The sequence below is a fragment of the Perca fluviatilis genome, chromosome 8 (assembly GCF_010015445.1).
Source record: "Perca fluviatilis chromosome 8, GENO_Pfluv_1.0, whole genome shotgun sequence".
Lineage (NCBI taxonomy): Eukaryota > Metazoa > Chordata > Actinopteri > Perciformes > Percidae > Perca > Perca fluviatilis.
In genome coordinates this window covers 7562370-7685044 of record NC_053119.1, presented here as the reverse complement: position 1 = coordinate 7685044, position 122675 = coordinate 7562370, and the positions used below count along the sequence as shown (strand labels likewise).

Genomic DNA, 122675 nt, shown 5'->3' with positions numbered 1-122675 from the left:
CCTCACAGCTGGCTCCCTAATATCTGACCCACCATGCCAGTGAGGGCTCTAGCCAAGTGAGTGGAAGGCCGAAGAATGCTGTGTAGGCACCCTGACTGTACAGAATGTCAAAGACACTCTGCTGGTTAAGTTCAGTGATGAGGTGAATCCAGGTAAAAGCCTGTTTAAATGTATTCCCCTCACCTAATCTAAAGCAGTCGTGAAGGATGAGAGCTAAATAAGGATAAGCTTGGAGACTTAGAAACTTATAAGGGTTTTTTTTTAAGCTTGGCCAAAGTTCAGATGTAGACTGTGCAAAAGGGGGCTGTAGCTAAGGAAGTGGAAGATTTCTTATGGTTGGTTCCATCAGCGTCATCTGAGTGTGTTGTGTTTTTTAGTAAATGGAAACTTAAAATTGAATGCCTTATGAAATAGACCAACTCCTTAACAATGGCCACAATGCAGTCAACAAGTGTTTATAAGCAGTAGATTTTTGTCTTAAAGCACCCATATTATGCTCATTTTCAGGTTCATACCTGTATTTTAAGGTTGTACCAGAATAGGTTTACATGGTTTCATTTTCAAAAAAACACCATATTTTTGTTGTACTGCACAGCTCTCTCTCACTGCTGCAGATCCTCTTTTCACCTGGTTTCTGTTTTAGCTACAGAGTGAGACCTCTTTTCTTCTTCTTCTTCTGTACTATCTTTGATTGCACTCGCACATGCGCAGTAGCTCAGATGTAGATCATGTCAGCTAGCTAACTCTAGAGACAGTAAAAGAGAGCCTGTCTCTCCAACTTTGGTCAGTTACAAGGCAGGATTAGCTGGGAGACTTCTAAATGAGGGCGCACATGTAAGTAGTTCTTTTGTAGATTATGGTGACCTTGTGTGTGTTGTAGCAGTGCTTTGCTATTGAGAACGAGGTAGCATGCTAGCGTTAGCATTAGCGTTAGCGTTAGCGTTAGCATTAGCGTTAGCATGCTAATGCTAGCATTAGCATGCACGCTACGAGCTAACGGTTGTGGTTAGCCAGCTCATTTCGGATTGTGACGTCACAGTCCGAGGCCGATTTTGAACAGCTCACCAGGAGACTGAAGGCAGGACACATTCAGAAACCGTATCTCACTCAGAACACCATGGATGGATTTTTTTCAAAGTTTGTATGCGTGTGGAAGCACCAAAGACCCAAAATAACACCCCAAAGGTCGGTGACTCGAGTCTGTTCCGTGCCGTCGTCAGTCAAAGGAGCCGCCGGCGTTCATTTGGGCCGATTTGACATGTTGAATCGGAAGGCGGGCAGTCGGATTCAATGGCCCATCTTATTGGTGGAGCGCTAACCAGGAAATGGCGAGCAGGATGACCTGACTAACGCCTCTCAAAATCTTGACGAAAATCTTTTAAACTGACCTTTGTCGATCTGAAATGGCCTATTTCTCGCTTAAAATGTTTTCAGAAACACGTTTCGGTGAACTATCTTCGTAAAATATGAGATCGTGTTCCGAACGAGCCGCCATTATCAAATCCGGGAGCAGCCAGACCCACGTGACGCGTTCGTCCAATCAGCCGCCGGTTAAAATTTTTTGGGCGACAATACAGATTAGCGGCGCCTGCTGTTATGGAGACGTATTACGTCTCGTGCATGCGCAGAACAGACGTTCAAGTCTGCGTCACTTCGGTGTGTTCCGAGGCACTTTTTTGACCAACTCGGGGAGGCAGTCAGTCAGACTGCCTTTTCTGCTGACGGTTGGCTGTCAGGTTGGTGTGTCAGAGTCTTTATAAGCAGTTCAAGAAACTATCCTGTCTGCAGGACATAGTTTTTTAGAACAGATGAGACTTCCAGATAAGAAGATACAGAAGATTATGACTTGCTACCAAACTGGCCAGCAGCGTACATCTTACACTTATCATTCACAGAAACATTTGCGGTTGTGGCAATGTCTTTCACAGTTTTTAAGTTACTATGGGACTTTTGGCAAAGAAGCCAGGGATCGGCTATTCTGTACCTGAAAATGGAATAATGAAAGCATAACCTTTTGCAGTCCCGCTACAGCAGAATACTGACTTCAGGTGATGGCCCTAGTAACCAATAGGAAAACCAACTCAGTGCAGCGGTTGGTTACATCATGCCAAATAGATTAATCAGACAAGGCAAACAGCCACAGCCAGGTGGTTGTTATTTTACCACCCTGTCTTCCTCATCCTGGTTTTCTACTTTGCATACAAAGACAGTTTGATAAATTACCTTTCCAGTGGCCTGCATTTGAATGCATGTACGAGTCTCCAGATTTGACTGCCTGCACCTATTTGAATCGATGCAAAAACTATGACAAAAATGAACCTGGCTAAAACCAGACACAGTCAGTCATCAGGCATGTTCTGTTACATTGATCACAATTAGGACCAATTCAGTTTTCTAATAGATTACATCTTTGACTTGATTTTCTGTGCTCTAGCTGGTGGTTTTACACTTTTTGTTTGCTGCTGGTACTGTGTCGATCCTCTTTCAAACTTAGTCTCGTAGTCCCAATACAGGACTTTGTAAAGGCCTTTTGGTGTATCTAATTTCATGTTTATCTGTACGGGAAATTCGACTACACTTGTAGTCCAGAATGGTTGGCATTCCCTCGGGCTCTATGCACTTTAACCTGAGCAATGCTGCAGTCCAATATACTGGTCCAGTACATCACGAGTCTTTTGGGTCAAAAGTGGCCTCTCTTCTGACTACAATATGTTGTTCATAGTAGAACCGAGGGAATATACAGAGGGAAAAGGGAAGGGTAGATTATACCGTTTAAAATAGCAAAATACAGCACAACAACATTAACTCAACAAGAACAAATCAATCAGTTTGTTTTTTACCCAAACTAAACACACAACTGTATGAAAAGAATTGCTATTGTTTTTAGATCGGTCAGGTAAATATGGTATCTGATAGCATCGCAACAGGCAGAGAAAAGTAGTTTTGACTTGAGAGTGTGAGCATCATCAAACCCTAGTTGTGCAAGTGGAACTGGTTAGTGGCAGCAGGGAAGCACTGGTTGTACTGGACACTCCCAGGTGTGAATGGGTGTAAGGAAATCAAATTTGGCATGTTGTCAGAGGCTGTTGACTAACAGTGCTTTGTGCAGGTGTCAGTATGTTCACTGCCACTGGAGGTCGGCCCTTCTATGCCAGAAGGTGGAGTCTGGGCATGTGGTGAAAGAACACAAACACAAGCTCTGGCTGTGCTGAACGTTACAGCTAATAAACCACGAGGAAGAGAATTTGTCTCTTTCCCGTGTGAGTCCGAAGCAGGACACTGCTGGAAAAAAACAGATTATGTGCTAGGGCAAATGTATCTACGGTAGAGATTTAAAAGAAATGAATCCATCCTTCCTGCATTATCCACCCCGACTGCTTAGCTTGCCTTGCCTGGACCTATTCAGATTAGTTCCATTCAAAGAAATTACTGAAGAAGAAGTGACAGCCCACTGCCCCTGTCTCTTAAGTTTTTTTTTTCTTTGTGCATTCACTTCAGTGGCTTTCTGTCTTTGGAGCCATTTATTGATGGTGAAGGAAATGTTTTGTCAGGCCCAATATACACTAATGCAATTCAATTGCTGTTAAAAAAAAAAGCACACAAAGCACATTCCTACAAAGGACATTGGTTTCAGTTGTAATAGTAAATTTGATCTAGTTTTTGTTTGTTGTTCTGGCATTCATATTAAAATGTCTCTGAATCAGACCAGTAGACTGTAATTAATTTGATTTCATCGGTTGTCCATGCATCAGTGGACTAGTTATGGCAGCTCTGGGTGGCTGGAGAAACCCAGTTCCCCATTTTGACCAGTTGGTGTCAGCAGTGGCAGTCCCAGCGTTCCTGACCCATTTAGCTGAATGATGCCGCTGCGTTTGAATTGTGACCCAGTGGAGGTAATCAAAGCCTCACCGACCTTCCTTTTGTGAGGCTGGTTCCTCTGAAAGGCAAGAGGGGGGACGGGGGGCGGGGGTGGGGGTGATGATGATTGTCTGGTTCTCAAAAAAACTGCCAATCCCTGCTGTTGTCTGCATGGAGGACATGGTGGGCACAGTTCATTTTTACTTTTTTTCTTCTTTTTTTTTTTTTTTACACCAGCTGGCTTTGAGTGCTGTAAATTGGTTCTCATCACATCAGGAAATGACCGCCATTTAAATGCTAAATCTGACCACCACCAGCAAATATGCTTCTGACTGGGCGGTTTGTCAACTCTTGACAGAAACGTTTTTCGGGGGGAACCAACCAGCCATGATTTTGAGATCCTGACCTTTTCCTAAAATGTATAAATGCTAAACAGGCTGGTGAATTTCAGGAGGTGCAAGACACAATGGCCTAAGGGCAAAATGGCAGGTTCTTCTTCCCTTATTCTTTCTTGGAATGCATTCACATTTGCGCCCACTTATTATCTTTTCTTTAAAATGTCTGTGATTGATGCTAAAGAGTGCTCCGTCTTTGTAGCAAAAGTAAAAGACGGGATGAGATGTAGGCTAGCTAATGACACACCGGCTAGACAGAAAACATGAACATGGAGCAGTCTTGGTTCTTTGTGATGTTCTGATAGTTTTTGTCTCTCACCTCCTTCTCATCTCATTAGAAACACACTTGTGCCAACATCCAATCTTGTTGATTATCTCAGCGTGGCCTTCTCTAAAAGACTGACCTTTTCCTATACCTCCTACCTCCTTTTATCCTTCTCCTCCTTTTTCCTCTTGCCAACGGATGGCCACACTCCTCTCACGCTTATTTTCAGTTGCCTAGCAACCAGGAGGAGATGCTTTTTTTTTTCTTTTCGGGGTGGTACTTAGGGATGGAAGCGGGGGCGGGGTGAGGAATAAATGTCTCATGATTGCAGTTCCACCGAAGAGAGGGGGTGAAGAGCACTGTTTTAAGTAAAGCATTCATTCAACGACTGCCTTGTTCCATTACTCAGTGTCTGACTCAGTTTGCACCCCCATTCACCTGGGCTTCAATGCTGTCATGGCGATGGGTTTGCATCCTAATTATCGGCGTGGCAGTGAGAGCAGGGCCCGGTGCGTGTGTGTAACTAACTGTAGGTCGTGTGTGACTCAGACACGCTTTGACTGAAGAGAAAGAGGCTGAAGTTGACAGTGAGGGGCTCTTCACTCGGTCTCTTCATTCTTTTTTTTTTTTTTTTTTGCAAAAATGCTTACTCTTCGTTCTGTAGCATTTCATTAAAGATCTCACAATTGTTTTATGCAACATATGCAATAAACCTACAAGGAATAGGCTATTGGGCTTACATTCGGTGTGTTCCGAGGCACTTTTTTGACCAACTCGGGGAGGCAGTCTGAACTGTCAAAATTGTGTGGTGTTGTCTCTGAATTGGAAGGCACACTGTGTACTGCCAGATGTCCGATTAGTTTATTCAGTTACTAAATTAACTTGGATCAGAAAAAGATTTCTATCAACATGTGCTGTTGGGGGGGGGCTTGTTCAGACTTTAAATTTCTGAATTAAATAAAGTAATTTGAACAGAGCTGAGCACATGTTGTTACTGCATGTGTTTTCCTCAGTGAAGCATGTGCTGTCATGGCCGAAGATGCATTGACAGTTACTGTAGCAGCAGTACAAACGTAGAGTAACACATTTTAGCGACTTGTTCGGTGGATCAGTAGCTGGATTTTGCAAACCGCTGGGTGCAGGGAATGTCCCGAGCCGGTCCTAAGGATTGCTTTCAGGGCCGATTCTGACATATCTCAATGGATCGTATCGGCTAAAACAAAGCGGCTCAAAATCTGATCCTTTCTTTACTGTACTCTACTGTGTTTTGTCCACCTCAGCATACTAGTGTTGCAGCACGCTTTCCTTAAAGGAACACGCCGACTTGTTGGGACTTTAGCTTAGGGCTGGGCAATATATTGATATTATATCGATATCGTGATATGAGACTAGATATCGTCTCAGATTTTGTTTGAAAAGTGTTGTCTTTTCCTGCTTTTAAAGGCTGCATTACAGTAAAGTGATGTCATTTTCTGAACTTACCAGACTGTTGGAACTGTTGTATTATTTGCCTTTACCCACTTAGTCATTATATCCACATTAATGATGATTATTTATCTAAAATCTCATTGTGTAAATATTTTGTGAAAGCACCAATAGTAAACAATACAATATCGTTGCGGTATCGATATCGAGGTATTTGTTCAAAAATATTGTGATTTTAGGCCCAGCCCTACTTTAGCTCAATCACCGTATCCCCCAGAGTTAGGTAAGTCCATACCCACCGCTAGCCTAGCTTAGCACAGATCCTGGAGGTAACCGGCTCCATCTAGCCTACTGCTCCCAATAAGTGACAGTGAGCAGAGTGATTTGCTCGCAGCACCTGAGAAGCCCTGTGGTGAGGAGCAGAGAGTTCGCCTGGAGTTCGCTCAGTTGCTGCGAGCAAATCACTCCGCCCAAGTAGCAGAAGTAGCAATGCTTCGCCTTCTGAGAATATAGTTCCCAGTTTATATACGGTTAGAAGATGACTGTGTCTCATGTGACCTTGTTATTTGTACACGCTGTGACCATACAAATATATATATATATATATATATATATATATATATATATATATATATATATATATATATATATATATATTTATTATTATTATTATTTTTTTTTATTTATTTATTTTATATATATTTTTTTTGGGCATTTCAGCCTTTAATGAAAAGGACAGGTAGATATGAAAGGGGAGAGAGAGGGGGAAGACATGCAGGAAATCGTCCGGGTCGGACTGGAACCCTGGACCTTCTGCGTCGAAGCATACACCTCTATATATGTGCGCCTGCTCTACCAACTGAGCTAACCCGGCCACATGTTGGTGTTATTTTGTCACTTATTGGGAGCAGTAGGCTAGATGGAGCCGGTTACCTTCAGGATCTGTGCTAAGCTAGGCTAGAGACAGAGTTAGGACACACACGGAGATGAGAAGGGTATGTATGGACTTATCTAACTCTGGGGGTTACGCTGAATAAGCTAAAGTCCCAATTAGTCGGCGTGTTCCTTTAATGACAGCCGGCTCTATAATGCGAGCATTTTGTTCCAGTGATGCGAGTAAATGTGAAAAATTAGCTTGCACCGTGACTGAAGCTCAGACCGTAGTGAATCTGTTATTTTTGCAGGGTTCAATATTAACTTTTTCATCCACCAGCCAAATGGCTAATGAATGTTCACATTTTACCGGCCACTCAATAGATTACCTTTTGTTTTCTTGGCTGGTGAGTGAAGCAAATCTACCAGCCCATTGCCAGCATTTGGCTGGTAGATGGTGCTAATTTTGAACCCTGCGTTTCCTCTCTTGTTTACACAAAAAAAAAAAACTTCAGCTAGGAGCTTCTTATTTTTAGCCTGTGGAGACTGTCCCATTCGCTGGTTAAAATAAACATTGCTGGCAGCAGATCAAATCAGTTGTCCCCTAAGTATAACGTTCATTCTGTGAGTAACTTGATGGCAGGCCAAAATAAAACGTCATTGTTGTTGGGTTTGTGTGCTCTCTGCAAGGCTGTGCTCTCTAATAAAGATTGTTTATTAGGGTAAAAGAAGTTTCACTCCTACCACCACACATGTCCCAACAGAGTGATGTGTCATTTAGGTAAATATAAGTACCAGATCACACTTGGTAACGGCAGATACCCAATATTAAATGATTAGATCGGGGTTGGGGCCAAAATAAACCTGATTGGGACTTTGGTGATTTGGAGAAATGACTCCTGCCTTGTAGGCCTGCACGGTTCGGGGAAAAATATGAATCACGATTTTTGATATTGTGATTCTCTGCCACGATTTTTTTCTCACAAAGTGTAATGTTTATTGCACACATTAATCATGACAAAACAAAACCAATTGGCAGTACCAAACATAGATTTCTTTTGGCATCTATAGCACATTGGGCATCACCACAAGCCTGTAAACATAGAGGCTTCAATGAATAAAGAAAATAAAGTACATACTGGCCATTTAAGTACAGTAGGCTACCAAAAAGAGTGACCTATAACACACTGAACTAAATATGGCCCTGATACAGGCTCTATCTGAACTCCTTGAACATGTCTTTACATCATTAAAACATGTCAATCAACATGCTACAGCTACAGCTTCAGTCTCAGAGTTTGTCAATTACCAATTTAAGTACAGAACCATTTCTTAGCACACTCTTTAACTGCTTGCCTTTCATGTCTTCAGCTGTCCTATCAAAATAAAGTCCCAAAATGGCTGGGTTTACGCACATTTTCAGCCCCGTTTTGTGCGTACGCCACGTTTATAAGTGAGACCCCTGACTTACTAGCTGATTTATTATTTGCCTTTTCCCACCTAATCATTGTATCCACATTGTTGGTGGTTATTTATCAAATCTCTCATGTTAATATTTTGTTAAAGCACCAATAGTCAACCCTACGGTGTCGCCGCAATATCGACATCGATGTATTTGGTCAAATATATCGTGATATTAGATTTTTTTTCTTTTCCCATATCGCCCATATTTTCTTTTTAGCGGTGTACAAAACATTGTGCCAGCAGCATCTCCCTTTTAGCCGTCACAGACCGTCACTCTCGCTGGTGAAAATGCCAAACGTTGCTGGCGGCAGATCCTATCAGCTGTCACTAATTAATGTCAATTCTGTGAGTAACTTGATGGCCAACCAAAATGAAACTAGTCTGTTTGGTTAAAGTTCTCTCTGCAAGCCGCTCCCTGTCCTCCCCGAAGACCATTTGTGAGGGAGGACCTCCAATCGCGGAGTGAACTGACTGTTTCTGTAGTCGTCGTCCCCCCCCCAACTTGCGGGTGATACGACTTCTCTCTATCTGGTCGCGTCACATCAATTTCAGGAGCCACATTCTCCCTGTTAATATTGCATTCATATCCTATCAATAATTCAATTTCATGAATTTAAGATTTTTGGCCCGGGACCTTTTCAATATTTGGATCAAGTAACTCATGGAGAATATGGTGTGTTAGATTAAGTAGGCCACAGCTTTTATTTCAATGTGTCAGAAACATAGTCAGGGTTTCGCCTAGGAAAAGTTGTTTAGCAAGGCAAGGGGCCTTTTTCTTTTTTTCCTTTTTTTTTTTTTTTCTTCAACGAGCGCCCGGCTTGGGCCAGTCACACACTGATGGCAGCATCAGTGTAGAGCCCGATAGTTTCTGTGATAACAAAATTATGGACGGAATCGCGAAATTGCGAATTAAAAAAAAGACTCTTAGGGCCATCGGTGAAAACACTAATATTTAAACATTTAAGTTATTATAAATATTGGCAGATAACCAATATTAAAGGACTCTCATCAGGGCCTAAAACACTTGATGGGGGACATCTATAATTTTTACATTTAGAAATATTCTGTCGGACGAACATTTTTTGCAGTGTAGCACGAGTAGAGAAGGGGTCTCTTGGTGGTGCTTGAAGGACAAAGACGTGGGGAGACGAGGAGGAGGAGGAGGAGGAGGGCTGCCGGGTATGAGACACAAAAGAACACGCTCCTCTATTCAGCAGCCGAGTAATCCACATGCTAGCTGGGTTCACCCCATTCTCAGCGGGGGGGTCACGAGGACGTCCGGCTGACCTCCCATCTATTAGGTTAGCAGGCTGTTGGAAAGACTCGCCACTGTACCCATTCATATGCTCAAAGCAGGCCACTGCTGCACAGTTACTGGGTTATGCGTGCACTGTACTACATTAAAAGGCTCCATACTCCAGTCTTCATCCAAGTTTTACAGTATGCATCAATAATGAGAGTTATCGCTCGCAGTGTGTTCACTACACGCACATCAGGGCGTCCATGCATCCTGAACGAGGCTGCAACAACTTTTAGTCATTTAGATTTAGAGCTCTGAAAAGGATTCAGATGTCTATAATGCGGCGGCCATGCTACATGCCATGATTTGTGTGCAGTAATAAAAAATTTATTTTCTGTGTATCGACTGATCCACACTAATAATCGAATAATCAGCTATTATTCGATTATTAGTGTGGATCAGTCGATACACAGAAAATAAATCCACTATTTTGATACGTTTTTAGTCTTTATTTATTTTTATTTTTTTAAGCAAAAATGCCAAACATTCTCTGGTTCCAGCTTCTCAAATGTAATGATTTGCTGTTTGTCTTCGTCATTATGTGACAATAAATTGAATATCTTGTGATTTTTAGACTGCTAGTCAGAAAAGAAACGAGCAAATTGAAGACCTTACGATGGCATTTGGGATATTGTGAATGCCATTGTTTTAACTATTATTTAACCTTTTTTATTTAACGATTAATCAAGAAAGTAATGAGAGAGAAAATAATGATTAATCGAGAGAAAAAAGCCCCACATACTAGTTTCATCAATATTAGGCTAGCACGTGCAGTGCTAGGATGAAATATTGCTGTGGATGTCCGTCCCTGGCCGCTATCTCCGCTGTCTATTTTGCTTCATCTGGGGCTTAGGGTGGTTGTGATTGGTTTAAAGAAATGCGAACAAACCTGAGCATTTCCCCCCCCATCCCAGAATAGACAAGCGGTGTCTCTCCACAGCGCTCCTGCACACTGCCTGCGTGGCGTGAGCGTGTCAGCTGCGTGGCGTGTCCGCTTTTATTTCGGCTTCCATGGTAACAGGTTAACGCTTGCACACTGCCTGCGTGACACGCACGTCTCGATCCGCGCCGAAAACACGTGCGTGCTAGAAATAGGACCGACGCATATTTTTCAGTGTGTTGGAAGCGCTTCCAGGCAAAATAGAATACGAAAACGTTTATGTCATTTTGACACAAATGCATATAATAAATTTGGATGTCTGAAAGTCTCGAAGGTTTTGACATAGATGCAGATATAAATGTAATTTAAAAAAACAAAATAAAAATAATTATTGATATTCAAATATTGCACCTGTCAATACAGAACGAAATGTTCTGTAGCCCATTTAGGCGTCAATACTGCCGACGTTGTCTTTGCTGTTATCAGATCAGTATATATTTATGTTTATGGGAAACATCCATGTGTACAGACGAGGCTAGCAGCAGCGCCGCGTCACACGTTTCTGGTGTGCAAAGACGTAGAAAACGCCACGTTCTCTTATCTAATAAATGCCTGTATTATTGTGTGTGTGTGTGTGTGTGTGTGTGTGTGTGTGTGTGTGTGTGTGTGTGTGTGTGTGTGTGTTTGTTGTTTTAACAGCAGGTAAAGGCACAGCAGTCTCCAGTGCTCTGCTTCATACTTCAATTTCAATTTGTCGAACTGACAGACTGCAGCCCCCTGCCCCCCTCGTTGCTCCTGTGTGTGTGTGTGTGTGTGTGTGTGTGTGTGTGTGTGTGTGTGTGTGTGTGTGTGTGTGTGTGTGTGTGTGTGTGTGTGTGTGTGTGTGTGTGTGTGTGTGTGTGTGTGTGTGTGTGTGTGTGTGTGTGTGTGTGTGTGTGTGTGTGTGTGTGTCTCTCTCACTGGGCATTTTTTTTTTTTTTGCTCCGAAGTAGACAAACCATTTTGATTGGCCTGCTTCCCACTCTTCTTCTCCAGTGTCCTTCAGCCCCAGCTGCCTACCTCCTTCTTTCTCTTTTTCATTCATTCCCTCTCTTTTACCACCTTTGTTTTCACCTCCTTGTTTCTTCCCTTACCATCCAAACCCCTTCCTCACATCTTTCCAGTTTTCTTGCCCTCCTTCCTGTATTCAGCTCTTTGCTGCGCCCTTCCATCCTCTCCTTCTCCTTTTCTATCTTCCTCTCCCTTTTTCTCCTGTTTCTCCTTGTTTCTTTCCCTGTCTCCCCTCTTGCCTCTCTCTCTCTCTCTCTCTCTCTCTCTCTCTCTCTCTCTCTCCATCTGGCAGCAGTAGTCAGTCTTTTTACAGCTCTCCCTCTCCCCCTCTCTTCTGACGTCACTCTGTTTGCATAGCTATTGTCATATATAGCGGAGCTGCAGCGGCAGTGGCAGAAGCTCTTCACCATATTTTTAGTTTTTCACCCCCTCTTCTCTCTCCCCTCTTCCCAGTAAAAGCCTCTCTCTCTCTCCCTCCCCCCTCTCTCTCTCTCTCTCCCTTCTCTCTCCGTCAGTAAATACTAATACTACAGTGGAATGAGAAGTGAGAGAGTGATGAGAGGAGAGGATGAGAAGGAGGATATAGACTGCAGAAATTGGAGAAATGCGATAGCTAGCCACAACCACCTCTCCGTGTCTGGATTTGACTACAGTTTGCCTTGGCTGTGAAGGATTTCTGCTTGATTTTATTTTTACATTCATCGATTCATTGTTTAAATTTTTCTACAAGTCCTCTTTGTTTTTTCGCGGCCGGACTAACCGAGCGTGTGGAGGAGGGCTTTTAAAGCCGCGGCGGATAGCGGCGTTGGGGCATCTGGCTGGTGCGTCGGGGCTGGTGTTGGCCTTTCATTGTGTTTATTGCCAGGCCTGCTCATCAACCTCCCCCTCCCCCCCCCTCTCGCTCTCTCTCTCTCACCCTCCCCTTTCTTTCTCCTCTCTTTCCTCCTTCACCTCCTCCTCCTCCTCCTCTCTCTCCATCACAGCTCCCGGCCCAGCCATGTTCGGCACAGAGTCCTCATGTAAGTACCACCAACAGCCTCCCGCCTCCTCTGTGTTTGTCCATGTTTATGTATCTTTTTATGTCTATGTGTGTTTCATCAGAGGGAAAGGAGGACAAGGAAATGGCTAGGTTTCTTCTATTCCTGCATCCCTCCTCCTCTCTTCTTCCTGTTTAGCCTCCATGGTTGCTGGTGGCAGGTTGCATGGGGAGAAATCTGGGACCTACCATTTTAGCACGGAGGGTCGGCACTACAAGCTAGCTGGTCACACTGAGCTTACCGCCTGTCTTGCATTCTCTCACTTTTAGCCGTGCTGTGTGTCGGCGGGTGTATATGCAATCTCCTGTCTGTATGTATTTCAGTCCTCTTGAGTGTAATGGCGTGCCGGTTGAATGCTGTTTGTTTAAGCGTGTCTTTGTGCATGTTTGCGCGTGTGTGTGTGAGTGAGCAAGCATGTCAGAAGATGGACGCTTTTGCCTGAGTTACATTGTTTCCAGAAGCATCAACCTCCCCTGTCTTCTTTCTCCAGCTCGGTCAGATTGCTGTAAGGTGTAAGCGTAGCATTTTCCATCCAAGGATGCTACCGAAGCTAACATAGCATACTGCTGTTGTGTATGTATGTGTGCACACATGTGGGTCTTTGGGCATTGTGCAGCTCCTAACCTCCCCCAGAAGGGTCGGTGTTGATCTGTAGGTGGGCCGACGTCTCCAGGCAAATCACTTTCTCCCCCTCTACCCCACCCTCCCAAGAAAAACCTTTAACTTTAATCAATGATGCCTCAGTCCTCCCGCTGCTCAATGCTTCAAGGAAGTCCAGGGTGATCTAATTGATTCTTTCATGGCTGCAGAGTCAGAGCCAAAAGTAACTTGTCTTTTGACGTCAGACCAGAGCTAGCATGCGTACCGGCTGCATCCCAGACTGTGGTGCGTTAGCATCCTGGCTGGTCCAGTGATGGAAAGCTGTCATGCGCCACTTCGCCTCTGGGCAGTAATCTTTGTTTATGAAATGTACAGCTAATTGGATGACACCGTGGAGTATTCATGTAAGGGCAGTCTGGTACAGATCACATCTTTCATTTCACCAAAACCTGGCTGAGGTTGTCTTGTCCTTGAGGTCTGAGGTTCTGAATTCTGGCCAAAATCTGAGGTCATTTGAGGGTCAAACATAATGCTTTCACTATGTCAGTTTGTCCTCAGGTTTTTTTTTAGCTTTCTTGGTCTGTTTGAAAGATTATCAAGTAGACATTATAATGCCAACTTTTGGAAAGATCCTTACTTTTGATATGAGGATTACGTTATGTTATAAGTTGTCTCTCTTTAGTAATCAAATAAATGATACCAAATTAGACGGGAAGTGTGTGGGCGAGCCATCCCAAATTTCTGTTAATGCTTAAATTTGCTTAGATGTTTAAAACATCTGTTTTAGCCACACTTGATATTAGATATAGAAGAAGACGGAATACCATAATAAAAGATAGGAATGATAATAAAGTAGCTTATTAATTCATGCAATTTTTCTCCTAAAGCATTCAAAAAGATCTAAAATACTTTACGTGGAAGAGTAGAGCCCATTCTCTTTATGTTTCACCTACGAGTTGTACAGTCATTTTCTACCTATGTGTTCATAAAGTATTTTTTTAAAAGGTGTGAAGTTTATAGACGTATAGTTGTTAATGGGCATATCAGCTGTAGCAATGTTGGCATAGGGCTGTAAGTTTCTTCATTTTGTCACGTTTGTAGTTTGATACAGGTATAAGTGCTGGGCGATATGAAATTTTTTTTTTATTTCGGTTTCACGATATATCTCGGTATTTTCTTTCTTTTGCTTGACTGTGTAGGTTTATAATGGCTTATTCTACTGTCAGGAGTACACAGCATTTAAAAACATTTCAATGTCATGTTTACTAAAAGCTTTGATTACTAAATGGTTTGCTTGGCTCCACAACATTATACAATAACGTTATATGAAGGTGAATAAACGAAACAGTTACAGAATCTAAACTATTTTTTATTGTGCAAAGTAGTAATATAAACTCAAAAATACACATACTGTACCTACCAACAACTTTAACATTGCTTTCTTTTCAAAACAAAATAGTTGTAACTTAAGATGGTTGTCTAAACACTACCTTGACCGCAGGTAACGTTATGTTGTTGTAGAAAGGTGAGCGATGTCCGTTACGTTAGGCTTTCTTTAAATTTTAAACTCCGGTGGATTTATGATTGCTATGGTTAACTGCTCCTCCGATCTCTGCAGGGTAAATCCAGACATCTCTGTCCAATCTGAGTTTTCTGTTGCACGACTAAAAAAAACTTCTGAACGTACACGTGTTCCACCAAAACTAGTTCCTTCCCGAGGCTATTTTGCAGCGGTACCGTGGCTCTGCCCGGGGCAAGATTTCTCTTGCAAAAGACACAGACTCGGGCACAAGCATAATGCCTGTTCAGCTGAGTAGGTTTAGGTTGTAATCTCACTGTCATTTGTTGAAACACTCAGAGGTAAGTGGAGCCCCTTTTTATAGACCATTTCATTGGAATTGCTTTGCTAGGAAACAGCTTGGGTCCCAGTTTATTTCCAAGAAGCACACACTGCATCAGCAAACACTGCAACAGGAAATGAACTTGGACACATTTAGGATTTTTGTTTAGTTTAACTTAGTTTTAGGTGAAATTGTCCCTTAAATTGGAACCCATCTTAAAGGTGATCCATTATAGCATTTTCAGGTTCATCCTTGTGTTTTGTGTTTGTATTAGCTTTATTGTTTTAAAAAAGCACTATTTTTCTCATGCTGCCCATGGCTGCTGCACCTGTATTCACACTCTGTGTGAGACGCTCTGTTGGAGCGCCTGTCTCTTTGAGCCCCCCTCCCGAAAAAGCCCAGTCTGCTCTGATTGGCCAGCGGTCCACATCTAGCTCCTGTTTTTGTTGTTGTTGTCGGTGTCCGGCTTCAACGGAGTATACAGCAGGATTTTGTACCGTGAAAAACACCAGTAAAGGTTAATAAATATGACGTTTCAGCAGCAGTGTGACCCGAAATTGGGGAGAAATTAACAACATTGGCAGCCAAGATTACAGATTTCCGTGGCGTTAGCACACATCTACTATATTTAGCAGTGGGCAGTAATAGAATATAGCAGCACTTTCTACCGCCAAAAATCACAGATAAAGGCTTCTGAACAAAATACTACCCAACCAGACAACTCAGTCCCTCCAGAAAAACGCGATTATGCGATCGCATAATTCAATGCATAATCAGCCAAAGTCCGCATATTTATGCGGGGGGCGCATTTATTTCAAATACACCACACTTTCCCCGCATAAATTGGGGGACAATTTTAAGGAGCTTAAAAAAACCCCCAAATCACTCCAGTCCTGCCTGGCTGGAGCAGATGACCAATCATAGAAGGCCGGCTCGGTGTTGCGTGACACCGAGCCGAGAGTAGAAAAACTGTTGAAACCAGAGCATCGAGAACAGTTTGAAATCAGAATGTTTAAGCTCATGGGGATTTCTCTGAAATACGTAAACTTCATTATTTGAAGCTCTGGCCACGTTGACCATAAAAATTAGACCTTAAAACATTATAGAAATGACAGAAAATACGGAAAACCATAATAGTTCACCTTTTAAAGATTATTCTTGAAATGTATAAAAAATTTTGTATGAGCTGCTTATCTCCTGCAATCTTCTGACTTACCTTATCTGTTTTGTTTTCGTAGTATAAAAAGCTTTTAGCTTTTTATGATGTGCTCTTCCCTTGCGATGGTCCAAGTCAAAGGTACTCTATTACTAAAGATGGAGCATTACACACTGCGCCAATGGTATGAAACGGTACACACTTCCTCTCTCCTAAATGGGCGTGGCCTCGTTTGAAAGTGTAGTGAATCTTGTGTGGATAGTTAAGTTATATTTGTGTAATTTATGAATATGTGCTTTTTCTAACGTTAGATATTCACACAGCTAAGAGTCATATTGAGCATTACGAACAATAGTTTTGTAAGGGTGTTCACGAACGTTAGCTGACGTTAGCTTCACTGTGTTGCCAGATCTCGCGAGAGTTTGTTCCTGAGACTGAAACAGGTCTCAAAAAAAGTTAATTTTCTCCTGATTTGTCCTTGTGAAAAATTTCATTTTAGTGTCAAAATGTTCACACCATATGTGGCTTGTCCAATATTTACTTTGGTGGTGACTTTGGGGCAAAAGAATCGCTCGTAGTCTGTGTTCACGTTTACTTCTCCCATTGGAATCAGTACACTTAGGACCTGCCGCTAGTCTCCCTAAGTGGCGTGGCCGTGGCGAAGCCCATGTGACGCGTACCTCAGGGGTGTCAGATTTGTGTATTTAATAAGCCAGCTCTGGTCTCAGGTATATCCAGATGGAGAGTAACAAAAACCTGGCAAGCGCTCCTGTCCTTGGTGGGAGTTCCCAACTACTGCTCAGCCTCACTCTAGCAGAGCTTTTGATAGCCTAATATAATCATCTAAACAGTTAAAATGTAAAAATCTTTATATTTTTGCTTGTGCCATCACTACATTATTTTTAGACATTAACGTAATTACTGTGAATGGTTGAGGAAATAATGGCTGCCTCTATCTACCTCTGCTGCGTTTGACATTGCGATTCAGTGTTCAGGTTTGGTGGGAAATGTGCCGAATTGCTTTCTGGCACCAAACAGCGAGGACTCTGTTCTCCCCTTTCTCGTTCTGGCAGATGGTGGAGGAAGCGAAAAGCCAGAAAAAATCACTTCCAACGTGTTTATCCACTTCAGTACGGCGGAAGATAAAACAAATGCAAATCCTATTTGTTTACTCTTGTTATATCAAGTTATAAAAATGTATTCTACAGTACACATATGACAGTTTAATCTACACTTCAGCTACAAATAGCCTTGTATATCTACTGATTATCCTCAATCAACCGACCCCTCCTTGTGTTGTTTTTTTAACGATTTTAACAGAATTGAACCTTACTTAAAAACAATAGGACAAATGTAAAGAAATACGTGGTACTTGCCAATTGATGTAGAAGTCCAAAAACGCACCATACTGACTCCAATGTGAGCAGAAACATCATCCACGGAACAAACTAGTGGCTAAATGCTATTACCTTGTCACACACACATTTCTAGACATTTGACCTCATCAGCTGTCCCCTCTCTGCCCCCATCTCTTATTTCAACAAACCAATCCAACACAGGTGTGGGTAAATGCATTCTATCGTATCGACTCTCCTTTGGTGTGTTAGAGCAGTGTTTCTCAAATGGGGGTACGTGTACCCCTAGGGGTACTTTGGAGGACTGCAGGGGGTACGTGAGATATTTAACAAAATGTTTAGTTACAAGGCTGTTGTCCAGAACATTGTTCCTCTTTATGTAGAATTTTTTTTTTTTCTACCAAAAATGTGACATTTGTGTCACCTTCTATGGACCTAATCTTGCCTACCTTCCTATACTGGCCTTCTACTTTTAACGTTTCTCACTTTTTTTTTCTTATGTCACTGTTTTTTAAGTTTTAATACTATTTTGACCTATTCTTGCCTTACTTCCTTCCTTCTTTCTACCATCTTTTTCCAAGTTTTTGTCTTTTTTTTTTATTTTATTTTTTACAGTTTTTGTCTCTTTTTCTCATTAGCATTTAAATGTTTTTTTCAGTTACAAGGCTGTTGTTTAGTAAATCTATCGCTGACAGCGCTGTACTGTTCCTGTTTGTATACACTTTTTTTTTTTTTCTACTGAAAATGATTAGCGCTGGTCAGGAGGTACTTGGCTTAAAGAAACAATTCAAAAGGGGTACATTATTGAAAAAAGTTTGAGAACCACTGTGTTAGAGCACATTTAGCTCGCAGTTAAGAGGATTTTCTTGTACACACATTGAAAACATGCATAAAACCATCAGCATGTTTTATGTTAGAGGATGTTATGAGGAAAGAATTCATGATTCAGTAGATGCACAATAAGTTTACACTTTACCAAAATGGAGATCAGTACTTGCAGTTTTCTGGGTGGTATGAGATTTTGATTCCTGCCTGAAGTGGTATTGATTTTTTCTTTTAAAGTAATTTCAACTTTATCATAAGTACACACTTCACAGTGACAGAAAGTGAGAGAGAGAGGAAGTGAAAACCTCAGGTTGGATTCAAACCAGTGACTTGTAGTTAAGTGAAATGTGCCTGAGCCCATTAGTTCTGCAGCCTTGGGGGCTATTGATTATCTGATGTCAAATAGTCTTAGAGGAACAGAGAACTTATTATCATTGACGGGAGCTGAAGGGGCCACCAGTGACCTACGGTACCATTCCTTGTTCGTATTACTATAAGTTTAATACGTTCTTAAATGCTTAGCTGGGCAGTGAGGGGGAGTGCGTTGGGGTTTGAGAACTATCCTATGCTGGCACGGTGCTGTTGAAACAAAAATATAGCTTGTAGTTTGTTCCTGTGTTGATTTTGTTACCACAGATTGTAGTATATGCACACTTTGGATATTTCTTTTGCAGGGAGCATGCATGGTAGCAGGGCTGAACAAATCCAAATATTCAGATCCAGCCCTATTTGTAAGCAGTACACGTCAGCAAGCACTACACATGAATGAATGAATGAATGAATGAATGAATGAAAGAAGACCTCCAGTGCATTTATTAAAGGTCCCATGACATGTTGCTCTTTGGATGCTTTTATATAGGCCTCAGTGGCCCCTTAATACTGTATCTGAAGTCTCTTTCCCGAAATTCAGCCTTGGTGTAGAATTCCAGCCACTAGAGCCAGTCCCACAATGAGCTTTCCTTAGGATGTGCCATTTCTGTGTCTGTAGCTATTGAGGAGCAGAGAGGGGGGCAAGGTGGAGGGTGGGGGTGTGGCCTTGACCAACTGCCACTTTGCTCGTTTGAAAGCCATGATGTCTCTCTCTCTCTCTCATGGGTGGGCCAAATTCTCTGGGAGGGCAAAGCAGAGAAAGGGGAGGTAACCTTGCTCCTTATGACCTCATAAGGAGAAGATTCCAGATCGGCCCATCTGAGCTTTCATTTTCTCAAAGACAGAGCAGGATACCCAGGGCTCGGTTTACACCTATCACCATTTCTAGTCACTGGGGGACCATAGGCAGCCTGGGGGAACTCATATTAATGTTAAAAAATCCTCAAAGTGAAATGGGACCTTTTAATGTAATAGTTTGTTGATCTTGAGAGTGCATTGTTTTTTATAAAGATTTTTTTTTTTGGGGGGCTTTTATTGCCTTTATTTGATAGGAGTGATTAAGACAGGAAAGTGGGAGGGAGAGGGGGATGACATGAAGCAAAGGGCCACGGGTCGGAATTGAACCCATGGTTGCTGTGGTAAGGACTGAGCCTTGGTACGTGGGGTGCACGCTCTACCAGGTGAGCTACCAGGGTGCCCCTGCGTGGCCAGTTTTAGAGTGTCAGTGTCTTTTGTAGCAGCAGTTCAGCATGGTGGATGCAAAGACAATGGTTTGAACCTTAGCCCTTTGATTTTCTCGGTCGCCTTCCTACACCCTCGCCTGTTTCAGACTGTCTAACTCCTTTCTCCTGGCTCTTGGGGAAATTGTGAGTGAGGTTTGAGAAAATATCAGTTAGTGTGATGAATTTATAGAATCAGCCTGAACCACATTCATTTACTCACATATTGTCTAATCCACTGCAAGTATTTATGGGCATTTTATACCTTTTTATTAGGGATCCAACCGTAGAAAGATTACAGGAAATTAAGGAGCAAAGACTATCAAAAGCCAGGGAAATACAAGTTTACAGTGAGGTGAGCTGACGTAGCTGTATTAAAGTTGAATATAATGCGGGGATAACAGATGGGGGTCCACAATAAATGTCAGCTTTTAGTTCTGGTTCACCTTAAGCTCTGCTTTAAAATCTACTGCAAAGCTCTGCTCTAGCCCTATTATATACAAATAATCAATCAGAACTGTATATTCTTTTTTTCATATTAATTCTATATTAATCCATAATCATTGACATGCACGTTATTAATGTTGATCTCTGCTGGTTTACATGACTTTCTGTATTCCTGACATCAGAAGGATTATATCAGTTACATCATTGTGAATGTGGAATCATCTGGTGTGAGCATATTCACAGTTTGGACCCTAAATAATCTGTTATAAGTTACCTGTGTGATGCAGTGGAATTTCAAACTCGATGAGGATTTTGAAAGTCTTCTTGGGTGTCCCTGTTCCCCCAGCCTAAAATATAGTGACGCTTGTCCACATACTCTGGTGGAACCCTAAACACTACACTAACCAGTTTCTGTTTAAGATTACTGATAGATTGTGGAAGGATGAGTGCAGGGAAATGCAATTGTCAAATGGAGGTATGTTTGATTGTGGGAGGTTTGCTGTAGGCCATACCTTATATCGCTCATATGTCTCCAACGTTGTACAATTGCTATTTCATCAGTGGCCATTATGTTGTTTTTTTAAGCTGGGGTATTGTTCTGCCTGTTGCCTAACAAGATCACATCTTTCAATGGAGGGATAAAGCACTAATGGGCTTTGAACTGTCTTGCTGAGTGTGTGTTGTGTTTGTTTGTTGCCCTGTCTGTGCCCATGAGCAGAATAAGGTGCTTACTGAAAACGGCCATTTGATGAAAGCCAAACAGCACTCTGATGGCAATCAGTTGTCTCTGTTACTATGGTAACCCCTGTAAGAACAGCAAAACGGCAGAGTGATCAGGTTTCTGTGGTAACTGCTGACTTTTGCTATTTTTGTCTCTTGAGCTCCTAGTGGCTGTAACTTGACCGAGCCAAAAAAGGAGGCTTATTTTAGATAAAATATTGTCAGTAAGGACTTTTATCTTATATCCCATGAAAGAGACACTAACGTATTCTCACGGATCATGATCTCTGGCCTTAAAACTCACCCAGCAGATGCACGATCTGGAAACATCAGTCACCACCACTGCTGGGATTAGTTTCATTCTGATTGATGGCACCCATACTAAAGACTTAAAGACTCTTGGTGCTAAATGGCATGTTATTGGAAAATTTCCGCCAACGTATTGTAGAGGTGTGGAAATTAATCAAATAATCGATGCATCGAATCATGGACGTGGGCAATGCTGCATCGATAATCGGCCGGGCCATAATCGATTATTTCTGTTTACAATTTAATGTAGGCCTAACGACATTTCTGTTTGCACGTTCTGTTATGTTTTGCACATTCAGGAAGCGCCCTGTGCTCAGTGCTGTAGTTTTATGTATCCATTTTATTTAGCATTCGAGCACTGCATAATGTTTTGTTTTTGAAGCTTGAAAAGCTATGAATTAAATATCCTACATGGCTTTAATAGAAACATTTATTTGATGCATCGAGATATCAAATCGAATTGAATCGCTGACATGATAGAATATGTCATAATGTGTGTTACATAGTGACCCACGTTTGTCTCTGAAGTAAAGGCTGGAAAGAGACAGACTTTCAAAAATCGTTAATAATATAGACAGCAGGAGCACTTAAACAGATAATATCAGATATTAAGATAGCTTTCTTATTGGATACGAACTTAAGAGACTCAAAGTATCAACCTCCAGCACCTGCTTTTCGATGATGTTCACGTCGCGTAATTACGTCACTTCATAACGATCCCATGGCAACAGGGGAAAATGGTTGCTCTTGTGTGAAGTAAACGCAAAATGTTTTCAACTTTCTGCTAAGATATATGTGACGTTTTTGCAACAAAAATGCGGGGATTATGAAATTATGCAAGCCCCGCATATTTTGCGCGGAAATCGGCAATTTATGCGGCGAAAGTGCGGCATATTTGAAAAAATGCGGCCCCCGCATGAATATGCGAACTTTGGCTGGTTATGCATTGAATTATGCGATCGCATAATCGCGTTTTTCTGGAGGGACTGTATAACTCGCGACGCAGTTAGGAAACCAGAACGAGCTAACTATTGATAACCTAAGCATTTTGGCTCGGTGGATGTCGATTTTAAAGTCATGTTGAAACTATTTCCCATCCTTCTTCCGATTTCCAGCTGCAGCCTGTCACTCACCCCTGTACTAACGTTACCCGGTACGTAATAGCTCACAGTGCCTTGTAGGGCTGTAGCGATACACTAATCTCACGATACGATACACGATATTCAGCTCACGATACGATATATATCACGATATTCAGCCAACGATACGATTCGATATAATTCGATACACTTACATCATTTTCTGAAAGATTTAAAGGGGACCGAGTGATTTTGGTGACATCGTGAGTGTTCCATTTACTTGGATTTAATTAATTGAACTGAAAACATCAATTACACAATATATGTCTCTGACTGGACAGAGAGTCTACAGCAGGGATCATCAACTACATTTTTTTCAGAATTTTTCTAAGCACTCTGGCGGCCGGAATTTCAAATAAAGAAAATAAAATGAATTTATACCTAATACGCCTATTCTTGTTCGAAATTTTCACTTTCTTACTGAATTAATTTTTTTTTTTTACATGTATTAATGTGAGCAAACTCCTAAAAAACATGGAAAGTCCATAATGATAACTGTCTCTTTAACTAGAAAAAGATCTCAGACTAGGAGGCAGTTCACTGAGGAGTGATGGTTAAAGTCTGTGATTATGGAAAATTATTGTAGTATGCAGCATCCTGATTGGTGGAAAATGCTTGCAGAAAGAAAGGCTGTTGTCAGGTAAACATGTCACTGTCAAAGAGGCTGAAGCGAAAAGTTGACGTGGAGAAGCCAAAAGCCCAGCTTTAATGATGAATGGACTGATAAGCAGGCTATGCATTTACAGAAAAGAGACTAGCGTGAGTTCATCTGCCCCAGCAGCTGTTGGTAACTCTGTATCGTTCCCAGTCAGGTGCTGCGTGTTTTAACCTTTAACGCACACACATCTCGGTTTAGCTGTGTGAGTGGAGCTCGGGCATCGCTGTACAGAATCCCGGCATGTGAATAGAGATGTAAATACAGGGGGCTGGGTTTTTGCTCTAAATGCTTGAAATGATAAATAACAGAACACATTTTTTTTCCTCTTTACATTTTGTGAATTCATGATTATTCTGCGGGCCAGACTAAAAGCTTTGGCGGCGGGCCAGTTGACGTTGGCTGCTCTACAGCGACCCTAGCGGCTGGCTCACCAAATCGCTCTTCCTGCGACGCGAACGGGGGTAAACACGGGGGATTTGAATGGGACTTATGTATCGATACTCGCGGCTTAAAAATCGATACTTTATTGGGGAAAAATATCGATATCGCAGAATCGATAAAATTGCTCAGCCTTAGTGCCTTGTGTTTCTCACTCCCGTCACTTATTGTTCATCAGACATGAGAAGAGGGAGATTAGCTGACGTTAGCCAACCTATTTATAAAAAAAAAATCACATTTGAATAGTAATTTCAGCATCCGAATAGTATTGATTTTTTTACTATTCAAATTACATTTGACTTTCGGAATTTGTTCCAACAGCCCAGTGCAGTAGGATTAAGTAAACCACATGGTGTTTAGACAAGATCTCAACTATTCAACAGAAAAGTCTGGAAACATTTTACATCATCTAAAGTCATTTTACTGGCATTCAAAATCTCCATATATGGATCTAAGGCTGGTTGTGAAACTATTCAGCAAACAGGACCAGCTCCCAGGCCATTTACCGCTGCCATCCATAACTTCAGCAGTCCACAGCCGGTGCCAACAGTAACAGAGCTCAGACGCTTGAGTTTTAATGATCAGAGGCTTGGCCAAAACCAGGGGAGGTGAGGTCATTCTGTTGCTCTTGAATTTAAGCTCTGCACGCTCACCCCACTTGCTATGTATATTGCTATATACAGTGCCTTGCGAAAGTATTCGGCCCCCTTGAACGTTTCGACCTTTTGCCACATTTCAGGCCTCAAACATAAAGATATAAAACTGTAATTTTTTGTGAAGAATCAACAACAAGTGGGTCCCAATTATGAAGTGGAACGAAATTCATTGGCTATTTCAAACTTTTTAACACAATAAAAAACTGAAAAAGTAGGCGCAAAATTATTCAGCCCCTTTACTTTCAGTGCAGCAAACTCTCTCCAGAAGTTCAGTGAGGATCTCTGAATGATCCAATGTTGACCTAAATGACTAATGATGATAAATAGAATCCAGCTGTGTGTAATCAAGTCTCCGTATAAATGCACCTGCTCTGTGATAGTCTCAGAGGTCCGTTTTAAAGCGCAGAGAGCATCATGAAGAACAAGGAACACACCAGGCAGGTCCGAGATACTGGTGTGGAGAAGTTTAAAGCCGGATTTGGATACAAAAGATTTCCCAAGCTTTAAACATCCCAAGGAGCACTGTGCAAGCGATAATATTGAAATGGAAGGAGTATCAGACCACTACAAATCTACGGAACCCGGCCGTCCCTCTAAACTTTCAGCTCATACAATGAGAAGACTGATCAGAGATGCAGCCAAGAGGCCCATGATCACTCTGGATGAACTGCAGAGATCTACAGCTGAGGTGGGAGACTCTGTCCATAGGACAACAATCAGTCGTATACTGCACAAGTCTGGCCTTTATGGAAGAGTGGCAAGAAGAAAGCCATTTCTTAAAGATATCCATAAAAAGTGTCGTTTTAAAGTTTGCCAAAAGCCACCTGGGAGACACACCAAACATGTGGAAGGAGGTGCTGTGGTCAGATGAAACCAAAATCGAACTTTTGGCAACAATGCAAAACGTTATGTTTGGCGTAAAAGCAACACAGCTCATCACCCTGAACGCACCATCCCCACTGTCAAACATGGTGGTGGCAGCATCATGGTTTGGGCTGCTGCTTTTCTTCAGCAGGGACAGGGAAGATGGTTAAAATTGATGGGAAGATGGATGGAGCCAAATACAGGACCATTCTGGAAGAAAACCTGATGGAGTCTGCAAAAGACCTGAGACTGGGACGGAGATTTGTCTTCCAACAAGACAATGATCCAAAACATAAAGCAAAATCTACAATGGAATGGTTCACAAATAAACATATCCAGGTGTTAGAATGGCCAAGTCAAAGTCCAGACCTGAATCCATCGAGAATCTGTGGAAAGAACTGAAAACTGCTGTTCACAAACGCTCTCCATCCAACCTCACTGAGCTCGAGCTGTTTTTGCCAAGGAGGAATGGGCAAAAATGTCAGTCTCCGATGTGCAAAACTGATAGAGACATACCCCAAGCGACTTACAGCTGTAATCGCAGCAAAAGGTGGCGCTACAAGTATTAACTTAAGGGGGCTGAATAATTTTGCACGCCCAATATTTCAGTTTTTTATTTGTTTAAAAGGTTTGAAATATCCAATGAATTTCGTTCCACTTCATGATTGTGTCCCACTTGTTGTTGATTCTTCACAAAAAATTACAGTTTTATATCTTTATGTTTGAGGCCTGAAATGTGGCAAAAGGTCGAAAAGTTCAAGGGGGCCGAATACTTTCGCAAGGCACTGTATCTTTGAGCATACTTAAATATATTTTTCCTCTTTTTGGCACTCCACATATTAAGCATTGGACAACCGATTTTGGGATTTCTGTTGGGTTAAGTCCCAACAGGGCCACAAATAACAAACTCTGCTCTCGCTTGTGTTCTGTGTGCCACTTTGGCTCAAATTAAATGTCATTACGTGCGTCGTCTTTAACATTCTGGATCCTTTTAGTTAAACATATTTTTTTCTTTTGTTTTCTGTGTAATTGTTTGGTATTGGCATGTTCAAATTTAATCATTTATAACATAGAAAATGTTGAAATTGTGAATATTGCGACATGGTTTTTGGCACCATCAGAACATTGGTATTGGCATTTATAAACACAAGAGTGCTTGAGAGAGAGCTTATTGAGTTGAGGTTCATGCCTGGTAGCTATAAAATCCCTGCTTGTCTGGATGATAATATTCCCTACTAACATAGTAAGTAATAGGCCTGACAGTAGCATTGATAAAAGATTAGAGAACTCGATGCGACCAGTTACATAAACCAACAGAGTCCAGTGGAGAGTTGTCGATTAGTCAGAGAAGTTGGACCCTCCGCGATGGATGGACGAGGTGAGGAATGAAAACATCACTGTTCTTGGCATACTCCCTTAGCCATTATCATGATTTGTGCTTGGCTACTGATGAGTGAGAGGGAGTTTTTGAGTAGCTTGCAGAATGAGTTTGAATATATATATATATATATATATATATATATATATATATATATATATATAACACTCAGGGCTGCATGGTATGGACAGAATATTATTTGGCTGATACACTCCTGTCTGCTTGGAGAGCATTTAACGGTGGATTTAAGGGGCCGACCACTATGCTGGAGTTGCTACAAAAGGACAACTTGTGATTTGGAAACCTCTTCCTCCCCCGATGAAACAAAGAAAATGTCTAATTTCTCAGTTGCGTGATTGTATTCAAATTATAGGTCTTCTAGAGAAGGAGGAATATATTTTGGAGGCCATAATTTGACAAGTCTTTACTGTTCTTTTCAATCTGTCATCATGTTGGTGTTTGTGCTCTCTAAGCGCCGCCGTTCAGCCGTTGTTGTAGCAGCTGAACGACTGCCGGTTTGATTTCCAGTGCAGTTCTAAGTGGAAACACCTGGATTTAACACTCTTCGCTGGCACATGTTGGCATAATCTCACATTTGACAGCCCAGTAATGACCAGCCTCACTATTAGGGCTGCTAGATATGAGGAAAATATGCGATAACGGTGTTGAATATCATGATAACGATATTACTTGCGATAAAAAACGAAAGCTGTTAGTGTTCTCTAGTCCTGCATTTTAGCTGCTTTCAGTATTCTGCTAAAATACAAATTGCTTGTTGAATTTAAAACAAATGAAAGGAAATCATTTTCAACATTCTTTTATTGAACAAATTGAACATTGAATTGAATATAACCGGCACACTAAAAAAAGAATGACAATTACATTTTAAAATGCAGTTTTCTGCCGATATTTTCTTTCAACTCACAAAAAAGAATATCCAAGTGTCTTTTGCAATGTGTCGCAGCCTTTCGCAATATGTTTATTGCGCCAGTTTATATCGTGATGACGATAGAAAAAAAACCATATTGTGCAGCCCTACTTACTATTTAGTTTTCTTGAGCTTCTTCGTGCATCTTTAAGGAAGCACAGTGATAATTGAATCAGTTCAGTGGCAACCCATAAAGGAAATCACTGCATTTGTCATCATCATGTTCAAACGCCAACATAGAACTGCAGCTAACCTTGTCAGCCATTTAATTTCCCCAGGCTCTCTTCCATCCTTCTTCTCTAGTAACTCAGCAAGCTAAAGAAAGAAAGAGAAAGAAAGAAAGAAAGAAAGAAAGAAAAGGCCTTGTGACCAGAAGGTCACTGGATCTAATCATTGGATCGAGAGGGAAGCCCTGTGTCCGGTGAAAGAAAATGATAATATTTCACCCTCCCCTAACAACTGCTGCTGAGGGGCTCTAGAGCAAGGCACTTAACCCCCATTTATTCCATTAAAGCTCATCAGTGGCCATCTGGAAGTCTGGAGTGATAACGGGCTGATGCTACGAGAAAATACAAGTGTCCAAATATCTGTTGCTTAACAAAACAGAATGGAATTGAAGGTTTTCTAGATGAATACCAACTATTTCCATTACAATAATCTCAGGACTGAAGGACTGAGCCTCGACTATCTGTAAATCTGCACTGAGGACGCTCCTTCATCCATTCTGCTGTAGGGTCATTTAGGGGTTGTCATGGTTACCTCTCCCCTTCATTAAAATCCATGTTATTGATTGGCTGGATTCAACTCCTATCTACAGACCCCCCCCCCCTCCCCCCCTCCTGTATTTACTCTGCTGAGTTACTAAAGGGAAAACCGGACAAAGCTGGTTTACAATTGCGTTGGCTTGCTGTCACTCACAGAGAGCAGCCAATCAAAAAACAAACACACACACACACACACACACACACACACAATAAATGTGCCCAATGAAAGACGACTAGCTGCTGCTTAGAATGCTGAATGTATGTGGACAGCCAGTGGAGAAACACAATCTTCATTTCTGGTTGCTTTCTCTGTTTGTTTTTTTGCCAAAGATATGTTTTACTTAAAAGGAGAACAGGCCTACAGTATGTGTGTGTGGCTCTAGCGGATGTTTCAGTGGAATGGAGGGTAAGTAATGGGATTTTGCTTCATTTGGTTTGTTGATGACACACTTTGTGTAGTCAGGAACTGTACGGTAGCTGTGTTTCTGATATTTTCCTTTGCAAATGGCCTTTGTATTGAGTACAGCAGGTGGCCCTGTACATCTTGTATTGATATTCATGAAGTGGACGGTTTGCTCAGCGCGTGGCCGAAGGCCTGCTGGCTGTGTGTGTTTGTGTGCTTGCCTCTTTATGTCTTGGTTGTGTGTGTGTGTGTGTGTGTGTGTGTGTGTGTGTGTGTGTGTGTGTGTGTGTGTGTGTGTGTGTGTGTGTGTGTGTGTGTGTGTGTGTGTGTGTGTGTGTGTGTGTGTGTGTGTGTGAGAAGAATACACTAGCTGAAGCAGATATCTGTGTTTACATAGTGGCTTGTTGAGCCGAGCTAGATTAAGCCTGGGGTAGGGAGAGGGAACGTCATTCAATCTTTGTATTTATTTTCTGTTTAAATCTCTTCATTTACTTTTATTCTCTATGGTTTGGGAAAATAATTACAAATCAAAGGTTATTTGACAGATTGTGTCAGCCTTTGCAGCCTCCCGCACATCATTTATGTTGTTGTTTGAAAGAAATCCAGCCAGGGAACTGCATCAGCCAGCAAGCAAAGCAAAGAAAACCAATACATCTTTTTCAGTTGCTTTATTGACATAAAAGAACAAATTATAATAATGCCAAAGAATCTCAGGGCTCCACATGGCAATTTGTTTGTTGCATTTAATTTAGAATGCACAACAGACATTTAAAAATCAGAAAAAATAAATGAAGAGAACACATCTTGGAGAACAGTTCTGCTATTTTCTAGGTGCAAAATTAAATCTGCACAAATCAATAGTATAAACAAAAAGACTTGCCTCTCAATTTGTAGCTAGCAAAGACAAAGTTACTGCACTTTCTGGCAGCATCACAGGTCACATTGAGGACAAGATAAACATTTTGGAAATTTTTTACAAATTCAGGATAATATTGTGAGTCAAATGCAAAGTAATATTAAAAATCAGTGACAACTTAACACAAGCTATTTTCTTCTGCCAGTCCGTTTTATATGTCTGTCTTTAAGTGTTTGTCTGCCAAGTTTTCATTTAGATAATGTTCTCTTGGATCTTGAATGCTCAGATACTTAGCAAAAGAGTCCAAAATCAAATTAAAGTTTTGAAGTAAGATATAATGCTGTCAGTCTCTCCCAAGTGCGCATCTTGTAATTTAGGCAAGCCTAAATACACGATCTCTTGTTTCTGCACATTAGGGGAAAAGTACCAGTTGGGCTCTACATCCATTGTTTGGATCGGATTGTTTGGAAGTCTTTCTACTGACACCAAAAATAGATTTCCAGAATTTTTTAATGAGAGATTTTGAGTTTGAGTCTGATATCTCTCTCTTTCCTTGGACGATACACTCTCTCTTTTTATTTCTCTCTGTATTTCTTTCTCATGATCAAGATAAGTTTGAGGAGCCTAAAATTGAGCAGCGCTGGTATTACAGCTAAGGGCGGCTGGGGCTCAGAAGGTAGAGCGTGTCTTCTTTTAATCACAAGGTTGGCGGTTTGGTCACCACCACCATTGGTGTGTGAATGGGCTAATGATAGGGAAATTGTAGTCTCACTTTGCCAGACCTATCTCCACAACGCCGCGGAGGAAGGTCTTGCAACAAGAGCATATGCTCCTGCATAGGAGAAGAAGAAAAAAACTCTGGGTTGTTTGCATTTCTTTCTTTATTTTTCTTTTATTTATTAGTTTATTTGTCAGGGACCATGCACAGTGCAAGTCCTGTACCAGAGTTAGCTATACAGCTAATTTACATCTGTGGTCCCTGGGCAAGGGAGATAAAAGGACAACATAGACAATACAGACAATACTATCAAAACAGATAGAAACTTAACAACATATAACAAGCATTACATAACATATAAACCAGTATACAAAAATATATATAAATACATAAATATACATACATTTCCATAGTTATAAAAAGTCTTTAAGGATATTTTAAAACTGCTGAGACTTGCACAATCTCTAATGTGAAGTGGAATTAAGTTCCACTTTTCTACTGCTGTAAATGAAAAAGCTGATTGACCAAATGCAGTCTTCCTAAATCGAGTGTAACGGTCACCTCTTCTTTAAAGCAATCCCAATCGTCTTGGGTGGCGCTAAGCTCCGGACGCAGTGAGCGTGGCTCTGCAAAATAGTCTCAGGAGCTTATTTTGGTTGAACATTTGCACCCCGCAAAAGAAAAATCCACATACAATATTAAATGAAGTTAACTGTTCACACAATACAGTAACAGGTATACTATATTTTATATATATATATATATATATATATATATATATATATATATATATATATATATATATATATATATATATACTGCACCCAAAACGTCCCAGTTAGAGAGTGAATGCCGTAAACATATTCTTTGTAAATCTTTACAGTCATTCCCCGAACGAACAAAGCAGGCCTTCCTTGTCGCACGATCCAAATTTTCTTCAAAACTAGCCAGCGTGTAACGTTGCTCAGAGGTTCCGGTTAATGGAGTTTAAAGTAAACACAAAGAAAGAGGAAAGTGGGGGACATCCGGAAAATGAACCCTCGGCGATCCAGATTAGGAAAATTGTAAAGCGCTTCGTCTGAGGTAGAAAATTGTATGTACAATGTAAGTGCAGTCCATTTTCCATTTACAATGGTGGCGTTTGTTGTTGGTGGTGGGTGAAGAATTCCATCTAGGTTTGTGAGTAGCACTGGACAGGGATCGATGTGTCAACGTTGTTCATACAGCTGGTGGTTAAAGCCTGCCTGGTTTACATTGTTTACACACAAACCTTTACTGTAGATACATGCATCATACTAACCCTCACACAAACACAACCACACACATGTACAGTTCACCCAACAACGCAGAATCTAAATCTAGCTACTGCTGCTGTGACAGATGCTGGCTACACTCCGCCTTGCTCAAAGGTCAGTGGAGGTAGTTAGACCCCGACAGACTCTGCTAGCAGCCCCATCAGTCAGGGCCAGCCATGCTCCCTAATCGGCCCTGCCAACAAACATTTCAGGGATAAGCAGCCGAAGTCGGAGTGACTTACAACTCGGGTTCGGATTCAGGTGGCCTGCAGGAGCTGTTACTCACGCATTGCTTCTTTTAATCCAACGCTCATTTGTCCATCTTAACGTCTGATAAACTGTTAAGAAACAATATGCAATCTCAAAACACGAAAACAGAAACTGTCAAGTACTCGAATCTCACAAGTGAGTAAATATGTAATTTGCAGCGTTACTCAGTTTTACAACACAGCAGCGCCGTTTGGTGACACTTGCTAATGACAAACGTGAGCTCCATATGTGAGCTATAAAACTCTGCAACCACTGCATCGCTGTTTTCAAAGCAGGAAGTCAAAAGGAATTCAGTAACTTGTTTGAACAGATGTAGTACAGCTGTTGATGAGCATGGTGAGATGAGCTAGCTTTGGCTTTATGCTTCGTCAGTCATCGTCTTTCACTGTTTTGTCTCTAACGATCACTATTAAACGTTTAAGAGCGTTTGAGGGTGTTCACATCCAAAATGGATGGCCCCCAAAAACAAGAAGTGAAACTTCAGTACAGCCCCGTGCGAGCTACACCATCAACATGTCTGCTGGCGTCTGTGGGTTGGCGACTTCATGCAGCCAGTGGCCGCAAAGGATTTGCAAATATAAAAAAAAGTTTGTGTTAACTTGTCCAATATATACGTAGTAGCCCATAAAATTAGGCATCTTCGTATAAAAATGGTCACAGTTCCATCTGATGTGGATATCCTAATTCTAACGGCGTTTTTCCATTACATGGTACCTGCTCGACTCGCCTCGACTCTACTCGCCTCTTTTGGTTTTCCGTTATGAAAAAAAAAGTCCCCGGTACCTGCTAACAGGAACTTTTTTTTTTAGTATCACCTCCGTCGAGGTTCCCAGCAAGCTGAGGCGATACCAAAAGGGGACTGCTGATTGGTCGGAGAGAATCATCACTGATCACTGCGTCATCATTGCTAGCGACAGATGGGTATGACCTGTACAAACCCGCCCATTTTTAAATAGTTTAGCCAGCTGTGTTTTTTTTTTGCCGCGTCCAGCTTCTTTTGTTTTCTGGCACAGCCTGCCACGTGCCGAGAATCAAAAACAACACACCTTCGACGTTCTGTGTGTGTGTGTCGTGTTAGGTCACGGCAGTTTCCTGCGGCGCCGCTGTGACGACCAACCACGCTCACCTCACGCGTGAAGAGGTACTAATATGCAATGATAAATGGAGGACGGGGCAACACGGTCGAGTCGAGCCGAACTGGTACTAGCAGTGGGTAGGCGCCATTAGTGATTTAACTTGTTAGAGTTTAGGGCTGTAACTAAGGGTTATTTTCATTATCGATTAATCTGTTGATTCATTTCCGATTAATCAGTTGTTTGGTCTATAAAATGACAGAATATTGTGAAAAATGTCGATCGGAGTTTTCCAAAGCCCAAGATGACGTCCTTAAATGTCTTGTTTTGTCCACAACCCAAAGCTATTCAGTTTACTGTTATAGAAGGTAAAGGAACTAGAAAATATTGACATTTAAAAAGTAGGAAATAAGAGAAGTTTTACTTTTTTTTTTTTCATAAAAAAATAACTCAAACCAATGAATTAATTATGAATAGTTGCAGATTAATTAATAGTTGACAACTAATCGATTAATCGGTTAATTGTTGCAGCTAGTTGTTCAGCAGTTAATATTCTCTGTTAACTACTTTTGTTCCAACAACATTTTGGACTGTTTTGGAGATAAATGTTACTTTAAGTGATCTGTCAGTTTGACCTACCAAAGGCTGTTTGTAGGGCAGAATATGCGTCAGCCTTTTCAGACATATGGTGGTAGTAACATTAAAGCACAAATGTTTTTCATGAATACATAATGAAATAGACGTTTTCGTTTGTTCTCTTTTGCAGTTGAAGGACATAGACCTGTGTGTGTGTGTTTGTGTGACTGTGCAGTGATGAGAGTGATTGTAGGTTTTGAATGTGTGCGTGTTCACGTGTCTCAGTGTGTTTTTATCATTCCGGTCAGGCCAGCAGTCTGCCGACTTCAGTAAAGGTCACATCTCCTGTTGTCTCCGCCGACATTTAGTCCTCAGTCTGTCTGTTAGAATTTGTCCCTTCTAATCCTCACGTTATCCAACCAATGTTGGTGTTCTCTGGCTGCTTCCTTATAGGGCTGTGCAATTTACCGGAATTTTAATCGCGATTACGATTTCGGCTCCTAATGATCACAAAAACAGAATAAACCATTATTTTGCACATTATGTTTTGCAACTCTTTTCTTTAGAGATGCACCGATAGACCGGCCGGTGACCGGAATTGGCCGGTTTTCACGTGGTCGGCCATGACCGGCGACCGGCAGGTCAGTCTGACATATGCTGATTTCATGCCGGTCAACGCTACAATTAACTGACGACGTAAGTTCTACGAGTCTCTTTTTCCTTTCTCTCAACTTTTCCGCCGCGTGTCCGCGCTATTCTCGCACATGTAGGGAATCGTGAATTAACCTGCAACATGTCAGCTGTTTGGAAATCCTTCAGCGTGTGTGCAGAAGAGAACAAGTTTGCAACATGCAACACCTGCAAGGAAAAAGTAGGGCGTGGAGGGACGACACCAGAAACCAAAATCAAATTTTTTTTTGTTGGATATTGGATGTGAAAAGAAGGAAATGGTTCTTCTATAACATTGCACTTTAGATGTGTGTGCGTTTCCCACACCAGGAGTAATTTATATAGTTCTATTTTATAGTGATCGATTATCTATTCAAAAAATGTTCTATGTTCTGTGCAAAATGTTCTATTAAAGAAAAGATAGAAAATAAATATTTGTGTGTGCTGTAAAGTGCTTAAAATTTTTTTAATCGGAATCGGCTAAAATCGGTATCGGCCGGCCTAACTCAAAGAAAATCGAAAATTGGAATCGGCCTAGAAAGTTGTAATCCGTGCATCTCTACTTTTCTTTCATCCTGAATGAAAAGTATGAAGGGAAATTTCACAGTTTTAGGTGTTTTCACTGTTGATTTGTTTAACTTTGCCACTGTTTTTTAAGTTCAATAATTGCAACATCTTTCCAAAAGTCAATGAGGAATCGTGTTAAATAACCATGATTTTAGTATTGACCATACATAATCGTGATTATGATTTTGTTCCATAATCGAGCAGCCCTACTTACCATTATAAACTCATAGTGGTATCGGCCAAGAAGGTAGAGAAGTGAACTTATACATAGCCATAAACAAGGTCACCAGTTTGAATATTTGCCAAGCAATCAACATTTGTGAATGACAACTAGTCTCCTCCCAATAAACAAATGGGGTTGGACTTATGCAAGGCCAGTGCTGAAACAATTGGTTAATTAATCAGTTAGTCATATTAAGTGACAGCTAATTAATTGGTTGCAAATTTACAAAAATATTGTGTTAATTCCGAAAAAGACGATATTCCGACTAAGCTGTTTACATGGCTAATGAAAGTGAGTATTGCACTAATATTCCCGTTTACATGTAGCCGTGCAAAAACAGCATTTTTTTACCGGAATATCCCACATGTCTTATTCGGAAAATGCTATATTCGGAAAAAAGGCCTTATTCAGAACATCCAACCAGAATATGCTGTTTACATGACTGAGAATATTGTCATATTTGGAATAATAGTGGAATATCTGTGTGCAAGTAAACGTACGGAGTGATGATTGCTTCATTCACTGAACTCAAAGAGGAGATGTCTCAGTGACCTATGTAGTACATGGCACAAGTACAGCAGAATCAATTCTATCTTTCTACGTCTATCTGTGTAGTGTAAAGTGCAAGACATGTTTTGGGCAAGACAACCATCACAACACAATGAACATCACTTTGTCCTAGTGTCCATTTACCTTTTCCAGCACATCCTGTAAAAACCTTCTGCTGACATGATAGTCTCTCTGATCCACATTTCCATGAGACCTGAGCATCGTATTTGGCATCTGACTTCTCATTCCATTCCTAAAGTTAATTGTGTAAAATGGAGGCTTGATTACATTTTACTTTAATTTAGTTTGAGACTCAGTTGATCTCCAAATGAAAAATCCTTGTTAGAACTTTACCCGAGGATTATGTAATTAAATTACACTAGACGGATGAATGATTTCTGTCTGTGGGGCTTGATTCCAGGACATCCAGTTAAGACAGGAGCTTCTTTTCTAATCAAGCAAATCTACTAACGGGAATGAAATAGGGCCACAACTACAACTAACACGTTTTAATTCATCAGCTGATATTTGTATTATTTAATTGTTTATGTCTGTAAAATGTCTCCAGATGGGGAAAAATGCCCATCACGTTTGCAGAGCCCAAGTTAATATTTTCAAACGGATGTTTTTGTGTTTTGCACGTACTGTAGGTCCAAATCCCCAAGGTATTCAATTTAAAATAATATAAAGGCATGAAATCTTTGATTAATTGTCTAATCCTTCCATCACTAACTATTTGATGCAGATTTTAAAGCTTTGATTGTTTTGGAAATTAAATCTGTGACTTTTGGATTATGGGCCATGTTGCTATATTGTTTCATGTGAATTGACTGTATGTTAATTGTGGCTACATTTTTTATTTATTTTTTGCCTTTATGAAGTTGAGAGAGTCCTTTGCCAGCCAGACAGCAGTATCCTCTTATCAGTGCAAGCTGACAGCAGCTGTTAGCCCTGTTTGGCCACAGGCCATTCTGAAAGACCCTTTTCTGCTAGGACGAGAGCGTCCACTTCACAGCAATGAATAGCTGTCCAGCTGCACTTTAAGTTTATGCGTGTGTGTGTGTGTGTGTGTGTGTGTGTGTGTGTGTGTGTGTGTGTGTGTGTGTGTGTGTGTGTGTGTGTTTCTGTGTGGCCAAGAGGCTGGGGTTCATCTGAGTGGGGTCTTTGTCCCACCCTCCCTAACCTCAGTTGTGACTCCCCAGGAATTAACATGACAACCCATCACCGCCAAATGCAATGGTCTATCAGTCTAGCTTCATTTACTACAGCTAGGAGAATCCATTAGTCCACACTCAATATTTTCTAAATTCCTTACCCTTGTCTGTGGCACTCAGCCCCAAGCCCATTGGTTCCTACTGGAATATTGGAAAACGGAACACAAATACCATTTTATTTATACCACCGTTTTATTTGCTAAAAATTAATTCAAAAGGATCAAAATTTTCTGCCAAATGTAGGCGGGGAAGGCCACCTTTAGCCACCAGCTGAAAAGATGGTGCATTTTGGCAGACCACCAAAAATCAGTTGAATGTCCCTCTTTATTATTGATATACATTATACACTCTCTTTTTGGCTGCCATTCCTGTCAGTTATGTGCTAGAGACTTGCTACACACACAATGTACAGGTCAACCATTCAAGCAATTAGACATTTTAATCATTATCTAAATAAGCTTATTTAGGAGTCAAAACATGAATAAATCTTTTGGCCAGGTGGACTGTAAATTTACTAAGAGCTGCCAATCTCTCTCAACAGTTAATTTCTTATATGTGTCCACCCTTAGTCACTTAAGCCGGCCTTTTTTCCTTTGAACTCAGATTTCTGTGATTTATCAGTTTATCAAAGGATGCACTTCCCTTACCGGCATCCAGCTTAACATGACGCAGGGTTCGACATTGGCCCGAAGTAAAACAGTATGTTGGGCAAATTTATTGGCCGGACCGGAGCTGCTGTCCGCTCTCCTAGTTGCCGGGAGCTAGCTAGTTATATTAGCGTACGTGGCGGTGCCTCCGCCTCGGCCGGACAGCAGCTAGGGTCGGTTGCAGCTGCAGCAACTGCTGTTTGCTGCTGTCTGCTCTTCTCACGGTAAAGAAGTCTCCTAGAGGCTGGGAGTGAAGCGGATGGACCGCGGGGCGCGCTAATATTCACCAGCTAACGTTATCTGCAAAGTGCTTCCCCAGTGCTGCGTTCCTACGCTGTCGGAAATTTTACAACGATTTCAAAATGAACGCATAAAATAGCCCAGTAAACATGGCTGGGAAATATTCAGGTTACTACAATATGAACACAAGGGATGTTTGTAAAATTAAAAAACAGATGTCAGAGGAGGACTCGGTGGAATTCATCCTAAAAGCATAATAATGTCACAAGTATTACAGCTAAAAAACAACCTTAGTCACACTCCTTCCTTCCAACACTCAGGGCAGGAAACTAACTTGCAACTCTAAATGCAGTCCACAGAAACGCAGGGCAGTATCCAAATAATCTGCTACACAAACTAGAAAAACAATCGGCCAAAATGTATCATTACTATGGTGGAGGCTGGTGTTTCAGGAGGAGCATGGATCAGTCTATACGGCCAGACTTGATTGATATGGATCATTGACTCTGAAGTTGTAATTTTCCAGTTCACAGGATCTGATATAACTGGCACTAGAGAATAAATTGTATAGAAACCTGACTAAAATGTCAACAGATTGAAGGGCGATGAGAGCTGGTTTGGCATTTGGAATGTAATGTTTTGTTACGTTAAACCTATAATATTTCACTGCATTTTTAAAAGTACATTCTGACGATCTATCACATTTCAAAGTCAACGAGGAGACTTGTACTGATTAGAGTAGTAGTAGCAGTCAATCTGTAGCTTCTTGCTCGCTGCAGTAACCAGAGGTCTATGCTGAGCTGATGATAATAGCTAGGCTCAGAAATTACTACCAGCTACACAAGAAGTCAAATGCTGGTACATTGACTACTATTTCTACTCTATCGGCCTCTTTGCAGCCATTTAGACACCATCTAGATAGCATTTATTCCACACCATATGCTGTATTTCCAGGGCAAAATTTTGTAAATTGCTTGTGAATAGATGTATTTCAGTGGCCAGTCAAGCTCAATTTCCTCTCTGTTTTTTCCCCCACTGTGTATCTTCACTCTGCATGTAGTAGGGCTTACCCTGGTCCCCTGGTGCTTTGTAATTTCACGTCTGAGCAGCAAGGCTCTGTGGGAAATGCCAAACCCTGCGTGTGGATGCCGTCTTTTAGCACGAAACGTTTCATGTGTTGTAATCACAAATGTCCTTGAATCTCTGAGTCTGTCTGATGTTTTTCTTGCAGTCTTCTTCTTCTGTGTAGACATAACCTAGTTTTATATGGACATGCAGCATTTGATTCTACTAATATATCTTCTGACATATCCTTTTGGTAGACATGAGAGTTTCTAGTATATAATAGTAAGCTCAAACCCATCTGTCTTTTCTTCTTTTTGTGTCTCCTCTACAGTAAGCATGTTTCTCAACACCCTGACACCCAAGTTTTACGTGGCTCTGACGGGCACTTCCTCCCTCATATCAGGACTCATATTGGTAAGAAACACTTATGTTCTTGTCTTTATCTAATAACACTGACGCTGATACTAGTTTTGAAATGTATTATGATGTTAATAATCAGTTTGGTATCTGTACTGATTAACAAGTAAAAATGGCAAAATGAACATGGTCTGTGAGTGTGAACAGGTGCATGCGTTCTGGAATAAACAACATCAATAATATCTGATGTGATAGGATGTTGACTTCCTACTGACCCGATTGTTTAGTTACTTAAAGGTCCCATGACATGGTGCTCTTTGGATGCTTTTATATAGATCTTAGTGGTCCCCTAATACTGTATCTGAAGTCTCTTTTATACAGACCTTAGTGGTCCCCTAATACTGTATCTGAAGTCTCTTTTATATAGACCTTAGTGGTCCCCTAATACTGTATCTGAAGTCTCTTTTATATAGGCCTTAGTGGTCCCCTAATACTGTATCTGAAGTCTCTTTTATATAGGCCTTAGTGGTCCCCTAATACTGTATCTGAAGTCTCTTTTATATAGGCCTTAGTGGTCCCCTAATACTGTATCTGAAGTCTCTTTTATATAGGCCTTAGTGGTCCCCTAATACTGTATCTGAAGTCTCTTTTATATAGACCTTAGTGGTCCCCTAATACTGTATCTGAAGTCTCTTTTATATAGACCTTAGTGGTCCCCTAATACTGTATCTGAAGTCTCTTTTATATAGACCTTAGTGGTCCCCTAATACTGTATCTGAAGTCTCTTTCCCATAATTCAGCCTTGGTGCAGAATTCCAGCCACTAGAGCCAGTCCCACAATGAGCTTTCCTTAGGATGTGTCATTTCTGTGTCTGTAGCTATTGAGGAGGAGAGAGGGGGTGGGAGGTGTGTGTGTGTGGGGGGGTGTGGCCTTGACCAACTGCCACTTTGCTCGTTTGAAAGCCATGATGTCTCTCTTTCTAATGGGCGGGCCAAATTCTCTGGGCGGGCAAAGCAGAGAAAGGGGAGGTAACCTTGCTCCTTATGACCTCATAAGGAGAAGATTCCTGATTGGCCCATCTGAGCTTTCATTTTCTCAAAGGCAGAGCAGGATACCCAGGGCTCGGTTTACACCTATCACCATTTCTAGCCACTGGGGGACCATAGGCAGGCTGGGGGAACACATATTAATGTTAAAAAACCTCATAAAGTGAAATTTTCATGCCATGGGACCCTTTAATGATGATTCTAAATTACACCTGCTTGGGAGACAGAAGAAAGTTTGGTTAGCCAGCTCAACCGCAACCAAGAAAATAATAGCTCAACGCTGGGTCCCCCAGTCCTAATGACCTCAGCATCACATGAATTAGAGGAGAGGGACTAGGCAAGGTGTGATTTCTGTCTTTATTTTTGCTTATTTGTTTGTTTTTGTTTTCTTTGAGACCGAAGAGGGTGGGTGGTTGGACGATGGTTTTTGTTCTTGTTCAATTGTGTTTGTCTGTTCTGTATGTTCAAAAATATAAAAAGAATAAAAAATGTATCTTAAAAAAAAATGGCTGTTTTCTCACAAAGCACAGATATGATATGTTGAAAATAAGTGTTCTTCGATGGCACTTTACAATACTGAAATACTGTGGGCGTGACTCTTGGCTATTAACTTCAGTGCTTAAGCGTCGTTATACTCATTGCACATTGTTCTGGTGCATCAGCTAAATGTAAACCTTAAGGTGGATGACTGTGCACTCTTACCTGACATTCTCATTCATAATGTTAAAAAGAGAAAATTAATTTTCAGCGGTGGCTCCCTAGGTGACTATCTGAGCCTGGATGTAATTTGTTAGGACTATAATCACAGGTTCAGAGGCCACGAGGAGCTGAAGAGAGAGGAAATCTATACTCATTTGGTCCTTCAGAAGATGTGCTGCTAAATAATGGCAGCCTCTGGCATTGTCTTCTGACGTATAACACCATGCCACACACTTTCAATGCTTTTAGTGCTTTTCAGAGTACTGAGAACACATTTTAGGGGTTTTTTGGTGTGGGATGTGGATAAAGATATAAATAGAGCTCTCCATCTCTGTGCATTAAACACTCAGCTGATTTGATTGCAGCACCTAACTGGTTACTAGTGATTCCAAGTTGTTGACGTGCATATTGAGCTGCCATCTTTCCCCTCTGCTCCAGGGATGGAAAATAGTGTTAAAATGTTTAGGTATATGTCAGTATTCAAAAACAGATAATAAAGAATAGATAAAGATGTGACAAATATCATCAAAGCAGGGAAGCGATATAATAAAACTGATGGCAAGGCTTTTCCTACTTATGCTAGTTTATTATCTCTCTTTCAAGTTCCTCACAGAGACAGCCAACTGTGCAACAGTGGTTGGTCTGTATTTTAAAATAGCTCCTCTCTTAATTAACTCACTCTGTTCCCTGCGGGCTTTTTGCCAATATGCGTAGGCTGCTTAGAAAAGGTGTCGAGCTTTGCACATGCTCTGTAAGATGATTAAGAAAAATGGAAAGGAATTGGTTTTGTATGAGCAATACTGGTCATTTTCTCTGTGCTTGAAATGGATGTCCCAATTAGTTTTCCACTGAAGAGTTACAGATAAGTCACATCAAATATCACTTCCTCCCTCAAGCAGAGGCTGACAGTATTACAGCTTTGCCAGATGGCAGTCTGTAGGCTACATTTAATAAAATACTGCTCTCATCAGTATTCTGGATGTTTTTCACACATTCATTGATCAAAACTTAACATGAATGGTTCCTGTAGCAGAACATTTTCAAAACCTTACTTTGTCTTTCTTCCTAGATTCTTTGAGCAACATTCTCGCCTAATATTTATTGTCACAGTCTTCTGCTGTTTGACATTAAACCGCTACACCAGAGCAAAACAAGAAAAAAAATTATTTTGAACATTATGTTTTGCAACTTAACTCTTATTTTGTCTTGTGTTCTCAAGGGGAATTCAAAAAGTTCAACTGGGAAAGTATGGAGGGAAATTCATAGTTCAAGGTGTTTTCAGTATTTATTTATTTATTTTAACTGTTCCACTGCTTTTTTAAGTTCAATAAATGCAACATCTTTCCAAAAGTCAATGAGTAATCGTGTTCACTATGACCAAAAATAATTGCGATAATGATTTTCTTTCCATAATCGAGCAGCCCTAACTCAAACAACCAACAATGTGGTCTTTATTGAATGAAAGTCATATGAACAGTTCAATTAAAGATTTTCTCTCTCTCTTCCTCTCTCTCTTTCAGATATTTGAGTGGTGGTATTTCAGGAAATATGGGACCTCCTTCATAGAGCAGGTGTCTGTGAGCCACCTGCGCCCCCTGCTGGGCGGAGTGGACAGCAGCTCCCCCAGCAACTCCAACACCAGTAATGGAGAGGCCGATTCCAATCGACAAAGTGTTTCTGGTAAGAGCTGATAGGAATATCCACTACAGACAGAAGAGCAGCGCATAGTGCTGTATGCAGCATCAGTACAAAAACAGGACAGCAGCTGATTCTAACAGCAGTGTAGTTAAAGCGTATTAGAACTCGGGCTCTGTTTTGTTGTTTGACATTCACAGTGAACATTTCCCATCACTCACAACAGGGTACACTTTAGTAAAAACATGTTCATTTACTTGCCTCACATTTGACCAGCAAGTCAGGTACCAGGTGATTACAAAGTATGCCTCTGTGAGAGGAAGAAAATGTGGAGGGAGTTTTGTACCTTGACACGTTTTTGTTGCTGCTATTTTATCTTGGTCCCATTTTTTAAAGGGTATTTTTTTTTTAACTCAATCAAAAATGTGACAAACGACACAAACCGAAAGATTGATGCCTTAAATCTTATGGTGGTCATCATGACCACCATCTTTATATTTAAGTGCTACAAATAGGGCTGGCTCGGAGTCCCTGCTCACTTTAGCTTCTCCGCTCTAGATCTCACCCCTTCGCAGGTCACTGTTGCAGTAATACAGAGCCCTTCAGTTTGGTTCTGCTGTGTTAACTTCAGAAAGGAGAACTAAAAAGCCAAAACGTTGTAAAATGTCAAAGCAATTTTTCAGCTGTTCTGCAACAAAACCCCACTGGCCCGCTGAAGGCGATGAAAGCATTGATTCTAATGTGCAGTTTTGGGAGAGGCTTTCAAACTTGTTTTAACTCATGTATTGTTTTTTATAGAATTTATATCAATCATTTTGCTGCTACATATATATATATATATATATATATAGACAGATGTTAACACTTAAATGCAAAACTGCCATCCTGACATTTTAATTAGAGACTGCCTCTCTGAGCTCATAGGTTGTTGTTTTTTTGTTTGAATGTGTCACTTGGAGCTGTGAATCACAAAGTATGCCAATATCTTATTAATAGTTAATCTGTTCTTACTGTTTATGGAGCAGCTCCAGCATTTATTTGTAAAATGACACATCACTCTACCGACTGCTTCAGATTCACAGATTAAAACTAATGAATACGACCTTACAAACAATAGAATTGTGTAACATTTCATTTTTTAGACGCATTCTCAAACATGTTTGCAGCTATATAGTAAGCGCATACATTCCCAAACCTACAATGTTAGTAAGCTTTTATACAGCTTGCAGAATATTTAAAGTGCATATCTTTTTACCTGTTTGATCATTAATGAGTCGTAGTATCTAACCTGATCCCTTTTCCACCCATTACAACAAAGACAAGTCAAATCAAGTATATAATCATGACATAGCCAAACAGGATAAGCCTTCTGTTCTGATTTAAGTGTGTTTGTGAGAAGAGATGTACTGCACAGTCTAGGTAGGCCATACCCTGCCTGTTGAGGGACTAACATTGAACATGTTAAACTACAGTAGACAAGATCTTAGGAAATGAAGTCTGTCTAGCAATATCCTCCACAGTCACTCAGGGTGAGCTCTGCATAGCTGCTTCTTTGCTTTCGTTCTACATCAGTGATGCTTTGATCGTGGTTAATCTGTTATATGTGTATTTGCTCTCCCGTGGAAATTCATTCATTTCAAAAGAGGACATTTCTCAGTGCTGCATTTTTCCTTTGGTTCCATTGCGAATAATACAGGAAAACATTTATCCTACATATGTATCCATAATACAGCATACATTAGGTGTCTCAGTCTGCTTTTTTTTTTACAGCAGCATTTGTATTATGTAAGGGAAAAATTGTATTAGCAGCAAGCTGGAGTTGAAATGCAAGTTAAAGTTTAAATGCTGCTGATGTATAACCTCATCTAATCAGTATAATCTCCTCAAATTTCCTCCAAAGGCTCCTGTTGTGGAAAGGTTTGTGGAGGCACGACGCAGCCAGCTTTTATTTTCAGCCAAACAACTTTGAATTAAATAGGATTATGTGTGCTGTATTAAATCAACAAGCCATGCTTGGGAAAAGAAAGGAAGTCTAATTATTTTGACTGAACTAATCCTCAGTTTTCTGGCTAATAATCTCCTCGGCGTAAGTCCCTCCATTGAAATCAGAGTTGCAGGGTGGAGCATATTGTTTTTTCTTTGTTACAGCAGACGTCTGAGACAGTTTAGGTGAAGTCACTGGATTGATTAGTTATAGGTCTGCACTTGAAATGAAAGAATGTAGTATAGCATGAATCCAGAAGGTGTGTTCTGTGTTGGATGGAAACCTCTGTGAAACCTTTCTTAATTATTATTGGTGGGATTTAGTATTTCTCCTGAAAGTGTTTTTTTGTGGCTTTTCTCCTCTTTATAGAGTAAAAAATTGTGTATCCTTGCTTTGATTAAGACATGATGCGGTTAGATTTAAAGATAGTGGCCAGTGCTGAAATAATAAGTTGATTAGTAGATCATTTTAAATCATTTATCAAGGCTAAATAGCAAACATTTGCTTACTCCAGCCTCTCAAACTTGGGGATTTGGGGATTGGCTTCATTTTTCTCTGTTTTATATCATTGTAAATTGAATATTTGTGAGATGTTTTGACTGTTGGTCAGACAAAACAAGCAATATGATGTCACCAAAGGCTCTTCATGGGCATTTTTCACTATTTTGTGACGTTTCGAAAGATGTTTTTGTTGCTGCTATTTTATCTTGGTCCCATTTTTTAAAGGTTTTTTTTTTTAACTCAATAAAAAATTAGACAAACAACACAAACCGAAAGATTGATGCCTTAAATCTTATGGTGGTCATCATGACCACCATCTATATATGTAAGTGCTACAAATAGGGCTGGCTCGGAGTCCCTGCTCACTTTAGCTTCTCCACTCTAGATCTCATCCCTTCGCAATGGTGGAATGTAACAAAGTGCAAATACTTTGTTACTGTACTTAAGTAAATTTTTTACGTATCTGTACTTTACTTAAATAGAATCAATAGTGCATACTTTTGACTTTTACTTCGTTACATTTTAGCAGCAATTATCTATACTTTCTACTCCACTACATTTCTACAACGTTCCGTTAAATTTTCTGATCAGTTTTCCCCTCTGCCAAAACGTCTTCCTGACCGTCAGGGAAGCCTTCAGCAGCGGCTCCTGCACCGGCGGCAATCCGTCCAGCGATATTACGAATCCCACTATGGCCGCGCCAAGACCTGCCCTTCAGTAGCGTTTATTGGCCAGGCGCGTACCGCTCCCAGTACTACCGCTGATCCCGTTACTGCTGCTGCTCCCGATACTCTGCTTGGTCATATGTGAAGCATTCGTTCACATAGGGTTAATATACAACCTGTATATCTATCTTAAAACCACTCCCAGTCCTCCTCAGCTGTGAAGCCACGTAGCCGAATTGTTGTCCAAGCCCGTGTGTTCTCACTAGATAAACGTGTGCAGCATTCACTGTCCTGTGGGAAATAATGCAAAGTCGAGCTTCATGCAGATCACCCTGATAGATAACCAGAATTGTAAGTCAGAATGTAAACTGGGCCACAGATGGTAAGCCCAATTACATTAACCTAAAACTGAATGAATTAAAATACCACAGCACATACTGATTTTTTTTATTTTTTATTATTAGATTATAGACATTAAGAGAATAATCGTTATGCAAGTTCTTTTACTTTTAATGTTTAAAGTACATTTAAAATCAGATACTTTTTACTTTTACTTAAGTATGGTTTTCATTGTGGTACTTTTACTAAAGTAAATATGTCTTTGGTTATTTGTACTTTTACTTAAGTACTGAGATTCAGTACTTCCTCCATCACTGTCCCTTGGCAGGTCACTGTTGCAGTAATACAGAGCCCTTCAGTTTGGTTCTGCTGTGTTAACTTCAGAAAGGAGAACTAAAAAGCCAAAACGTTGTAAAATGTCAAAGCAATTTTTCAGCTGTTCTGCAACAAAACCCCGCTGGCCCGCTGAAGGCGATGAAAGCATTGATTCTAATGTGCAGTTTTGGGAGAGGCTTTCAAACTTGTTTTAACTCATGTATTGTTTTTTATAGAATTTATATCAATCATTTTAAACATAAACAGCTGTTAACACTTGAATGCAAAACTGCCATCCTGACATGTAATTAGAGACTGCCTCTCTGAGCTCATAGGTTTGTTTGAATGTGTCACTTGGAGCTGTGAGTCACAAAGTATGCCAATATCTTATTAATTGTTGATCTGTTCTTACTGTTTATGGAGCAGCTCCAGCACTTGTTTTGTGTGCTTTGTGTGTTTTATAGATGAAACTATTAATAAATACATACAAAAGTTATCATTAGTTGCAGCCCTAATAGTCACTATTAAAGGGGTAATTCAGCAATTTTGTATTGCACTTCCATAAAGTTTGGGGTCTTGCGAGAGACAAATTAATAAAGAAAGATCAAAATCGATGTAGCAGAGGATATTCTGACCTTAAGTTCCAAGTCAAAAAATGCTGCATCCTGCAATTCCCATAACACATCTGTATTTCCTCAAATCCATCCTTCCCAGTAGGGGAACAACATTCCCCTACATTCAGGTCTTTACACCCTTACTATGTATCGCAAGTTCTCTGTAAATGTTCCCCAAGTCAAAGCTGACAACCCAGATTACACCATCAGAGGTTTCCTCTGCTCCTCCAGAGCCACAGAACACATTATACAGTTGTTTCTGTCTGTTAGGAAATGTAGGTTACCTCCTAAAGTATAATATCAACATTTCAAAACCCCATATTGTTAAATCCTGCATCCTACATTCATCTGTTCGGTGCCAGGAGCCAAAACACGTGCTTATGACTGTTTTCTGACAGCAGTGAGAGATTGTGTAGAAGTGTGTTTGGTCACTGAGGAGTTTTAAGGCCTTTTCCCTGTCAGCTGTGCTCTCAAAGAGGTCGATTGCCAGTCGGGCAGCTGCAGGGCGGATGGCAGAATGCACAGTCGAGCCCTTTGAAATGTGCCGAGGAGGCTCAGTGTCGACTTTACCCTTGACACTCATCACCCGTGTTGTTCTCTCTCTCTCTCTCTCTCTCTCTCTCTCTCTCTCTCTCTCTCTCTCTCTCTCTCTCTCCGTCTCCCTTTTGCAGAATGTAAAGTATGGAGAAATCCGCTGAATTTATTTCGTGGAGCCGAATATAATCGGTGAGTGACTACCTGCATCTGAAAACCCTCTGGAGCTCTGGCCTCCTTTGTCTGTCCTCTCTCTTTTTCTGATTTTTTTTGTATGTCTCGTCTCTCGTTTGTTTTCCTAATCAGTCTCTTTTTGTATTCACTCTCCTGCCATATTTTCTGGTATCCTTATCTGTAGTTGATGAACTATTTCTTTTCCTTTTCTTACTCTTTTTTTTTTTTCATCTCGCACTCTGTCATCGGTTTGCCGTTTTCTCCTCCGTTAAAGTAAATTTGTTCTCATTCTCCTCTATTTCCTCAGGTTTCATTTATTTTTCTCTTCTGACCATCCCGTCTTTTCATTCCTTATCAACTCCTCACTCGACCCTTTTGTCTTTTGTGCTTCTTCTCATCTATCCTCCCTCTCTCAGATTTCTCTTTCCTTTTCCCCCTTTTGATTTGTTCTCATGTCATTCTTCCTTTATTCTCTCGTTGACGTGTCTTGCTCCTGCTCCTCCTGTTGAGTCATGCTCCACTTTTCCACTTCGCGTGCTGTAGTTATCCTGTCATTTGCTCTACCTACCTAAGCTCCAGCTATTAACTTTGGCCAATCTCACTGAAGTGCAATACCCATTAAGTCAGCCCAACCTATGACTCGTGTACAGTCATCTGAACTACATCTAACATCTTAATAACATCAGAGCAAGTATATTAGCTCAGGTCTTTCATTGTCTCTTTCTCTCACTCACTAATAATGAACGTGTCTCTGTGCTTGTGTTCAGATATACGTGGGTAACAGGTCGAGAGCCGCTGACATACTATGATATGAACCTGTCGGCGCAAGACCATCAGACCTTCTTTACTTGTGACTCAGACCACCTCCGGCCTGCTGATGCCAGTAAGCAAACCCATGCATATACAGTACATGTATCCAGGGCTTTCCACAAATGACATGGAGTAGCCAGACAGTGGGGAAAAGTAGCCAACGGACACCCCTAGCTGGCTACTTTTTAGAAAACATTTTAAAAGCCAAATTTGGTAGCCTCTGGCACATTCTAATGTCTCTATTCCATCATTTACACTGATCTTAATAATTGCATTTTTTTTTTTAACATGAATTGTAAGAACTAGGCTTCTTGTATGTTTTAGCCCAGTATGAAAATAGCTATTCATATTCATTAAAAACCATGCCTATTTCTGCCTGATCAGAACTTTAGTAATTCAATTTATTATTAGTTATTTTGTATGACTGTAAGGTTTGATGGTTAATGTATTGTTTTACTAGAAACATAAATGCACTCGTACTCGACAAAAATAAACAAGGTTAATTTAAGAGGGAACATGATTTTTGGGGCATTTTTAGGCCTTTATTGACAGGACAATTGAAGAAATGAAAGGGGAAAGAGAGGTGTAAATGACATGCAGCAAAGGGCCGCAGGTTGGAGTCTGACCCGGGCCCGCTGCATCGAGGACTAAACCTCTATATACGGGCGCCCGCTCTACCAACTGAGCTGTCCGGGCGCCCAGGGAACACGATTTTAATCCCATTTCTTGTATAGCGTATTGGTTTTAAATTAAATTATTTACAACCTAAACCTATGCCAAAAATAACTCGAAAATAACAAAACGTCAATCTACTAAATCATGGATTAATATATTGCTATGAAAAGGGCAATGTAAATAAAGATAATTCATTCATTAAGTCATTAAACCGATAAACGTCTGTGTGGAAACGTATAGAAACCGCAGCGCTTTCAGTGGACTTTTATCCACAATCGTCAAGTTGCTGCGACCGGTGTTTTCCAAAGTAGCCCGTCAAATGAGGATGTCCCTCGTCTGTGCAATCATTGCAATTCTTTATTTGTTTTGTCATCAATTATCTCTGAAGAAGACTCTCCGCTCTCTACTCGGCAGGACACAACCTCTCCGCTGAGCGTGCGCACACACGTTTCTATAGAGCGTGTGGGGGCGGGGCTGATAGACGGATCAAGTTTCATCAACACCCGCATTGTTCTGATGCGGAGGCTAGTTGTCGTAAAATGCACACGCATAACGAAAGGCAAATTGTTAATCAAAAATTAGAATGGAAAAAATTTTTATAATAAAGGAGCCAGCTGGACTTAGACGAGTATTCGGCAGCCGGCGCTTATGAAAAGCTTTGTGCGTCTTGATTTGTGTGCACCGATAAGGCACACAAATGTAATATGACCCCCTCTGACATCTTAAATATGATTCTTTGTGTGTGTTTGTTTGGTGGCAGTTATGCAGAAGGCATGGAGAGAGAGAAACCCACAGGCTCGGATCTCTGCAGCACATGAAGCTCTGGAGCTCGAAGAGTGAGTTTACTTCCGTGTTTATTTTCCTCCTGTCCCAAAAGAAAAACTCAGAGAAAAGCCAGACAAAATAAACATAATTGTATTAAACGCAAAAAAAAAATTCTTTCTTGTCCTTTTAATTATTTGCTGACCCCTCAGATTTATGTTGGGACCTGTTGGTGGGGTTAACTCTTTATTTTAAACTATAAAATTCTGGCAAAAACTATCTCACAACCTTGATTTTTAGCCGTAAATCCACAATGATAATGAACACTGTTTCTGTAAGGTCAATAGACTTCAATGGGATCTAACTTGAAAGATTGGAAAGTGTGGGTTTTGTTGGTGGGAGGGATGATGCATCTCATCACAGATTGGCCCTTGGGTGCCTGCATCATTCATAGGGGAAGAGAACTTGTTTTCATGGCAATGTAGGTTTATTTTTAGGAGCATCTGTAACTACAAAGGCACTGCAGAGGAAGTGTGGCAGCAAAGCTCGTATCAAGGCCGTGACAGCAGGTTGACTCGGAGGAAAACGTCTTTGATCAGTGCTCTGTCAGATGCTGCTTAAAATACACGAGTCGTAAAAGCAGTTTTATCGCCCAGAGATGCCACGCTGTGTAGACAAACAAGGATGCCCTGTATTTAGATTTTGTTGGTAAATGAATGACTGACTCCATTAGAATAAGATAATAAGTTAGTTTGTAATTTCCTGGTTAACAGATCCCGGTCCTCTCCTCCTCTCCTCTCCTCCTGTAGTTGCGCGACAGCTTACATCCTGTTAGCGGAGGAAGAAGCTACAACCATCATGGAGGCTGAACGTTTGTTTAAACAGGCACTAAAAGCTGGAGAGGGCTGCTATCGGCGCAGCCAACAGCTCCAACATCACGGCACACAGTATGAAGCCCAGCACAGTGAGTAGAAACAACTCCATCAGGCTTCAAATGTCACTATATGGACAACAGTGGACAATACAGGATTGTAGTGTGTACGTATTGTATATTTTTTTTTTTCTGTACCTACACACACAAGGAGAGAGGAGTGTTGGTGTGTTTATAAGATGGTTTTTTTCTTTTTTTTTGGCAAGGTGTGGGGGGGAGGAGATAAAGTGATGTGGTGTGTTGTTGTTTTTTTTCCCCCCCCCAACCACACACACACACACACACACACACACACACACACACACACACACACACACACACACACACACACACACACACACACATTCAGTTAATACTCTTTTTTCACTCTCTCTCTCTCTCTCTCTCTCTCTCTCTCTCTCTCTCTGTTACCACACACATTCTCTCTCTCTCTGTTAATACTCACTCTCTCTCACACACACACACACACACACACACACACACACACACACACACACACACACACACACACACACACGTTCTTTGATTGATGGAGTTTAACTAGTGACAGTGTACTGTAACTGCTTAATGCTGAAAAATGTCCATAGCTCTTGTCTGCTGACTGTGCATGTGTCGCCCCCTGTCCGGTATTACATGTAACAACAGTTGTGTGTTTTCCAGTTAATGAAGGAGTTCCCTCTCCTCAGTATGTTCAACATCCATGAGAACCTGCTGGAGTCGCTACTAGAGCTCCAGAACTACGCCGACGTCCAGGCCGTATTGGCCAAGTACGACGGTGAGGGACTCAAACATTGGTTTGTTTTGTAACTGAGAAACGAATATAGTAAGGCAGAACTTGTATAGAAAATGTTGTTTTCTAACTTAAATTAAGTTAATTTGGCAGAAAAACTACTTAAAATCCAATTAAATTGACAAAACAAATGTTTGAAATGTCATGGATTTACTGAAAACTGCACATAATCACTCAAGTGATTTTGTAAATGTCAAAAGTACGACAGACACTTAACTGTACACCAGGCTACATATAGATATACAACATTGGTGTTTCATGATGCATTGTAATACAACAGGTGTTTCCACACTGGTAAAGCTGTTACAGTATCTTTTATTCATTCATTGTAATGCTCCATACAATATCTCAGCCATAGTGTTGGAGTCATGTTTACATCAGTGAAAAAAAGGCAGATCGCACTTAACTGTTGGATGAGTGGGAAAAACAAAACAATCACTTGATAGCAAAACAACCCCAAAGCTATGAAACCCAAACTCATTATCTTCATTCACAAACTCCTCTGGGCGGCTTCTTAAACGCACCACCTGTAATTCCAAACGTCTGCTATGTTAACGTCTGCTAAACACGTCTCTGTCCATGTCTGCTTTATGTCTCCACAGATATTAGCTTACCCAAATCTGCAACAATATGCTACACAGCAGCCTTGCTCAAAGCCAGGGCGGTATCGGACAAGTGAGTATCACTTTTCATCGTCTACAATGCTCAACTATTTAAGAGTTTAAAATAGAGCTGAAAATGGCCCGGGGAAGTGCTCAGTGTGAATGAGAGAACAGGGCTGAGTGCTGGTGTAGCAGTTATATTTTTCTCTTTGGTACAGGGCTGCCTGGAGGGTACATCAGTGTTATTGTGAGTGTTTCGGTCTCCGGTCACCCAGAGGTTCTGGGTTATTTATGACTGCAAAACATAATGCTGGTGCACAGATAAAACCATAGAAATAGCCTTTTTCTTTGCTCATTTATAGATACACGTATCTGCGCACAGATTATTGATATTGCTTTTTATTGCTTCATCTTTTTGTTTATTTTTTATGGTAATTGTAGTGTCAAAATTGGTCGTAGAACTATTACATCTGTAATCTTACATGAAAAATACACCCTGAAACCAAACAAAAAAAAGCATCTATTGGTGATGTCCTGGAGTATTCTGCTGCTCTGGCTCTCACATGTATGTTCATCCAAGTCTTTTTTTGAGAAACAGACACTCTGTTACACGCTAGGGATTTATGTGATGTTCTTACACACAGCAGCTTGTCGCTCTGCTGGATTTCAACGTCTTCATTCGGCACCGTGGGAGTTATTTTTAAAATCACTTTGATCATATAGTTATGTGCAATCCCCATGATATTACTGACAGGAGTGTGTGTGTGTGTGTGTGTGTGTGTGTGTGCAGATTTTCTCCAGAGGCAGCATCCAGGCGAGGGCTAAGCACAGCAGAGATGAACGCAGTAGAAGCCATCCACAGAGCGGTGGAGTTCAACCCTCACGTCCCCAAAGTGAGACTTACACACACACACACACACACACACACACACACACACACACACACACACACACACACCACACGGCTACTGCCCAGTGAAAGTGTTGAAATGTTTACATGAAACACAACCAATACTGATCCATATTTGAGTTTTTTTTATTTATTTTTTTATAAACACAGATAATCAATCATTTTTTATAACGATTGGTTACATTAAGATACAATATGCATACTGGGCTGGACATTTTATGTAACAGAGACACAAAATGATCAAACATTTGGCATTTACTGTACTGAAATGTACTTATCGGCCGAATCATAGGCCGTTATAGATACTTTACTGGTTACTTTAGTTTATATATTATATATATATATATATATATATATATATATATATATATATATATATATATATTATAGCTTATTTTGACTTGCACTATTTTATGTTTAGATTCCCTTTTTTTTCTTTTTATTTTATTTTTTTTACTTGTGTGAAATTCTTTCTTATTTTTTATACATGGCGTTGTTGGAGGGAGCCTGAGACTTAAGATTCTCACTGCCAACGGCTGCTTCTCTGTTATTGTTGTGCTCATGATAAATAAAGAACTTGAACTTGATATATGAGTGCTGAGCTTAAATTGGCTGATAATAACAGACGTGCTGATGTACAGTATGGTTAAGGCTTTAGTTAATGATTCAGAAGGGATGCACAAAACTCTTAAACAAAAACTGTTGTACTGAGCTGCTACATTGTTAAGGAGAGAAAGTTTAGGAGGAGCAGTCTGATGGTGGCTGTAAAATGTGTACATGTGTTAAGAAACTCATACTTGTAATACTGTTTGTGTTAATACTGATAAGGGATGTAAATTCATCTGATTATGTTCCTGATGGATATTAACAATTATTACTGTTGAATAGCATTCACTGAGTAATTTTTAGTAGGTGAATCGCAACAAACTGAATTCAAACTGAATCGGGGGGAGGGGGGGGACCTTTAGATTTCCAGTTTTTAGAGTTTGCAGATTATGAGCTCAAGTCTGACTCAAGTGTTTCAAAGACAGCTGCTGTGGGTACAGTGTTGGGTTAATCCGGTTGTAGTTGGCTTATTAGCGCTTTTCTTTCTACACTCAGCTACATTTACCGTTTTTTGGGGTTTTGTCAAATTCAGATTGACTGCTGTGTCTCTATCCTGTTCTTCATGTCTTTCTCCTCCTCCTCCTCCTCCTCCTCAGTATCTGCTGGAGATGAAGAGTCTGATTCTTCCTCCAGAACACATCCTGAAGAGAGGGGACAGCGAGGCCATTGCCTACGCCTTCTTCCACCTGCAGCACTGGAAAAGGGTAGAGGGGGCGCTCAACCTGCTGCACTGCACCTGGGAGGGCAGTGAGTACACACACACACACACACACACACACACACACACACATTCTCTCTCTCTCAGTTAATACACACACACACACACACACACACACATTCTCTCTCTCTCAGTTAATACACACACACACACACACACACACACACACACACACACACACACACACACACACACACATCTCTCTCTCTCAGTTAATACACACACACACACACACACACACTCTCTCTCTCTGTTAATACACACACACACACACACACACAACACATTCTCTCTCTCTCAGTTAATACACACACACACACACACACACATTCTCTCTCTCTCTCTCAGTTAATACACACACACACACACAAAAACACACACACACTCACTCACTCTCTCTCTCTCTCTCTGTTAACACACACTCCCTTTTTCTCTCTCTCTGTTACCACTCTCTCTCTCCCTCTCTCTCTGTTACACCGTACACACATTCTCTCTCTCTCTTTTACCACACACACACACACACACACACACACACACACACACACACACACACACACACACACACACACACACACACACACACACACTCTTTCTCTCTCTCTCTGTTACCACACACACATTCTCTCTCTCTCAGTTAAAACACACTCCCTTTTTCTCTCGCTCTGTTACCACTTTCTCTCCCTCTCTCTCTGTTACACCATACACACACATTCTCTCTCTCTCTTTTACCACACACACACACACACAAACACTCTTTCTCTCTCTCTCTCTCTCTCTGTTACCACACACACATTCTCTCTCTCTCAGTTAACACACACTCCATTTTTCTCTCGCTCTGTTACCACTCTCTCTCCCTCTCTCTCTGTTACACCATACACACATTCTCTCTCTCTCTCAGTTACCACACACACACATACTCTCTCTCTCTATTCACCGGTAACCGTTAAAGACTCCATCCCTTTGTTAAACCTCTCTGTTTGTGTGTTTGTAGCGTTCAGAATGATCCCATATCCTCTGGAGAAGGGTCACCTGTTCTACCCCTACCCCATCTGCACAGAGACGGCCGACAGAGAGCTGTTACCCAGTAAGAGACGCCCTGACACACACACACACACACACACACACACTTATACATGCACACAATATGTATTTATACAGTACAAAGCAAAAATGATCTGATTATATGAATATCGCAGTGTGTTTATTGCACAAGTTGACATCGGGATGACGATAAAAAAACGAGCCCTCGTTTTTGGCTAAAAGTTAAAACAGTCTTGAGAGCCTTGCCTTAATAAATAAATCCTGTGTATTAAAGTGTGTTTTATGATTCTATAATTGTAAAGGTGAATTCAAACAGTACATAGGAATAAAAGTATTACTAGTAGTCGCAGCAGCGTCATTCAAAAAGACAGGTTGTAGGTTTGTAGTAGAAGCTACACGGTGTGTTGACGTTTTGATTTGACCGTTTCGAGGACCAAGGGTGATTATTTGTCCGTATTTATGAGGATAATGTGGATTTGGCCTTGTCATTTAGAATAATGATGCTGATTTGAATGCCTGGCACAAAAACTGAGTGGGTAAATCTGATATTAATAATTGCGATGAGGGGACAAATTCCTTAACAGAGAGCTGATGCGGAGTGTGTGTCGTCGTGCTGTCTGCTCAGCAGCTCGTCTGTCTTCACACACAAGCCTTCATTTGATTAAGTTGGCTCCCAGCCACCAGCAGCAACACACTGCTGTGTGAGTGTCTATGTGTGGCTGGGTAGATGTATGTACACATACTGTAAACCCTCAATGTATTTAAATAATGGAGTGGTTTTTCCACTGAAAATTGCAAATATTGGGTTTTAACTAATGAGAAATAACTGGCTCATTAAACATGACTGACCCATAAATGACAGTGTAGCGATAGCAGTGGTTTTTCCTCTGATACAGGAGCAGTGTGGCTCTCATACTGACTGTATGTTTGGATCCTGTATGGAGCTGTACTGTATGTAGTAACCTGATCAGACATGTCTGTCTGCAGACACACAGAGGAAGAGTTTTGCAGTGAAGTTGCATCGAAACCTGAAGTTTAAATGTTTTATTCGCTGTCATTTTCTTCATACTTTTTACCAGTTTTTTTTACTGACGCTATGGTACTATTCTCACAAGTATGTGGTAATATGTCACTACCTTAAGTACAAATAAACCAACAGATCATCAAAAAGTACCTCTTTTCCCAACTCTAAGTACATCTGACATTGACTGTGTACACAAAAAACCATCTAGAACGACCAGTTTCACATTGAAATACACTACGGCCATACAAAGTACATGCATAACTTTGGATAGGATTGTCTTCTCTATTGTTAAAATACTTTTTACTAACACTATGCTCATTGTTTATAACTGATAGTCAATTAAACATTTGCGGAATATACTGTATATGTGGTTGTTGTTTTTTGCCTGATCTAGTCCACTGCAAAACTTTGGAGTGTGTGGTAGAGCGAGAGAGAGAGAGATGGTGGTGCAACGCTACCAAGCCACGGCTGAACGTGTAGTTACATTTTTCAAGAGGTGCACATCAGGCTACGGCGTAGGGTCCGTGTCTCCAAGTTGTAGATTTAATACAGAAGCATAAATCACGCTTAAGGTGTGAGATTTTTATGTGACCTCGGTGGGATTTGAACCCACAACCTTACTCCTGAATTGTGCTGAATTGCTGCGGAGCTCTCCGGCATCTGGCAAAAATAGAAGCTCTGCATATCTGCTCCGGAGCTGGGACGGAGTCAGAACGCAGCCGTTCTGCTCTCAGTGGAAATACACACATTGACTTTAATGGAAACCTAATGACTACACTGCCGTTCTGCAACTGGTAGAATTTAGGAGTCCGTGTTGGTAACTTACAGTAGTGCTCAAAAAAACAAAAAAAACCTGTAACATATGATCAGAAAATTGTGCGATTATTATTATTTTCTGATTCACGTTTACAATCAAATGTCGAGTGGCTACCAGGTGTAACTCCACAAAGGGAATGCATACATCATGTGGATCTGGCTGCGCCTGTCTCTTTTCCTTGATTGGTTAATTTTGGGGGATTCTGGGTTTTTTGAATGGCAAGTATATGCCAGTCTTGTACATGGCGCTCTGAAGGGGTCAGATGATCAGTTCACTTCAAGTTTAGGGCTTTTTTTTGTGTCCACGTTGTAAAAATAGAAAACTTTCCTTAAAACCTTCTGAACAATAAAGTTAACTGTGATTAAGATAATGTAGAAACAGGGACTAAGAAATGTTTTTGTGTAAATGGTTGGTCAAAACACGAACTAACCTGCGGTCAAGTAAAATCTTTAGATGTATTTGAAGTAAATGTATAAAACTAACTTTGTGTGTGTGTGTGTTGTGTGTGTGTGTGTGTGTGTGTGTGTGTGTGTGTGTGTGTGTGTGTGTGTGTGTGTGTGTGTGTGTGTGTGTGTGTGTGTGTGCGTGCGTGTGTGTGTGTTATTTTGTCCCACGTGGAAGCAGTGTTTCACGAGGTGTCAGTCTACCCTAAGAAGGAGCTGCCCTTCTTCATCCTCTTCACAGCCGGTCTCTGCTCCTTCACTGCCATGCTGGCTCTGCTCACACACCAGTTCCCTGAACTCATGGGAGTGTTTGCTAAAGCTGTGAGTACACACACACACACACACACACACACACACACACACACACGGTAACTTGTTTGGAAGGTTTTCAGCGCAGAAAAAAATACAGAACTTAAATTTTTGCTGCAGAACATGGCAGCAAAAATCAATGCAAGTGGAATGTGTTGCTGTGGACGGCGTGCTGTGAATGCATCTGATTGGTTTGGTTAACCCTCTGACATTCTCTCTAGCACAAAACTTTCCTCTTAACCTGTGCTCTGGTTGGCAACAAGTGATCTTAAAAGTTAATAGCCTCATTTCCATAAAATCTGCCGGATGGGATAATATATCTAGACCCCCCTGACCTTTCTTTATGGGCCACCCTCAGGTTGCACGCGTTCTAACCGTCAGATTGCTATGAAATCTGCTCCACGGGGATATGCTCATTTGGTTTTAACAGCCCTGGGACTTTTCCTTTTAAACTTTCTGTGTTGAAGTGTCGGAGCTCTACAACTACACAATGATCAGTTTGAATTATTTCACATTTACCTTCTTTCTGTCTGTAATAACCCTTGTCAGCCTAGAAGTAGATTGGTCGAATTGGCTCTCGTACTGGTTTTAAGAGCAACAGCTGATGTGTTTCAGGTTGGTGTGAGCTGGTGGGCTGCTGCAGTCCCTCTTTTCCGACTGTAGACCTGTCATTTAGTCACTGCCTGGTTTAGCTCGCTTTAATGGTGTCGTGCTGCCGTTAACCAACGGATAACCACGCTAAAGAGTTTAGAAGTTGTTAGATCGTTCATTTCTGAGGTTTAAAAAGTCGTCTTCCAGCCTGAACACAGAGCCACCTTCAGCCTTCCCTCCTGTATTCATAGCAGCCAGTGGAGGGCGCTGAGGCCCCCCCACCCCTCCCTGCTGCGCTATGCTGCTCACCTGGAATGTGGGTGAGCTCATTCCCCCCCACCCCCCGAGGTGACGCTATCAGCAGATACCATCAACGGACACGCAGGCCTGCTGCTCTCTCTGTATTGGTGCCAGGATCACTTACTGTATCAATCTATACATTCATCTGTAACCAGTATGTTAAGCAACTTTTGAATGTTTATCTTATTGCATTTAAAGCAAAGAAATTGAGTTTCCATTTCACATAGCTAATACGAAATATTTAATGAGTGTAGCCGTTGTTTAGGACGTCCTCTAAACTGACTTGGATCATAAAACCGAATCGCTCAGATCCTGGGCCGTAGACTACATCAGCTCAACACTTTCCTAAAGGGAAACTCTGCACCAACTATATTTGTATTGTAAGTCAGGTTTGAAAAAAGGTCATTCCCAGCACAGGTCCGCCCAACTAGATTAAATAATAATGTGGAAACACACCCTAGTGTCTTTATGTTGCATGGTGATCCTGTTGCTGTGATTATGCTGAGTTGACAAATGGCAGAACGCGTTAATATAATCACTATATGTTGTTTAAATTGGCTCCGACTTACTTTTAAATTATGACCAAATTTATATTTTTATGTTACAAGAATCTTCTTTTCGGTAGGCATGCACCGATCCAACTTTCTCTCTTCTGATACCAATTTAAATATCAGCCAACACTGAGCACCGACCTGATCCCAGTGCGGTCTTTTCTCCAATTTCAAATCTGTATTCCTCATTGGATGGAACTAGCTGGGGTCGTTTTATGTAAGGTCAATTATGGAGAGGGTCTGCTGTGGAACTGAAAATGAGTGACTTTGATTTGTGACAACTGTGCGCATTGTGTGTTTATTCGCTTGGAGCAAACCTCATGCTGTAGTTTCAGCTTGTTACGTTATGGGATATCTTGTGTACAACACTGACATTTAGTCCCGAAGGTGGCAAAAGCAGAAAGGTCGCTGAACATACTCCGTCCTGCAGGTTGAATGGAAACGTGGATCATAAGGTAGTCCCATCATGGCCGATACCCTGATCCACTTCATCTGGTGTATCGGAGCGCTGCGTCAGTACTTTTGGATTACAGGACAGTCCCCCCAACCGCCCTCCCGCACAGTTCAAACACACGGGACACACACCTTTACTTTGAAGTGCTCTTTGAAGCGGGAACAGAGAGATGTGAGGCAGATCCATGCAGGTGGAGAGGAGACTCTTGATGGCTTTTATCTTCCATCTGACAGACCGGGAAGCTCTATGTCCCGCTGTTGCTCTGGTGGAGCCCCTATCACCCCTCGACCCCCCGCTCCCCTTCACCTCCGATTCACCGGTTGTTGCCAAAACACCGACCTGAGGACGAGGCCTGACAGCGAGCTGTTCTGCACTCACAGTAGCAGTCAGGCACAGACTGGAAATGCCATTTTAAGAATTGGGGATCAAATCTCCAAAATCCACTGCTGCTGCTAGTTTTGTGGTAGTTCAGGAGATAGTAAGGCATGACAAAGAGTCCCTCAATAAAATATCAAAGCATCTATTCTTAGACTTATAAAATATGTCTCTATCTGCAAAGACAGGACCATAAAAATATCACTATGTTAATGACTGTTCATTTAGACCTATTAGTAATGTTGCTAGGCTAATTTAGACTTGATGTTACCTTCATTAGGAGGCTCAAATATGTTTTGCGCCTCCAGACAGATTTCTTCCAATTTCTTTAGGGCCAAAAATGACTCTTCTGATAGGAAGGATGCCGATCCCCGCTTTAATGGGAAGAATTGGATGCTCTATTGGGGTTGTTACATTTGTAAACGCTACAACAGTTAGTTGATTAATCAATTGAATAATTGACAGAAAATGAATCAACAATTGAACGAAACAATCCTGACTAAAGGTCCACATGCTGGCCTTTTCCAGAGCTTTCAACTGTATCACACTGTCTGCATCAGCAGATGGGACTTTGATCTGTTTATATGTGAGCTCAGTCGCTTTAAAGATTCTATCCTGAGCTCTTTCAGGACTCCTCGTCTCATGTTGGCTCAAAGTGGTTTTAGAAAAAAAAAATCTCCTTTTAAGGTCCGCTTACGAGCTTTTTTTCTGAGCTGAGGTCCAAAATTCCTAAGATTTGTCAAGTGGTGCGATGAATGAACAATACACAGCACAGCAACACAATCCCTTTTTTCCTTCTGAGTCTGACCATCTCAGCGCCTCCTTTCCCTTTTCTTTTTTGGCTTTCCGTCATTACACTCACTCGCCGTCTGTTAACGTTACCGATAGATTTCCAAACGGGACGAAGAAAAAAAAGAGGTGTTCGATGGCTTTATGTCGTAGGCCGACCAGGGCTATGCCATTTGGGGAGGGGCCGCTCACTGATTCTCCCCCCCCCCCTATATTTCTGAAAAATATTCTGCTGCTCAACCCGTACGGTGGGCCGCAGCAGCCTCTTCTTTCAATACAAACACAGGCGGCAGCGGGCGCACGCCAGGCCGCCGGATGGTGTTGCTAAGAACTTGCCATGTATAACTATTACCAGACCGGCCCTCGCAGCCTCGGTCCACTACCGGCCCACCGGGAAAAGTCCCGACTCTCCCGATTGCCACTCCTCCTCTGTATAAATATATATATATATATATATATATAAGTGTGTGTGTGACTGTTGTTCTTTGTCTCCCTGTAGTTCCTCAGCACGCTGTTTGCTCCTCTGAACTTCATCATGGAGAAGGTGGAGAGCATCCTGCCGTCCAGCCTCTGGCACCAACTCACCCGCATCTGACCCAGACCGACCGGACCGGACCAGAATCAGACCCAGGACCAGGAGCTGATCTCCATCCAGACAGAAACAGCTGAACTGAAACCCAGAACGCTGCGTTGGGCTGGACTGACGCACCTTTGTGCCAAGATTAGCGAGTTCAAACCAAACTGAGGACGACGAGGAGAGGAGGCATGAAACAAAAAAGGCAAAACAATGGAATCCAGAATTGGTTTTGACTTTATTTGATATGTTCGCATTTTTTGGGGGTTTTCAATCATTTAAAGCTGTTCTTTTGTTGTACAAAAAGAGGTGATCAATTGCCATCATTAAAAAAAAAAAGTGAAAAGACAAAAAAATACAATAAAGGACTTTTTGTGTATTGCTGCAAGCCGGCTTCTTCCCGCCATTTTGATTCCCCGCTGTGTTTTAACGGCTGTAACGCTGCAGCTTAACGGCCTCGGTCCAGAGTGAAGTCTGAGTACAGCCGACAGCATCCGGCGTGCTGCTCAGTTAAAAGTACAAAACGCAACCTGGTAGGTTTTTATTGTTTATCTGTGGAATCTTTTGCATATTTCTTTTATCTTCTGATGTGTGCTTTCATTCACAAACTTGACGTCTGGCTCCACAGGCAGAAGAAGAGTTTGACCTGGATCCACCAGGCGCTGGTCTCGGAAATGATGCTGAGCGAAGCGGTGATCTTAGCTTTGGATTCAAAACTTGCATTTTGTATTTCAGACACAAACCTGCAATATATTTTTAAGGACCAGTGGTTTTAGACTTATAAAACAATTTATATTATTCCATCCAACACATGTATACTTCTTATCAAAGAATAACTTTGGAAAACAAGCTTTGTTTTAGAAACTTGAAGAGAAGTTTTTCTACTGTTCCATTTCTGTATGACGGCCGTGTAATCGATGAGTGAACATACAGTCTGGAAAGGTATCAGTCTATCTGATCTCAAACTGCATTCACAAGGAACAATAATGTCATTTTAACAAACATGAATGGAGACTCGATGGAGAAGGTTACAAAACTCAAACGTGTTTCGACAGCTTGCTAAGCTAAGTGATTTTAATGCCACGCAGAAATGAACAGAAAACAATGTTGGACACATGCATCCAAAAATCTAAAAGTGTGCGGAATGCATTTGGAAAAATGACCAGCAAGTATACATCATTTGTAGGTAAAGAGCTAAAACTTGAAAACACATTTTAAAGAGGTCTTAACACTTTCTCACCAATTTAATGGCTGAAATCCAAAAAAATTAACCCCAAACGTGTAATCAGATGTTTGGTGTTTCTGTTGCTTTTTGCCCTGTTGGACATCCGTTACACCAATGTGGCCACGTTTCCCAATCTCAGCCGTCGATTGGTGAGCACGAGGCCTGTGATTGGCTAGCACGGCCGGAAATGTGTTAACTGTTTTAAAATGTGCAGTCTGCCTATTGGTTACAGATTGTTTCCATACACTGTACATCTGATCTGAATTTACACAACCACATATTTACATGTACAAAACAAACAAAGACCTGGCCGGTTTAAGTGTGTGTGTGTGAAAAGCCAATTTTTTTCGACCCTTACAGAGAGCGTTGGAACAAGCGGGTCGTCTGTTAAGCTAAACAAATGTAATGCTTTTGTTTAAATATGGATGCAGTGTGTAATGTACCGAGTCATCCATTCTGAGGAGAGGTACAGGTAACCAGTTAGTTACAGACTGGTGTCGGTAATCTTTTCTGCCAGGACACGCTTCAGACATCTTTTACACACTGGAGGGTAAATAAATACAGTGAAATAAGAGAAGAAACAATGGATGATTTACATATTTGGGTAACAGGACAGCAGGTTGTAACGCTGACAAGCTGGGGTTTTAATTGAACTTTATTTCACTGTGTACCGAATGTTTTAACGAGAGTTAAATGTGCTTGTGTTCTGTATTTGGACGCTACAATTAACTGCGTTTACATGCACAGAATATTATCTTACAGCATTTTTGAAGTACGACTTGAAATGCATCTTTAACTGTGTTCATTAATTCTGAGGCTTTTAACAGCGACAATTAAGAAGACAAGTGGACTAAAGCCAGGTCAGCGCAGCAGAGCCGCGATTTCAGACCTGTAGTTCTGTTCCGACCTGCGCCGCCCACAGCACAGGTATGAAAAGCTTAACAGCTGCAGATGTAGATCAGAGCCGTATATATAGAGAGTTTGGCCAACTCAAATCATGGGCGCCATATTGGATACCATCGTCTGATGACTCTACAGTGTAGCCCTATGGGGCGAATATGCTATCTTGAAATAAATCGCTTATTTTCACCATAAACGGGCATATACGGGTTATCAACATTTGTCAATATGTAAAAGGCCCTTAGGGAAATATTCCAGTGTATATTTACCTTCTATATCATAAATGGGCCTCTAAAAAAATGCCCATTGTAGTGAGTGACCACGTCGCCTAATACGTCTCTGAGCAGTGTTTACCTTTCTGATGTCCGCTAGCATACGTACAGGCTAACTATAGCCAGTTAGCTTTGTGTTTAACGTAACAAAAACCCACCCATCTCAGTGGAGCGAAGCTCAATATTTCATTCAATAAAATGATGGTACAAAAGGAGCACTAATGCCACAGGTCTTATGTTGACAACGTGGACGCAGATATAGGAAACTCCGAAGGCAGTCATAATATTTACATATATTTAGCAAGCTAGGCTAACGCTGTTGCGCTAATGTTAGCAAACATTGGCGTAGCTGTCTAAACGTGTGAAAAGCCGAACAACATCCCCGTCCAAGCTGTGTTTCACTTTCCCTCCAATATTCTTATAAATAATAATAAAGACACCTGGACTCGGTCGAGACCAAAAGCCGTAGTTATGACTGTGGCAAGATCACAAGCATTTAGGGACATGGAGTGCTAGCGAAAAAGCTAACGCTAGCATAAGGCTAACTTCAAACTTCATTCATTTCTAAAGCAGTGTTAGAACTTTTTTGACAGCATGGTACACATTAACGATGGTATTATCTTTTTTGCTGTCAGACATTTATCTCATGCAGTCAATCATTGCAGCTCTCTACACTGGAGTGAGGCTTTGTCTTCGCCATAGTGTTACGTAGTGTGATGGTCACTGACTGCAGGTGAAACCAAGGGGGGGTAAGCTTCGCTTCAGAACTCAAACCTCCCATGGGATCGCTTTGTTGCTACAAAGCGATCACCTCCCGTTAGCATTCCGCTGACCGCCATTTTATTTTTACGTCACTTGACAGCGAATAACTTTACATCTGAAGCGTTTAAAGACTATTTGTCCATTGTTTATTTCTACAGAAGCACGAAAATGTATAAAAGGCTCCATTACCTTGTACCTCACGTTATGGCTCCGTTTTTGTGAAAATAGGCTAACGATTGTGTCATAACCACGAGACTTACTGTCGCACAGTAGAGGAATTACCGTATAGTACAGGAGAAGCTCGCAGGCAGTTTGGACTTCCATTAGCTGTTTAGGTTTAATTACTAATGTTAACTAGCATGTTAGTGATCAATAATTAGCCTGTGCTTATGTTATCTCCTTACATATACTTACGCTCTCCGTCTCTGTAAGATTGGGAATGATTGAGATTTCTCTTGGCACAGCTACCAGAAGACTTACAGCTTTCAGACACGTTGCTCACGTCACATTTACGTTGTCTCTGTCAGTTGGAGGCTGCGCAGTAAAGCAAGTGATCACCGGAAAAGTGCTTCTAATATCCTTCACTGGTCTCCGTCCAGAGCAACGGGGTCTATTGGTCCATTATATACTGTCTATGGGTGAAACGAGAACGAGTGTTGAAAATTTCGCCGGATTTCCCTCATTTAGGCCGGATGTCCCTTGCCTTGGCCTTCCTTTGTGTTGGCATTCTAACCTCCGGTGGATTTGTGAGGACTGTGGTTAACTGCTCCTCAGATCTCTGCAGGGTAAATCCAGACAGCTAGCTAGACTATCTGTCCAATCTGAGTTTTCTGTTGCACGACTAAAACTACTTCTAAAAGTACACGTTCCACCAAAACAAGTTCCTTCCGAGTCTATTTTGCAGTGGCACCGCTGCTTTTGTCCGGTGCTTAACACCGCCTAAAACGATTGTGATTGGTTTAAAGAAATGCCAATAAAGCACGTTTTCCTCCCATCCCCGAATGCTATGGGGAGTAGCCAGACCCTCCTCCGACGCGCTTTGGAGGAGGGTCTGGCAAAGCGGAACTAGCCAGTATGTAACTGGACGGATTATAAATTAACAGCGGCCTGTTGTGGAGAACCTGGAGCTCTCCAAATGTTAACATGAGTTTGTAAGTTAGACGAAATGAGAACAGTGTCTTGGGCAAAATGTGTGGGAAAAATGCAATTCTCAAACATAAGAAAGTGATTAAGAGAATACATTATTAAGTTAATGCCAAAGACATAGTTAGTTTGTTCAATTGATTACTGCTCCAGAATAATGTGAGTTTAAAGCCACTTTCAATGTTTAGTATTTTACAAAGCTTAATTTGTAGCAATCACTTGAACAAGATATTTACTAGAAATTTGTCCTATTACTGTGCATGTCATCACACTCACTAAATCACCTCAAAGTGCTAAACAGAAACCCTCATAATCAACACCCAGCTGCAAACCAGTCGCCTTTTGGTTCCAAAATGTGTGATTTGTGTAGATCCAAATTAGTTTTGAAATGTTGCCATTTAACTGAGCGTCTTTTCAGTAGTGTCAGCTTGTTTTTTTGCAGGCCTGAACATACAGAACATAGTAATAACCAGTGGTTTTGGGTGACACACTGCAATGTTGGAAGACACAGACAGAAAAAGCCCCCGACATGACACAAACTAATTTATGTTCTTTGGCGAGGAGTTCAAATTGAACCGTGAAATTGAAAACATGCGGGAGAAAAAGACCGGCTCTGAATCGCACAACACACAATACATACAGTCATCAAAACATCTGTCAAACGAATTATGTGTATTAAATTGGTGAAAAAGTTTAAAACTCTCAGAGACTGCACAGGGAACAACACAACCCTTTCTCCCTGTTGAGCGATTTGACAACACTACAATAGATTATATAACTTAAGATATATTTTCAGTGTATTTTCTTTCTAAGTCCTTAGGGCGGTACTGTACCTCCAAAACATTTTAAAACTGATTGATTGATCTTTGAGCCAGTCAGCCTTTGAAAACCAGGTTTTTTTGGCAGTAAGAACTAGTTTGTGTTGATTGATATATTTAAAAAAAAAATAATAATAATACCGGTTAATGTACAGCTCACCACTATCAGTCATTTAATCTATGACATGTTGATGAAAGCGCTTCCATTTTCTGCCCTGATCATCTGGAGTCTGGAAGCTCTAGCAGACAGAAGAGTTACCTTCTCAGCTGGGTAATGAGCATGAGCAGCAAAAACACAACATGGCTAAACCAAGAAAAGAGCGCCACCTACAGAGAACCCAACTACCTACGGTTTAATTGACAGGTGATCTTTTGGAAGTGCGGTGCAGAAACACTGAGGGCTTAGCAAAAGGCTCGTGGAGTCAGAACATCCTCTTTGATTGTCACTTACAGCTTGATGACAGTAGCCCAGTACAGAAGCAGTGGTTTCTACACGCTGGCCCAGTATGACTGCTGGCTGAATGCGAGCGGTCAGTAGTGTTCCGTGGCGGCGACGTCACGTCTGGCCCTTACAGGTGTGCACGTCGACCTGCTGGTGGCAGTCGCGGCAATGCACGGCGCAGCACCAGTGGAACTTGCACTCGCACTTGGTGGTCCGGCTGACCCGCGACGTGTCGTAGCCTCGACCGCAGCACATCACCTCGCAGCCGTCCACTCCGCGGGACGTCCGGTTACAGAGCCGCCCTCCCGTCCCCACCGACCCTGCAGAGAGAGAGAGAGAGAGAGAGAGAGAGGTCAGTGAGGATTTTATCTGCTTTTCATTTATCATTCATCTGCGCTTTCGTATACTTCTCTGTGTTCATTTTGAAAATAGGTGAGAATGAACCACAAAAAAAAAAGCTTCAATATTTCGCGGTTCTTAAAAAACACCTCTAGGACCGGTATTCCAGAAAAGTGGAGCTCGGTGGGCAAAGGCTTGACTACCAAATAAGTTCTTATTAAACAGAGGAACAGTTAAGTAAACGTAAATCGCGTGATGGAGTATTTGGGGAAATAAGTGCTTCTTCTGAATTATTTTACTGCAGTAGGATTTAACTAGGAGTTCATTTCCCACTGAGCAAACATTAGATTCACTCAATAAATGCAAAAACATATTTCAGTAGTTTCCCTCCAAAATGAGACTTACTGGTGGAATCGCTCGACATCCAAACAGACAATTATTCCGGGCTGAAAAGGGTGTGAAGCATCCTGGGAAATTGCTCTGGTTTTAAAGGTCCCATGGCATGAAAATTTCACTTTATGAGGTTTTTTAACATTACTATGAGTTCCCCCAGCCTGCCTATGGTCCCCAGTGGCTAGAAATGGTGATAGGTGTAAACCGAGCCCTGGGTATCCTGCTCTGCCTTTGAGAAAATGAAAGCTCAGATGGGCCAATCAGGAATCTTCTCCTTATGAGGTCATAAGGAGCAAGGTTACCTCCCCTTTCTCTGCTTTGCCCGCCCAGAGAATTTGGCCCACCCATGAGAGAGAGACATCATGGCTTTCAAACGAGCAAAGTGGCAGCTGGAAATGGCACGTCCTAAGTAAAGCTCATTGTGGGACTGGCTCTAGTGGCTGTAATTCTGCACCAAGGCTGAATTTTGGGAAAGAGACTTCAGATACAGTATTAGGGGACCACTAAGGTCTATATAAAAGAGACTTCAGATACAGTATTAGGGGACCACTAAGGTCTATATAAAAGAGACTTCAGATACAGTATTAGGGGACCACTAAGGCCTATATAAAAGAGACTTCAGATACAGTATTAGGGGACCACTAAGGTCTATATAAAAGAGACTTCAGATACAGTATTAGGGGACCACTAAGGTCTATATAAAAGAGACTTCAGATACAGTATTAGGGGACCACTAAGGTCTATATAAAAGAGACTTCAGATACAGTATTAGGGGACCACTAAGGTCTATATAAAAGAGACTTCAGATACAGTATTAGGGGACCACTAAGGTCTATATAAAAGAGACTTCAGATACAGTATTAGGGGACCACTAAGGTCTATATAAAAGAGACTTCAGATACAGTATTAGGGGACCACTAAGACCTATATAAAAACAACCAAAAAGCAGCATGTCTTGGGACCTTTAAGACATAAGTGCCCCTTTAATACAGTTACTCCAGTGTGGAATGAGGACATGACTTGGCGGTACAGAAGCCGCAGTGTGGCCAATCATAATAGTTTAATTGGCTATCAAGAGCCAATGGGAGCGCGGTATAATGCTGGCAGCGCAGCACAGATAAGACAGAGGTGGTGACGAGGGGTTAGCGGGTGAGTAAGATGATGAACGTTGGACGAAGGAGAGATGAGGGATTGATGATAGGAGCCGTCAGCCGGCACTCCCACTCTTCATCAGCTGTTCATTTTACAGGAGACATCCATCTCCTCAGACTGGCCACACTGATAGTGTTTACCCCTCATTCTCCAGCCGCCCACACACTCACTCTCTATCTCCGCAAACACACTTACTGTATCTATGATTTCAGGTTTGTATCTGTACTGAGGGAACAGCTGCTGAACTTTCATTTATGATAAACTACGGAAGCCTGTGATAGTCATACTGTAGCTGTGGATATTTTAATATTTTCTTGTAATCACATCAGAATTATATTTTTTTAGATGAAAACAACTATTTTGAAAATCCAAAAGTACATTTTTGATGGCTCTGATTTTATCAATTGTGAGAATTAACGGCTTTTCCGAGTCTTACATTCAAAGAAATTGGAAATGTGAAGACGTCACCTTGGACTCTAAGAAACTGTAATGGGCAATTTTCAGTATTTTTCTGACATTTTATAGACCAAATGATTAACTGAGAAGATGATTGGTAAACGAAAATGAAAAATTTACTTCTGATGTGATCGTGATCTAGCATAAACTGTAAACTAACTGCTGACACACCATTGGTCCTCCACAGAGATGTTTCAGGGACTTTTATCTGTTGATGTTAAATATGAGCAACATCACAGCCAGCAGAGAATGTCTCCAAATCTTGAATAGTGTAACGGGTGCACAGTAGTGGCAAAGTAACGGCGCGCTGGCACTCACATAAAAAGTCTTCCTATTTATTGTGGGCAAATCCGAACGCGTTTCGGATAGAAGCCGTCATCACTATGTTGCGACCTTTATTTAATGTCTAGGGCAGAGACTTTTTTTTTGAAAGTTTTTTCAAAAATTAAAAAGTCTTTACATGAATCCAACATATTATTAGCAAATATAAAATCCCCACTGATGATAGTTTTACTGGCCTATAGGGAATGCTGTCACTAAGGTAGCCATCCACAGATACAGTTAATCCCAAAGGATTCAATGTGCCACATTTATGTTGAGAATTAAAATATTATTTATAAAATCATGCCAACAATTATTATTTTAATAGCTTAGTGTTCTATGCGCTAAAAAGGTATGTTTAAAGGCTTTAGGCTGCCCTAACTTATTGTAGGCCCAGTTAAATATCCAACTTCATTTTATACAATATTAGTAGTAGGGGGTCCCTGCTCTGTCTCTCTTTTAGTTAATAGGTCCTTGGCTTAAAAAAAATGTTGAAGACCCCTGGTCTAGGGGAACACAAGGAGTAAGTTTACCCAAAACCATTGCAAAAATTAGACCAAAACACCAAGAAAAGTCTGCTGAAACACGTTTTTGACGCCGTTTGTTTTTGCTTTTTCCAACGTTTTAAATTGTTAAATCTTTCTTCTACACATGTTCAGCGCTTATTTCTTCGTCCCATATTTTCTGATATAAAACAAAAATTGAAAACGGGTCAATTTGACCCGAAGTCAACACAAGGAAGTGTAACAATAAATGACTTATTTACAGGGTAATTATTAACAGACATAAACCAACTAACAACCAGAAATGGAAGCAAATAAGCCATCAGTGTGGGCTTTTTGTTTAATATTTTGGCCTTGGAGACCCTAACTAGAAAATAAAAACTCAATTGGTCTACAGAATTAAACAGAAAGACAATACTAAGCTCCCTAACTGAGCACTAAACAGGAGAAAAAGGGGAAGCAAAAATAAAAGGCAGAGAACCCCTACAAGGTTACCAACTCCTACCAACTAGTCAGCGAAGACAAAGGATTGATTAAACCGAGCTGTAGGTTGACAACGGCTTCTAGCTAAAACAAGTTCGGTTTTGCCCACAATAAATAAGAAAACTATTCATCTTTGAGTGCCGGCGTTCATCAGAATCTCACGTTTTAATCTAATGATCTAACGAGACAGTTTGGGTTATCGTGTCCAGATTTCCAGATAATTATTCTTCTGTCACGGGAAAAACAAACCTTGTTATGTCGAGTTAAAGACAAACCCATTCCGTGATCACAAGTACAATAAAACAGTGGAATCAGCACCTTTCAGATAAAGTCTCAACAAAAAGTGACTCATTACGAACAACATTATCCCGGAGGCCAGAGGCTGTGATGTATCGGTGTGATTCGTAGAGTCAAAATGGGCTCAGGCTCGGCCTTTCACGACATGTCATTGTGTTGCTGAGTGACCCAACTTGGCTGGCAAACGCCCATTTATCAAAACACAGAAAAATATGTAAATAACAAGATAAATAGTTTGGATTCTACAGAGCCCAGTGTGTGCCATGGAGAAGAAAAACTCATTTCTGCTGTTGAATTATTAAATCGTGGTTTTCACATTAATAATTCATGTGCACAAATTGACAGAACCTAACATGAAACAATATTGTTGACATTTGTTTAGGATGTCAAGGATTAAGGGCACAACATTTTTCAACAGGTAAAATCTGAAGTATGTTATTCATGTATCTGTCGAAAATCAAAAACTAAACTAAATCCAAGCATCTCATTTAGATGACACCATTGTTCGACACCCTTTTACCCGTAAACATAGTTCATATGATTTAACATTGTGTTTGGTTAATTGTTGCACAAATTAAGTTATTTGAGCACATTTACTATTCAGCTGTGCACACTGTTTTGTGTTCTATTAATTTCCATTGCATTTTATTCAGAGGTGTTTCAAATTGTTCAATTTGAGTTAAGCAGTAGCTACAGTCTTCATGAAACTACATAAAAACATAGAAAGTTTGTATTGTATTATTACACCATGTTAGCATTATCGCAGTTTTCGCATGTATCTACGTCACACAGTACTGTATAAAGCTGACTGCAAGAAACTCCCCCATCAGAATCAGACCACACCTCATTAAAACCTCATACATGTTAGTTGATCGACATAAAATGAACAATATTGCATTTTCTGCCTTTATTAGACAGCGGAGAGCTGACACACAGTGAAGTGAGATGGGAAAAGACACGCAACGTGGTGCCGGACCTGAACCGAGGACGCTCAGTGTCCTCAACGCCCGCAAGAACCAAGACAACAATAATGTAATTGTTTTAGTTAGTAGTTTAGAATAATCATGGCAAACATTCACTGGTTCCAGCTTCTCAAATTAAAGCATTTGCTTCTTTTTTCTTCTTCGTTTAAATATTATTGGGTAACACTTTACTTGAAGGTATATAAGTGTCATGACACTGTCATGACACATGAACCATAACTCTAACCCTAACTCTAACCCTAACCATAACTTTTCATGACAAAAAACTAATGGCACTTACTAGAAGAAGAAGAAGCGTTATGTCATAAACGTTTATGACTTGTTTATCACTCTTATGTAGATACCTTCAAGTAAAGTGCAACCTATTATTGTAACAGAAAATGACTTCCAAACATCTATAACATGAGACAGGTGCGTCGTTACGTAGTACTTGTACCAAAACGTTGCCAATTATTACATTTATCTCTGCAAGTTAGACAGTGTGTGGGAGTTTCTTTGCAAAAATATTATTGTAAATTGAACATTTGTTGGTTTGGGACTGTTGGTTGGACAAAACAAGACATTTGACAAAATGGGCACTGACAAAATGCGATGGGTCATTTCCACTCATTTTTGACATTTTATAGATTAAACAATGAATGACTTGGCTGATGATGAAAATAGTTGAGGCCCTGTGTAACAAAACAGAACACGGCTAACTCTGCAGTCTTCTAGTTTTGTGATAATCCTGAGGAGGTTTGAATTTGACTTGTGAAAGCTTGATTAAACCTCTGAGCTGCTGTGGTGCAGATGTTGAGCCAGCAGAGGCCCGTGGCTGCAGTGTGCCGGTGGGGCCGACTGTTACTGTCCGACTGCAAAGCAGCACAAGTGTTACTGAAGAGGAACATGTGTGTGTTCAACTGACTTTTCCTATATAAATAAAGGTTTAGAAAAAATGATGCGCTGGCTTCAAGTACCATCTCGAACATTGTTCTGGAATTTGCCCGTGTTTACATTCTGCTTCGCTCTGTGTGTATGTGTACTGTCTCTGCACCATTCCCTCGCCAGGTAATATGTCTGGGCATGACCTGAAGCCGCTTTCTCTGGCAGCGCGCCCGCCCGTCATCCACCCGGTATGCTGCGCTGCGAGGGATGACATCATGGCCGGAGTCTTCCTCACAGCCTTCGCTCTCCCTGCGTCTGCTTATTGAATTAAGATGAGGGGGCGCCGAGAGATGAGTTTAGCACCTGAGCCTCGCCGGGGCCGAGGGAAATTGATTTCACACTTTAAAGAGGCACAGAGGGGCCGTCTCACTATCTCTGTGGGCTCTGTGTGTGTGTGTGTGTGTGTGTGTGTGTCCATCTGTCTGTGAGAATGGATTCAGTCTGTGTGTTATTCAGAATGATTGAGGGTGAGTTTGCATGTCTTTGAGAGTTTTTTCTGTGTGTGTGTATGTGTGTGTGTGTGTGTTGGGAGAAAGAACAAAACGTGAAGAACTCAAAGTGTGTGTTTGAAGAACAATTGACTTCATGTTCAATGAGTGTGTGTGTGTGTGTGTGTGTGTGTGTGTGTGTGTTGAGTGTGAGAGAGAGAGAGAGAGAGAGAGAGAGAGAGAGAGAGAGAGAGAGAGAGAGAGAGAGAGAGAGAGAGAGAATGATCCAATGTACAGTACGTGTCATGGCTGTGAGTGTGTTTATGTGCCTGTCTCTCTCTGTGTGTCCCAGAGGAATTGGTCTTTAGAGAGGGAGTGAGTTAAGTTCTCATGAGAGGCCCAGGGCGAATGAGTGTGTGGTGTGTGTGTGTGGGTTAGCTCACCCTGCTTACATGTACACAGCACATAACGCCTTTATGTCTGCTGTGAAGCCTCTACTTGTTCCCTAAAAGGGGGCCCTAAGACCTCCAGAGGTCCATCAGGAGGTTACAGGGGGAATTTATTTCAGTAGGATTTAGGTGATCCAGAGAGGCCATGTTCAGACAATCAGTAGAGGGGATGCAGCTCATGATTGCACATTATTTTGTCGGTTAAATCATTAATCGTTCAATAAAATGTCCAAAAAATAGCAACAAAAAACAAATACAGTTTCTTAAAGTCAAAGTGAGATGCCAGCAAGGTGCCATCTTGTTTTGTCCAAAACCCAAAATATAGTTTATCACATAAAACAAAGAAACTAGGGCTGCAACTAACGATTATTTTCATTGTCAATTAATCTGTTGATTATTTTCCCAATTAATCGATTAGTTGTTTGGTCTATAAAATGTCAGAAAATGTGGATCAGTGTTTCCCAAAGCCCAAGATGACATCCTCAAATGTCTTGTTCTGGCCACAACTCAAAGATATTCAGTTTACTGTCACAGAGGAGTGGAGAAACTTTTTTTTTCCCCTCATAGGAAACGACTCAAACTGATTAATCGATTAACAAAATAGTTGGCGATTACTTTAATAGTTGCCAACTAATCGATAAATTGCTTAATCTTTGCAGCAAAAGAAAAGCATCAAATCATCCCAATTATAAAGCTGTAACTAGAGAATGTTTGGCATTTTTGTTTGAAAAACAGACTTTAACGATAAATAAATTATCAAAATAGCTATGGATTAATTCTCTATCGATCTCCTAATTGACTGTTTCAACTACAAAGTTTATCGAAGTCTTACATTAGAGTTAAAAAAATCTAATTCAATTATTTTACGGCAAATTGAGTTAAGGGTGTCCTGGTGGCCTAGGGGTTCAGATGCCCGTGTAGCTGCAATGTCCTTAGTTTGATTCCGGCCTGTTGTTGCTCTCTCCATGTGTCCCATCTGTCTCTGAACCGTCACTATCCAAAAGCAAAATAACTATAAAAGTAAAAACAGTGGAACTTAAGTGACGTAATAACACATTGAGCCCGCACCAGCAGACAGTGAGATGCAGTTGAAAACTCCCAAAGATCAAGAATTAACTTCCATGCTCAATGACAAAAATTTTTTTTAAAAAGCGCTCCGGTCTTGACCTCTTAATTCAAACCATGCTTCTGAAAATATCTTAGCATGTTAAACAGCAGGTTAAAGTGAGTCTTATTTTAGGGTCATAAAACTCTCTTAGCGACTAAAAAGACCATGACGGTGACTGATAGCTTACACTGCACACACCGACAGGAGCCCATGACAGACACATCCCAGGTTTGATTCGTTACAACATCCAATGTTTCCTCTGACTTAAGTGCGTTGAGCAAGACATAAACCTTACATGCAAACATTTGAGAAGCATCTCACTTTGACACGACCGTAACAACACTTTGCCGTTGTTACTACACTGTAAACTATTGTATTGTGGGACCCAACCTTCCCCCGAAATATGCCTCTCTCTTCTGGTCATTCGTGCCCTCAAGCGTGTGTGTGTGTTTCCAGTGGTGGTGATTTATAGTGATCTGTGGTGCTCTAAGGTTTCAGTCCACAGAAGTGTGTAATGGGTCTTAAAACTGGCCGACACCCGATCACCACGGATCATCTGCTGCCTGACAGGCATCCTCTGGAACACACACACACACACACACACACACACACACACACACACACACACACACACACACACACACACACACACACACTCCTGTTAAAAGCCTCACACACAAACACATATTTCACTCTCTTAGAAACCCATTTCTTTATCTGCTTATCTGTATGTAAGCCAGCGTCTAGGCTCCGATATTTGACATTCTTCTGGCCTGATGAAAACTGTATTTCATGTGTTTAATTTAACCAGTCAACAGAAAAACCGTACAGTAGTATACACAGAAATCACAGTCAGTTTTCGTTCTTAGCAAAAACTAACTTGCAGCCCTCGAGCTGTAATGATTCACGCCTAATGAGATACTGTAGATAGTGTGAAGGGCAGGCTGACACTGGAGCTGCACAATCATTTCAAGATCCACTTTCTCTACTCAGGAGTTTAAGCACTTCAAATACAGGAAGCTATCACATCACGATTAGCATAAGTTAATGAACAGCAGCTGGAATTTTGATTTGACACAAATACAGCTCAACAAAAAAAGGGTTACTTCTTCACAGTAGCTTCCTAAACTCTGCAGGAACTGTTGCAGGGACAGTCAATGCAAGCAACATACACTGTAAAATATGTTTGTTTAAAGAAATCTGCTGATATGAATCCCTGTTTACACGCTGCAGACATGACGGAAGGCCATTCATTGCAAACTCTATCTAAAAATGGCACCAACCATGAAAAACATCCATTGACGCGCAGGAGCGATAAATAATTATTCTCGTTTTGATTCCCCCATGAAACAGAAGCACGTAGTAGTTTTCAAGTGGCCTCGAAACTATGAATTACTAGACAATCTGAGCTGAGTATGTAAAATACCAGCTCAATGCTAAACTGCAAACTTCCAGCTCCCTATATGGCACAAGACAAACTAGGGTTGCTACGATTCGATCGATTAATTGTTTGGTATATCAAATGTCAGAAAATAGTCATCCTAGTTACTCAAAATCCAAGGTGATGTCTTTGAATGTCTTGTTTTGTCGTTCCAAAACCCAAAGATATTCAGTTTAATATGATATAAAACAGAAAAAGCAGGAAATATCCATATTTGAGAGGCTGAAAACATAATTTTCTGCCCTTTATGCAACAAAATTAATCGATTATAAAAATAGTCCGATTATTTTTCTGTCAATTGACTAATCGATTAGTCAACCAATTGTTGCAGCTCTAAGACAAAACAATGACGATGATTAAAAAAACATACTTGAACCAGTTGTAACTGAAAGGTTTGAGATGCCAAAAACATTTAACCTGCTGGAGGTTTTGTTTTTGTAATTCAATCAAATATTTGTGATCAAGCATTTGATAACCCCCATGACAAATCTGTTCACACCAACCAGCATGTTGCTTGTTGAAGTGTTTCAGTTTAGTTTGGTTCATTTGGCAAAGTGAGAACTCAGGTGGAACCAAGCGGCAACCTCCGGGTCTGAAAAGTGAAGCAAATGCAAGTGCCTTAAACCTGCATCCTTTCTAATGGCCAGCAGGGGGCGACTCCACTGATTGGAAAAAGAAGTCTGATTGTATAAGTTAATAAGAAAATGACCCTACTTTTCATTTGATTTATTTCCTTAGTAGGACTGCGCAATATATAAATAATATATTGTTATCGATATATATGACGATAGATATTGTCTTCAATTTTGAATATCGTAATATGACATAAGTGTTGTCTTTTCCTGGTTTTAAAAGGCTGCATTACAGTAAAGTGGATTTTGTGAAAGCACAAGAAAGGTCAAAAGTATCGTGACATAGTGGCCGATTTGGCTCAGTGGTAGAGCAGGCACACAAATTATATATATATATATAATATATATATATATATATATACACACACACACACACACCGAGGAGGTTTATGCCTCGACACAGAGGTCCAGGGTTCGAATCGACCTGTGACAATTTCCTGCATGTCTCCCCCACCCTCCCCCCTTTCACACCTAGCTGTCCTGTCAAAAATTAAAGGCGGAAAAGCCCAAAAAACTAATTTTATCGTGATATTTGATTTTCTCCATATCGCCCAGCTCTATACCTTAGTAAACATTTTTTGGGTTTATGGTCTCATTTGCTAGTTTCAAGTCTTCTTAAATACAGTATTGTGTTCATTTGGTAAATTATGGTCCCATTTAGAGTAGGGATAGACCGATTATCAGCCCTTGCCGATTATCGGGCCGTTTTTTGGCAGTTTGCAGATTATCTGCTTGCCTGATAACCGATAAAGTTCGTTAATTAAAAAGTGTGCTACTTTGGCTCCGCTACAGCTCTGTGTGTGTCCCTCTGCTTTGGTTTCACTCACCACTGAGCCTGACTTAATCTGTCCCGCCCACAACACTATCTGACTATCTTTTACTGTGTGTTATGTTGAAAGTTTCTAAGTTATTAAATAATTGCTTAAAGCATTTAAAGTTTTGTGTTGGAGTGTGTAACATTCAAAAATCTTAATTTTGACTTAAAGATGTTCATTGTCACTGTAAATGCATATTGGTTCCAAATATCAATTATCGGTTTCATTAACTAATAATAATAATCGGTATCGGCCTTGAAAAAACAGTATTGGTCGATCCCTAATTTAGAGTAAAATAGACTATTAAGCAGGGTATGCTTAAGGGCGTGGCTATCTAGCGGATAGAGGCTCCGGTTGTACTAAAAAACACGTCAAGGACTTTTTTTCCGGTACATTGTTTGAAGCCAGTTTTTTTGCTGGCCAAATTTTGCATTCCAATGAATACGTTAACGTGAATTACGGATGCGCCTTGCTAACCAATTCCAGGCTGCAAAACGGTGGTCCACCAAGTAATGGGTGACGTCATGGTGGCTACGGCCACTTCTTGTATACAGTCTATGGGTGAAACCAAATTTTGTTTCATATTTCAGACCTTTACCAAAAGAACAAAAGCCATTTAAGATGTCAGAAGTAAAAACTGGGATACATTTGGATGGAAAATGGAATGACCTTTTTTTTTTACGTCTTGATTACATAAATCCGTTTCAAAAGCACTAAAGGGATACTTTGCCGATTTTAAACCAGCTCTGTGTCATCTTTTTGTGGGCAGTGTGATTAGATTAACGCGGTCATCCAGCGGATCTCAGCAGACCTCCGCTGCTCTGCTTTGTGCACTGGTGTCATGGAGGGAAGCCAAACACTGTTCATCTCTCAACGCACTGCCCGCAACACCATGACACAGAGCTGGATTAAAATCAGCAAAATATCTTATTAAATTATGGATAAATATCTCAAGATGTAGTTTGGTCCTGTTTAAATAACCTTTAAACCAAATGTCACCTGATTTTAATCTGGGCGTCTAATCAATGCTTACTAAAAAGTTGAGTGCATCTAAAGTTACAACTGTAATCTAAATATTTTAGTCAGCACAGCTGTCTCATCAGATCCTGTGGTTCTGTAAAGTTCGGTGGGTGTTTACCTGACTCGTGGTCCCGTATGCAGTAGTCCGGCGAGTCCTCCAAGTACACCAGGTCATTCTTGCTGGGTCGTTTGAATTGTGTGTGCGCGGCTGTAAACCCAGTTCCGTACTGGTTGACGGCCACCTGCACTGCGCCGTTGTACCTCTTGCGAAGGTGGTCGCCGGTGCGTCTGAAGTCGGCCATCGCCAGCCAGCAGGTCCGAACGCTGCACGACCCGCTGACGCCATGACATTTACACTCCAGAGTCATGAAGCGCTTCACCGCCTGCCGAGGACAGAGAGAGAGGAGAGAGAACAGGAAGTATGCTTCAGAGAATCTTTGTGTGGACAGTTATTATACTGAAGTGATGAACAGTAACAAAAATAGTTCAATAGGTACAACAGCAGTTGCCCATACTGACTGGTGAATGCAAATAATGCAAGTTATCATGGTTTTCACCCAGTTTCTCCTCATTCTAAAAATGTTCAAATAAAATAGTAGCTTAGTTTTTGTTCAAAGATTAGTTTGGTTAGGATGTCAGTGAGACTAAAGGATTTCTCTTTTTCCTTCTCAATATACAGATTGAAAGATATGGTTGACCACTACATCTGAAGATTAAATGCAGGTAAAATAATCCATTTCAAATAAAGAACAACCAACAGATTTTTTAAGTGTTTTTGTACTTTTCTACTTTTGAGGGTGGTTTAGGTTCTGGCAAAATCTTTCGTTAAACTATATAAAAACATACTTTTAAATTTTTTTTTCTGTGAACATGTAAAGATTTGTACCGTTATCATTCTTGAACAATTCAGGATTTTGATTTTTTTTTTTCTTCTTCATTTTTCCACAGTGGCTGATAAACTGCAAACTTTAGCAGCTGCTTGAAACATATAACAATATGTATAATAATATACACAACAAAATACCGTCTCCGAAACACATTTGGTCAGTTGAATTGTTTAAGTAATTCCTACAGGTGTTCAGATGATCAGTTGCCTGCTCACCTTCCTGCCGGCTCGGTTGTTGTGCAAGTTCATGAGCGCCCGGGCGTCCCTCTCCTTCTTCTCCTTGGCGTCCACAAAGCCCTGGCTGAAGCGCATGGCGTGCTCCACGTGGTCACTGCAGCCGCCCCAGTCAAAAGAGCCTTTGGCGTCCCGCGACGAGCCCTTCTTTGTGGGATCGCAGGAGCAGGAGTCCAGCTCGCCTTGGCTGCAGGCTCGAGCCAGCGTGTAAACCACACCGGCCGAGGAGATGGCGTACATGAAGGCCACTTCGCGGCTGCCTGGATGGGAGAGGATGAAACACTGTGAACAAGGAGGCACACATCTGTAACAAAAGACAGGTCTTCTCAAGATTCTAACTACACACTGAGGTCAGAGGCTGACACCATATTCTTTGACCGAACACTAAAAAGCACAAGTTTAGGATAAAAAGAAAAAAAAAATTCAGTAGTTACTGGTGCACTTGTCTACATCATTAAAACTCCACTGATGTGAGATGCAAATCAAACACAAAAGTTTTATCTCTTATTGATCTTGGATCTGGCATTTCCCAACATTAACAACGGCAACATTAAGCCATGACAAACAGAGAGATGCTTCAACCACTGCTGCTACCTGTATGACCTGTGTTTGTTGTTGCTTGCTGGAAGCTGTTATTTCATGTGAGGCATGAAATAAAAACGCTTCATCTACCTCCAAGTTGGATAAACAGCCAAGGTTTACCAGCAATGCCCTGACAGAGAACTCTTATCTCCCTCCACATGCAACTGATAAAAGATCTGACAGAGATCAAAGGCTGAGAAAACGTTTGTGTGTGTGTGTGTGTGTGTGTGTGTGTGTGTGTGTGTGTGTGTGTGTGTGTGTGTGTGTGTGTGTGTGTGTGTGTGTGTGTGTGTGTGTGTGTGTGTGTGTGTGTGTGTGTGTGTGTGTGTTAAAGGCACACACATTACATTGACAGCAAGTGGATGTATGACATATTAAGAGCTGCATCTATCAACTATCAAGTACTTAAAAGGTGCTGTAGGTAGGATTGCGAAGATCCAGGACTTAGCCAAAAAGAATTGTTAGACACCCCCCCTGGCCCTGATTGGTGCATCTGAACAGGGAGCGGTGGATTTTTGTGAATCGCACTACAGGCTGTAGGTGGTGCCAGAGGAGCTGGATTTAGTTTTTTACATTACCTGCTTCATGTAGTACTACTCGAACATAGGGGCAGTTTCAGCAAATATGACAGAAAGTTAGTTTTTATAAGTCTTACCTACTGCACCTTTAAATGTTAATTATTTTGCCGATAGACTAACTATTTTAATTGCAAGACATATGAATGAAGACACACTCTTAACTAAACATAAACTTGACTAAAATCTTAACTTCTTTACGAATTCTCTGATCAGATAGTTTACCAATAATAGACTTAGACTCTTGTTTTGACAAAGTCTGTATACATTATTTATTTGTTTCTTATTAAAAAATAAAAAATGTGGGTATTGAAACTCAGGTATCGTATCAGCACTAGTGTTAAATAACTACAACACATGCATACAAATACAGTGATCTCAGTGTGTGTGTGTGTCCCAATCCAGTAGCTAAGTTGAGCGTGCCTAACGAGGTTAATGAGGAGAACACTGAGAGAACACGACACCAAAGAGGAAAAAACTCCTGTGTAATTGTTTGAAATTAGCCCGCTGACATTGACTATAAGGAGCTTCTGACGGGGCCTCGATATGCCGTTATAATGCTGTGCGACACGGCCAGGGCCCGGCTGGGAGGTCCGAATACCACACGGCTGATTAGAGGCCCCCGAGATGAAACGGACTAAGTCGAAGGATCCGCCTCGCAGGTTAAATCTCAGGGCATGGGAGAGGAACATCAGGCCGCCGGGTCCCGATGATCCTCCACTGGCTATAAAAAAAGATTATGACTTGTTATAACACGTCCTCACAGGAGACACAGACTGATTCTAGCTGCTCAGACGCACAGTGACACGTCTAATTTGACAGGATGCTTCTGTCCAGAGCTCACATCTGTCACAGGCAGCGGCAGAAAGCTTAATACTCATTAATCATTTCAATCTTTGATGTTTCTCATTACTGCTTGGGAGGAGCCATTTGTCACACTCTTTAAAAAATCTATTTTCCCTTACACCCCCACACCCCCCAAAAATATGTGACTGTGTCTTCTCTTGACTTTGAAAAGGTCAATGAATCAAGTCTCTTCTTCTGCAAATGATCACGAAGATAAACACAGCTAATGAGCCGATGTGGATCTTGAAAGTGGTGGGATTACTTTTATTTAGAATATGTCAAAATGTCTCCCATTTCTCATTTGAACGAGCTGAGTGGAGAGTAATTAGCTAACTGAGACAGTAGCTGAAACATAAACATCACTGTGATGAAACGGAATTAAACAGATACAAATGTAAACTTTTTTTTAACTAGTTATTAATACCACCGACACTGAAATAATAAATTGTATAAACCTGCAATTAATTATTGTCATTATCGGGGAAAAAACATCTGTGGATTCTTTTTTTTTAATTCTCATCTATAAAATGTCAGAAAATAGTGAAAAATGTCCACGGTGATGTCTTCAGATTGCTTGTTTTGTCGGACCAACAGTCAAAAACCCAGAGACATAAAATAAAGAAATATCCAAGGAGGAACCAGCGTTCTCATCGTAATTATACAGTATTTTATCATGATAAAAGACTTAAAAAGGTTAATTAATTATCAAAACATTTGCCAATTGATTTTTCTTCCACTGATAAATCTTTTCAGCACTAAATCTGCTTACCAGAAGTCATAATATTACTACAACAAAGTACTGAGTAGCATGTTAGCCCCCCCCAACACAAGAACACACTGACAGAGAAACCAGTCGGCTGCACCAATGTGATGAATGTACAATTGTAAAAGTAGACAAGGTGTGGAATGCGATCCAACCTCTGTGGGGGGAAAAAGAAGAAGAACATATCTGCGAGGGAACTATCAGTTTCCCCAGAAAGCCTCAGTGTCGCAGTAAATCAACACTTTGAAAACCAACCAATTGTTTAGATTTGTCAGCATTAAGTTAAGGCAACATGTTTGTTACTGCAAACAGATCAGTGTGCTGCTAATCATGCAGGGATTCAATTCCAAAAGGTGCCAGCAGCACACAATGACCTGGAAACCCGACCCAGCAGATACCGTTGCAGACAATCAAGCCACTAACTTTCTATTCCTAGTCGTGCAGTGTTTAAGGCACCGACAGCCCCTGAAGTCATATCATGAATATTACTTTCTGTACCTCGTCCCTGCAACCTATATCATTTACCGCGTGGGTGAGCAACGATCAAATTGGACTTATAATTCATTTAGAGATGACACCTGTAAACCACAGCATCTTATCATTAGAATTCCCCAACAAAAACACTAAAGAGAGACTATAGAGGATAATTGAACTGCCTTTATTTAAGTGTAACTTTCATTTGATGTCTACACATATAATTAATGGAGACAAAGACAGGATAATGATTTTTAAAACCTCCTTTAGTTTAAAATGTGGCTAAAGAAAGATAATTCCCCCCTCCCGGATCTAACATTCCCTCCACTCACTGCGTAGCAGCAGGCGTCCGAACAGGTTGTGGTCCCTGGCCGTGGTGTTGCAGTTCCAGCGGTGGTTTCGGAATTGGTGCTGGCACTCTGAGATCCAGTCCTTCATCCCGGCCCCGATGGCCTGCATCACTTTGGGGTGCTGGCGGCACAGCTGGCGCTGCTTGTTCACCAGTCCAGGGATGTTGTCGCACATCACCTGGGAACCCAGGGTGCCCATGTACCTGCAGAGCAGAGGAGCAGACAGATACAGAGCTTAATACTTAATACGTCTTGGAAATCCTTTTAGTCATTAAGAAATAAAAAAATAAAAAACTGTGAAATTGGGGGTAAAAAGTGTTTAAAAACATCTGGACAGGCAGAGGGATGTAACAGTAAAACACATTTTGGTCACCGAGTTCTCTCAATGAACTCAAAGACAGAAATTAAGAGGAAATTATTAATCTATTCTATCAATAAACGTGTAAATAACTCAATATATGCCTGCACAGAAGAGATATTAAAGCTGTTTAGGGTAGTCAGACACCTATCTTCTGCAGAAATAGAAAAAGATAATGAAATAAAAAAAAAAGAAGTGTGTTCTTATGAAACCGTGTTGAAACCACTTTGAACAAGTCCACACTCCCATGTACCTGCAGAACCAGGTGATGAAAGACTTGCAGGGAATTTGAACACTTGCAGGCTGCAGGGATTTCCCTCACCGATTAGAGAGAGACCAGAGCAACAAGACAAAAAGGAATTGAGGAAAATTATCTGTCTAAATAGCCGCTCAGTATCACAGGCAGTGTGAGGTTTGGAATTTGAACCTTTGCAAATATTCATTAAAGAGTCAAGAGAAAAACAGCATTCAAGAGAAAGTCATCAAATAAAAAGAAATTAAATGATATCGAATTACTTTATGCTGTAAACTTATCTGTCCAAATATTCAGTCTTCAACTTAAGTATTTAAAAAAAAAAATAATAATAATACAGTTATTAAAACCCTGGGGGGATTTTCATTACTCAATCTCTGGGAAATGTCTAATTAACTAAAGGAAAAAGGGGAGTTATGAAACCGTTTTGGAGGTAATTCAAACATTTTACACATTTCTTTTTTTTTTAAATAATCAAAAGGAGGAAAACATACTCGAGATAATTTCACATAAATCACATTTCACTGCAGACAGATTCATCTAAACATGTAACCGTTTTGGAGCGTATAGGCTATATTTTGCGCGTCGCGTTAAAACGTGTTAAAACGTGTTAATGATAAAAGCCATGCATTTAGTGCGTGGGGTTTTGCATTTAAATAAAGATGCACAGTACTTACCACCAGGACGCATCGACCTCGGCCGTCAGCCAGCAGATTGCTACAGATAAATAAAAACATATTCCACTTGGCAATAAGTTCATATTAAACAAACTTCGGTCCTTTATGGATCTGGACGGAGCATTTCCACGGATAAAAGAAAACTTGTTGAATCTCCAAATCAAGCTTGGATTAAAAAGATATCACAGACAGCCGGAGGACGGAGCTTTGCGCGTAAAAGCCATGACCGGCTCGGGCTGTGCACAGTGGTAAAGTGCTTATGAGGAAAAAGTAAAGCGCGACTGTCTAATAGTCCAGCAAATATTTTCAGTGGAGATGATGTGCTATCAGGTTTAAATTGCTTTACACAAGGGGTGGGCAGAGTCCCGTCTCAGGAATGAGGTGAAAAAATTAGACGTCTGAGAGTATCTGTTCAGGCTGGTTTGACACCAGACAGGCTTGGCCCGCGTCCAGACCGGAGCTCCGCTGCAGCTCTGAGATGTGGTCCACGCTGATGGGCTCTTCACCGTGATGGGCACCGACGCGTTTAGGCAAGGAGCCGGCTGAGGGGGGGATTCATCCAGCACACTCAGCCAATGCCAGTCAACACAAACGCGCACAAACCAGTTTAGATTTGAATTCAGTGGACAGCAGATGATTGAGATTGACCGGGGTTTTGTACGATGCCCCTGTACGTTTGCGCATAGGTAATATAGAGGATAGTGACTTGAGGACACAGGTTCCATTTATTTTACGCAGATGACTTTTCAGAATATTATTTTCAGGACTTCGAGTAGTGGAGTTTTATTTTGTATTATTGTGAATAATTTGCCATCAAACTATACACCCACATCACATAATGACATGTCTGCTTCTTAAATACAGTTTGTGCTCATTCATTCATTTATCTTTATCTTATATATTTGGTAAATTTCCTGCTCGTTAAGGCATACAAATTTGAATGTACTAAAAGAGAGCCCATTGCCATACCCAACTTACGCACATGTGCCAAATATTTCTGATCCCCAAAGCATGACGCATTGTTATTTTACAGCCTTATACAAACCATCCCTCAGTCCAACTAATAACTCAGGAATGATGGTTAAAAAAAAGGGACAGAGAAATTACGCACTGATTCTTCCAAAGCTGCACCTAAAGGTGATGTGTCCATTTCAATTGGATTATCTATCACAGTCTTTTTGAAGTCTTTGGGGGAAATCTGTACCACTGTCACACGCTATTTCCTCCATCTTTGATCTGGCCCTGGTGTATGACCAGATGAGATTAATGGGCAAATTGGATTTTTCGCATGATCCCCGTGGAAGAAAACCATAAAACAACAAAGAGATTTAGAGCGCTCTCTCTGCTCTTCTCAGCCCATTGGACACGACTTTGTTGTTGCAGCAGCAGTAGTTATAATAATTCTGTAATAGAAATCCAATTTAATTGGAGTAATTTGTTCACTGTCCTACCGAATCGCATTAAGGCTGGTCACCGTATTCCACTACATGTTCCATGAAGAGAAAGACAATTTAACATCATCAATGTAAAGTCAGGTTATGGCTAAGAGCTAAATTCACTTAAGGGACTGAGCTGATATCTCAGACAATAAAGATCTTTAACAATTTTATGTTTCTAATTTTCTATTTCTGGATTAAAAAACATTTCCTTAACTATAAATTTCAACATCTTATGTGACGGGGAAAATGATCAGTGGCAGGACAATATGATCCTTATCAACATCATAGCACTCAGATTTAAAAACTTGGATAAAAAAAAGAAAGAAAAATCTGTTCATTCATTCATTTATCCAACATTTTTGGAAATATGCTTATTGGATTTCTTTCTGAAAGATAGATGAGAAGATTGATATCAGTCTCATGCCTGAGGCTGATATCAATCTTCTCACATAACTCTGGGAAGTGTATTTCCTACAATGCTGTGGTATTCCATTAAGTATATAACTTCAAGGCCTGAAAATGATCATATCTTTGTCTTTTTAAAGTGCGTCATTATCGAGATTAGCATCAGAATTTACACTTTAAAATCAAGTTCAATTTGTTTTTGTAGGCACTGAAAACAGAAAGAAACATTCTGTTTTGAATCTTAATTTGACTACCGGTATGCAAGAAATTGTTCCTCATAAGAAACTTTATTTTTCACTTTAAACCTTTAAAACATAATTCAGAACTAAACTCAAGACTAGACAGAGCAAAGTGGAAAACAACAGCAGCAAAAATAGAAATGCTGTCTTGTCAAACACTGTCCTAAAACAAATAAGTTGTTCATAATCTAATTGATCATCTACGGTTATCAAAAACAAAATATTCTGATAAGGTCATCAAGCAAGTGATTAACACAACCGTCCCATTCTTTAACACACACACACTCCTTTACATCTGCAGGTAAACCTTCCCACTGGCAGCTTTGTAAAGGATTAAGAGGACGGTGGCTCCGAGCGTGCTCAGTGTGGCTATGGTCAGGGAACGCATCCTCTGATCGCTGTGGGAGTCAGGTTTCGGAAGCTGACCACAATCTCCGGCCTCGTCCATCTGAGGGAGGACAAGGAGAGGTTTGCATGAGAAAAACACACACACACACACACACACACACACACACACACACACACACACACACACACACACACACACACACACACACACAATCCTGTTAAGGCAACGTGACCTCATGCAGGAAGCAGAAGGGTCGTTTTAACCTAATCCAGTCTGGATTTTGGCAGTTTAGGTCGAATGGGTGGGAAATATCAGCTAAATTAGTACTTGGCGGGAATCAAACAGAGATCAGTTCATTTTGAGGGTGAGGGCATGTCTGGTCCCATTGCACCACCACGGCGTGACTCGCAAACCTGATTCACCAAAACTTCCTGTGCCAAATCCTTAAGTATTCATCAGCCAAGTGAAAAGTCGGGTCATGGTCACGGAGGAATAATGCTGTTCATAAACTCTCAAGTCAGGGGGTGACACAGTGTCACCTCGAATCCCTGTCATGTGAGAAAGTTTGAACAAGTTCAACATCAGCTTTCTTCCAGTAAATATGACTCAGGAACACGCGGTTTGGCAATATACCCAGATTCCTACAACTTCCTGAATTCTGACATCACCAACAAGGATACCGGGAACCGCAGCTCTGGAACGAGCTTGATGAAAGCTTGAAATTATCCCATTTTGTCTCCATCTTCAAGAAAAATCTGAAGGAAAAACTGCTTATAACATATTCTAATTAATTCATTTTCATTAAGTGTTATACTTGTACTGGGATCATCTGTATTTTGTAGTATTTGTCTGTGTTGCGTCTATTGTGAATTTCGTTTTTTAGTGTCTGTATATTCTCGGTTGTATATTTATTGCTATTGGGCCCCCTCTGAAAAGCTTTTAGTAGCTTATTTGGGGTTCCCCATTTTGGGCGTCCTACATATGATCATTATTCCGTCTGAAATTGTGTTTTAATGATATGATGATGACGTGTGAATAAACTGACATTCTGCCAGGAATGCATTTTTCCCCACAGGATATGAATGCAGCATATGGATGCCAAATCAAAAGACAATATTTTTAATTTTCAATTCTTCTCTTGTTGATCCATGTGTTGATTATGTGTTGACAGTAATGCACCAAGATACACAGCAATGCACCAACTAAGCCGGAGAAGGAGAAGACTGCTAGTTAGTAAACATGGATGTAAACACTGCAGGTTTCAAAATGTTAAAAAAAAATACAAAACAAAAACTTAGGAGGGCAATGCATTTGTTAGATACCTCAAGGATAAGTAACACTGAATGCAAACATAATATACATCATTCCTTGTGGGGTTATCACTAAGAGGGGCCCGTTTCTCATTGCACTAAGTGATCCAAAGTTACAGTATATAAAAATATGAATTAGTGCAGCTTTAAACTACATACTCTCCCTGTGTCTCACATCTCCTAACCACACATGTCTTTTTGCACTCAAGTTTACGCATTCAACTTTATTGTGAAAATGTATTTATGATCACCATAAGCTGTGCTGGAGGCTTTCCCATTTGGTGTCATATCCCCACTTGCTTACCAGGTATCACGCATTTATCAAAGTCAACACTAGATGGCAATAACAAGCACCATCCCCATTCAAATGACTGGTTCTGGTTTAGATGTCACTTTTTAACTTGTTTTTCTTTAGTGCAAGAAAGAAGAAAAAAAAAAAACAGAACCAAAAGCTTGTGTAGTGAGAGCTCCAGCAGATGCAGTGATAGTGTTTGTATGTCTCAAGAGACAAGCCTCATGGATAAGGTTAGATTCTGTGTGTGTGTGTGTTTATGGTCCACGGCTGAGAGCCAGTGGGCCCAAATGGGCTCCATTGGCCATCAGATTCTTGTCTGACACAACCAAGCTACGGTATCCCCCCCCCCACCCCCACACACACACAAATATCTACCTACACTATCAACACACTCACACACCTCCATCTGGTGCTAACCCACCTCTTTTTCCCACCCCGTACCCCCACCTTGCTGTTTCTCCCCTTTTAAACTCCCTCACCCCGCCAAACTGCGTCCTCTCTTCGCTTCCCTTCGCCCCGCACCCTCGCCTTCCCATCAGCCCCCTCTCATCCCTCCGCCTCATCGTCTGTGTGCTGACAGGTCGATGTCACAGCCGTGCTGACTTATGGGCTGTGAGGATTCTGCCCTGTCAAGAACGACTCTCTCCTCTTGGAATACAAAAGCAACACACACACACACACACACACACACACACACACACACACACACACACACACACACACACACACACACACACACACACACACACACACACACACACACACACACACACAAACACACACACACAAACACACACACACACACACACACAGTCAGGTGCACACATGCAAGCACTCCCGTACATACCTGTTGTAGCTCGCCAAAATTCATATACACCAACATTTAAAATACACACTATGTTCTGCTCCTGTTGCTTTAAATCCTCAGTAGTACGAGGAAAGCTCTCAGCAAGAGTGTAAGAAAGGAATTTACTGTAGATTGACTTGAATTATGAACCCCAATATTATCAGCAGAAAAAATACTATCAGCTTATCACAGATACAGTATATCAGTATCAGTGTCAATGTTGACAGATGCAAAAATAAATTATAGTACATCAATATTTTACGAGCTGCATTTTTATGCATATTCACATTTTCTTTAATTATTTGTATTTTTAGTTTGTTGCCATTTACATTTACCTTTCATTTTTGTATTTACTGTTACTGTTATTATTAATTACAAACATTTTTGTTCAGCAGCTAAATGTCCTGCCTCAGTACATGTCTTTCTCACAACTTAACGAAATGTGAGGCCACTAATCCAATTTGAAGGCATTTCCAACTCGTGCTTGTACAAATGATGAGGTCCGCCATAGAGCCCGACCGATATATCGGTGGGCCGATATTAGGCATTTTCCAAACTATTGGTATCAGCATTTTTAATGGCCGATAAATGAATATTTAAAAAATGAAAACGGACGAAACACCCTTCAACCATGTTCTGAGTGTTGGCGTTGCATAGTTTGTCCACCAGAGTGCGCTCTACAACTGGCAACACTCGTGTTTAACTCTTTAAGTTTCATATCTTAAGTTTGTATTTTTATTAGGGCTGTCAAACGATTAATTTTTTTTTATCGCGATTAATCGCCAAATTTCTATAGTTAATCGTGATTAATCGCATGTTTTATCACATGAATAAAATTGCATTATTCTGCATTTCAGAACAGTTTTTAAGTACATATTGAAAATGGAAAGCAATTCTTACCAGTGGATCTTGATTGGGAATCAAATGAATGCAAAGAAAGTTACTTTATGAACTTGACTTTAAGATTTGTAATTGTTTAGTATTTATTTACTGTAAACAAAAGAAAAATGTGTGAATCTGTCATTATTGCACAATTCCTCCAAGTAGGCCTACCTAACCTAACTAAGATGTAACACTTACACTTTGCTTATACAGTACAAACAAAATGGTCCAAAACCAGATGCCACAGCAGGACATTTGTAACCTTTACATTTTTCTAATAAGGAATGTAACAATTCTCCTGGACAGAAAAGTGGGTGGACAATGTCCCAAATGACAAAAACAGTCAAAAAAAACAACAACAACACAGTCCTAAAACCGTATGCTGATATACATAGTCAATATAGTGTGCAGTAACTCCTATGTAAATAATTTTGATTATTCACTGATGTCCAGTGATCACCGGTTAATGAGACAGCGTTTGCACTTTGCAGCAGTTCCAGTGTGGCTGCTTTCTCCGTGGAGTACAGGCTGTGTGTCCGTGAAACTACTGTCCCCCTCGACAACTTTTTAAAAGTAAACTTTCCATTCAGAATCTTATTGGCATCCATTTCGGCGTCTCGCGCTCGCCATCCACTCAAAACGTAGCGTTAGCCTGCTACTCTCTGGCCGGCTCGCAAGCCCAAACAAGTGCGTGCAGCGTGCCTGTTGTTTTGTTTCCGGTCCGGTGTGGTGTTGTAGTTTTTCTAACGTTGCTAGTTGTTGCAACAGCATGTGAAGAAAACTACAAAGTTTGCTAGGCCAAAAAGATAATAACGCGTTTAACTGACGGAACTAATTTTTATACATTTTATTTATCAGAACTTTAATATATTTTGATGTTCCTCTGTTATGTTGTGACAATAAAACAAACAAGCTCATTTTTAAACCGCATTATCGTATTATTTTAGTGAGGACTCATAAATAACTACAAAGAACTAATGTTAGGGAAATCTGTTTATGTTTTGTTACACGTTTATTTATATATATATATATATATATATATATATATATATATATATATATATATATATATATATATATAGGCCAATCACCAAATATTTCGATATCTGCGTTAAAAATCCTTTATCGGTCGGTCTCTAGTCCGTCATGACAACCGAGTTGAATGCTTTATTTATGAATACGTTTAAGAACACATACAAAAACTGATTGTGCCCACTGAAAAAGTTAAAAACAATCAGCTGTGTGGCTACCCAGATCCTTATTCCCTTTCGCTGCTCACCTGTAAATTTCCTTTTTCTAACCTGAGTAAGTAGCACACATTCACACAGGTGCGCAAGTGATGTTGTGACCAACAACATTCACACACACACGTGTCTCTCTCTCTCTCTCTCTCTCTCTCTTACACACACACACACACACACACACACACACACACACACACACACACACACACACACACACAATGATAATTTTAGTGATTTATTAGGTAAATCAAGATTACAAGTATCAGCTTTAAAATTAAGAAAGGTAGCAGAAGAATGAGCTCAGCAATGAAAGTGTGTGTGTGTGTGTGTGTGTGTGTGTGTGTGTGTGTGTGTGTGTGTGTGTGTGTGTGTGTGTGTGTTGACCTGGCATAGAAGATTGCGGAGGCAGGTGACTTCCTTCTGCAGGTCTTTAGTCTGGATCACCAGCTGGTTGCAGATGGCCTGGGCATCTTTCTTTGGGTCCAGTGAGAAGACCAGCTACATGGAGAACCAGAGAGACCAAGTCCTAGTTATGTAAATATAGCTGGATGGCAAGCGAGATTGACAGAGGGAGTAACAAAGACATAAGCAGACAGAGCACTCTTATCCCAGTCTGGTGACAGGAAAAAACACTGGAGTACAGACTTAAATGTGCACAAATATGCAATTAGAATATAGACTATCAGTTATGCTTTTATGAAGTTTACTGGTTTCACCCACTCCAAGAATTATTCCTACATTACATGTTGTGACCCCTGAAACAATGTAACCATATTAAATCAACATGCCTTCATTTTAAGCTTAATTCAAGATAAAGACTTTTATATATAATAAACATTCTTCTTTTCTTTCTTTTGCCAAAAAGCTAGCATGACCTAGCAGCCAAGGTATCAACAACCGACTGGTAATGCCTAAATGAGTGCACCGCTGCAGACAGACGACACGTACCTGAGAAGCTTGGCGGGGAAAGCGGCTGATGACGTCCTGAATCGTCTCTGTCAGGTAGCAGCACTGCTGCCTCACGCTTATCAGGAAGTTCTGCAGATCTTCACTCCTGAAAAAAACATGAGCAACTTATGGAGAAGGTCTGAATAAAACATACAAAAATAAATTAAACAGATATATACAGTATATTTACATGTATTTAAGAAAATATTTGCACGCCTTCAATTTACATTTATGGCTACATACTGGATTTTCATGTGCATTTATTCAGTGCTGGAAGTATTAATCGATTAATCGCTTAGCTGATCAACAGAAAATGAATCACCAATTGTGATAATTAATCAATCATTGAAGGCATTTATAAGAAGAAAAAAAACCAAACCTTTTCTGGTTCTAGCTTGTCAAGTGTGAAGATTTGTAGCTTTTTATGTTTTATATGATTGTAGACTAGACTATCTCTGGGTTTTAAGATGGTTGGTGTCATCAAAAACATGTAATTTGAAGAAGCCATTTATGATGGGCATTTTTCAGTTTCCTGACATCTTATACTAAGCAACTGATAGATTAACAACTTTTTTCAAATTGTGATTTCAATTTCAATCTCAGTCTGCAAATACACTGGAATTTGAATAACTGAATAAGGGTGAAGAGGCACATGAATACAACGCATTGCTCATCTGACAAGTCACACACACTTTTTTAGGCGTACAGATAATGCTCTGGAAGCTTCGAAAAGTGAGCCCTGAGAAGATGTCCACATGTAAAAAAAACAAAACAAGGAAAGGCCTGCTGAAGATGCTACAGTGACAGGGCAGACAGATTGATAGTTTGGACCAAACTTTGTGTTGACATTCTCCATGCATTTTCCTGGAGACCATCTCGGCAAACTATAGAAAACTGAGCAGGTGGCCAAGCACTCTCCCCACCTCCTCCCCATGCTAACCCCATGCTGTCATTCCTCCCTTAAAACATCCACCTTAAATGATAGTTATTTATATTCATCAACCTCTCTTTCCATCCCCTGGTCCTGTGGGATATTGATAGCTCTTATCTTAATGGTACATTTCCCTTGGTGAGGGGACTGAGCAGCCAGCCGTCCCGGCCCTCCTCACACTCTGTCAGAGGGGCGAGTAAACACTGTCAGTCAGCCTGTGCTGCACCCTCACCTCCCTTCTCCCTGCTGTTAGTTTATCTAGGGAGCAGAGAGTGATGATGGGCCCCTGGTGGGAAGATCGTTGAAGGGAATGTAGATGCAAAGGACGATATGTGGGGATGCACGTGTGCCACTTTGTTTTGAACTTTTTTTATCCAGGGAAAGCCAACTGGGCATGCATGCAGCAGCACCCAGCAAGTGCCTTACTCCATGGTAGCTGCTGAGGGGAGAGTGATACACATTTACTTTCACTGCATACATATTTTCTCTGGCAGATTCAGACCAGCAATATTTCAATCATGTCACTTCTCCAACTTCCTTTGGAGGAGGCAGTGGATAACCAAGCCCAAAAGGCTATGTCTTCACCAGCAGGCTCTTGGGGTTTTGCCCTGACAAGCAGCTGCCTCAGCAGAGGAGGCTTTTGACATGGCCCGCTAGAATTATCAGTCCCGAACCTGCTCTGGGATTTAGAAAAAAATGCAGTGTTGAATTGCTGCAAAGTGGCATTTCAAACATGAATGAATGTTTCCGGTTCTGCACATCAAAGTATTTCAATTCATTACAGTCTTCATTATATATTTCTGACTGAATACGTAGATTACATTTTATTACAACAATTACTTCAGGCCTAATTTTTCTCACAGGCCCCTGACATGTCAAGAAGAAGAAGAATTTTCTTATTTTCTCCATTTTTGAGTGTAAAATAAGGATCCTAAAAGGAGCACTTGAGGAGGTCCGGCCCTGATGATGCCATCCATCCCTCTTATTAACCTTCCCCTCTCTCTATTTAACGGTTTCTCATCCGGCAGGCGAGAGTGGTGCAGAAAGCGAGCCCAGTTCTGCTGAGGATTCATGAAGTGATGGGGTGTGGTGCGATGGCTTTGTTTGGCCCCTGCCACTGGCTCTCCTTTGCTCATTGCAACCTCCCATCGCCTCTCACCTTACAAATCATTACGGCTCCGCTTAAACCATTAGGGCCTGGCTCAGGGCTCCGCTACGGAGATGGGGGGAGGGGGATACGGAGCTAGGACAGCGAGATGCTCATGGGGCTGATGGACGACTTCCAGTGGAGGAGGACAGATGGAGCATTACAAGGAGATGGAGGAGGGCTGGATGTGGGGGAGGGTTAAGGTGTGTGGCTGACAAGTGTTTAAATTTTTGCTACTATAGTCAACTTTGTTTGTGGAATACTTTGTTTTGCAACTGACAGCTTATCAGACATTTCTAGCAGACTGAAACAAAGATTTTCAAATACTGTAAAGACTCTCAAACACCTTTTGACAAATTGCCTGTCAGACACCACAATCTAGAAAGTTTTTTGTAATGTTTGGACTGGACTGTAGATAGGAAAAGTAACGTGTAGATAATGAAGCCTTTGATCAGATTATTAGTCATTCTAATCTCATAATATTGCTTTCCTTAAAAGTAATAACTCACAGTTTTGCCATTAGTGGTCTGAGAGCCTTCTAAAAAGGTATTTAGTCCTTAATTTGGTATACTCTTCTGTTGAGTACACGTGTTGATTGCCACAGGCCTGCTGGGCATTAAGATGTGGCACCCTACCCACTCTCTCCATTTCCTGGCAGGCTGATTTTGTCCAAGTCCACTTTATCCAGGTGCATCTGCTGCACAGCACTCAACACCTTCTGCTGGTCCACCGGGTCTGTGATCCCAATCTGACAAATGGGGGAAAAAACAATTTGTCTTTCTTGTTGATTAAAAACACTGTGGGCTAGATTTATCAAGCCGTTTGCGCCTGTTTCCAGGCGCTAATTGGTCGCAAAGACGGACGTAACCGATGCGGGCTATTTACAAACAGGGCGCACTTGGGTAAAATCGCAGATTGTCTGCCACATGAACGAGAAGAGACAAGTTGCGCTTTCAATATGCGTTTGTGGGAGGGTCGTGGGGAAAGTGTTCCGAGTTCCACCCGAAAAGGTGGGAGGATGGCGCAAAGTGCACCTAATTATATATCCCGTGGTATTTACAAAGACTGTCAGTAAGAGCGCCTCTATTCTGCGGGGAAAATTCTCCGGCTCTTTAAACCAGCCGCGAATCGAAGTTTCTAGAGATTTCTGCTGCCACTGGTGAAATGGCAACAGCAATTTGAGCAAGACGAAGACATAGGCGAGACTGAAAATATTTTTAACAGAAGAATCACACTTTGTCAGTGAACACAACATAATTTAGCGTTACAGATCAAGCAGCCATGCAATATTAGAGTTACTGGAAGAAATCAAAGATGAAATTGAATCTCCCACTCAGCGTTCACATCCCATTCCACCAGTTGTTAAACTCCTCGCTACATTACAAATATTGGCATCAGGATCATTTCAAACAGTCATAGCATCAGCAGTGGGAATATCGCAGTCTGCACTCAGCCGTATCATAGCACAAGTACCGCTTTGCTACAGCGCAATTTACGGTCTAGTGGGCGGAGAAAGACGCTGATTGCCTGATGGGTGTCAGGGTTGATAAATACTACGCAAAATGTGGAAGCATAGCGTGCGCTATTACCGAACTCGCATAAACAGACGCAGCGCAAACTGCGCTAGTGTTAGTAAATCTAGCCCTGAGAGTGTGTGTGTGTGTGTGTGTGTGTGTGTATATATATATATATATATACACACACACACACACACACACACACACACATACATACATACATACATACATACACACACACACACACACAAACTACTGTTAATGCATATATAAAATGCTTAACTAATGGTAATGTTTGAGATTAAAGCCAAGGCATTTTTATTACTGCACCACTTTATGAAATGAAAGATTTTTGATGCATAGGTGTAAATTCTGACGCATTTCGATCTGTAATTTACCATGAACTATATTTTATGTCAACTTCTCGCCTGGAATTTATCATTAGGTTCTGTCGGTTATTATAAATGCAACATGCCTTTGCAATAATGACCCCAATGTGGGCCAGGTGAAGTGCACCAAATTAGGCCTGTCAAAGTTGATCCAAAATGATGTTCGAATTCCTTCTAAAAAAACACATAGGCTCGAACTCTTCAAATATCTATTGTTGCGCAATATGTCCATAAAAGGGTAACCCAATACAAGAGACATAACTACTTGTATAGGCGTATTGTTGTCAACATAAACATGTATTTTAAAGGATCTACATAGCTACACATTACAAATAAACCGAATAAAATAAAGTCCTCAACTGTAAAACTTAATTTAAGGACCATAGAGATCTCTCTCTCTCTTTAGAGTGTGCAGAAGGAAGGACAGGACACAGATTACACCGCGGTTCGTAATTTGGTTATAAACAAGTTCATTGCCGTTCCTTGAATTTTAAAAATTTAGCCATCAGGCCCTTACTGACAGAAAATCTGAAATCTCGTCTCTCCGGTAAGACTTTTTCGTTGCTGTCTTTGTGTAAATGACCCTTCTTATTCACCCTCAGATGTTTGTTTTTTTTCCAATTTCGGCGCATGACAAAAAACGTCATCATCACGCCCACTCGCTCGCTGTGAATTCTCTGGACAATGACCTGCTCTATTCACCCATGGGCATTTCATATTCAATCATCTTTTTTTTTTTTTTTTTTTACAATTCAAATGTATATTATAAATTTAAAATATTAGTTGATATATACCAGATGAACTCATTTTGCATATACCACTTTTGACAGATTTGAGGTCTATCCAAGTTTACAGAAATATAATCTTTCACCACCTTCTTTCTACTGAACTTGTGTCCTTTTTACAGCTGTGACATCAGCAGCTACCCTCGTCTCTTTATGGGTCACTCTGAAGACTGGCAGTGAGCAAAAGAGCTGACAGACAAACAGATGTTACAGTCATCCTCTACCTTCTCCAGGTCCTCCTTCTCCATGGTCAACAGGTAACTCCAGGTGATGTCATGTTCCTGTACATGTGTGTATGTGGGAAAGAAAATGAGTATGAAAGAGAAAACATCACTTAGCATTTACCGAATCAAAACTTCTACAGCTAAAAACAGATGTACCTGCATGAGGCTTTGCCATCCGGTGACAACAATCTACCTGCACCCGTCAAACCCAGTCCTCATATATCAGATAGGGCCTAAAACTTGAACTGACCCTTGGTTTAATTCGGGGCCCAGCCAATCCGGCATATCCATTATGAAGCACCAAGTAAAATATGTAAACTAGTCATCTCATGACATGTTCCAAAGCATGTAAATGCCATCCGGCCAATAATGCAGCTGTGCTCAACACATTCGGGATCACTGTATCTCACCCATAGATTTAATACTGTATTGTACTGGGTGTAACAGCATGTTATCTCTGCTCGCCATCTTGGCATCAGTGAAACAGAAATCTCTTTTTATTCCAGCACTCATTCTGTACTTACAGTCATGATGTCAGTGAGGTAGCCAAGATCGAGGCCGTGTAGGAGGAGCTCAAGGTCATCAAGCTTGTTTACACTAAAGAGAAGAGAGTAGTTCACCTTGACTCATAAAAACGTAATGTACATAGTATTAACCCAAGCCTGGGACTATAATTGCACCCAAACTGTATGAATTCAGACTTCCTGAGTAGTGCATGGATGTAAAAATGTGTTCAAAACTTAAAGCTGAGCAGCAACATACTGAGAAATCTTTCTTTATGGGCAAGGCTTGGTTTAGGAACTCACAGCAGCATAAGCTACCCTACTTAAGTGTCCTTGAGCATGGAACTACATCCCTTCCAGCTAAAGTGTTCCTGAATTTAGCCTTCGACCTCCCCGTAGAAAGGGGTGGGCATAAGGAAACTCCTCTCTTTCTCCTTTGGGGATCAAGTGGGTGCAACCAAGGTGCCATTGAGTTCAGACACATCAGAGTAACCACAGTGTACATGCAGCTTCTCAGTTTGACTGTTGAGATGATGAGCTTTACGAACGAGCCTCTATTCTCACGACGTTCAAAGTATGTGAAATATGCTACTTGGGTTTTAACATCTTTGTAAATGAGAGAAAGACAGCTGAAATGCTTACAGGCTGTAATTCCTGGTGCCAGACATGCTCGAATACAAAGTTTTTGGCTTATGGTAATTGCCCAGCCGTGCCTGACTGGACTAAACACTCATGCAAGAGGTTTATTATTGTTTATGTCTGGTTGAACAATGGTTCACCAACACCTGCTGCACAGGCTCTGCTTCACAGAATTACCAACTGGGGGCGACAAACACACAGGCTGCAGTGACTGGTGGATGCTGCTTTGACAACAGAAATGTAGAAGGGTGAGTTCTGAGTACATCAGTCATCTTTACCTGCTGTTCTGCTTTACTTTCACTTTATACAGATTCACACTTGAGCTCTTTCCTCTCTTAGACAGTATTACATTTATTGAAATGAATGAAATTACTATTCTGGGGCCTGTAACACTGTAACTGGGCGGAAGAGTTAAAATTGTTCTCATAATAGTAGGTAAGGTGTATTGATGAAGGCTCCTGATTCGGGTACCAAACAATTTGAGTAAGCAAAGTTAAATATACAGTATGTACTGTATGTTTCTGCTGCCAAAGGTAGAGAGGAAAACTAAATAAAATCTCAAAGAAGAATGAGGAAAATATGGTTGTAGTGCAGGGATAGTAGTAAGCATGTTAACACATTCTTTGTCAAACCTGTCGCAGCCCTGAAGGTGCCGAATGCAAGACTCAGGTCGTCTTACCTTTCTTGGGAAGGTGGCGGTTCAGAGTTAGTCTTGAAGTACTTTGAGAGGGTCTCCTCCATGGAGCTGAAGGCCTGGACAGGAGAGATGTGGGACGAAAAGGCCAGGACCCTGCCTATCTGCAAACAGACACTGGCGTTAGGATGATTTAGCAGTGGAAATGTTAGTCCAGCACAATTGATCATTGATCATTACTTTTATTGAGCTTTATTGAACTATTTCCATGTGATAACAAGACATTGACAAGATTTGAATTGACTTTTTAATGAAATATACCAAATTGCAGATACGTTGTGTCTGGAATGCATCATAACAGAACTTCAGGTACCTGTGTGTGTTTGAAAATCACAGCCAAGTCGGCAGGGCTCTTGCCAGCCTTGTTCCTTAACGTTTTGTCCGCTCCCAGCTGGAGGAGCTTTAGCACTGCCTCATCTCTGCCATACTGCACAGCTATTGACAAAGCCTGACAGAAAATACAGTATTAGTATGATTTATCATTCACAAAGTCAAACATATAAAAAGGTTTTTTGTAATGAAATGTATCCGACTATTTTATATATATATATATATATATATATATATATATATATATATATATATATATATATATATATATATTTTCTTTTTGTGATACAAGAACGACAGCGTGATCTGCACATTCTGACTGAAGGGACTTGTGACCCACCGTGTATCCATTGCTATCCTGGACATTGATTTCTGCCCCATGGGAGACAAGCAGGTTGATGACCTTACTGTGGCCGTCCCTGGCTGCCAGCATCAGGCAGGTCATTTGAGACCTGAAAAGGACAAGTGAAAAGAAAGCAGAGGAGAACAAAAGGGAAGGGAATGAAGAGAAAAACAAAGAAAATGGAGACGTGACTGAATAGGAGTGATGATGAAGGTACAGAGAAACCACCGGGAGGCAGCACACACCACATTATAAGCAGCCATTTACTTTGACAGTTTTTGAGTATACAAAAACACGGTTTTAACTGTGACAGACCAAGCCAGGTCTTTATTCTGGTCTATATCTACTGCACTCACATATTTTAACTGCAGATTTTTCTGTTAAAAGAATAATCACTAATTTGTTGTGATACTACTGCATGGGTACTGAAACTAAACTAAAGCTAATAGTACTGAAACAATTAGAAAATTAATCAAGTGGTTGAGTGAGAGAAAAGTCGACCGTTTTGATAATTGAATGATTCTTTATTTACACATATAAAAAAATGATGTATATAATTTGCAGGGAATGTGAAGGAGAATTGTCTAAAATCCCTCCAGGGTCTTTAAAAGTGGTAATTCTCCAGGCAGCATATTAGAATAAGGAAAAACAATCACGTCAATATAGTATACACAATTTGTATGTATCTAATAATCATTTTACGCACATATCAAAAACATTGAATCATAATACATGCAATATACACAAACCCCATCATTAACAGACTAGGAACATACATTTGTGTGACATGACCTAGAGTCTTCACAGGTCAAGAAAGCCAAAAGGAGAAAAATGCACATAAAAAAAACAAGCATTATCATAATATCACAATATTTTCAACACTCATATTTCTTCCACAACAGAGTTTAATAAAGTCATTATTAGGGTTGGGAATCACCAGAGGCCTCACGATACGATATCATCACGATACGATATTATTGTGATTTTAAACATATTGCAATATTCTGCGATATATTGCAATGTTTTACCTTTTTTTCCAACTTCAAATTTTTCCCAATTTCAAATGATGTCCCCAAAGGAAAATGTTGTCAACATCTGTTTTATCGAAAAAGATACTTTTCTGTTTGTTCATTTCACTTAAAATGTATTGCTGCAAAATGTGATTGTCAAGCAGACAGACTGACCAACACATATATAATAAAAGATCGATATTTGGCGTCTGTGTATCGATACAGTACTGCCACGAAAAATATTGCGATACTATACTGTATCGATTTTCCCCCCCACCCCTAGTAATTATGTGTCTCATATCACAGTTACAGAGCTCAGTCGAAAGTGGTGTATTTAGTTATTTATTTGCAAAGCGACAATAGTTTGGAGCACACTGAACATACAGATCAATAGTGAAGAAGTGGGATTATGCTGCACGGGTAGTTTGAAAAAGTTTCCATGGACAATTAAATCATTTTTTTCTGCCTTAACTCTGGCATCTTCTGCAAAGGTGCAAGCTACAAACTTAAGTGCAATGATACAAATCTAAAAAGGGATAACATTTAATAACTAGACTTTCACTGGAGTATTCATTTACACACAACAATAAAGATAAATGCAGGGTAATCTAATGTAGTCAGACTGACAGAGCATCCTGTAACCACACACAAATTTGTCAGGTGCCCTTTAACAGTCAACAATTGTTAAAGACCTGGTTCTGACAACTTTGACCTTTCTTACTAATAGCCATTCCTCTGTTGCCTTCTATCTGAACAAGGGCTGTATATAAATACACTCCTCTACAGTTTTTCTAAATCTTATCACCTAGGACTCAAACACAGCGTGTGAGAAAAATACACCCATCTCGAGGGGTGGGAGAGTCTGAGGGCAATTCATCACCTCAGTTAATGCTTTTACAGGAAACTGTGGGTAGCCCAACAAAACACAGGATGGGAATGCGTTATCGCTCTCAAATTGATTGACATGTCTTTTAATAAGGGCTTGTAATATACAGACTAACACTGGACGGCTACTAAATCCAAGTTAATGATTTCTGTTGCAATGTTTACTTACATCAATATTTCTTGTAAACATTGGGGGGAAAAACTTCCCTAAATTTTAAATCGATTGAAACATACACAGAATGCTCAAAACAAAGAATATAACTAAAATGTATAAAGTCCAAAAATAATAACTGATTGGGTCTTTAACACAATAATATAGTGTTTGATTTGCGTGTGAGATGGTAGGGAAAAAACTGTGGCAGCAGGCAGTCTTTTACATTTTCATAATTATCATTTGCAGGACAACATCTTCAAGGGTATTTGCAATATTATATTCTCACATGGATAATAAATCACGTTACTCAAAATGCAAAAATCCTGTAAATCTGCTCCAGTATTTCCTGCAATATCCCCAATACTACTAGATATATTAAGGAAATTTCTACCTTGGTATCTGATTGACAAATGTCTATTCTCTCACGGTTTATATTGTCATATGACCCAACCCTGAATGCCATTTACAGTAGAGCCTTTTTTGCTTTATCACTCTGAGTTGAGATTTATTGGTGTTGTCTTTATTCATGTGTTAGCAATAGAAGTGTTGACTTTTGTACTAATAAATTATCTTGAACTGAAAATGCTCCTAGACCGAGGTGATGTTTGTATAAGAGGTGTGAATCTGTATGGGACGTCAGTGGGGACATCATCCTTTAATAAATTACAAGACATCCAAAGTTAATGTTCTATGTGAACTCAAACAAATAAAAACAATGGCTATGATGTGTATGACAATTTCTTTATTCACACTCATCTGCACCCATCAGTCAATTCCTCCTTGACCCAGGAGGACGGGATAGGTAGTGTCATTCATTTCAGCTTTTATGTCCTGCACCACTGAATTTCCCAAGGGTGGTTTTGCTATGAGACAGGTACCAAGGTCACTCACATACTGTTTCAGTTTGTTTTGTGTGTGTGTGTCCTTCGGACTGTGAGATTTGGCCAGTCCCCAAACAGACCAATAGCTAATCGTTACGCAGACAATTCAGAGTAAACATCGTTCTTGGCCTCAGGACAGCGAGAAGACTGACTTCCAGAAACACCTGACTCCCAGTGCCAAGGCAAACACAATACATCTAAAAATGGCTTCCACAATGACTACATGTACAGTATACATGCTTGAAAAGATATATTGACTAACAATATAATAATAATAAGCAAATTAAGCATGACAGTACATTACTAGCTAATTTAATGCCAGCGATGATCATTTTTTGTCTTGTGCAGTGACAACTTTTCTACAACTACCACTGTACAATTAATAATATTCTACCTGATCATTAGAGGTTAATGATTATTCTGCACAGTGGTTATTTTGCACATGGATGATGTTGCCAAACTATCTAGTAGAACTATACATTAGGTCTCAAGTCCAAGTCAAGTCTTCATAAGCAAACTGAAAGTCAAGATCAATTCTTTCAGGTGTCCGAATGCTTCATTCAAAAGACAACCATTTTTCTTTAAAATCCGTCTTAATACAGGCCTTGCAAACTGCAGTGTTTCAGTTTGTATAAGACAAGGCCGCCAGGCCAACAAGAACCCCCGCCAGGCCAAAAATAACGCCAAATTCTATTGTTTCCCCAATATTTTTTCAGCAGCACCACACCGCCATGAACTTCATAAGTCTTACAACACTCAAGTCCATGTCAAGTCTTCCAGTCTACAGCTCTGTGTGTGTCCATATCAATACAGGCCCGGACTCAGTGTTTCCATTACTTTTTAGAGTTAGAAGAAAAAAGATACATAAAACATTTACATTTTGCTGGCTGACACACACACACACACACACACACACACACACACACACACACACACACACACACACACACACACACACACACACACACACACACACACACACACACACACACACACACACACACACACACACACACACACACACACACACACACACACACACACACACACGATTATTAGGAACTCCTGTAAGATTTCTCATTAATGCAATTATTCAATCAACCAATCACATGGCAGTTGCTTCAATGCATTTAGGGGTGTGGTCCAGGTCTAGACAATCTCCTGAAATCCAAACTGAATGTCAGAATGGGAAAGAAAGGGGATCTAAGCAACTTTGAGCGCAGCATGGTTGTTGGTGCCAGATGGGCTGGTTTGAGTATTTCACAATCTGCTCAGTTACTGGGATTTTCACGCACAATCATTTCTAGGGTTTACAAAAGAATGGTCTGAAAAAGGAAAAACATCCAGTATGCTGCAGTCCTCTGGGCGAAAATGCCTTGTTGATGCTAGAGGTCAGAGGAGAATGGGCAGACTGATTCCAGCTGATCGAAGATCAACTTTGACTCGTTACAACCGAGGTATGCAGCAAAGCATTTGTGAAGCCACAACACTCACAACCTTGAGGCGGATGGGCTACACTAGCAGAAGACTCCACCGGGTACCACTCATCTCCACTAGGGATGCACCGAATATTCGGCCACTGAAAATGGCCCAAAAGGGCATTTTCGGCCGAAATACTTTTATCACCGAAACAATACGGCCGAAATGTTGTGATGACGCAAACAGAAACCGCGACCTGCACGTGTGTCCGTACCCGATCCTTTCCACCTGCAAAGCGTCTCCTAAGCAAAGAGGTTGAGACGGACCACGGAGTGAAAACAATGAAAAGTACGCTCTTAGAGTCTGTCAGCACACGTTTCAGTGAGATCTGTTCGGATCCTCTGCTCTTCACCGCGACTGTACTTGATCCGCGTTATAAAGACCATTACTTGGATGCGGAAATAAAGCAGGGCGCACGAGAAATGATCCAGGCCGCGATGGATGCGGAGAACCTGCGTGGAGACGGAAATGGAGCAGCGCACGGAGCAGCGCCCAGCGCAGGAGGAGATCAGAGCGCAGAAACAAAGACTCGTCTCTCTGCACCAGGTGAGGGGCATGCACCCTAGTTGTCCGATATGTTCAGTGAAATCCTGCAAGAAAGTGCCACAAATAACAATAGGTAAGCTTTTCTGTTCTTAGGCTACTATATACTGTATGTGACTACACATTTCTGCTAGATATTTTTTGAATTAAACTTTAATATTAATTTATACAATTGCAATGCCTTGATTTTAGTAGAGTTAGTACACAGTCATAGCCATAAATGCAATGGTACTAATAATTGGCATAATTTCTTTCGGTGTTTCGGTTTTCGGTCTTGGTTTCCTCTTTTTCGGTTTCCGGTTTCGGCCAAGAATTTTCATTTCGGTGCATCCCTAATCTCCACTAAAAATAGGAAAATGAGGCTACAATTTGCACGAGCTCACCCAAATTGGACAGTTGAAGACTGTAAAAATGTTGCCTGGTTTGAGGAGTCTCGATTTCTGTTGAGACCTTCAGATGTTAGAGTCAGAATTTGGCGTTTAACAGAATGAGAACATGGATCAGTCATGCCCTGTTACCACTGTGCAGGCTGGTGGTGGTGGTGGTGTAATGGTGTGGGGAATGTTTTCTTGGCACACTTTAGGCCCCTTAGTACCAACTGGGCATCGTTTAAATGCCACAGCCTACCTGAGCATTGTTTCTGACCATGTCCATCCCTTTATGACCACCATGTACCCATCATCTGATGGCTACTTCCAGCAGGATAATGCACCATGTCACATGGCTCGAATCATTTCAAATTGGTTTCTTGAACATGACAATGAGTTCACTGTACTAAAATGGCCCCCCACAGTCACCTGATCTCAACCTAATAGAACATCTTTGGGATGTGGTGGAATGGGAGCTTCGTGCCCTGGATGTGCATCCCACAAATCTCCATCAACTGCAAGATGCTATCCTATCAATATGGGCCAACATTTCTAAAGAATGCTTCCAGCACCTTGTTGAATCAATGCCACAAAGAATTAAGGCAGAAAGGGGGGTCAAACACAGTATTAGTAGGGTGTTCCTAATAATCCTTTAGGTGAGTGTATATAGGTATTGATACCCTTATCATCAAAAGGTTGTGGCCTTTTTGACATTCCAAAGCAGAAGGTTATGAAAGTCTAAGCTGGAGTTATGCTTCTGCAAATGTCTCTGCAGACCTAAGCAGCAAAGGGTATTATGAGTAACCATAAGTCGCAGAGATTCACAAACACCTCCCAAATCTCAGCAACACACCGTGCAAACCTGCACATTCAGTAAGCTAATTGGTTGATCCAACTCCTGTTGGGAGGCAAGTTTGAAGCTGAGAGGAAAAGTATTGTAAATACGGTATACCCAAAATCTGTACAAAAGTATAAAAGCCATGCAAACGTCTCAGAACAACCCCCCTGCACATTTACCTACTGTATGTGCACAATGCATGCAACTATGGTCAACGCAGATCAGTATAGTGAAGGTGAAAAAAAAAGGGACACATGGAGGCAATGGACCCCACATCTTGCTCCTGCAGGACTTTGAGAGATGACAGAGAATGGTTGTTTACACTACATTGGAGGGATGAGCAGCTGGTGTTAATCTTTGGTTTGATATTCAGACGTAAGAGGCGATGAGGAGGAGGAGGAGGTTTATCCCCTGCACCCACATGAACCTCATATTCTTCTTTTGCTCTTGATGTTGGGGGCTGTTGGCCCCTCCTCCTCACCACCTCCCCTCATCTGCATCCTCCTGTGTCTTGTTACCTTGCTTTAAATATTTTGTCTGGGAAGGAACCAACCAATTTCCCAACGCTACAGCATGTCCATGTGTGTCATCACAGGGTTTCAGCCTGTGTGTGTCGTGCATGTAATGGCATACTGGCAGTGTCAGAGTGGCAGGGGATTAGGGAAAGCTAAACAAGAAAGCCGCTGGGGGCTGCATCCTCCCTTTGACGTGCCAAAAATCCACAGATGGTAACAGTAAAAGTGCTTTGAGAATGACCTCCCTTCATTCTTTTCCACAAGATGGAATTTTTCATTCTTCCTCACCAGGACAGGGAACCAAAGGTTATATCTGCTGGCTGCAATGGCTGATGGATCCCAAACACACAAGTGCCAATTTGTATAGTGAAATAGTATTAAAAATGCAAAAGAAACCTCTATGACAACTTACCTGTCAACATGGCTGAATCTCACTTCTCTTATTTGACAGCTTCTCAGTTGAACCAGAAGTTGTTCTGGGCCTGATCGTGAAGACTGTCTCAAAGCTTTCTTTCCTGCCCTGAGGATCGAGGAGGGATCTCCGAGGAGCTATGAGCGAGGATACACAAGAGCAGCCTTCCCGTTGCTAACTCTGACCATACAGCTGACGAACGTCGACGCTTCAGAGGAAAAAGAGGTCTCATCCCTCTGAAAACACATTTCCTCGTTTCCTCTATCCTCGCATGATTTCCTACGTCTCTCCCATGCTTCATCGGTGGGACGGACTAAGACGCGAGGAAGGGAAGCAAGTGGAGGAACTATGAATGCAATTTAAGGGAAGTGAGATTCAGCCCATGGCTGCTTTGGAATGTTGTAGGGCAATAAACACCACCATTGTTTTGTAAGTGTTTCACTCGGTCACTCTTCCAATTCGTTTCCATTATTACAAATGTTTGCAACCACACAAACAAAGAGACACCCATGTGAATTTTCGTGCAGTCTACTATTTTGTGAGATCAATAGTTTTGATGATATTTCTGACGTAAGTCAGTTTGGTGAAGTAATTGTTGCCTGGCTGCTGTCTGTCTTGTCAGTGACGGCCGAACGGAAGTCAAAATTGTATGGATTGAACGGATGGATGCAACTTACTACTTGAACAAGGATATTTTCTAGTGTGATTTCACATGAACTTATAGATCCAAAATGAAGCTTACCCCAATTTTTCTCATTTGCAATAACTGCAATTGGTCTTGGAGGAATTGTTGGGTCTCTGTAAATTATAGAGAGTGTGGTCTAGACCTACTCTATCTGTAAAGTGTCTTAAGATAACGTCTGTTATGATTTGACGCTATAGATGAAATTGAAAAATTTGTAGGCAAGACAGAAATTATCTTGTTTGCCTTTATGGCAAAATTCACCATAGTATTACGCTTTATTCTGTTAAAAACTAGTTTCGGAGGGAAGATGAATTCCAAGATGATTTTTAAAGAATGCACAAAGGCGATGTATATTTTTACAATCAAATGCATTAATAATGATGGACAAAACATATCAGAACAAAAGTTTACTTGGTTTTGATGGATAGCTGGTAACTAGTGGTTAAGCATGAACTTGCGATGTGCAGTCAAATGACATTTTAACATCCAGGTTAAAAATACTATATTTTAATGTTTAACAACAATGGTGTTAAAACCACTGTTGTATGCATGCCTAAAGAAATTATACATTTGAACAACTTTAGCCTGGTTCTGTAACTTAGACGCCTGGGTCACTTTTGAACTACAAATTCCCAAAATCATGCTTACTGGATTGCATCCAAGCTTGTAAAAAAAAAGCTTCTAAAATCCTCATGCCTGCTCCTTACGTGTGTTTGTTTGTCTGTCTGTCTGATACCCGTCTGTACATGCACATGCCATAACAGGATATTCCAAACAAAAACACACAAATATACACAGTGTATGGAGCGCTGCGGTGCATAATGCTACCACATGGCAGCAAAACATAACGAGAACCATCAAAGGAAATCCGATCAAGCACCTCTGTTTTTTTTCTCCCCATGTTCAAGTCAACTCTAAAAAGTTTTTATTTTGCCAACATCAACAGGGGTGTCACAGTGCGTACTGTGCTGAGAATCCTACAAACATATTGAACTGAAACCCATCTGTACAACCCTCTCACCCCCTCACCTGTCCACCATGTTGGGATCAGCATTTCTGGATAGCAGAAGTTCCACACAGCGAGCAATTTTGTCTTCACTGCCAGATGCTGTGCAGCTGGCCATGAGCACCGTCCAATGATCTGTGGACAAGAACACAGTGTGGAAATGCATCATCACAATTTTACATTCAATTTCATTTAAACAAACATTTAGATTTGCACCAACTATTAAAAAAAAGGTTTAAGAAAAAAACTTCATAGAAAAGGTAACAAGTGGGCTACAATTCACGGAGCTATGAAGAGTTTTCAATTAAGAAGAAAAATAGCATTAACAATAAAAAGGCAAATGCTGGTTTGCTTTTCATAGTTTTTTGTTTGCAATTTACACAGCCCTCAGGCAGGAATAACAAAAAAATACTGCTGCCATCAAAATCCACCTGTGTGTGGAAGTTAGGATATTTTTTTTCTGGTTGAAAGTAAACATGCTTATCCTTTTATTGGTGCAGTTATATGGACATACGTCATATAGATTTTACCAATAAAACTTGGCAGATAGTCCAGTGATGGCCAAGAGGACAACTATATTCTTGTAGCTGGTAAAAATCTAGAGGAAGCTTTTGTTCAGTCCTAGTGACTTAGGTCACCATTTTATGAGCCGTTTTTAAAGCTAAAATGCTTCATGACTTACTTAAAATGAGAAGTAGCATGTCTATTATGGAAGGGTTTCTTTAATCTTTTGGTCAGTTTAAGACCATCCGTATGTTCTTGTAGCTCCAAATGTGTTTGTTTTTGGAAAATGATGACGTATATTGGTTACGGTAGTTGCTATCTAGCAAAAGAGGCGTACCTTCCCCCCCATCAGAATGAAGTCATACACCATGCAGGAAAATAAAAAAATCTGGACGATAACCTGGTGATGGAGATGGATAGCGGTTTATCTGGCATCAGGAAGTGTGGCGGCCTTTATGGGACCGAGTGCCTTCAGAGGAGTTGTTTCCTTATCTTATTCTGATAAGACCTGTCTGAGACCCATGGCAATGCACTCAATTCCTGTTTTGTTCCACCAATGACTGAGTCTCCAACTTGTGTGTATCATAGTATCTATGTGTGTACTTGTGTAGGCATACCTAGGCCTCTGCGTCTGTATATGGTTTCCTGTGTCTTTGTGGCTGTGCATGTTTGGCTCTATATCTGTTTGCAAGTGTGTGTGTGTTTATACTATTTGTGTGTGCGTGTAAACCAGACTGCCTAGTTTGTGTCTACAGAGAACTGGAGTAAATACATCTGAGAATTTGTGACTGGTCACTCGTGCATTCCTCCGCTCAGCCTCGCTGCTTTAACAAACGCCAGCAGTACGTGACCACACGTCATCCTTCTGTTTAATTATTTCCTTCACCTGCCTCAAGCATCAGATGCCGAGACCATGTGAAATCAGTCACACACACAGTTCAACTCGACATTCTGGACTGAGAATTAATTGACATCAGATATCAACAGCATGACCAGTGCTGTGGTTCCAAACTTGGGTCTGGGGACGTCCAGGGGCTACGGGAGGGTTTCTATTGGATTAAGAATGCAGTGTTCTCAGAATAATTTATTGTAACTGCACTGGCAACAGTGACAGGAATGATAAAAAAAAAAAAAAAAAAAATACTTAACTGATCTAAAATTTGCTTTCACCTCCGTTAGTCATGGCAAAAGTTATATGCTTATCCGTATGCAGCGTTCTTTGACTAACAATCATCATGAATTTGCAGTATTTTGTACTAAACCAAAACGTATATACCTAAAAACTCTTAAACTTCCCTCTACGCTTTATTAAAAAAAATATTTTTAAGGATTATTTTTCTGGGCATTTTAGGCCATTATTTGAGAGGACAGCTGAAGACACAAAAGGGGAGGGGGGGGGGGAGAGGACAAAGGACCGCATGTTGGGCCGCTGCTGCAAGAACTGAGCCACTGTACTTAGGGTGCCTCTCAACCAGGTTAGCTACCAGGGCGCCCCCATGCCTTATCCAATGGTACTGTAATAACAAAAATTAATTTCAGTTCTAAAAATAATTCACAAACCTATATATCCTATTTTATTTAGTACATTTTACACACCACACAAAAAATTGGTGTCTATTGACTAATCTATTAAATTAACGTAGGTTTCAGAAATAACTGCGGTAATATGAGGTGATTAAAAATACCCTTCAATAAACAATTGCTTAACAGTTTTACTGTACATTTGCATAAAGTTAAACTGCCCAACAATCAGTGACAACTTATCCAGATATTGCTCCTCCGCTCATTTGAAAATCAAAATCTACCAGCCATTTAATCTCGTTATCACTACTGATTTGAGTCAACAGTTACAGTAACTATAACAGTATGAGCTCCATTGCAATATTACCAACATTACAATCTGCCAAGAGTTTAAAGAATCTGAATTACATTTCCCTGACAATATCCCTTTGACCGTAGACTGATCATTCAGCGTGACAAAATTAAACTTGTTCTGACTGAAGTGGAGTTGTGCATTACTGACCTAACGGCAAAACATTTAACATTTTTGGGGGATCTGTAACTTCATTTTCTCAACAGGATTCATGTTTTATGTGCAGACTTCTTAACATGGAAGAGTTCTTCCCCCATGCTTATTTTACACAGACTGACCTCGATCCAACAGATGCCTTCGATTTATCTTGCTTAGGGATGAGGTTGCAGTGTGCATGAACTAAAAACAACTCAAAGGATCCGCGATGTGTTTCTGCAAGAGTTCCTCTTTGGCGTCATCACCATTAAGTAATGTCAGATGAAGCATATTGGTGCAAAGGCTTGAATGGTCCCCTGGTCCTTGGCTGTAGCAGGTGAGGAAATTGAAAAAAGGTGCCACAGGGAAGGATAGCTCGACACCAACGCAGCAGGGCCCGTCAGGAGGATTAGGTATGGTTGTTTGATATCCAAGCCTGGAAGGCAGCAATGTAATGGTGTTGCCTAATCAAACTATCTGCCCTAGTTTTTTTTCTGTAAAGTTGTGCGTGAGGGATCACAGATAGATCAGTGGAACCTACACGTACTGTATATTATGATATCAACCAACAAAAATAGAAGGAATTCCAGTAATTTCTTCATCTTTGGAACCAGTTTAAACCAAATTCATATTTGGTGTTTTTAGTTGTCTAAAAAATGTTTGGAGTGACCAGTTACACATGCCAAAATGCTCTATAGAATGATTTAGAGGGTGATAGAGATTTTTTTTTATTCCTCTTTGTAAACTTATGACCACCACTGTGAAACTTTGATACTTGCTTGTCTTCTTTTTCTAAGACACAGGTTGTACAGTGGTGCTCATAAGTTTACATAACCATGCTAAAGTTGACTAAAAAGAGGAATAAAAAAAAACATCTTTTGGAAATTGATTAAAAAAATCCAACCTTTAAGAACACCAATTTTCTTGGTTTTACATGGTTTTATTTCAGTTAGCCTAATAGCTGGTTTGATTTGCATTGAGAGATGATTTTATGGAAAGTACCCCATGCCAATCTCTAGGTATGGTGAAGGCTATGTGATGATGTGGGGGGGCTATTTTAATTCCAAAGGCCAAGGGAACTTTATCAGGATGCATAGTATCCTGGATCCATGATATAACTGGCCTTTAAAAATAAAAATCTGCCTGCCTCTATGGGAATTTAACATAGGGATGTACTCACTTATGCCCCCTGTATTTTAAGGAAGAACATTTATTTATTTACAATACATTATTTATTCACAAAGAAAATTGGTGTCCTTAAAGGTTGGATTTTTCCTCATTGTTTTAATTAAGGCATTAAGATCAATTTTCAAAAGATGATTTTTTTTATTCCTCTTTTTAGTCAACTTTAGCATGGGTTCCTAAACGTACAAGCACCACTGTATTTTTGGCATTAATTGTAAAGGTTTAATTTCACAGGTTTTTACAATTGTTTATTTGTAAGGTTTTATTTTATATGTACTGCCCTTTTAGAGGCACATAACTTTTGGTTGGCCTTTATCGACTACTGAGCTACACTTATGTCCTGTTAGCATTTGTATTAGTTTTTTGTGCTGTAAGACAGTATCTTTCATATAATAATAACTTTTATTAAGCCTTTCACGAAACCCAAGGACATGTTACAGAATTATATACGTTTTGGGTACACCAGTCTGACTTGTATCTCTTTAGGCATTTGTCATTTACATAGGCGGCAACCAAACAATCAATCAAGTTATATTCTGTAATCAATTTAAAGTCAACAGACTATAAATATAATGCAAAGGGATGAGAGACTAAGGGAATAAGAGGTGTAGTAAAGTGGATTGTATAGTTCTGCTCTCAGCTTAAATATTCTAGATAAGTGCTGTCTATTTACCTTTACGGTATATGGTGCCTTTCCTGTGAGCCAAGTTGAGTTACACATCCAGACGCGTGCGTGAAGCGGCTCTCCGCTCCGCTAAAGATACGCGCCAGGTCTGTTATCACGTGAGCCGCGGGGCGTTCGGCCAGCCAGGCAGGAAGTGAAAAAGCAAGATCTTCCAGTCAATTTACCAAAGGGAACCCCCCAATGTTGTATATGTCTCCTCTACAACAACATGGACGACGAGAGATTCATCTTAGAGGTGGAAAAAAAGACATCAGAGATCCTTTTTATAAGGACGACGCCCGAAAAGAGAAGGCATGGAGTTTAATTACAGGAGTGCTTGGAGTGGGAGGTGGATACTAGCTTAATAAACATGCGATTGTTCTTTCAAGTACTTGTAGAGACAATGGTCCTCATTTATCAACCTAACGTAGAAACCAGTGCAGATATGAGCGCAGAAATCATCTTCCAACAGGCTCCACGTGTGAGTTATGAAACGTTCGTATCACACCAATCAGAGCGTAAGAATGGTCGTACATTGATAAATGCAGCGGCTGGAAACGATCGTAATTTAAATATCACGCCCCAATATATTCTCGGTTTTGAGGCCTCGCCCCTGCAATTTACGACACGGTGAGACGTAATCCGGCTGAGAAGCGGCACTTTTCAGAGGTGGAGATTGAAACCCTGATGTCTCAGGTTCATTAGCACCAACGTGTGTACTATTTGGCAGCCTGAAAACTGTTATTAAAGGCTGTAGAAAGAATGCGGGATGGAAAGAGATCACTGATGCGGTCAGCATTGTTGCCGTAGTAAATCGGACTCCAGCTGAAGTTTATTTAATTTACAGTGCCTTGCGAAAGTATTCGGCCCCCTTGAACTTTTCGACCTTTTGCCACATTTCAGGCCTCAAACATAAAGATATAAAACTGTAATTTTTTGTGAAGAAACAACAACAAGTGGGACACAATCATGAAGTGGAACGAAATTTATTGGATATTTCAAACCTTTTAAACAAATAAAAAACTGAAATATTAAGGTGCAAAATTATTCAGCCCCCTTAAGTTAATACTTTGTAGGCGCCACCTTTTGCTGCGATACAGCTGTAAGTCGCTTGGGTGTATGTCTCTATCAGTTTTGCACATCGAGACTGACATTTTTGCCCATTCCTCCTTGCAAAACAGCTCGAGCTCAGTGAGGTTGGATGGAGCGCGTTTGTGAACAGCAGTTTTCAGTTCTTTCCACAGATTCTCGATTGGATTCAGGTCTGGACTTTGACTTGGCCATTCTAACACCTGGATAGGTTTATTTGTGAACCATTCCATTGTAGATTTTGCTTTATGTTTTGGATCATTGTCTTGTTGGATGACAAATCCGTTCCAGTCTCAGGTCTTTTGCAACTCCATCAGGTTTTCTTCCAGAATGGTCCTGTATTTGGCTCCATCCATCTTCCCATCAATTTTAACCATCTTCCCCTGTCCCTGCTGAAGAAAAGCAGGCCCAAACCATGATGCTGCCACCACCATGTTTGACAGTGGGGATGGTGTGTTCAGGGTGATGAGCTGTGTTGCTTTTACGCCAAACATAACGTTTTTGCATTGTTGCCAAAAAGTTCGATTTTGGTTTCATCTGACCACGCAGCACCTTCTTCCACATGTTTGGTGTGTCTGTCCCAGGTGGCTTTTGGCAAACTTTAAACAACACTTTTTATGGATATCTTTAAGAAATGGCTTTCTTCTTGCCACTCTTCCATAAAGGCCAGATTTGTGCAGTATACGACTGATTGTTGTCCTATGGACAGAGTCTCCCACCTCACCTGTAGATCTCTCTGCACTTCATCCAGAGTGATCATGGGCCTCTTGGCTGCACCTCTGATCAGTCTGGGTGGGGGCAAAAATTAAAGAGAGGGGGGGGGGGGGGGGGGTTGTTTTGGGGGGGTTTTTCTTTTTTTTTTTTTTTTTTTTACCCGTGCGCCGTCTTCTTTTGGGTTTTTTAAGCTTGGGAAATCTTTTTGTATTATTCAAATCCAGCTTTAAACTTCTCCACAACAGTATCTCGGACCTGCCTGGTGTGTTCCTTGTTCTTCATGATGCTCTCTGCGCTTTACACGGACCTCTGAGACTATCACAGAGCAGGTGCATTTATACGGAGACTTGATTACACACAGCTGGATTCTATTTATCATCATTAGTCATTTAGGTCAACATTGGATCATTCAGAGATCCTCACTGAACTTCTGGAGAGAGTTTGCTGCACTGAAAGTAAAGGGGCTGAATAATTTTGCACCCCACTTTTTCAGTTTTTTATTTGTTAAAAAAGTTTGAAATAGCCAATGAATTTCGTTCCACTTCATAATTGGGACCCACTTGTTGATTCTTCACAAAAAATTACAGTTTTATATCTTTATGTTTGAGGCCTGAAATGTGGCAAAAGGTCGAAACGTTCAAGGGGGCCAAATACTTTCGCAAGGCACTGTATACACCCTTGACATATGTATGCTATAGTAATAGTAATATACAGGCTTATATTGCAATCTCTTAGGCCTGGTGTACCTATATTTAAATAAACACACAGTAGCAGAGTTTATGCAATGTCTTTTATTTTACTCGTGTTTTTTCATGAGTAAGAACGAGGCAACAGCTGAGGGAGAGCGCGTGTACGCCTGTTTTAGGTCATACACACATTTCATAAATGAGGGTCACTAAATCTGCGAGTCGAGCAGGCAATACGCTCCGCTTCTGAGATGCCCCCGGTGTGGTATTGCGCATGGCCAACAATTCAAATAAATGGAGAACTTACTTTTCTAAACTAACCATCCAGAGGTACCCTTCCGGTGTCATTTCCCTCAAGATTTTCTCCACACCGCCATGAGCTCAGTGAGAATAAGGTCTGGTTAACAAGATAAACACCCCCCCCCAGTCAAACATCCGTAATGGCCTGACCTTTGCTGAAGTTGGCACTGGCCCCTCTGTCCAGTAGCAGTTTTGCCAGGTCGTAATTAGCCACACTGACGACACACATCAGAGGAGTCCATTCAAAGCCAAGCCTGGTCTCGATGTCAATGCCTGTCCACACCAAACGGATCAAATTAAGCAAGGCAATGAAATGATTAAAAAGTAAATGCCCAGTGCCCTCCAGCACACACACACACACACACACACACACACACACACACACACACACACACACACACACACACACACACACACACACACACACACACACACACACACACTCTAATTGTTTTGTTTTTACTTCCCTGTTTGAATTTTTGTTATTCCTCCCCCACCTGATTTCAGCCAATCACTTTCTGTTTCTGTTCACATTGGGGTGATAAATTACCACCAGCCGCTAGACAAATGTTGATGAATTAGAAAGTTTGTCACCTTCACCAATTCAACCATCCTTATCTACCATGTACACACAACAAGACAATGGGCCTCATGCAAGACATTTTCTTATTAGTTCTCTTGCTTTTAATGCAAGACTTGCTTGATGTTAAAAACTGTTAAATGGACAAACTTGTCATCGATCATTTCAGCCTGAACAATCTAGCATTTATACTTTATAAAAGGCTGACTATTTATTGACTGGTACAACCGGTCTGGGTCACTCATACATGCCACAAAAGAACAAATCTGTTTGTACGAGTGGTTGTTGCATGAGGCCTAATATCTTTTAATTGCTACTAAAGGTTAACTATGAAATTCCTATGGATAAAGCAATAAAATAAATGAATACATGCACACAGTCTAAGTGCTGATGTGTCATACAGAAAATGAAGAGAGTACTTGCCATTGTCCAACAGCTGTTCAACAGTCCTAATGTCTCCTTTACTGATGGCTATTTTCAACATTGACACGTTATCTGAAGCATTTGGTACAACAGCACCCAAATCCTGTAACAATGGGGTAAGATCAGTATCAATTTACAAAAAACAAATAACTCTGAGAGAGAAAATAGCAAATACCAAAATAAGTCCAAACTAGAAAATGCATTTCCTGCAGAAAATGCATGTGGATGGATGCTGAATAGCTAAACTGCTAAAAGCTAAACTGGATTAATATCTTAAATCTGTAAGAAGAAGTTGAAGTAGTGAGAATAGTTGGAAATGTGGGAATGGTTTTAAATTGGTATGAATTTCACTGACAAGTTGAATAACACCACTAATGTAAAAATTATGTGGAATAATGAATCTGCTAAATCAGCATTCACACAATTAAGGTTCCCCATTTGGAAACAGATACAGAAATACTGTAACTATAGCAATATGTTCCCATACTGGATATCAAACGTTGTACCAACATTCAACAGATATATTTCCTGCTATTAGGTGGGAGCGGTATTGACAATTGTCCTTTTAGGTGTCCAATGTGAATGCAAAGAAGAAAGGTCATTTTGTGCAGTACCAAGGGTATTAGACTACTAATCTTACCTGTGCTATGTCCCCATTTCATACTACAAACTAATACTACACTCTAAATACTGTGTTATATTGTTCACACTGTTTATGTGGCACAATTAATGTAATGAAGTTTAGGGATGCAACTAACTATTTTTTTTCAGTAGTGCCTAATCTCTGTACAAAGTCGATACAATTTTAGTATTTTTAGTAAAATAGTGAAATATACGTTTATAATTTCACAGAACCCAAGTTGATGTCTTCAAAATGCTTTTTGACCAACTAACACTCCAAAACCCACAGTGAATAGGGAATATAGTTAATTGACGTTAACGTTACTTACATTTAGTATAATTGTATTACAAGTTTTCGTAAAATGTATGTTTATGCAAATGAAGCATTATTTAATGCTACATTTTGGTGAATTTAGAAGAAATCCACAGGTGCAAATAGACAAAGCGTAGAAAAATAAACACCTAGCTAAGTGTGTATTTTGTATGTTTTTACTAGTCTGAAAAAGACATTCAAGGTAGCAAAATAGCCCCAACATCAAAATTAGGGTTTTTGCCTAAGGTTATTGTCGCTCTACTTTGAGCCAACCGTCTGCATGAGGAGACCGTGAAGGGTGAAAAAGTGCGGCAGAGTAACGTAAGCACAACGTCTACTATAATGTTAATGTTAACGTTAACCTTAACACTATGTTGACTATATGTGTAACGGTATGAATATAATTTGCAATACCGTTACTTTTTAACATAACTAGTTTGTGCCAGCTTATTGTTTATTAACTTGTTTCTATTTTGCCACAAAACAAGAAATACAGCAGCGTGTTACCTGGCTAACCTTAACGTTACCTAAAAAAAAAAAAGAAACAAGTTAGCTTTAGCTAGCTTCTAACGTTAGCGCTAGTATTCGTAACGTTAGCATAAACATGTTAGAGAAAAGATAAAGAACGTTTTCTTAAGTCACCTTAGTGCGGGGAGACTTTTTATCCGGACACCCGATGTCCCACTCGTCATTGCTGCCGTCGCTTTCATCTCCAGCTGGGAAGGCGTTATCCATGAAGCTACCCATAGCTAATTCCGTGTAGCCGCTCGCTATCTAACGGATGTTACTCATAATAGAGATGGGCGAAAATGAGGAATATCACGTGACTGATGATGTCCGAAGCTTCAAAAGTCACAGGTGCTTCGGAAAGTACTTAATTTCAAACCTCGAACATTTAAACTATTTTGAAGTTGTGCCACTAAACTATGTTACTATGCTAAATAGATTAACTGAGAAATATGTCGATGTACAGTTGACATAACCATAAGTATGAGAAGATTTACACCTGATACCAAGTAAAAAGGTGTAACGTTCTAAAATCTAAAACGATGTCGGGTTAAACTCGGGTTAAGCTACGTGTAATTCTGCCAAATAATCACGTGCTGTGATTTTGTTGCTAGTGCTACTGCCACAATGTGGTAACAGACATAATCGTTAGCTATTTAGCTAGCTAGTTAGCTAAAGTAAGCTAACATTCTAGCCTGCAAAAAAATTTTAACAGTCTATGCTGCTTAGCCGGATAACTTGACTGCAGCCAAGGTTTGAATCTAGAAGCATTTGGAGTTTAACCAAAGTGGGTTAAACTATAAAGTTAAGTGCTTTTATACTATCGTATGCTAGCTAGGTAGCTAGCCCTTGCATTTATTTTTCTAGTTAGTTCTACTCATTCATTCAACCTTTATTTAGACTCGAGAGATCATTGAGAGGCGACCTTCAAAAATAAAAAAGCCAATAAACACTTTTCGATTAGGGGAAAGTATTTTGATAGATACATTAGCATTATTATTATTATGTAAAATAAGTTATTTTGCCTTACATTTTACAATTGGGATAGATAATTTGATAGATAATAAAATGTAAAATACAGTTTATGTAAAACAATTACAAGTAACGGAGGTTTAAGATCAAATTTCTCAAATGTAAAAGTGAATTGAGTCCACATTTAATATTTTCACATTTCACTGACAGCATAAAAAAACTTGTGTGTAACATTCATGCTTTGATCTTGTTTGTCCAAAGACTACTCTGGGGGAAAAAAAGAGGGGAACTTCCCTTAATATCAACATATGGCAGGTGAGTGGTTGGGTGCTCTTTTTAGTCTACATCTTAATTTAATAAAACGCCTAAATATATGCCACTAGTGGATTGATTTTCTTATCTTCATGCTGACTGAAAATATATAATTTGTAGTTAGTCGTGTACCTATAGTCCACCCAAACAGGTATGTTTCAACAGTCAGTCTAATTAGACCTTCTCAGGACTCTGGGTGTTCACTTTTCTTGATATACATGTCCCTTACTTACATATTAGTTTTATTGTAAATTGTACCTTATTGTTATTTGTTCATGGAATTTGGTGTCATCACTTAACTCCCAGCAAAGCCCTGCCACACTTTGAACTGAGCTGGTCTCTAATCATCTAGAATAAGTGGAAACGCATGGGAGGATGTGCAGGGCCTTTTTAAGGATTTTGGCATGCATATTGAGTTTGGTTTGTACTAATCCTCAAAATAGAAGGTACTTGGATATGAACCATCATTATCTATAACTGCATAACTAACAGTATTCGGAAATGTCATGCTTTATAGCAGAGATCTTTAACAGGGGGTCCGGGACCCCTAGGGGGTCCTCAGAGTAGCTGCAGGAGGGCCGCCAAATTATTGTTCAATGATTTAAAAAAAAAAAAAGTCAAATATAAAATATGTCTGAAAATATATACACATGAATCTGACATATTATTAGTAAAGATATGTATATTTTTATGTTGCCTATAGATAAGGTAGCCATCCACAGATACAGTTAAGCTTAAGGATTTACTTTGCCACATTTTAACATTAAAGCATGATGTATAAATATATGAATATGCCAACATTTGTATTTATTTTAAAAGCTTATATTAGTATTGCATGCACCGTGAAAATGTATGTGTAAAGGCTTTAGGCCACCCTACACATTATTGTAGGTCCAGTTTAATATGCAACTAAATTTTATACGATATATGTAGTAGGGGGTCCCTGCTGCGTCTATCTTTCAGTTAAGGGGTCCTTGGCCTAAAAAACGTTGAAGACCCCTGCTTTATAGGATAAACTCTTATCTGGCTGCAAAGGACGGTAAATGTCCAGCAGAGGTCAGTCTTTTCTCTAGGCAAAGGCAAGTAGCCTTGGTGTCCCCCAGCAGTAATGACTCAAAGTTGAAAAGAATTGCAAGCAACCAACAGTCTGACTTTATGCGATTCTCCTCATCCCTCAGCTCCATGCGAAAGTTCAGCTTTATCTTGTCTCTCACGCACAGAAATACCCTTTTTAATAAGCAGGAAAAAGACACACAATTCGCAGCTGAATTCATTCAATCCCTTTCAGCTTCTGGTTAGATCTGGGGAGACCGAGAGAACACGTCCCATTCAGTATTAGAACAGGGAGTAATTGTCCATTTTTAATTTTATTTTCTCAATTGAATGTTTCTTATATTATTATAGGCACTGTTAAGTTTTATTGAAGAACAGTTTAGGGGTATTTAACAACTTTTACTGCTTTCAAGTGCCTTTCAACAACAAATTGGACACATTTAATAAAATAATTTTATGTTTGCCCTAAAGATCAGTTCATCAATATTTATCTTATTTTGCACTAAGAGATTACCTCCCCTCAGTCTTTCTACCGTTCACACAAGTGTGTGCATTTTTGAGTTGCAGTTAGGAAAGTTCAATGTTGCATAGTACATCAGTGTCACTTTCTGTTCAGAGTTTGGTGTCCACCTGAAAGCTGAAGTTAAACCTGCACTCCCAAATTTACTTTAATACAAAATACTCATGTACTGTAGATCTTCTCCCCCTAATCATAGCCTGACATCGCCAGTTACCAAACATGAGCTCGGCAGATTCGTCTGGCTCCCAGGCTACCATAATTATTCATCAAACAAAAATGTGATTGGATTATCACATTTAGATGTGTTGATGTTGAATGTTTGTGATAAACTGAAGGATGAAGTGTTCCTTTTTATGTTGAGAAAATTCTCCTACTTCTTAAGCTGAATTAAAAAAAAAAATAAATCAGGATCAAATCTTGGATCAGCTGGAAAATGCACAAAGCTGAAAACAGGGCTGTTTTTCTGACACACTTACTGCATCTTCACGTTATCTCTGTTCCCTTATGGAATGTCTGGAGGTTTTAATCCTCCCTCTCCTGAAACTGTGCGTAACCTGAAACTGATTAAAGTTTCAAGTTTGCTTTAGATGTCCCGGAACTGTTTCTGCTTTTTTGTGAATGATAGGGAGGCAGTTGAGCGCAGTAAAATAAAAAAATAAAAAAGCCAGAGATAGTTCAATGGACCTGCAGCAGCAGTAGTTTTTTGCCATATAAAGTAATTTCAAACCCCTAAAAGCTCCACAAACCATCTTCCAAGGTGTTTTTTTTTTAATGTAGTTGCAATTTAAAAATTGTAGTCGATACATGAAGGGGTTGTAGTGTGAGATAAACTTGTGAGAAGTATAGGAAACATTATTTAGGCTAGGCATATTATCATAAATTTGTTTCAAAGCTGTGCATTAGCCTGCAAAACCAAAGATAATCTTACAAAATGGAGTTTGATAAAGGAACTGGATTTCCTCTGAATTCAATTCAAGTGGGGAAATTATTATTTATTAACCTTTTGGACTCCCACTGTTCCCTGCATCCCCTTTCCTTGTATTGTATATGGATCAATATCAGTTCATTGCCACAATATGCGACCTGCGGCTCGTCGGCGTGGAAATGACGTGTCTCCGCACGTTTTGGCGAGCCCATAAAGGATGGACTGTCCTCTCCACTGTCACACT

The 122675-nt window shown here is 40.6% G+C and overlaps 3 protein-coding genes across 3 annotated transcripts; 1 reads left to right on the top strand and 2 right to left on the bottom strand.

Annotated features, from left to right (window-relative positions):
• Positions 1-12412: 12412 nt before the first annotated feature.
• LOC120563753 (suppressor of tumorigenicity 7 protein homolog) lies at positions 12413-63312 on the top strand. Its single transcript, XM_039808144.1, has 15 exons — positions 12413-12529; positions 38911-38993; positions 42203-42362; positions 47407-47461; positions 48211-48326; positions 49689-49764; positions 50500-50659; positions 51267-51396; positions 52014-52086; positions 52804-52906; positions 54126-54276; positions 55239-55331; positions 57754-57893; positions 61441-62048; positions 62144-63312. Exons 1-14 carry the CDS (start codon positions 12508-12510, stop codon positions 61534-61536), a joined length of 1458 nt encoding a protein of 485 aa, XP_039664078.1. The 5' UTR covers positions 12413-12507; the 3' UTR covers positions 61537-62048; positions 62144-63312.
• A 2204-nt stretch (positions 63313-65516) lies between these two features.
• Positions 65517-86556, bottom strand: wnt2 (wingless-type MMTV integration site family member 2). The gene is made up of 5 exons (XM_039809878.1): positions 84820-86556; positions 83514-83734; positions 79924-80201; positions 78940-79204; positions 65517-67397 (listed from the first exon to the last, which is right to left on the bottom strand). The coding sequence occupies exons 1-5, from the start codon at positions 84900-84902 to the stop codon at positions 67192-67194; spliced, it is 1053 nt and encodes a 350-aa protein (XP_039665812.1). The 5' UTR covers positions 84903-86556; the 3' UTR covers positions 65517-67191.
• Positions 86557-86922: 366 nt separating this feature from the next.
• On the bottom strand, positions 86923-119244 carry asz1 (ankyrin repeat, SAM and basic leucine zipper domain containing 1). The gene is made up of 13 exons (XM_039809877.1): positions 118785-119244; positions 117209-117311; positions 116356-116478; positions 109079-109190; positions 100277-100388; positions 99920-100054; positions 99592-99710; positions 98295-98367; positions 97771-97827; positions 95491-95603; positions 92778-92883; positions 92214-92327; positions 86923-87350 (listed from the first exon to the last, which is right to left on the bottom strand). Exons 1-13 carry the CDS (start codon positions 118887-118889, stop codon positions 87192-87194), a joined length of 1431 nt encoding a protein of 476 aa, XP_039665811.1. The 5' UTR covers positions 118890-119244; the 3' UTR covers positions 86923-87191.
• Between the last annotated feature and the right edge of the window lie 3431 nt (positions 119245-122675).

Excerpts from the sequence above, each read along its gene's own strand:
- LOC120563753 (XM_039808144.1), top strand. The coding sequence starts at position 12,508 with ATGTTCGGCACAGAGTCCTCAT. Across the intron at positions 47,462-48,210 it reads CGTGGAGCCGAATATAATCG|ATATACGTGGGTAACAGGTC; the intron begins GTGAGTGACTAC and ends GCTTGTGTTCAG. Across the intron at positions 51,397-52,013 it reads CGTATTGGCCAAGTACGACG|ATATTAGCTTACCCAAATCT; the intron begins GTGAGGGACTCA and ends ATGTCTCCACAG.
- wnt2 (XM_039809878.1), bottom strand. The coding sequence starts at position 84,902 with ATGAACTTATTGCCAAGTGGAATATGTTTTTATTTATCTGTAGCAATC. Across the intron at positions 83,735-84,819 it reads GAGGTCGATGCGTCCTGGTG|GTACATGGGCACCCTGGGTT; the intron begins GTAAGTACTGTG and ends TCTGCTCTGCAG. Across the intron at positions 67,398-78,939 it reads CATACGGGACCACGAGTCAG|GGTCGGTGGGGACGGGAGGG; the intron begins GTAAACACCCAC and ends CTCTCTCTGCAG.
- asz1 (XM_039809877.1), bottom strand. The coding sequence starts at position 118,889 with ATGGGTAGCTTCATGGATAACGCCTTCCCAGCTGGAGATGAAAGCGAC. Across the intron at positions 97,828-98,294 it reads ACCTCACTGACATCATGACT|GAACATGACATCACCTGGAG; the intron begins GTAAGTACAGAA and ends ACACATGTACAG. Across the intron at positions 92,884-95,490 it reads CCAGGAAATGGAGAGAGTGG|GAGTGAAGATCTGCAGAACT; the intron begins GTAGGGTGCCAC and ends TGTTTTTTTCAG.